Source organism: Pinus tabuliformis, chromosome X (assembly GCF_031772625.1).
Source record: "Pinus tabuliformis cultivar Carrire ecotype Pingquan chromosome X, CPIR1, whole genome shotgun sequence".
In the NCBI taxonomy this organism is placed as follows: domain Eukaryota; kingdom Viridiplantae; phylum Streptophyta; class Pinopsida; order Pinales; family Pinaceae; genus Pinus; species Pinus tabuliformis.
Window position 1 is genome coordinate 268,431,755 of NC_142308.1, and position 144,179 is coordinate 268,575,933.

Consider the following 144,179-nt stretch of genomic DNA (forward strand, 5'->3'; position numbering starts at 1 on the left):
GTTACTTGAGACATACCATTCTCATGTTTAACCCTACAAAACTAGATGAAGTTTGTGTACAGGCAACTCATTTAGAGGCAAGAGGGAAAAATGTTTTTGAAGAAACTAGTGAGAGTTCCTTTGAGTCTGGAGAAAAAGGAAAGGGAAATTTCAAAGGAAAAGGAAAGAAGAATGTTGCCATCAAGATGGAGAAATAAAAACTTACATGCAAACATTGTTCCAAAGAGGGCCATGATGAAGATCATTGCTGGAAACTTCATCCAGAGATGAGACCCAAAAAGTTTAAAAACAAGGAGAAAGAGAAGATAACTGCAACTACACAACATGATTTAGGTTCTGATTCCGGGGATGAAACAAAGATCACAACCATGGGTTTGAAAGGTAAGGACATTGCAAGTACTAGTTCTTCAAATTGTCTCAATGAAACTCAATATGAAAAAACAAGAATAGAGATTTTCCACATTAGAGTTATTTCAAAACATACCAAGCTAGATACATTGTTTGATAGTTGTTCACAAGAAAACCTCATTTCTGAAGACACTATCAAGAAATTGAATTTGGAAACAACTCCTCGTCCCAAACCATATCCTTTAGCTTGGATATATGACAATGCAAAATTGCATGTGACAAAAAGATGTAAATTAAGATTTGCCAATGCTACAAACTTTATAGATGAGGTAGAACTTGATGTCATTCCACTTGATATTTGTGGTATTGTTTTGGGAAGCCCATATCTATATGATAGGAGAGCCATTTTTCATCACCATGAGAACAAATTTCATTTGTTTAAAAATGGAATTGAGTACATTGTTAGATCACACAACAAGAAGTTGAATGCATCTCTTGTAAATGTGGGACAAATGAAGAGGATTGTTAATGCTAGTCAGAACTTTGCATTGTTAATGATCAAACATGAAGATGTTGAGGAATCTAAAGCCTTTCAAGGATATGAATCAAGTTTGAAGTCTGATTTCATTGAGGTTTCTAATTCATGTGATAAGATGTTTTAGCAGTCCCAAAGCTTCCAAAGGGGAGGAGTGATCCAAGGGATCAGATTAATGCTCAAAATTCAAAGTGCTCGGATTGGCTTGAAACTAATGCCAAAGTGAATATCTTCTCACCCTGAATCTAACGCAACTCGTTTCACTCAAAAACGACATTGGATTCTCTTGATATCATGTTCTAATTGATTTGGCAAACCACTAAAAATTGTAAAATGTGGTTGCAAGGATGCCTAGTCAGCAGTCTGTACGTTGACTGGGCAAAGATCATATAAGGTGACTGGACCTCCTATCAGCCAATGGTATGGTGACAAGTGTCACATTTTGATTCATTGGTGGTTGGTGTGATTTCATTGGTTGAGTGTTGGACCAATGAGGGAGAGCCCCGTGGGCCAATCGGTGGTTGCCATGTGGCCTCCTCTTACTTGGAAATTTTCTTGTATGAGGCTAAACTGCCTCCATGGGATTCGAACTTGTGACCTCCACTGAACAACAACAAACCCACGTTATTGTGCCACACAATGTTTCTTGACATTCTATGGTTTCAGATGACATTTAAAGTTTAACATTTTGTATGTTGGCGGTTGGGGCCAGGGCTAAGCCCCAACCCTGGTCCCCGCGGCCTCGAAACCAAGGACTTGGGCTTAGCCCCAGGCCCATGGTCACGACACCTCCCAAACCTTACACCAAATCCAACCAAAAGAACCGCGGGCAAAAAAGTTGGAGGGGGCCATCCCCGGGGTCATATAAGCCCATATATGACCAAGAGCGCGGTATTGCAGATGGGGGGTCAGCCCGAAGACCATATGGCGACCATAAAACCAGGAGCGCGACGCGAAGGGGGCCAGCCCTTAGGGGACCATCCTCATACACATGTGCACTCATGCAACCAAACTACAGTGGAAAAGAGGCTCAGAGTTAGTCCTAAGAATCTCGGCCCCCTATGCGGTCATATGTGTGCCACGTGACCATGATTTTCGGAACTGGGGGCTTAATGGGCATACTAAATGTCCTACAATTTTGCCTGTCGGGCAAGAGTGTAGGCCATATTTGCATGTCGGTTCCGGGTTTGGGTCGCCTAAGCCAGGTTTAGGCTGAATTGGAGGATGATTAGCTATAGAATTTGGAAAAACTGAAAAAATAGTCATAACTTACTCAATTTTTGGCCAAATGAGGTGCAAAAAGAACCAAAATGGCGGTTTTAACAGTGTTGGATCCATTGGAAACATTAGTTTTTTTGTTTGAGCTATGTAAAAGCATGTAAACACACTTTTGAGAATTTTAATGAAAGAGGCCCTGCATTGGAAGCTAGACTAGGAGATGTAGCCCAGGAGAGGGGTGAACTCCTTTATCATGCTTTGTGTTATGTGTTTCAGATATGCTTATTTTGTCTCTGTTTGGCTATAAATTGTGGTTAAAATTTACTTGTTTATGTGTTTAGTAAATTGATCCTCTACCTAAAACACATATAAATTCAACTTGCAAATTGTTAAAAAATCTTCAAGTTTACATAATGAGATCATTAGGCCAAGTGTATCACCTTAGGGTGCACCAATGTTGTTTATGAAGAAGAAGGATGGTACTCTCAAATTGTGCATTGATTAAAGGTAGCTGAACAAGGTGACCATCAAGAATAGTATTTATTGTCAAGGATTGATGACTTGTTTTACCAGTTGAAGGGAGCAACAGTGTTCTCAAAGATTGATTTGAGATAAAGATACCATCAGGTACGCATTAAAGAAGAGGACATCTACAATACTACTTTTCAGACCATGTATGCACATTATGAGTTTGTTGTAGTTACTTTCGGTTTGACTAATGCTCCAACTACTTTCATGTGCTTGATGAATAATGTGTTGTGTCCTTATCTAGACAAGTTTGTTATTGTATTCATTGATGATATATTGATATATTCTAAGAATGAGAAAGAGCATGTCGAACACTTAGTAGCAATATTGAGATTACTAATAGAGCATCAGTTGTATGCTAAGATTAGTAAGTCCAATTTCTTTCAAACAGAGGTACATTACTTAGGACATGTTATTTCCACGGAAGGCATAACAATGGATCCAGAAAAGATAAGGGCTATCATGGAGTGGGAAAATCCTATGAATGTGGATGAGGTTAGGTCATTCATGGGGCTAGTAGGTTATTATAGGAGGTTCATCAGGAACTTCTCATGGATTGCATATCCTATTACATCATTGTAGTGAAAAGGAAATAAATTTGAATGAATAGAGGAATGTGTAGCTTGTTTTGAGTAGTCGAAGCAGTTGTTGACAAACGCTCCAGTGTTAAAGATTGTAGATCTAGATAATGAGTTTGTGGTCTGCACAAACGCTTGTAACAGAGGACTTGGTGGAGTCCTGATGTAAGAGGGATAGGTGGTGTGTTATGAGTCACAGAAATTGAATGAGCATGAGCATAACTATGTGACTCATGATCTTGAGTTGGCAGCGATCATTCATGCATTGAAGATGTGGAGGCGTTATCTTATTGGGAAGAGGTTTGTATTGATAAGTGATCACAGTGGGCTGAGGTACTTGTTTGACCAACCAAATCTAAATGCCATACAAGCTAGATGGTTAGTTATCCCTAGTAAGTTTGACTTTGAGATCAAATACATTAAAGGAAAGGAGAACACGGTTGCATATGCTCTTAGTAGAAGAGTACATGTAAATCATATAACAACTATGAGCTCTTATGGGACAGATTTACAGGCAAGACAACATGATGACAGGTAGCTTAGGCACATGTTACAACAGGGTACAGGGGATCAGGATGTGCATTATCATCTCATGGCATATGGCTTGGTGAGATTTAGGGACAGGATCTCTGTGCCGGAAGACAATGAGCTCAAGAAGCTTATCTTGAGGGAGTTTCATGTCAAGCCATATTCAGGTCACCTAGGATATCAAAAGACATTGACAGTTGTGAATAAGTTCTGCTACTAGTTGAATTTGAATAAGGGAGCGACATATTTTGTTGCTAGATACTTGGACCATCAGCAAGTGAAAGTTGAGTGTAAGCACCCAACTAATTTATATAGCCTATTCCGATTCCAGAGTGGAAATGGGAGGTCACTTCCATGGATTTCGTTACAGGTTTGTCGAGGACATTGAAGCAACATGATTCCATCATGGTTTTGGTTGATAGGTTGAGCAAGGTAGCTCACTTCATTCGAGTGAAGACTACTTATTCAACTAGTGAGGTAGCACAAGTATTCATCAGAGAGATAATGCGATTGCACAACGTTTCAAAGAGGATTGTGTCAGAAAAAGATGCTAAGTTCACTTCCAGGATTTGGAAGGAGTTATTTTGTAGGTTTGGGTACAAAGTTGGCCTTCAGTACAACATATCATCCACGGAGAGATGGGCAGACAAAGAGGGTCAATAGGATTTTGGAGGATATGTTGAGGATGTATGTGATGCATCAACAACAGAAGTGGGAGGAGTATCTTCCACTGGTTGAGTTTGCTTACAACAATGGGTATCAATAGTCACTAAGGGTGACTCTGTTTGAGGCACTCTATGGGTTGTAATACTCCCATTATATGGAGTGATCTAGTGAACAAGGTACTTATAGGACCAGACATGTTAGTAGAGATGGAACAAGAAATGTGGGTTATAAAGAAAAATCTAAAGGCAACACAAGATAGGTAGAAGAGTTATTCAGACCAACACAGGGCATTCGAGGAGTTTTAGGTTGGGGAACATGTGTACTTGCGCATCAAGCCCAAGAAGATCTCCTTGAGGATTGGGTGATGTGCCAAGTTGGCACCTCGGTATTGTAGGCCTTTCGAGATCCTTGAGAGGATTGGACCAATGGCCTACATACTTGCACTGCCACCAACAGTGAAAGTCCGTGATGTTTTCCATGTTTCATTGCTTAAAAGATATGTAAAATATGTTGATCATGTTATTGATTCATTTGTATTGCAGGTGGAGCAAGAAGGAGAATTCCAACCGGAACCTTAGTGCATATTGCAGCGGAAACAACTTGTTATCACTGAAAATTCTGTTTCCAAAAATTGCTCAGACTAGCTTAAGGACAAAGTGTTTTCGCAGCGCACAAATCCTTTAGCAGTTTCGCAGCGCTACATGTTTAGGTGGTTTCGTAGCGCGCTACGAAATTGGGGATTTGTCCTAATCCATAGCGGCCCTTTCACAGCTGTCATGTTTATCAAAATCCATTGGGTTTGCATCAACAGTGGTCAGCTTGTAAGGTTTTTAATACCCCAGCAGTTGGTGTTTCATTGGATTTATCTGGAGCACTCTTTCCTTGGAAGAAGCCTCCTGGAGTAATCAGTGGAAGTCTGTCTGCCTTTAATATATGCTGCACTACAAGATACTGAAAAAGATCTATTTCATAAAGGTTGTCTGTTAAAGGTTTCCTGCAAAGACTTGCATGTGAAGAAAAGAATTGGAAGTGGAAGCTTTGCTGAAGTCAAAGAGATGATCTGGATGGGAGAGAATTTTGCAATAAGGCATATGTTTACCAAGGTGGAAATATTTCTTCATGAGGTCTCTGCAATGTCTAAGCTTCTGCACCCAAATCTTTCGCAGGCATTGAGCTCGGCATCAGGCCTTGGGAGTTCAATTGTTTTATTTTCAAGACTAGGCAAATTTGAGGTCGGCATATTCTGTTACACTGGTTCATGTTGGAAACAGACTTTTTCATTCAAGGATCATGTCATGCTTGCTGGAGCACCTGCTAGTCATATTGACTTTGGAACGCAGATCGAAATCATTAGCGGTGCTAATGCAAGTTCTGCATAGCCTCGTTTTTATTTCTTACTTTGCATCCAGTACTTATCCGATTACCTAAAAGAAAATAAAGAGTTTCCTAGTGATCAAACTCCAATACAAGAGGGTGGAAAGTCAAGTTTCTGCAGTGATGATTGAACGACAGCAACGTGCACACATGGCATGCATCAGAGCATGGTAATGAACACATGGCACTGTAAATGGAGGATGCCCGACGGTGATATCGACGGATCCAGCTCTCAACAGATATATCTTATTAATGGAGGCCATGCTCTCTGACCTAATATTATCCTGGCGGTCGTAAATACAAAGCTTCTCTATGATTATGCACAAATAGATGTCCGTTTACAGCAACTTGCATTCATGGTAAAGCATTGGGCAAAAGGTCGGCAGATCAATGAGACATATCAGGGCACTCTGTCTAGCTATGCGTATTTGCTTATGTGCATACACGTTCTACAACAGCGCAGACCCCCTATTCTTCCTTGCTTACAGGAAATGGAAGCAACATACCAAGTTGTAATCGGTGAGATTGAATGTGCTTACTTCGATCAAGTTGAGAAACTGAAAAACTATGGTGCTGGAAACAAGGAAACCCTTGGTCAATTGCTATCAGTTTTCTTTCACTACTGGGCTTTCCGTCATGATTATGCCAATTCTGTGATATCAGTACGCACTGGAGGGTTTCTTAGTAAGAATGAAAAGGCTTGAAAACTTCGGCGTAAATGTCCTTCGTGACCTCCTAGAATTTACAAGTGATCGGCCTTCTATTTCTGTTGGGAAGGTCGAACCAGCTTCAGAAATTGTGCAGCGCTTTGGCACTGGGGGTATGTCACTTAGCGCTATTTAAAGGGAAACACATGAATCGATTGCCGCGGCAATGAACAGAATAGGAGGAAAATCAAATTCAGGGGAAGGTGGTGAGGATCCTGTGCGTTGGAGAAGTTGAAAGAAATTGTAAAATGTGAAACAACTGGACAACACCAGAGTTCCTCAAAGTTTGTGGTGGCAAGTAAAACTGAGGAATGGATTAGGACTGAAACTTGAAACAAGAATGTGATTATTGAGTCCACAACTTTCCTGGGCTCACTGCAAGGAATCTAATGCCACTTGTTGCATTCGGCAGGATGAATTCATTATTTCCAGAATGTCTATTGTCTATGTTTAGGAAAGTCAATTTCTGTGCTTGTAACTAACAGGTTTTCTTATGATGTTTCAAGGGCTGACGGAGCTAGGAATCAAAAGTAGAGTAGCTGTGTCATTGAATTATGCAGGAATCCTGTAGGATAGAATAAATATTACACACTTTTCACAAGTGTAATGGTTGCAGCAAAGTTTGTTGATGATGCATTCTTTAACAATGCTTATTATGCAAAAGTTGGGGGTGTCAGCACGTTGGAGATGAATAGCTTGGAATTTGAATTTGTATTCAATCTGGACTTTAAAATTGCAAGTAACAGTCAGTACATTGGAAAGCTATTGATTGAAGTCAGAGAAAGAAGTTGTTGTTGGTGGTGGCATAAATGAATACAATTTCAGGTCTTATTGTTTTAACATAGCTCAACATAAAGGTCATGCTGTATAACTGATGCTGAAAGACTGTGCTTTTGAAGTTACCTGTAGCTGCATGTTTCAGTTGAGCTAATCAATTATGATTGACAAGTCAGCAAATCTTTTCGAAAGGTGTTGTCTTCACACATGAAAAAAAGGTGGCCAGCACGTTATGGACGTGGCAGTCTGCTCTATTTTCTTGGGTTATTAAAGACTTAAAGTACCCACTGCTGCATACTCGGTGATGGGGGATCAGAACCGAAAATTTAGGGATATTCTCAGCCAACACAGAACAAATCAAAGCCTTCGGTGTTCAAAGCCAACATGGGACATTAATTGCTCATTTCATGCCATCTCAGCCAAACGAAGAGAAAGTCAGGTGTCAAAACTGCAAGGAGGAATCAATTTATGAAGAAGATAGAGTTAGAGTTATAATTGGTTTATTACTCTTAAACACTACAGTTAGTTCCTTATTGTATTTATGAGTTTGTTAAAAGCAAATAGGTGTCATCATAGGCAGTCATCGAGCTCCCCTCATGCTGGAGGAGGAAGCTCCAAATAGTTAGAGTCATGTTTCTATATATAGCTGGATGATCTATGTAATTGGGGTTGGATATTTTTGAGAAACAGAGTTTATTTTGGCTTATGTAAAAACTTGTTCTCAGTAATACAAATGACTGCTTTTTCTTCTCAGGATTCATACATTGTTTCAGATGCTCAAGATATATGTGGTTTGTTTTATCCTTTATGTTTTACAGCTGTATAAATACACAATCACTCAGAATTCACATTGTTGCTCTGACTTCCTGTGTGTATTTGTAAGTTGAGGTTTCTAGGAGAGGTATTTTGAGTGTTTAAACATTACATGCCCTGACTTCTATGAATGAGTAGTTTTATGGTTTACTGTAACATGATTGACTCCATGAGCCCAATGGAAGCCTTTGTAATGTCTGTCCAGCCAGCATGTTTGTTAAATTCACCTTACAAGAGTTAGCCATCTTATCAATATTCAAAATCTATAACCTTTTGAGAGAGCCCTCTCAGGCTAAGGAGGCTAAGCCTTAGTCAAAAGTCTGGTTTGAAATAGTTACACAGAGTCTATTTGGTCAGCAGCCTTCCAGTGCTTGATTTTGTGATAACACAACTCATGCTCCGAAACAAAGCAATCTAGCAAGTTAAAGTGCAATGGAAGCACTTTGGGCCTGATGAAGCTACATGGAAGATGGCTGATCAGATGCGAGCTATGCATCCTTCATTATTTTCCAGTGGAGGCAAATGAGTTTTTGGTGTATGTACATATTTATGTATGGTTAATATTGTAAATACCGCAATGAGTTGTGTTATAAAGCTCCAATAAGTGGTATGGTTGTCATGTTGTCATGATAGTTTTACTTTTAAGCAGGTTGTTCATTGTAAATACTGCAACGAGTTGGGTTATAAAGCTCCATGGGTAGTATGTTTTTCTTTTAGCGATCTTGTTGGGTTGTAGGTGTCATAGAATACCAAGGACGATGTTCCCCTAAGGGGGAGGGGTCTATAATAGACCCTGGTTAAAAGTTCATGTAACAAAGTTAATAAAGGAAAAATAAACCAAGGTCATAGGACATGTATTCCAAGTTGAATGTTGGGTAAAGTATCCTAGTGGGCATCACTTGTTGTTTATTATGGATAAGGGGAAATTGGCAAAGGCTTTGAAAAGGAAAAAATACATTATTGACATTTATTTTATGAAAATAAAGGAAATTAGGAGGAAAAGGAGGTGAAAGGTCACAGGTTGCATGTGAGGAGGAAATTGAGGGAAACTAGAGGAAAAATAAAGAAATTAGAGGCATCAATAATAAAAAGACATCAAAGCATCAATTTGGGGCCTTTTATCAATTTTGTTTTGGAATTAGTCTCAAAGAGGAGAAGAGCACCAAGAGGAGAAGGAAAGCAGGAAAGAAAAGGAAGGACAAGGAAATCAAGGAAGGATAAGGAAAGCAAGGGAAAGCAAGGATCAAGCAAGGATAAAGCAATAAAGGTTGGATTAAGCGGCTTCAACAACAATACTTGCAGGTAATATGTTGCATGTATGATTTCCTAACTGGTTTTATCATGCATGGTATATGCATGTGTGTATTTGGTTTACTGTTGTTGGTGGCATGGGTTTTGTCGGGTTTCGACAGTGGTTTCAGCTTTTCCTTTCCATTTCCTGATAGCCATGGTGTTATGGGATTCATTCTTGGTTGAGCCTTGGATTGTTGTAAGGTTTTGGATCTGGGTGAGATGGTCTCAGGAAAATCCCAAGGACTGGAGGTGGAGATGGTTTTCTTCAGGAAGCCCTCAACATGTGGGTGAAGATAGGAAAAATCCTCAAGGGATGGTGAAGGAATTATGAGGCATACAAGCTCGGTTTGGTTTTGTGATCTCGGAATCGGTTTAGGTGAGATCACGATAGTGTGAGGGTGGAGGTCGTTTAACCTTTGGATTCCCTTAGTTGTTTATGGATTGGTTTATCCCATGAGATCCCACATTCATGCTTGGAATATGGCATGGGGGTGATTGGATGAAAGAAAGTTTTGATTCAGCCCAATCTATGGTTGGGTGGTACATGGAAGTCCTTGACTTGGTTGGATTTTGCATATGATCAATAAGATATAATTTTATATTGTAATTCATGAGTAATTATACTTGCTATTATGTGGATATATTGGTTGTTTTATCATTGTTATTTATATGGTTATATGTTGGTTATAAGCATGGTTTTATGACAGATCCAAGTTATGGATTTTAACATGTTTTTACTTGTAAATGAATGCATGACCTAATAGATGTTATTGTAGCTATTGTGAGAGGGCATTAATCCTTCTTGGTAAACCTCAGATGCGTTTCAGATCTTTATGTTCAAATATGCATTCATGGCCTGTAAATATCATGTTCTAAATGTGTTTGACGAAATGTTTGTCATGGTTAGACCAAGTTAGTTCAAGTCCTTGTTTAGGTTTTGAGTTAAAAGTTTTTTCTGTGTGTCATACATAATTTTGGAAAATCTCATTAAGTTATGGGCAGTGATCTGGTGACTAGCCTTGAAAAAGTGGCTTATATATCTTAGTCATTGGCACATAATTGGCTGGAAAAGGTTGAAGTTGTTGGGAAGCAAGCTCATGAGAGCGACTAGAGGGTTATGCCTTGTCATTGGCGCGACTGAGGCTCTAAGTTAGTGAATAACTAAGTTAACTCAGCGGTTGGGCACCCAAAGTGGTTGGTTAGCTCTTGGGGCTCCGGTGGTACCTAAGGGAAATCAGCAAAGTCTTGTTTTGTCGACTCCATTTCCTTAAATTTATCTAGGAGGTTTAGTCATGTCATAGTAGCCCTCAACTCATGTTTACCCGGGGCAAGCCTGTGAAAGTGGGTAGATATGAGAGGAGACATTTACAGATTCAAAATGAAGAACATGCATAAATTTTTGAGTCCTTTTATATCAAAATTTTCGATGTTGTTTAGCAAAAATTATGTATTATAACTAATGTTATTATTGTTTTTAGAGGATGCTAGCTTTGGGAGCATTATAACATACTTTTTATATTTTTGAAGATGCACAAAAATGTAAGATCTATATGCTAGGATATAAGTTTCTTTTGTCTTTTTGATGTTGAAAATGCCACTATATCATATAGGTACTATTCGAGTGAATGCACACATTTGTGTGTATATATAAAATGTAATTTTATTCATATATATGAATAAAATTAAGGTTTTTTTCCAAGAAAAATAGAAATAAAGAAAGTAGAAGATGAAAATAGTCTCTCTTAAAATGTTTCAATAGGTCTCAATTTCACAATATTTATAACACCATCAATCTTCATAACTCGTCAACTCAGGGCATTAAACAAAGATAAGAAAAAATCTTCCAATCTTTTTCCTATGCTCATATTCTGTCTTAATTTCACATATTTACACTGATAGAGGTGTCTGTTTTGGAATAAAGCTTCCGAAATTATAAATTTATTTATCAACAATTAATAAATGGATGGTAGGGATTTAACCTCTATGGAATATTCATGAAATATTTTTAGTAATATTCAAGATAGAGGGTTGAGATCTATCTAAAAGATAGTTATGCCCTTTTTGTTGTTCAATTTAATTAAAAAAAAGGTTATAAAATTAAATTAAATGAAAATATATATAAAATATTTTGACTTTGAAACTGTGTTATTGTTTTTTGGGCATGTGGTATCAATAAACCAAAACATTGTAGAAAACCTTTACATATTAATAGTCTATGTAGCAAAGTCAAGGTGTATCTCTTTAAATATATATTTCTTTAAATGAATATATGTTTAATTCATATATTAGTTCTTTTAATAACAATAATAATATTGCTTAGTGCATTTAGAGTAAAAACTATGTGATGAGAATTTTGGATTTATCGAATTGGGTGGATACTCTACCTATTGCCAGGGACCAAACCAAAGTATAATGATAAGAAAAGAGATCATGGAGATATTTAAACATGAAAGGGTCTATCAACAGTAAAAAAAAATGACCATTCTCTTTAAGAGTTGATTGATAATAAAATAAATAAATAATTAAAGGTCAATTCGAAGGAATAACTTTCGAATCAATTTAATAAATGATCAAATTTGTCGAATCGGGTGGATACTCTACCTATTGTCATGGACCAAACCAAAGTATAATGATAAGAAAAGAGAGCATAGATATATTTAAACATGAAAGAGTCTATCAACAAACAAACAAACAAAAAAATTATTCTCTTTACGAGTTGATTGATAATAAAATAATTAATTAATTAAAATTCAATTCGAAGGGACCATTCTCTTTAAGAGTTGGATTGATAATAAAATAAATAATTAATTAAAGGTCAATTCGAAGGAATAACTATCGACTCAAATTGATACATGACCAAATCAAGAGAGAAATAAGAAATATATTAAAAAGGGATTACAATAATAATAAGTTTAAAAATTTAATAAACAATGGCGACAAAAAAAGTGAAATCATAAAGACATTTATAATATAAGTTAAAAAAAAGGGAAAGTAAAGAAAATTAAAAGATTAAAATTAAAATCTAGGTTAAAAAGGGAAATTTAAGATAATTATAAGATTAAAAGAAATTTACAGAGAATTAAATATTTAAATTTTTAGATTAAAAATAACCAATAATTACGAAACAAATCTAAGAATATGAGTCATAGAATAATAATGTTATAATAGTTTTATTTATGATATTAAATTAAAGATAACTGATAATTAAGAAACAAATCTAAAAATATAAGACATAAAATAATATTATAATAATTTTATTTATAATGTTAACAAATTCATAATTTAGAGGTAGAAATAAAGATTAAGTGAAATTGAAAGTGACGGAAATGAAATTCTTAAATTAAGAGAATTTAAGTTTTAGATAAAAAGAGAATTAAATGACACATTAACTTAGTACTAGCATCATATTACTAGCATTTGCACCTGATGTTGCAAAGGAAACGCCGTAAGGCATAAAGTGTGGAAGAATAGGGACATGTGAATGGGCATTGTTGAAAGCAAGGGTGGATGATAAAGAGTTGCAATTGAAATTGTTAGTTATGTGTATGTTGAATATAGATATTTTATAAATAATAGTGTGTAGAAGAATAATGACATGTGAATGGACATTGTTGAATGCAAGGGTGGATGATATTGAGTTACACTTGAAACTATTAGTGATGTGTGTTTTGAATATGGGTAAGTAATAGTAGTGTGTGGAAGAATAGCAACATGCCAAAAATAAGGTTACTGCAAAAGAAACAAATTCCTGGTACACGTGAATTCACCCTCGCAAGCAATCCATTCAAACCTTCTATGCTGAGTTTTCTCCGTGCTAAATATTTATACTTTTCTGCCTTCCATAGTTCTAAGAGAACATTATGGTCAGAAAAATTGTTGCAATTAGGAAGGGACACCAACCTCCTTGTGGTACCTTATTCAATACAGATGATAGATAAACGCCTTCAGAGATAGCAAAAAACAGAGTGAAGGGTAGTATAAGCAAAATATTTTGTGTAAACGATGTCCCGTGCACTATTTGTCATAGATTATCCTTCTAATATTCTCACCAGTGAAGGAAACAAGTTTTTCCAAGCCCCAAAAGTCAATAAAAACAACATATTATAAATACAACAATGCAAAGGTTTCTATCTTCCTGTATTTTACATCACAACTGAGCATCAAGGGCTGGCACTTCCAAAGGAGCGTGATCAATTCTTCTTAAAATTCGCCACAAACAAAACAACACCATCAAGACCAGTAACAATGTAAGTAAGAAAAATAAAATATCTAACCATATATATGCTATTATTCTCCGTTGGTAATTCATAAGTGGTGACATTTCAAGAGCTGATGCGAATTCAAGCAGCAAGCTAGCCAATGTTGTCAATTTGCTGTAAAACATTTGGTAGACAAACTTTGAATCTCAAATTCACCAAACAATGAGTAGTATTAAATAGCTCTAATTATCTCCATATAGCCAAGCTCACATATCCACTGTCAAAACTGAAGTAAATTGAAAACGCTATCAAAACTTTTATCTCTTCCAAAACATAATTTAAAAACACATTGTAATATCTTGTCCATCTTTTGCTATCTAATGATAACCTAAAAATCACAAAACTTTGGTATTCTTCTTCTACAATGCCAAGATTTCAAATCATGATTCATACGTAGATAATCTACCATAAATTCCATAAATTTAAAAATGAATGCATATTTAAAACATGGTAAATGCTTAGAATTTTCATTATATACTGAATATCAGTACATTATGATATTAAATAAGGCAACATTTTTCATCCCTGTGGTGGAAAATAAGATCAAGGGAAGCAGCTAAGAGCCATGGACTGTTTTATGATTGAGAATGTTGCTGTAATCAATGCTTGACTGGCTACAATGGCTGCCAAAGTGGCAACAATGAACATTAACCAATACACGGGCTGTAGTATTGCTTTGTAAAATGTAGAGCCTATGTCCCCTGGGTTTTCTATCAAATAAGTCACTTGTCTCGTATATGTGATAAGCAGAGATGGGTAAACCAACACACAGAAAGCAAGCTGCAACGAAAAACCCAAATTTCTCATTATGGTACTAAAACTTGAGGGTGAAGCACGCAGGTATGATGAAATACTAATAATTATGTCCTTGACATATAGCTTGGACCTGGATTGATTTCCTGTTGAAATGGCCCAAGTCTGCAAACATGGCCTCCGCAATAGATCCAGCCAGAACAAAGCACTGATGTTAGTGTTTCTATTTGTATAGCTTTAACATAAATAATTGGGATGAAGTTATGAATTTTGTTTGAGAAAATCATTGGTATGGATTTATCAATTCAGTTAGAAAACAGTTCCAAGTATACTATATGATAAAATGAGACAAATATCATCATGCGAATAATCAATACCTGTTATACATAAGACTAAACCTACAAGCATCACCCATCCTTATTAGTGATATTCATGAAAGTAATAGTATATATAATATGGGTTGAATGCCTTGAATGCTGTAGGATAATATTTCACAATATTATACTATCCTATCATGATGTTGGTCACGAACCAGGCAAACATTATGGGTGAGAACATGAAGCTAACTTTAATTGTACCGAGTACTTTGCTATATAATATGGGTTGAATGCCTTGAATGCTCTAGGATAATATTTCACAATATTATACTATCCTATCATGATGTTGGTCACGAACCAGGCAAACATTATGGGTGAGAACAAGAAGCTAACTTTACTTGTACCGAGTACTTACACTCTAGATGAAACACCAATGTATTCAAAATGCTTCTGAGTACTCTAGGTGAAATTCATAGCACTCAGTGCCATTCATTTCGATACAAAGACAAAACATGATTAACTATGAAATCTGAAAAATGAGGAACTGGTTATCAGAAATTATGTAGCTTGCCTAACATCCCATGGCATAAATATCCAACTGTGGATCCTCTTTCCAACAACTTAATTAGTCTTCTCACTTTTGGATTTGGGTACAGCCTTGTATGGTATCTTGATTGCAGATTCCCCAAATATTTAGGGGAGCAGTTAAATATTTGACAGCATTTTTTATTTCGATTACAGAATCCCCAAATATTTGGAGGCGCAGTTAAATTTTTGACTAAGTGTTTTATCTGGATTGCAGATTCCCCAAATATTTAATAATCAGGCAGACATAAAAACTGTGAAATTTTTAACCGTGCCCATATCGTTGTCCATCCAATTGCCAAATATTCAGAAAATCGGCAATCAGATAAGCTCCAGGATATGGACGTGGATGCTATTTTCCAGGCATTACATGGATACAAGAAGTCTTTACACCGGCTGGCGGGCTGAAATGAATGGCAGGTAGAGAAGATAACGTTTGATCATCTTGAAGGGGCAATGTAGAAAATATTCTGTTGACTTAGCCTGAGGATATTCACACTGATAGAGATACGTACGATTTGACATAATCTTTAAATGTTCAAATGAGTCATGAAAATAACTGAATCATTTTAAATAAGAATTATCGCTGTCTTTAATGAACTGTCCATATATATCAAAACATTTCGAGGCCTATTAGAAGTGCACTCGAGAAATATATATGTATAGACACACGGTTTTCTTTTTAATTGAAGTGAGGTTGGGTGTATTTCCATAACAATGTCTTCCCTGACGAAGTCCATGCAATTTGTGGTTAATTTATTCACTACCCATGTAATTATATCTCTGATTATCACCTCACTTCAGCTGAATTGCAAGGCAGCACCTGCAAATGCCAGAGTGGAGTCCTTTCCAGGATATCATGGCAATATTAGTTATGAGATATATGCTGGGTAAGTGCCATATCTATCCAAGGTAAAGTATATTTATTCATGAATAAAGTTCATGTTCAAATGTAACAATAATTGAAAGTAACAAATTCAAAGTGCCAGATTTTTCACTGGAAAGAATATTTATTCATTAACACAGTCATTTTCAAAAATTTTCAAAAATAGCATGCATGAATTTGCCCCTGTTTGTAAATAAACAATTAGCTGTGTACTTATGCAAAGATTAAGAACATAACCAAAGAGTTCATAGCTTGTAGAATGTTCATAGCTTGTAGAGTGCATGCTTATATGACAAAGAAAGACAGAAAAACATAAAAGATATACAGATATCTAATTGTTATGCACAGACTGTGAATATGTTTGAACAGAGTTTAATTTCTATGGATACTTAATAAATTTGGTGACAATTGAAGCTAAAAAATATTAAAGTCAAAATTGTTGCATGGAGAGTTCAAAATATGTAAAAGACTAGGAGCGAAAATTGTTATATGGAGTGCTTACAGATGTGATTCTACCACTCTTATATTCTATTGGATGAACAATTAACTGCATGAAAGTCTTTGTGTTTTCTTCATATTCATGCAGGTATGTGACAGTTAGTGAGGCCAATGGAAGAGAACTTTTCTACTATTCTGTGAAGTCAGAAAGTAATCCAACAAATGATCCACTTCTTCTTTGGCTTGAGGGAGGTCCTGGTTGCACCGGTTTCACTGATTGTCTATGAGATTGGTCAGCTATGGGAATTCTTGCTCTTATTATCTATTTCAATGCTCAAAGTTGCTATTTACTGAATGAATTTTGATCTTGTACACATTAAGTTTTCAAATTGTGTAATCTGGCCATGGGAACAGCTTGTTCAAATGGCTAACTGTAAGCTCACTTTTACCCAAGTTGTTGGAATTGGCACCCAAAACCGAGTCAACTGCTGTTCTGGAGGTATGGTGCCTGCCAAATTATTGCCCTCCAGGGATCTGCATAAGAAGGTATATACTTATGCGAGTGCATTTAAAATAATCAAAAGGGAGACATGCTAATGCATTTGTTAATAATATCCAGCGTCGGGCTCGATCAAAGTGCACCAGATTGGATTTATCTTACATTATGGCAATGTTTGACAAATTTCCAATTTCATTGGGAATGGCACCACTAAGCCAATTCAAAGCCAGATCCAAATTCTGTAGATTCTTTAGTTGACCAAGTTCTCTCGGTATGGTACCCAGTATATTGTTTGCACGAAGGTTCCTGCATAAGATACCAATTTGCTCGAGGTTGTTCATGTCAACAGTTCGACAAACATATTCATATTTCTAGACTAACTTATAACTGTACAAAAACTTGGCTCATGTGCAAGCTTCATTTGAGTAATAGGCACTTACAGGTCTGCAGCGAAGCTAGAAGGGCCAATTCTGGTGCTAGAACCCCTTTAAGAGATGAGTTTGGAAGATTTCTGCATATAAATTTTTTAAACTTATTCAAGTACTTTGAATCTCAAGTATACAATGCATCAAAAGAAAACAACTGATTCAAACAACTTGGAGAGACTCAACATCAAATGTTCTTTCAATTCTACTCATTTGAAATTAAAAATGGATCTGTGATTCAATTCATCATGGGATTCTAGGTCGCACAACACCAGGACTTGGGACATGCAAGAGACGTGGATACGAGCGTCCAACACAGGACACAGCAACATTCGAAATGTGACAAGGATATATATATATTCAAAAATTTAGAACATTTACAAAATATTAATATTGATGCAACTAATTCCTACATCAAACATACAAGAAATTGGAGTATTCAAGAATCAACACACATAAAATAGTAGTTTAGGAGTTAGAACTACAGCTTTCTCATTGAGTCCCTTGATGTCATCGAAATCACAATGTATTACATAGACACTAATATTACAGGTAGACATGCCAATGGCAAAATACAAAGTAGAGCAGATAGCAGATACGGTGGATATGTTCTTTCTTGAGCTTGGTGTCTTGTTATAGCAAAGTGGTTTGCAGTGCCGGCAGCTTCTCCTATAGCAAAGTGGTTTAGAGTGCCGACAGCTTTTCCTCGAGCAGACAGAATAGTGACAGCGGTAGATGGACTTGGAGAAGGGGATGAACACCAAAATTGACGTTCTTCCCTTTTTCCTGTGACCTTTGTGGTATAAAAGAAGAACACTAAAATTGGAGAAACGACAATTTCACCTCCTTCATTCTTCTTTACCTACACAATCACCTACACAATATTAGAGCATTTTCCTGTGGCTGGAAGTGAAAAAAGGAGGTGAAACTGCTTTTCTAGTTCTGTTTTGGCTCCTTGCACGCCCAACACTCGAGACATGATAGGTCATGTGTCAGAATCAAGTTTTCCACGTGTCTTGTTTTTTTTAGGAAATGTGTCAAACTCATGTCCAACACATGCCTAAGTGTGTCATGTATTTGAGACATGGGATACAGACATGCAGACCCTGGGGGATGTCTCTGGCCTCTTAGGAGATACATATAACATGGCCTCACACTATACAATTCTTGGCTATTCGGAATCCATATTAACTATATTACAACCATGATAACCATTCAATTGTTGTTGATGTTGCTTTTGAAAAAAATTGTCCTTTTTAAAGTAATAAAAGCACAACATAACATTACATCTGCTCTAGAATGTGCACACTATTTTTTGTGTTCTAAATTGACTCTCTATTATCAATGCAACTAGATACAATGATCATCTGATTGCCCTCATTTTTCTAGGGAAAATAAAGGTTCCCTGGAAACACAAACTGACTTTCACCAATTTAAGAGTGACATAGTGGGTGAGTTCTAGGCACCTGCCAAAACATGGTCGAAATTTTTGTGCGCTTTGCAGATTTGACAAAAGCAAAAAAGGCATCCTGCAACTTCGGAGTGCAATAAGATTTGCAAATTCTGTAAACAAACTTTAGAGAAATGTAGTTTGAGAAGTGTTATTTTCCTGATAAATAATTGGATTGCTCAAAATTTTACAAGGTTGAAGCCAGGCATAGAAGATCCAACTATAGAGCTTCATAGGGCAAATGGTTGCATATACAAAGCCATACATTCCCAAGTTCCAAGTTCTCTGTACAATTAACGCTTAGAAGCCATCCAATTAAAAGGGAACTAGGGAGGGTACATTGTCACCTATTGTATACTCCCTCTGCACTTTGGGCTAGTGCTTTTCTGCCCTCAGGAGAGATCCTTATGTGATCTAAAGTGCAAAAAAAATGACTTTGACCAACAAAGACACTTGGTATCAGAAAATTAGTTTACTGTAATTCAATTGTTACACCTAAATTCTGCTGAGAAATTGATGGGACATCAAGCTAATGTTCAGATCAGCTCTTATAATCATTAATTTGCTAAAATTCTTTGTGCAAATCTGCTCTCAAACACCTCAAATCTGCAGACCCACATGTAAATCTCCAAAAGCAATGATGAGAAACTCTTAAAATTTTGTTTGTGACTGTAGTGCCTTGAATTCTATGGGTTATGGAGACAAGTGTAGAAGAAAATTAACTGAGCAGGAGTGATTCCCAAGGCCAACCAATTCAGAAAATTCCAAGTAATAAAAAACACCGATAAAATGAGAATTAGCCTCCAAGTAACTGTCACCTTTATCCAATGCCATGCATACAACGTTTAGAGATATTGACTTCAAATTCAAAGTGGATGTCAACAGTCAGATTACTTCAAAAGCACCTTTTCCCACCAAGTTCAATGATGCAGAAGCATCATCACCATCCCACCATGGTTGCAGCATCCCATGAACATTGAGAAGAGGTCAAGCGAGATAGCACTGTGGAAGAGACAGTGGGTAATTTTCGTCCCAGCATTCATCCTCCACCATCCAAATTCCCTTGCTTTCATCTGACAACCCACGGTTTCCCAGACCCAAGGATTCTCGTAGCCAGCTGGAACTTCTGTTTCAAGAGGATTCGATCAGTATTTCTAACGTTTACATTTTGAGCAGTCCAAGCTGTTAACAACCCCATGAGAAAATGACCATTTCCGCGTTGCATCATCTCTAGTTAGTTCCTTGTAATCAGCCACACTTAATTTGAATGATGGCTTTTCTGCTGCCAAAAGATAAAAGGCTTTATAAATTTCAGGAAGCCCAAGACCTAAAAAACAGTAAGAACAGGAAGAAAAAAAATGTCTGGAACCGAACCCTCCTCCCATCACCCCCAACCCCTAAATGGATACTAAGAATAATAGATATTGAAAAAAAAGAAAAGAGTTTTCTTTCCATTTTGCCCATTACTAAGCAGTAACTTCCAGTAGGATCTTGGACTTTATAGAGTAAGCACCATGCTGTCTGCATAATGCAACTTGAAATTTCCAATAAAAAGATTAAAAACATTTCATCTTGTCTCTGAATAAAACGAAGAATGAATGAAGAAAAGTTACTAGATAGTTTCCAAAGGACCCACTGCAGTTTTAGCCTTGGCCCTGGAGAAAGCTCCACTGGTAAACTCTCTAAATGATCTGCCTTTGAATAAAGTCTGCATGCATATCAAGATTAATAGGTGAGAGAAATTGGGATTCCCATATCAATATAAAGAGACAGAGCAGTCGGAGGATCAGCATTTTCTTCAAGTAAAATTTACTGCGGTGGGTTTAGTATGAAATTCTCTCTACTCGGTTCAGTAAATAATACTTAAATCATTGGGATTGAAATTTGAAATTGAAGATCTCCAATGTTCTACTCTGGAGTCTGTACCAAGGGTAGAAAAGCATACTTACTTGGAATGCTTTGCGCAGATCAGGAGCCTGAAAAATTTCTTTGCTGGGTAGTTTATCTAACTTTACTTCCATACTTTTCATAATTGAGGGATCCATGGTGCTCAGAGCCAATAGCTCTATGGCTTGAAGTTATGGAATTTTCACACCCCACCTCAATTCTTGCTCTTATTATCTATTTCAATGCTCAAAGTTGCTATTTACTGAATGAATTTTGATCTTGTACACATTAAGTTTTCAAATTGTGTAATCTGGCCATGGGAACAGCTTGTTCAAATGGCTAACTGTAAGCTCACTTTTACCCAAGTTGTTGGAATTGGCACCCAAAACCGAGTCAACTGCTGTTCTGGAGGTATGGTGCCTGCCAAATTATTGCCCTCCAGGGATCTGCACAAGAAGGTATATACTTATGCGAGTGCATTTAAAATAATCAAAAGGGAGACATGCTAATGCATTTGTTAATAATATCCAGCGTCGGGCTCGATCAAAGTGCACCAGATTGGATTTATCTTACATTATGGCAATGTTTGACAAATTTCCAATTTCATTGGGAATGGCACCACTAAGCCAATTCAAAGCCAGATCCAAATTCTGTAGATTCTTTAGTTGACCAAGTTCTCTCGGTATGGTACCCAGTATATTGTTTGCACGAAGGTTCCTACATAAGATACCAATTTGCTCGAGGTTGTTCATGTCAACAGTTCGGCAAACATATTCATATTTCTACACTAACTTATAACTGTACAAAAACTTGGCTCATGTGCAAGCTTCATTTGAGTAATAGCACTTACAGTGTCTGCAGCGAAGCTAGAAGGGCCAATTCTGGTGCTAGAACCCCTTTAAGAGATGAGTTTGGAAGATTTCTGCATATAAATTTTTTAAACTTATTCAAGTACTTTGAATCTCAAGTATACAATGCTTCAAAAGAAAACAACTGATTCAAACAACTTGGAGAGACTCAACATCAAATGTTCTTTCAATTCTACTCATTTGAAATTAAAAATGGATCTGTGATTCAATTCATCATGGGATTCTAGGTCGCACAACACCAGGACTTGGGACATGCAAGAGACGTGGATACGAGCGTCCAACACAGGACACAGCAACATTCGAAATGTGACAAGGATATATATATATTCAAAAATTTAGAACATTTACAAAATATTAATATTGATGCAACTAATTCCTACATCAAACATACAAGAAATTGGAGTATTCAAGAATCAACACACATAAAATAGTAGTTTAGGAGTTAGAACTACAGCTTTCTCATTGAGTCCCTTGATGTCATCGAAATCACAATGTATTACATAGACACTAATATTACAGGTAGACATGCCAATGGCAAAATACAAAGTAGAGCAGATAGCAGATACGGTGGATATGTTCTTTCTTGAGCTTGGTGTCTTGTTATAGCAAAGTGGTTTGCAGTGTCGGCAGCTTCTCCTATAGCAAAGTGGTTTAGAGTGCCGACAGCGTTTCCTCGAGCAGACAGAATAGTGACAGCGGTAGATGGACTTGGAGAAGGGGATGAACACCAAAATTGACGTTCTTCCCTTTTTCCTGTGACCTTTGTGGTATAAAAGAAGAACACTAAAATTGGAGAAACGACAATTTCACCTCCTTCATTCTTCTTTACCTACACAATCACCTACACAATATTAGAGCATTTTCCTGTGGCTGGAAGTGAAAAAAGGAGGTGAAACTGCTTTTCTAGTTCTGTTTTGGCTCCTTGCACGTCCAACACTCGAGACATGATACAGCGCATAGCAACCTCCCGTGAAATAACAACAGAAATCTTATAAATCAGAAAGAGCAAATCAACATTGCCACGAAATACTCTGATATGCACCTTTGTGCTGCAGATTTTGCATCATATGTAAATTCTATACTGATAAATATATCGCTTTTTTCATCTGAAAAAAAAAGGTGTATGGCGTCATAGAACAGGGTTATCCTTAAACCAGTTTAAAAACAAGCAGTACTGAAAAGAATTATTATTTAGCTCAGACATTGAAAACCACAAAATGAACCTACAGAAGTTCTCTACCCTGCACGGTGTAACTTCAACAGGACATACTCTTTTTTGATAGCGGTTTCAAAGAACAGAAAATGGTTGGTGAAAGCAGCAGTACATGTTGATTTTTCCCAAAATATATTTAAACGCAACAAGAAATACTGCCTACAGTGGATTTTCCTGCACTTAGTTAGGTGACCTCACATTCGATCTGAAAAAAAACATTGAGCAGAGGAAACCTGTAACGGAAGTTTATTACCTGATTTTGCTAATATCAAAACATCCAAAAAGTTGTTCGTATGAATATGCCACAAATCCACCGCGCACACGGGCATATTAACCATGTAAATCAGGCTGCAGGTCGGCATGTGAAAACCATAAGATAATAGGAGCCAGTTGTTTATTATCAAATTCTATTTGAAAGCATCTGCTTTAGACCAGGTTTATCATACTCCATATCTGTCAAGCTGCAAACAATATCAAAGAGAAGCTTAGGTCTGTCTTTACACTGAACAGTCACCACAGAATACCCCCTCTCCAAACAGTTGTCAACAGTCACAAGAGGCTTGGCGTTGTCGTTGTCCTTGAGAGAAAGAGATGCCCTGTCTCCAGTTCCATCGAGTTTATCATAGTCACGGTCAGCAAACATCAATTGATAAAGCCGCCTTTCTGTGTGAGTGAATCCCATTGACACCACTGTTTTAGCTTCTCTGTGTTAATTCAATTGTCGTATGTTCACCTGCTGCATCTAGACCTACTGGTTTTCCAAACAAAGGCACTACGCAAGGGTTTGTTGCCAACCTCTGCAATACAACGCATGGATGATTGAGAGGGATATTGCATGGATGATTCAGAGGGATCCACAGCGGCGTGGAGGGATGCAGGGGAGGCAAGTCTTGAGGGATCCAGAGGAGGCAAGTCCTGACGCCCGCCTGGAGAACACCATTGGAGAAACCCTACCTCTGGAATGGCGATTGGCACTCCGCACTCTTCATTACCCGGACCGGCGATTGGCACTCCGCGCTCTTCATTACCCGAACCGCCTCAGTGACATTTTTGATCGACGGTTGTGGTGTTTGTAATCGTCTAACATCTCATCGTACGGCGTCAGAGGAGGACACGTAGGCAAAATGGGGGATGGATCTCAGAGGGAAACGCCTTACGGCGTAATTAATAATAATTAAATAAAATTATTAAAAGAAGTAAAATTGAAAATGAGAAAATTAATAAATTAAGAGAATTTAAGTTTTAGATGAAAGGAGAATCAAATGACAAATTAAATTAGTATTAGCACTTTGTTATTAATAATAATTAAAATAAAAATAATAAAAGAAGGGGGATATTTGAGATCAAGACAAAACCATTAGAAACCAAAAAACAAGAGGGATACCAAGATTGAGAGAGGAAAGGGGGAAATTAATACAAAACACTATGCAGGAGAACCTTTCATTGATAATTAAGATGATGGCTTAATTTGAGTTGATGCTTATTTCTTGGAATTGACCTTTAATTGATTAATTATTTTATTATCAATTAACTCTTAAAGAGAACGATCATTTATTTTTACAATTGATAGACTCTTTCATGCTTAAATATCTCCATGCTCTCTTTTCTTATCACTATGCTTCGATTTGGTCCCTGAGGATGACTGAAGTGTCCATGGTTGGATAGATCCAAAATTCTAGTCACATAGTTATTACTCCAAAAGCAATAAGCAATATGATTTTGAATTATGAAAATATACTTACTCGGATAATAATAATAATAATAATTTAAAATGAAGTTCTAATTTAGTTATTTTTTATGATTTTTTAAATCTTGGCTATAACAGATGTATAATGTGGTAAGTGTTTTGATGCCTATTAACATTTATGGACCATATATTTTATATGTCGGCCCTAGTTGTAACATCATTGATCTTCATAACTTGATAATTCAAGACAACCAAAAAAGAAATAGGGAAGTTTTTCTCCAATTTTTTACTATAAAAAACAATATAATAAAACAAATTAAATTAATTACTTATCAATTTTCTTAATAAACTATTTTTTTCTTTAAATAAGTATTAACCATCATCATTGATACAAAATTTATATTTTAATATAAATTCATCTTAACTATAGAAATCTTAACTATAGAAATATTAAATATTGAGAAAAATATAAAAAAACAAATTACAATTTACTATATATTTAATAAATCCTAGATTAAAATGAATATACATTAATTTATTTTATTATTTATAATTATATTATAATTTTACTGAGATCTAAAATACCTTAACATCAGAAAATAAATATATATATAAAAAGTAAGAATAAAAACCACTTTGTTATGAATTTTCACAATTATAAATTTATTAGACCTCACTTTTAAAACATTTTGTAATAAAATAGAATTAGATAACTCATTAGCTTATGATGTTAATTTCCTTTATTTTTGAAATAAGCTAGAGTTCTTATCAATCCATAATTTTTATTGAAGTTTAGATAATATAAATTTATTGGGAATTAGGAAAACTCCTAATAACATAGATTTAAACTCTATTCATATCACTCTCGTATCACTGTAATGTTTAATAAAATATATAATTAAAAATAATCATTTACTGTAAGATTAATAAATTATTTTAATTTATTAACTTGAAAATAAAATTTAAAAATTTCATTTTCAAGTTTTAATGGAATACATAAACAATATTAAAAGAAAGATAGAAGGTCACTTTCTGTTAGGATATTTCGACACATAGGAAATAATTAAGTATAACTTGGTCTAGTGTATAGTTAGGTAAAGTGTGTTTCTTTAGTATGTATTTTTTGTAACTTACAATCCGACAGTCACGATATATTCTAGACATGAAGTGATCTGACGGTTCATTCTCTCATTGGTATTACCAACACTTGATCCGTGGCTTAACACCCGATTGGTCAATGATCTCTATTTAAAGAGCATGGAGGGTCATTTATTAGGTGACCATTCATGAGAGAATATTATGTAAATTTTCTTTCTTTTACATTAATAAATTGTTTGAAGTGGCTGCGTTGGCTCAAATCATGGATTGTTTCCCTCTTTGAGGGTTTTAACCACGTCAAGGATATCGGTGTACTGATATGTGATATGTTTGTGAGCGGTGTCCTTTGGAGTTCTATCTAAGGAACTTACCCTGTAAAGTCCTACATGGTATCAGAGCTATTCGAGGGTCGCATTCATTGGTGATCCAAATCTTAAGCCGGTACAACTGCATCCGATTTTCATTTCCTAGATCTATTGTTTTTTACCGCTTTCACACCGAGAGGATTGCTCTATTGTGTTAGGAGCATCTGTTCCAGTGAGGAACCCCTTTCGTTTCACGCGAAAAGGTTTCTAGTAGCCCTAGCTACGCCATTTTTAAGATCTCAAGATATACATTTTTTTAATAGTTATTTATCTCTCTATTTATTTCAGTTTATAGTCCTCTATGAGTGGTGCTTTTGTGTGTTGCTATGGGGAGTGTTGTGTGCCTAAAGTGTAGTAACGCCCAAGCGCCTAGAAAGTGTAGTCACCCACCAAAGTGTAAAATAGATTCTATTCAAGATTTAGGGACAACTCCACGGGATCGTCGAAGGGTTGAAGAAAAGACAAGCTACTCGGAGGGTCTGGGCTACTATCAGCTACTACGGATGAAAATACAAGCTACTACGACGACCAGGGTCTGAGCTAAGACAAGCGTAGCAGACGAAGAGCGCAGTAAACCTTCGAATATCACGGTCGAGTTTCAATTTACTTATTGGGTGGGGGGGCTTATGGTCGAGCCTGCTTACGCATCCTCCGGGGTTGACAATTTCACTTTCATTATGGAGTTATTTTTTTTATTTACTGGATCTATACTTTTCATTTTTGCATATGTTCTTTGCCCCGCAATTTTGTGCGATCTAGGCAAACCAGAAACAAAAGAAATGATTTTTCTCATGCATATGCTCTTTTCCGTCGTGCCTTAGTGTGGTCTTGGAAAATCAGAAACATTGAGAAAAATATTTAGTTTTTGGTCAAATCTAACTTTAAGTCGTAATACTTGGATTAAACACGCACTCCAAAACTTCAGTAAAAAACAAAAAAACAAAACCCTTTTCCTCATTTCCAAAAATCACTAACCTTTTAAACTAGCTCACTTGGTCAAAAGTTACTTTAAGAGAATAGAAGTCTTGGGTTCAAGTCTTCTTTTTGTTGAACTATTTTTTCAAAAAGCACATGTAACTTATGTTTTACAGTTACTTTATGTAAAAGTATTCTCACCCGTTATAAAAAGTGAGTCACTTATAATTCTAAAGTCTCTTTATCTTTTATTTAAGTTACAGTTTAGTGTATAGTTCATAAAGTACCATTGTAAAAGTGACTCTCACTTATTTATAAAAGTGGGTCACATAAAGTAATCTTTTTTTAAAGTGCGTTAATTAGATTAAGTTTGGAAAGAGAGGGGAATTTTTTTTAAATATAACATTATCATTCACTTTCCAACATTCACGTAGTTCACCAGCATCTTCAACAACTTTTCTTCAAAAAGCCATAACTTCTTCATCCGGAAGCCGTTTTCAAAGTCATATTTTTTTAATCGGCCTAATTTTTCGAGATCTTTCCATTGGAACACTTAGTTTCAACATCTACAACTTCAATTTATTTTAAAAGGGAAAGTTCATCCCTAGTTATTCTTGATAACACCAACTGCTTCCAATGGCTATCCTACATTGTAGATTTACTTAGAAGTAAAGGTCTTTATAGAATAGCCTCAAGCCAAGAGTATAAACCTAAAGATGAAGATAATCAAGCCAAATGGGAAAATAAACAAGATCAAGCACTTGGGTTGATAGGGATGTCTATTTCTCCAGACCTTATATTCCATATCGCAGAAATTGATACCCTTGATGAAGCAATGAAACAACTCAATAAAGTTTTTGGAATTAAAAATGAAATTAGAGCCCATCAATTTGAAAATGAGTTTCTTACGTTGGACCTCAATAATTTTTCTTCCATTACATATTTTATGTCCAAGTTCAAGACCCTTAGATTTCTCTTGGAAGGTGTCAAGGTTAAGAAAAAAGATGGTAGCCTTAATTATTCCATTCTTACTAAGTTAAGACCAATCTACTTTGTGTTTGTTTCCACCTTCCATTCTACTAGAGAAGCCTTTATTTTTCAAGGGCAAAACTACAAGTCCCCCTCTTTTGATGTCTTTTATGATTCTTTAATAAGAGAGCAAGAAAAACTCATACATCTTGGTCTTATTAATATTGGAAACCCTTCTAAGAAAGCCTTAGCAGCCCAACAACAACCAAGGTCAAAGAATCCTAAGAAGTAGCATCCTAAAAAGAATGGTCATAAACCAAACAAGGGTCCTAAGCAATTTCAGTCTCACAACGAAAAATCAATTCAACAAAATGACAAGGCAACTAAAAACAAAGGGAAGAAGACTAATAGACATTGCAACTTTTGTAATCGTGATGGCCAATTAGAATCCAAATGCTTTAAGAAGATGGAAGCCTTGGAAGAAGCAATGAAGAAGCATAACATCCATTTGGAGCACTCTTCAACTTCAACTTCATCTTCAAGAATAACACTTTCTGCATGTGGTTGTCAAGCATCTCGGTCTGGTTATGCACTAAATGTATCTTCTTCTTCTCATTCTCATGAGTGGCTCATTGATTCTGGAGCTTCTTATCACATGGCCAAAAACAAAGCCATGTTTTTTCCTTTAAATGATTGTACACCAAAAATATATATGTTGCTAATGATAGATCTCTTAATGTTGTAGGGACTGGAACTATTCATTTAGACAATGGTCAATTTAATGATGTATTATGTGTTCCTACCTTATCTTTCAACCTTCTATCTGTATATCAGATAACTCATTCAGGTGAAGGTAAAACCTTTGAATTTTCACCTCAAGATGTTGTAATTAAGGACCTAAGATATCCTAGACAAATTTTAGCTACTGGCATTGTTGATGATTCCATAAGGTTGTATAAGTTTAACAATTTTGGGTCATCAACTCTTCCCTCAGTATTTGAAGTGAGCAAACTTTGGCATGAGTGATTTGGTCACTTAAACTATCGCTCCCTTCAAAATCTATGTAAATAAAATATGGTGACAGGTCTTCCTATGGTATCTTGCAGAGATGGTGTTTGTTCCAGATGTGTACTTGGAAAACATCACTATGGTGGTTTTGAAAAACGTGCCTCTTGGCACGCCTCAGCCCCTTTACAGCTTGTGCATAGTGATTTATGTGGTCCACTTCTAGTTGTTTCATTATCTGACTACAAGTATTTCTTAACTTTCATTGATGATTTCTCCAGATGCACTTGGGTATACTTATTAAAACTCAAGAGTGAAGTCTTTAACATGTTCTTGTACTTTAATGCCTTTGTTGAGAAACAATCTGGACATCAAATTCTTAAGCTAAGATCTGATAATGACAAAGAATGTGTTAACAACAAATTCATCAACTTTTGCACTGAGCATGGAATTCAATTGCAACATATTGTTCCATATACTCCACAAAAAAATGGTGTAGCTGAAAGGAAGAATCGCACCTTAAAGGAAATGGCTAATTGTATGCTTCAATCTAAAGGACTTAGTCTTAATTTTTGGGCAGAAGTAATTAATTGTGCAAATTACATAGTAAATTTCACTCCTACTAAGGTTTTAAAGAATATCCTTCCAGAAGAAGCATGGAGCTCAATTAAACCAAATGTAAGTCACTTTCGTGTTTTTGGAAGTGAAGCATGGGCTATATTCCAGACGAGAAACATAAAACCTTAGAACCTAAGAGTGAAAAATGTATTTTTGCTGGGTATTCTGAAGATGTCCAAGGATATAGACTTCTTCAACCTAAATCCAAAAATGTTATCATTAGAAGAGATGTAAAGTTTATTGAAAATATATCGGCCTACAAACCTAGTTGGGCAGATGTGCCACCTCTCTCTATCCCTTCTACTTCTAAAAATATTTATTCTTCAGATGATGACAACCCTCCCCCACCTTCTCGGGATCCTCCTTCAGATCCTCATCTTCCAAAATGGGTCTGCGCTACTCGAGATGCAACAGGTGCTCTTGCAAGTGATCCTATAGATTTGCATCATACACGTTCTCAGTTTGATAGAGCCTCTTCTTTACTGGCTCAAGCTTCAGTGAATTATGATCCTGACACCTTTGCAGAAGCTTTAAGCCATCCAAATTGGGACACGACTATGAATGAAGAATATCGTTCATTATTGGCAAATGATACATGGGACCTTGTTCCTCTTCCAAAGGGACAAAAACTTGTTAGATGCAAATGGGTTTATAGAACCAAGTTTGGACCAAATGGAAAAGTTGATAAACATAAATCTCATCTTGTTGCTAAGGGTTTTTCACAAGTTGAAGGCATTGCCTATACTGAAACCTTCTCCCATGTTGCCAAAATCAAGTCTATCCGCCTTGTAATTTCCCTTGCTGCCTCTTTCAAATGGGAAGCCCATTAGATGGATGTTAAATCCACCTTCTTGCATGGGAACTTGCATGAAGAAATCTATATGGAACAACCTCCTGGCTTTATACAAATAGACTCTAGCCTTGTATGTCGGCTTGAGAAATCCCTTTATGGTCTCAAGCAAGCCCCTCGGGCTTGGTATGCCAAAATGGATAGCTTTCTTTTAGTTACTAGCTTTTCGAGGTGTCATTCTGACAACACTGTCTACACCAAGAAAGTGGGTAAGTCTCTTATCATTCTTGTTCTTTATGTTGATGATCTTATCATTATTGGTAGTGATCCCAACCTTATAAACCATGTGAAGTCCAACCTTAAAAAGAAGTTTGAAATGACAGACTTAGGACACTTGCATTATTTTCTTGGTCTTCAAGTTTTCAATCCAAAGAAGGTATTTCCCTTTCCCAGTCCAAGTATGTTTGTGATCTTCTACGCCACTTTCACATGGAAGACTGTAAGCCAGCCCCTTCTCCCTTTTAGTCTGGAGCCAAACATTTAGTCACTTGTACTTCATCGATGTTACCTTATACCATAAGCTTGTTGGAAAACTTTTGTATCTGACCCATACCCGTCTTGACCTTTCCTTTGATGTTGGCCTTGTTGCTCGGTTTATGCAAAACTGATATGAAATGGAATAGATTAGTAATTTTGTGCTAATTCCCCATTCAGAATAAAACCCAAGATGTTTATCATTTGCTTATCAAGTGCTTAAGGACTCACCATTTTTGCCTAATTAACTGATTCCCATGAGAGTTTCTTATGTAAATGTTCTAAATAATTTAACATAAAACATATGTTGAACATCAACAAAGAACATCAAAATACAACACACAACATAGAGATTTGATGAGGAGTTCACCCCTCCTGGGCTATGTCTCCTTGGTCGAACTTCCAATGCTTGGGTCTCTCTATTATGCTCAAATTTACAACAAAAGTGTGTTTACAATGCTCAATTGTCTTTGAAACCTATCTCAATGAGTTCAGAATATCCAAAACTGCTAGAATTGACTCTTTTTGCACCTAATTTGGATAAGAACTAAAGAAGTTAAGACCTCTCTCAGTTCTTCCACAATTTTCTCAACAAATTCCTCTTTTCCAACCACTAACCATCAAATTAGCCCCAAAATCCACTAACTGGGCAAAAATTTCGCCGTGTAGTGGGCCATATTTTGTCCGCCGAATCGCAATCCTTCCCTACTCGGGGGCGATTTTGTAACGCCTACAATTGTGATTTCCAATAGACGAGGGCCAATGGCGACCTACCACTTGACACCTCCTCATTCGCAAAAGACCTTGCCACATCATCCAATCCTGCCATGTAGACAAGTCAAACTTGACCTTTGACTTGCTCTAACTTCTGTATACAAGCTCAGATTTGAGTGTCGTTCACACCATTAGATTCAGAATGATGAGCTCTTCAATCTAAAGCTAGGTTTAACAAAATTATGACACTTTGATTTTTTAGCATAATTTTGAGCACTTGATCACTCCTCCCCATTGGAAGCCTTTTGGAACCCAAAAGATTATATTCAGTTATTGAGCAGATGAGGGTATTGTTCCCTCACCTTCCCCTCTTCAATCCATTTGGTCTTTGATGGATTTGTACCTTTGAGACCCATTCAAAGATAATCAACATTTCCCCTCTTTGATGACCTCGTTCTTCTACCAAATATGGTGTCTTGTTGAAGCTCATCAAGAAATTCTGGAGAAAAATTAATGTCAGCCTAAGTCGCATATACCACAATGATGCAGCCTAAGCCGCAAATACCCACAATATGCAAATAAAATTGCATGTCACACTATCTGTCCCAGGAATTTTAACATTCTTGTTTAAATAAACCTTCCCATAACCAAGGTTTAACTCTCTTTAATTAAATGCTTAAGCGGAAACATAACATCTGATGGAAACTTACTTTATCAAAGGTTAATTCTTTAAGCGGAAATTGTTGAAAATAACAACAATAAATGTTAAATATAGAAGTGCTAAAAATAGCACTGCCATAAATAGCATTTCGGGATACCTTCCTATTTTAGTTAGTCCGTGAACTAAAATAAAGAAGTAAAATTCGAATTTGATCTTTGCAGTTGTTTGTAAAATAACTAATTAATTCATCTTGAGTTAATTAGTTGGAGAAAATCAAACATGAAGTCTATGTGATGACATGCAACAATTATCCCAATGATTGAGGAATTTGTCCCTAGTTACAAAGATAAGGATGAGTTGTAATTTGAGTTGCAATTAATTAGCTTAGTTAACTGAGTTAAGCCCAGTTAGATTAGTTCAAATAGTTTGTTGAACTAATTGTGAGTTCAGTTAGTTAATGCATGCATGCATGTAACTACTACACGTCACATAACTGAATATTCTCTCATAAATAACTCATGCATGTCAGTTAAGACAGAGACCCAATTGAGATCAGATGATGGGACAGTGTACTATCAGTTGTAGGAATATTCCATGGAGGATATCTCTTGCATGCAGAAGGAATTCATTCCTTGGAGATTGCACAGTTACTTTTGGGTTTGGTGAGTGTGTGATGAGGCCAATTCACACAGGTGGCAGCATTGGACCCCAAGGAAAACTACGCAAGGAAATAGGAGGCTTGGAGGGCTGAGGGAAGGCATATCTTGTGTCTATTCAGCCTGTGAGCTGTATTGTTCGATTGCAGAGAGAGCAGGATAGCTTGTGAGCTGATTCTTTTTGTAATCTGAACATATTTCCACTTGTATGATAATACAGAGATCGGGGTTTTTAGCTGAGGCTTTCCCCAGAGTATTCTTCTGTGTTCATGTGTGATTGATTTCTCATTCTCAGTTATATGTGTTCTATTTGATCTTGCTCATATTCGATTAAGCTTCCACAAGTTTGTTGTAGAAGTAGATCTTGTATTTTGCTTTAGTATATTGCATAATCTGTTGATCTACAGTGGAATTTCTACATGGTATCAGAGCAAAGGTGATTAAAGCGAAGAACAATATACAAAGAAGGGAGAAGTTCGAAGTTTCAAGTTCTTGATTATAGAAATCGAGTTCTTATCACATCTCAATTTCACCAATGGCGTTCAACGATTTAAGACTCAAGTATGGCAGCTCGAATTATATAGCCTGGAAGAATCGCATGGAAGCAGTATTAGAGGACAACGGTCTAAAGGACTTCATTGATCAAGAAGTCCCTAAGCCAGCAGCAGCTAATGCTACAGAATTGGCGGAATGGAAGAAATGTGTGGCTAGAGCAAGGAGAATCCTCCTGGAGGGAGTTCGAGACCACATTGTCTCAAGCCTCCATGGGAAGGAGACAGTGTTTTCGATGTGGAAAACATTGAAAGATCTATATCAAAACAACAGCAATCAGAGGAAGCTGGCGCTGAAAGACAAGCTTCTGAAAATCAAGTGTGAAAAGGGCGACACGATCTCTACATATCTGAACAAGCTCACCACCTGCAGGGATGACCTTGGAAGTGTAGGGATCACCAAGTCTTGCACTCCTCGGTCTTCCTGAGAGCTGGCATAGCTACCAAGACTCAATTAATTGAAGAGAAAAACTGCTAGATTGGGAACGACTTTGGTCGGATCTGATGCAGGAGGAGATAAGAAGAAGCACCAGAGATGGATCTTCATCAAAATAAGATGATGAAGAAAATCTAGCCTTAGCGAGTAAGGCGAGGAAAGGGAAAGGGAAGGCGTCCCATCCCAAATCCAGTTCTTCCCATGGTGGGAAGAAGTTTGACAAATCGAAAGTGTGATGCTTTCATTATCACGAAGTGGGCCATTATGCTACGAATTGTCCACAAAAGAAATCCAAGAAGGGATCCTCGAAGGGATTTGATGGTGAGGCACTGGCCTCACAGTTTGAGTTGGATTTCTCTCTTATCGCATGCATGGTTTCATCCATGGTGGGATGTGTGTGGTACCTAGACAGTGGAGCTTCATTCCACATGTCAGGTGACAAGAATCTTTTCAGTACCTTGGAGGAGAAGGATCTCCAGATGCAGATCGAGATGGGCGATGATGGAAAGTACCATGTTTCAGGTGAAGGTATGGTTGTATTTCAGAGGAAGCATGGAGCTCCTCTCACCCTGACTAATGTATAAAGTATGTACCAGGTCTGAAGAAGAATCTTGTGTCCGTTGCTATGCTAGAAGATAAAGGCTATGATGTAGTCTTTAGTAAAGGAAAGGTATTCCTAAGGCATATCGACACTGGACAGACCAAGCGAATTGGGATTCGAGTAAAGAATCGCTACAAGCTGACGTAGATGAATGCGATGCATTGAGTTCCAAAGCTGAGATGGTGTAGAGCCAAGATGTTGGCGAGCTATGGCATAGAAGATTGGGCCACTTGCACCATGGAGCCCTGAAGATCATGCATCGTATTTCTACCGGACTTCCCAAGGGAAAACTGGAGCAAACAGATACATGCAAAGGTTGTACCTTGGGTAAGTATGCGAAATATTCCTTTCTGGATCGAGACAATAGAGCTAGAGCAATCCTGGAGTGAGTTCACTCAAATGTTTGTGGACCATTCTCTACAGCCTCCACCGCTAAACAAAGGTACTATGTTATTTTTATTGATGATTTTTCTCGTAGATGTTGGACCTACTTTATGCAAAAGAAGGATAGACCTTCTTGAGGTTTTGTGAGTTTAAAGCCTTGGTAGAGAAAGAATCTGGAAAGAAAATAAAAGCCTTGCGTAGCGACAATGGTGGAGACTATGTCTCCCAATAGTTTAAGGACTTTTGCGCTGCAGAAGGAATTAAACGAGAGTTGACAGCATCCCATAACCCACAACAGAATGAGGTGACAGAAAGGAAAAACAGATCGATTGTGGGAGCAGCTCGAGCGATGTTGCATGAACAAAGCCTACCACTGCATTTGTGGGCTGAGGCATGCAATACAAAAGTATACTTGCAGAACAGAAGCCGACACTGTATACTGGGAATGAAGACACCTATGGAGGCCTTTTCCGAGAAGCGACTAGTTGTGAGTCACTTCTGAATATTTGGATCATCGATTTACTTCCATGTGACCAAAGATGCCTAGAAGAAGCTAGATCCAACAGCTAAGTTGGGAATACATGGATACACCCCACAACTATCGGGTGTTTCTGCCTACCAGTCAGAGGACAGTGGTACGCAGAGATCTGAAGTTCGACGAGCAGAAAGCCATGCGAGTATCACTTGAGATGGTGCTTAAGTTGCATGCAAATGAGGAACTTTCAGTTCCTAAGGAGGAGGAGCTTCAAATTGATGCGGAGCGGCTACATGCAGAGGATCCGGGGGAGACATCCACTCATGTTGAGACTTCCAGAGATGGACGGAAACGCTAAAGGGAAGCTGACAGGTTGATGCTAGATGTGCGGGAGAATGTGGGACAGCCATCTTCTCAGCACAGACAGAGGAGGTCACTCGAACGGTACACTGGTTACATGGCCCTGGTTGGGGAGTGTCTAGCGTCCAAGCCTTCTTCATTTGAGGAGGTAGTGTAGCAACTAGTTTGGGTTGATGCAATGGTAGAGGAGTACGACTCTGTCATCAAAAACAATGTGTCAGATGTTGTCCCAAGACCTCAGGACAAGTCAATGGTGAGTTCCAAATGGCTTTACAAGGTAAAGAAGGCAGTTGATGGCAGTGTTGAGAAACATAAGGCAAGGTTTGTTTCTCGTGGTTTCTCATAGGTCGAGGGGATCGACTACGATGAGACCTTTGCTCCCATAGCAAGGTACTCATCTATCATATCGATGTTGGCACTATCAGCTCAGATGGGTTGGAATATCCATCAGATGGATGTAAAGACAACATTCCTCAATGGGAAGATTGAGGAGGAGGTGTACATTGAGAAGCTAGAAGGTTTCGAGACCTTCGATCGTGAGTCGCATGTGTGTTAACTCAAGAGGGCTTTGTATGGGCTGAAGCAAACACCCCGTGCTTGGTACACCAAGATCGACAGCTATTTCACCGAGTTGGGCTTCACCAAGAGTGAAGCAGATGCGAACCTTTACCACATCATGGTAGAAGGTAAGCCATTAATCATTTTTCTTTATGTCGATGATCTGATTTTGGCAGGTGATGATTAGTTGATCTAGTCTTGCAAGGAGGACCTTGCAAGAGAGTTCGAAATGAAAGACATGGGCCTTACGCACTACTTTCTAGGCATGGAGGTGTGGCAGAAAGATGGGGAAGTTTTTGTGTCTCAAGGCAAGTATGCCAATGAGATACTCAGGTGCTTTCACATGGAGAAGTGCAAGCCCATGCAGACTCCTCTAGCAGGGAACTGGAGGAAGGAGGATGCTACTTCAGGTGAGGTAGTAGCTGCTACTGTTTATTGGCAGCTTGTGGGTTCACTTCTGTATCTCGTGAACACATGACCAGACTTCTGCTTTGTAGTGAACCAGTTGTTGGCTGATAAAAGGTGCCTTTTAAAAACTCCTAATTATCCCACATTAATCATCAACCCGGGCAAGTCCTCTTATTTCAAGAGTGTACACAATATGTGGATGCTATAAATTCAGATAATAATGCTTCCTAAATTGTAGTATAGATCTTTGACACAAGAGTAAATGGATGCATCTAATAAACTTAAATTGCAATTATTAGAGGAAATATCAAAACTCAATCCTTTACTGAAATCAAATCCTACAGCAATTCAAATAACAACAACATTAGCCGAGAGCACAGTAACAATAACTCACCTCTTCTTAGCTGATTCAATCTAAATTGTATTCAATCTCTATAAAGTAATCAAACTAGAAATGATATCAATTCTGAGAGTCCAATAGCGATAATCAAACTCTTACAGCTGATTAAATCAATGCGATTCACTATCTAAGTAATTTACTCTGTAATAAACATAACTCAAATCAAATGACAACGATGTAAAGCATATAAAAACATATACTACTGTAATACAGGAAACGATAAACAATGAATAAGGTAAACTCACAGAAACAGGAAAATTATCAAACCAATCAAACTTTATGAGAATCATAAATATAACACAAGAAAGCAGTTAAATCCACCAGAGGTCGGGCCCTTAGCCGCCAGCGAACACTGCTAAGCTACTTCAGATAATGCGAGGGAACAACAACTTCAATTATATATTAATCATCGAACTTAAGTAGCATTACAATATAATCGCGTTCTCCAATAGCGCAAGTCTGTAATTAAATTTACAACTTGAAAAATAACAGAGATTCCTCCCCTTTCTTCCTACAATCGCTTTCTTTTATAATCAGAAAGGGATAAAGGGTAAATGGTAAATGCGATCCCTTATGATCTCCCGATCCTGAGGGATTCGAAACTGATTTCTAACTTCAGACACCTTTCCTATTTCACATTGATCCCTCTGATTCACCCTCAGCCTTGTCCGTGACCGACGCGTTCCTTCCTTTGTTTGTCGAATTTTGTTGTTCCAACGTCAGGGAACAACAATCGTTCCTTTTGTCACTTTCTTGCATAAAGAAAGGTAAAAGTTAGCTAAATCATAACTGCAAATAATTCATCTGTTTCTTACCATAATTCCTCAATGTATTAGTGCATTAAGATATGAAAATGATAAGAATCAAGGAAAAAGGTAATGAAATTAATAGTAAATACATACCCATTTCGCCACTCAACATACTCCCCTACTTACCTTGTTTCATGTCCTCATGAAAAGTAAGTAATTTTGATGGAGTGCAGTTAAAGAGTAGGCTGGAGAAGGAGCATCAAAAATTGGTCTAAAACCATGATGTTGAGCTAGGAGCGCAAAGGCAGGCCCTTCCTTTCCTTCAAGCAATTCGTAGATAGCCCTGTAACCTTCAGGAGGATACCAAATGATGGGGCTACGAAACTGACACCCTAACCAATAAGGTCCCTCTCTCAAAATAAGGTTGCTATAGGTGACAAAACGGGTTGCAACTACTTTAAAATTTCTGTAATTAAATGGCTCCCTATCCTGCACACTACTAGTGGAGACCGTCCACCTGAGCTTGGATGCAGCCAGAGAGCTTTCTTGAATGGATTGAAAATATGATACTCCATTCTGTACAATCTCCTTATGAATAGGCCCTAAAATTTTAATCACCCCTTCCCTTGTCATCAGACTCTTATGGTTAGTAAGCATTTGCAAAGGGTGCTTGGGTTCACTTCTTACCCAAAGATCCAATCCATGCTCTTGTCTTTGGAATGTGTTATGAGCCTTAAACCATTTAATTTGATTGACTGCAAATGAGATAAAGGCCTGGAATTGAACATCTCCCACAAAAGGGTTAGGGTTCTTTTCCACCTCGTTCTCTAATACAAAATTGTGCAGGTAAAATTCACAAAGCAGCCTTTGAACCTTTACACCATGCTGTTTGCAGCAATTTATAAAATCTTCAACTGTTTTTAATTCAATTGATTTTCTAGCTCTCACGACTTTAATTTTCAACAGCAAGTATCGTTCTAACAAAAACAAGGCATAATTAGTAGCAGGAGACCTGCATGCTAAGACATCTGTATATAATGAGCAGATGGTATCTGTTCGACCTATGACCCTATCTAGTTTGAGCTTGATTCTCTCTATTTTCTCTTCTGCTTTTCTGTATCTGTCGAAAGTCTCACTCTCTGTTGCATTCATTTCCTGAAGTTGTCTCTACAACTCTTGATATCTCTGTTGGGAAACGGTTTCTTGTTCAAGCTGTTCTAACGCGAGCCGAGCTTGTGCTAATTCTTCTTGAAGATTTAGTATAATAGGGTCATTGTGTGTCATGACATCTTTAGCTTGTAAGCTTGTCTGAGTGCTTATGCTATGAGAAAGGATGTTTTCTGTCTGAATTTCCTTATTATGGGAGGTCCAAACCTCCGTCTGAGTAGCCATGCTATAAGAGGGTACATCCTCTGTCTGAGTAGCTACATCTACTAAAATTGCATGCCATTCCTTCTGAATGATGATTGATTGAGTGGGTATGGGCTCAGTTTGAGTCCCTGTAGCCCTCCCTTCATATGATTTTGTCTATACAGTCGCGTTTACTGTCTCCGGGGTTTTGTCCGGAACCTTTCCCGCTGATATTTCTTTTATTTTTCTTTTGAGCCTTCTGACTGTTTTGTAAAGCTTATGTTGTTCTTTCCTTAGCTTTTTCAATTTGGCTCTATACTTTTTCGAAGGAGGGACTGTTCTGTTGACAGTCTCGTTAATGGTTTCTGCTTCTAAAGAGCCTGGTTGCCCACCCTGGCTCTTTTCTAATAACACCGTCTCTCTAGATTGGTTATCGGTTTCCTGAATTATTTCTGTCTCGGCTTCTTCTTCTTGGCCTATGTTTTCTGTGCTTAGGCCTACCTGGCTGGTTTCTACTAGAGGCGTGTCACCAGATTGGTTCTCTGCTTCCCGAATGGCCTCTACATCTGTCTCCGCTTCACGGCTTGCATCTTTTGAGGGAGATAGAATTCTGGTATTGCCAGGATTCTCAGGAGATTGGGTTGCTCCTAAATTAAGATTGAGCAGGCTTTCAGGCTGCATGTAAACATTCATGTTGGCCAGGACCTGGGCCAATTTGAAATCGTGCAACAAACACCTTGGGGGCTCATATTTGATGTTGAGGGAAGTCCCAATTCATTTCTCTATGCATCTCCAAAATGCCCTGTTCCTACCTCATGGTCTGATTCAGGGTTATCCTGTCCTTTTAACTCTGGCTGCAGGTATTGTTCACTTACCGCGCTGGATAATTCTATAGGTTGACTAGCACTGCCTTGAGGATTTGCAGACACTCCCTATTTTGACCTCAACCTTGTGGATCATCTGCACTTGTGAGGTATGCTCACTGAAAGGGCAGTCCCCTTTCTTTTTGGCATAGGGTTAGGTGCTGGCAGGGTTATACCTCCTTCGAGGGCTATTATTTGATCATCCCAGGTTGATTGTTGCTGGGAAAGGTTATAGCTAACTATTAACCTGATCAAAAAATGATGGCTCACTACAATTTCTATATGTTGGGACCGTCTTAGCCTCTCGGCAGTGTCATGCAGTAAAGAATTCAACAATGCAAGTAAATTAACAGAGCATTTTCGTTTTAGAACCACTAAAAATTTGAGTTGGTGTGGCCTTACCATGTCCTTACGCCCATCACAAGTAATGTAGGTCTAGATGATTCGTGCTAGTTCTCCCCATGGTTCTCCAAGAGAAGATGGCCAAACGCCTTTGCCCTTCTTGATTAGCTCTTTTCCTTCGTCCCTGAAAGCCTCGATAGCATCATGCAGCTTCAACCGCTTACCAGCCCATACTGGTCCTTATGTTGGTAACCCGGATACTTTTGTTATCACAGCGTCAGATATTGTGATTTGTCTGCCTCTTACCACCAATTGTCCATTCTGTAGATTTCGTAAGAATTCGATGGCAATTTCCTCGTTGGGTGGTTGAAATCTCGTAAAGTATGCTATCCATCTGGCTCGAGCTAAAATTTCCCTAGCTTCATCAGAGACAACCAGTATTAATGGTTGTCGACGCATTGTTCTTCCTCCCATGATGCTTGAATTCTACAAACAATTAGTGTAGCGGAGATAGCACAACAATGAACAGAGTCGAATGATGGAACAACAAATGGTTGTAATGGTTCTATCAAGTGATACTTTATAAGCATAAATACTGTTATTGAGGAATGTTATAATGCCACATGCTCTATGATCATGGAATGTCGTATCATTCTACAAAATCCAATGAAAAGATCACAACGCATGCATAAGTACACTCGAGGTCCCTGCCCCCCTTCAAAATAATAGGTCGCCTTGACCGAATGAATGAAAGGATAACGCATTGGCGGCGAAGTACAGGGGTGATGGATTGGCAAGGTACGCATATTAATGAAAGGATCATAAAGGATATTGAAGTGGTGAAATCAAGGCGTGTACTGAGAATTATGAATAAGTGATAGGCTTCCGTGATGTGACATGATAAAGAACAAGGGACAACATACGCAGGAAATAATACTTTACTGTCGTTATTCCACTTAAACTGTTGTGATTGATAAAAAAAAGATTACTCATGCATAAAGGTTCAAGGTACGCTAGGAACATAATCTCTCCAAAGAAAAGATAAAAACATAAGAAGAGGGTATTGTAATAATTATTGATGTAAAATAAAACTTCAATACCATCAACAAAGCTTCTGTTGCCTGCAGGCGTCCATAGTCTCGATAGAGTTGCTTTTTAACCCTTGGGAACCATGGTCCTCTATGTATAATTAGGGAAGTGCCTTATGATGTCCATAGTAGAGACCAATGTGCTGGCATGGTAACCAAGTGAACACATTGCCATTTACTGGGAAGTAGCAAAAGTGGTCAAGCCAGCTCGTGATGAGACCCCCTATCCTCCATCTATGGAAAAAAATCATAAAACTGTTAGTGTATATATATATATATATATATTAGACTCCCCATTTTATACATAGAGGGTGGCTCAGCACTCCTTAAGAGTAGAGATGGCGGAAGAAGTTAGAACATATCAATAGAAAGAAATATACCCATAATCTTATTGATAATACACAAAGAGAGTTATACAGGAAAAGGGGAACCAGCGTGGTACAAATAATCAATCAGTTTGGTTTATAGTGGAAATGAGGATAGTGAAGTGATATAGATAACTGTGTCCTTTTCTTTTTCAATCATCACAAACCAATCTTGTTAAAGATGATAGTATTAAAGATATTTGCCTGTTCCACTAGATTCCATACTTGTTGTCCTTAAATATGTATTGTAATTTTCATGCCATTAAGAGGATCATAAAGAGTGAAATGGGATGGTCTAGGGATGATTACGCAAGGAAGAGAAAGCGGATGTTCTCAAAAATATTCACAAAGTGTTGTTCCTTGAAGGGAATAGCAAAAGAAAAACCCACACAAAAAGTGTTGTTCCTTATAGGGAACAACAATTGTTCCCTGTAAGGAACAACAAAGAAAAATTGCAAAAAATGTGTTGTTCCTTATAGGGAATAGCAGTTGTTCCCTGTAGGGAACAGCAGTTGTTCCCTGTAGGGAACAACAGTTGTTCCTTGTAGGGAACAACAAGAAAACAAACGCAAAATGATGCTTTTCCCTGTAGGGAATAGCAAGGGGAATACATATGAAAATTGTTGTTCCCTATAAGGAACAGTTGTTGTTCCCTGTAGGGAATAGCAGTTGTTCCCTGTTAGGAACAACAGTTGTTCTCTGTAGGGAACAACAGTTGTTCTCTGTAGGGAACAACAAGGGAAATACACGCTAAAATTGTTGTTCCCTGTAAGGAACAACAGTTGTTCCCTGTAGGGAATAGCAAAGCAAACTGCACGCAAAAAATTTGATGTTTCTTAGAGGGAACAACAATTATTCCCTGTAGGGAACAACAAAGCAAAATACGCACAAAATTGTTGTTCCCTATAGGGAATAGCAAAAAAAAATGCACTCCAAAATTGTTGTTCCTTAGAGGGAACAACAGTTGTTCCCTGTAAGGAACAACAAATCAAAATTCACACGAAAATTGATGTTCCCTGTAGGGAATAGCAAAGCGAAATACACACAAAAATTGATGTTCCCTGTAGGGAACAGCAAAGGAAAATACACACAAAAGAGTGTTGTTCCCTATAGGGAACAACAACTGTTCCCTGTAGGGAAAAAAAAAGTAAAAATAGAGAAAAAAACTAATATACAATCTACTATCCAAGCAAATCCAATCAAATAGAAAGAAAACAGAAAGACAAATTTATGTACAGGTTTCAAGAAAATAAATTCTTCACTGGACTGGTGTTGTGGAAGGGTTTCCCTCCTCAGCAAGAATTTGTATTGTGGAATCTTCCCATAACTGTTGGCAAAAGGATTCCCTCGTAAGCGGTTTGTGATAGAGACGTACTTGATGTCCATTCGCTTTAAAAGAATTGCCAGACCCATCAATGGTGGCTAATGTAAGGGTGCCATTATCGTGCACCTTTGTATCTCGTAGGGGCCTAACCATTTGGTTTGAAGTTTTCCCGGGAAATCCTGGAACCTAGAATCATACAGAAGTGCCCAATCACTTTCATGGAAGATCTTTTTCTTGATGAGGGCATCATGCAATTTCGCTCTTTGTTGTTGGATCAGTGCAGTGTGCTGAAGAGTTGATAGCCGGATTTCATCCAATTCATTGATTTGATGTAGCCTATTAATCTGTGCTTCATTCAGGTCCAGGCCTACTTCTTGAGCTATCCTCAATGTCTGGATTTCAAATTCTATTGGGAAGATAGGTTCTTTGCCAAACACTAGCTGATATGGGGAGTATCCTGTGGTATTCCTCCATGTTGTGCGATATGCCCACAAGGCTTCTGGCAATCGAGTAGCCCAGTCACGTCTATGTGAGGCAACTGTCTTTGTTAGTATAGCCTCGATTAATTTGTTGGTACTTTCTACCTAGCTGTTTGCCTATGGGTGGTATGGAGATGTGATTCTGTGCATAATATGATGATTTTTTAATGTGGCAACAATCTTATGGCCTACAAATTGTGGCCCTCCATCATTGATTATTTCTCTAGGCAAGCCACACTGCACGAAAATTTGGAAAAGAAAGTGGATTATTGAATCCTCCATTGCCCTTGGTAATGCTTCTGCCTCCACCCATTTAGTCACATATTCTGTTGCAACCAATATATATGTCTTTTGATTAGATGATGGGTTTATTGGGCCAATGAAATCTAATGCCCATCATTCAAAAGGTTCAATGACTAACTGTGGATGCAGGGGCATCTCGTCAGACTGGCCAGGGTGACCCATTCTTTGGCAGTTATTGCATGCCTGGACAAACTTCTTGGCGTCCTTAAAAATGGTGGGCCAATAATAGCCCATCTGTAAGACTTTATGCCCAATCCTGCGGTCTGCAAAATGTCCACCGCAAGGCCCATCGTGGCAAGCTTTTAAGATGTCGAAGATTTCGTCTTCCCTGACACACCTTCGAATATGCATATCGGCTCCTATGTGAAAGAGGTATCCTCCGATCCAGGAGAACCGAGTGCTGCGTTGTACTATTATTTTTCTTTCACTGGGCGTCAGGTGCTTAGGTAATTTTCCCACTGCTAGGTAGTTCGCGACATCCGCATACCACGGTGTTTTCATGGTTACAGCAAATAGGTGCTCATCAGGGCACTGGTCTTCTACTGCTGCTGAGTCGTTCGTCTTTGGCACACGTGAGAGGAAGTCTACCACTGGATTTTCCTTTCCTGGTCGATCCTTGATTGTTATGTCGAATTCCTGCAAAAGGCTTAACCATCGTCTCACTCTTCCATTCGTAACAGGCTTATTAGCTAAATATTTAATAACAGAGTGATCAATATACAAAACCACAGGGTATCCTGTTATATAGTGTCTGAATTTGTTAATAGCATAGATTACAGCTAGAAATTCTTTCTCGGTCACGGTGTAATTCAACTCAGCAGGAGTTAAATTTTTGCTGATGTAGTATATCGCATAAGGTTTCTTATCTTCCTCCTGGCCAAGAACTGCTCCAATGGTCGTATCTGATGCATCGGATGAAATCTGAAATGGCAAATCCCAGTTCGGGCCCCGTAATACTGGGGCTGTTGATACTAGCCGTTTTAACTCTTCAAAGGCAATGTCACATTTGTTAGTCCATAAAAAATCAATATTTCCTGTTAAAGCATATAATGGTGCAGCAATTTGGGAGAAATTCTTTATAAATCTTCTATAATATCCAGAAAATCCCAAAAAACTACATACCTCAGTTTGTGTGCAGGGGGTAGGTATTAAGAGGATTATCTGAATTTTTGCTGGATCTACCTGAATTCCAGCTGTTGAGATGTAGTGACCCAGGATGAGGCCCTCGGTCATCATCATGTGGCATTTCTCGTGATTTAAGCAGAGCTTGGTAGCAATGCATCTTTGCAGGACTTTCTCCAACATCTGTAATGTCGGCTCGAAGTCATCTCCATAGGCTATAAAATCATCCATGTACACCTCGAGTCCCTCATTTATCAAGTCTGAAAAAATGTTGAGTATGGCTCTCTGGAATGTGGCACGTGCATTGCATAGTCCAAAAGGTAATACCCTGTACGCAAACATCCCCTAAGGGCAGGTGAAGGTAGTCTTATCCTAGTCTTCAGGGGCAATTTGGATTTAGCTGTAGCCGTTGAAGCCGTCTAGGAAAGAGAAGAATTTTTTACCTGCCAATGTGTCTAAAACCTAGTCAATGAACGGGAGGGGAAAATGATCTTTTTGGGTTGTTTTATTAAGCTCTCTATAATCGACACATATACGCCACTTCCCATTCTTTTTAGGAACCACAACTAATGGAGAAACCCATTTTCTACCAGATATAGGATAGATGAAATTCACATCTAACAGTTTTTGTAGTTCATCTTTAACAACATCTTTAAGGTAAGGGTTTAACCTCCATTGAGGTTGTCGAATGGGTCTCGCATCTTTCTCGGTATAGATGTGGTGCATGCATAATTGGGGATCAATCCCTTTCATATCTGGCTAATCCTAAGCGAAAGCCTCTTTATATTTTCTAAGAAGTTGAACAAGCCTCTGTTGCTGGTCATCAATCAGGTTTTTGTTAATGTTTAGGACTTTCCCTAGCTCAATTTCAATGGGTTTACTGTTATAAACAGTTGTTGTTGGTATTGTTTGGTCATTGATATCTTTTAAGGGATCTTCTTCAATTTCGTTATCCAGGGCTGCTTTGATCATGTGACATTTTAGATTAGATACGGCATCTGGGTGGTTAATGTAAGTGTTAATAATGTCATCTTCTATTTGATTCTTAAATTCAAGAGCATCTGCTACAATTAGCGGTGATTGAATGTTTTCAGTTAAATATGTTACAGGTTGTTTTCTAGTTTTTATTATTGTTAGGCTTGGCTGAGCTGGAGGATATAAAGCTAGATTCTTCACATTACTTCCTCTTGCTATAGTCATACAGCCTATTCGACAACTTATATAAGCATCTGCGGTCGCTAGCTAAGCTCTTCCTAGAATTAGGGAGGGTCCATCTAGCCGGTTTCTAGGATTAGTAATCAAGAAATCTGCTGGGTATTCCCAAGAATCTACAGACACCATTACATCCTATAATGTCCCTTTTGGTTTGACAACCGATCGGTCAGCAAATTCTAGCAAGGTCATAGTTGGATCTAAGGTTGTAATGCCAAGTTTTTGACAGGTTGTTGTTGTGAGAATATTAATGGCTGCTCCTGGATCAACTACTCCATTGGGAAAGGAACATCCATTTATTTGTATTGTGACTATAGGGTTTCTTGGGTCTTCATATTTCACCGATGTTTCTCTGCCTAATAATAAATCAGACAAAGTTCCGACTACGTGGATAGTTGGTGTTGTTTTTATTTTCCTCTTAGGCTTTTTAGTACACAATTCCTTAATAGTTATTGCATAAATTGGAATGTCCTGAATAGCCTAAAGGAGGGGTATTTTTACACAAAGATTTTTTAGTTCTCCCAGAAGCTCAAAATCAGGATATTCTATTGGGCGAGGTATAATCAACCTTTCTGGGAATGGTGGAGAAGAGGTAATAGTTTGATCGTGGCTCTTCTGTTTAACCATATTCTCCATTTGGGGTGTTTGTTCTACAGGTAACGGTTCTTCTAATTGTATATTTTTATCCCCCTCTGACTCAATTATCCATCCAGACCTCAATTTGAGTTCATTACACTCTCTCAACTCAGTTTCTGGCTCCAACCCTTCAATAATTTGTATCGATTGGATTGGTCTATTATTGGGATTCGGGTTGGGCTGGGCTGGGAGCTGTGGTCGTAGATTGGGTTGAGGGTTCTGCTGCAATATGTAAGGCGTTGGTAGTGTAAGTTGAGGTAGGGGGATTGTTCCTGCTGGCTGGTTTGTAGGTCTTTGCCAGCTTGACTGCCAGTTCTGGTTTTGTGAAGTGGAGGGTGGCCATTGGGATGGATATGTATTATTCTGCCAAAATGGTGGAAAGTAAGAGGAATTTGGCCAACTATTGTTCTGATTTGATTGATTGGACCAAGGTGGCATAGAGAATGGTTATTGTGACCAATTAGGAAAGGGTGGTTGGTTCTGCCATGTAGCTCCTGTGTATTGTTGAGAATTATATTGCGAGGGCTGAAAAAATGAAGATGGGTCATTAGACATACCTGTTTGTCGTGTTTGCCATTGGCGATGCTAATTTAACAGGTAGACTGGTTCCGTTTCTTCCTCTACGTCTTTGAAGATTGCTTTTAACCCTGGGAGCGATGGGTAGTTTTCTGTGGCATGAACTTTAGTGCATATGGCATAGGTCTGTACCATATCCATCGGGCATTCTTTATGACTATGCTTCTTCCTGCATCGAGGGCAAAAGATCACCAGGTTCTATTCTGCTTCAGCCTGCTTCTGCTTGGCTTGCATAATGTCTAATTGTGTTGTCAAAGTTCCCAAGATATCTGTTTTGAAATCTTCTAGCAGGTTGTCGATTTCTGCATGAGTAATGCTTCCGCCAGAGATTTTGTTGTCCTTGATGGTCATATCGCGTTCTGGTTTCAATCTCGTACTGCCTCTTGAGCACCTAATACATAAATTAATAATGTTAGCATAGTCTTCTTGATATATATCACCTTTACCCACAATATTTAATGTCTTTATCCATTGGTCTTTCATCCCCTTAATCAGTGTAGTTTTTAGCACATTATCAGGCAAAGGTAGAGTTGCATAGGGAGATCTTTGGAGGTTATATTGAAAATGCTCCACATACTCTTCCAACGTTTCACTAGGTCTTGCTAGCATTTGGAATATTTCATCTTTTAGTTCCCTAGATCTGCAATAATCCTGATATTTTTTAAGGAAAGCAGTTTTCATTTGATCCCAATCATTTATGGTGCCCCCACCTAGTCCCATAAACCAACGCAGGGCGGCTCCCTTTAACGTAGAGGGAAACAACTTCAGTTTCTGCGGATCGATGGTGTAACCATAAACCCGACATAATACATCAAATTCAAACAGAAATGCATATGGATCTTCTGATGTGAGCCCATGAAAGGTGGGAATATTTTGTAGAGGGATAGCTTTCATGGGTGCATTGACAGTTGTGTCAACGATAGGATACTGTAATGTAGAGGTTTGGGGTGCTTGTGGATTATTGGCCATTTGATCAAAGATATGTCAGTACCCTTCCAGGATCTCTAGAGCTAGAGAGTTATCCCTAGGATGTCTAGAAGGGGTGGGAATGATCTTAATAGCACTCCCTTGATCTGGGACACTAGGTGTCCTTTGCTCAATTACTACCTGAGGGGATCTTAGTTCCTCTGTTTCCCCTGTTTCTCCTCCTCCTTCATGAATATTGCAAGAGTTCCCTTCTTGTGAGGGAATTAGGCGCGAATTTTCAATATCTTGAAAACTCTGCTCAGTCCCTTCCGTTTTACTGTGGACCTCAGCGTAGGCTATAGATGGTGAGCCCGTGGCCTGAAGGGAGACAGTAGGTTGTCTGGAAGCAACGGTTCGAGGACCTACTGATGGTTGAGATTCAGCTTTTCTTAAGATGTCGTCGATGAAAGTTGATCGTCCAAGGGTCACCGGTCCCTTAGATTTTTCAGGTTTGGGATGTAGAACTGGATTGTTTTCTGGTTTTCTCTTCTTAGTCATTCATGCAAAAAAATTCAAATGTTTATTTCGACCTTAAGTTCCTAGAAATTCTGTTGGAAAGCGGGTGGGGGAACAAGCATTTTACTTGCTCTGTACGCAGGTTCTTACCTTCCGTTTTCAATACCTAGTTCTCTCTCAACAGACAAGCATCAAACACCTACTTAACTTTTCTGTAATTGTGCTGAAAAGCGGGCGGAAGAGCAAGCGCTTTACTTGCTTGTTATGTAGGTTCTTACCTTCCGTTTTCAATACCCAATTCTTCCTCAACAGCAATTATCAGATATACATCACTCTTTGTAAAATGGCTACACTCTCCCAGGCAACGGCGCCAAAATGTTGGCTGATAAAAAGTGCCTTTTAAAAACTCCTAATTATCCCACATTAATCATCGACTCACGCAAGTCCTCTTATTTCAAGAGTGTACACAATATGTGGATGCTATAAATTCAGAGAGTATTTCTTCCTAAATTGTAGTATAAATATTTGACAAAAGAGTAAATGGGTGCATCTAATAAACTCAAATTGCAATTATTAGAGGAAATATCAAAAATCAATCCTTTATTGAAATCAAATCCTACAGCGATTCAAATAACAACAGCATCAGCCGAGAGCACAGTAACAATAACTCACCTCTTCTTAGCTGATTCAATCTAAATTGTATTCAATCTCTATAAAGTAACCAAACTAGAAATGATATCAATTCTGAGAGTCCAATAGCAATAATCAAACTCTTACAGCAGATTAAATTAATGCGATTCACTGTCTAAGTAATTTACTCTGTAATAAACATAACTCAAATCAAATGACAGCTGTGTAAAGCATATAAAGAACATATACCACTGTAATACAGGAAACAATAAACAACGAATAAGGTAAACTCACAAAAAAGGGGAAATTATCAAACCAATAAAACTTTATGAGAATCATAAATATAACACAAGAAAGTAGTTAAATCCACCAGAGGCCAGGCCCTTAGCCGCCAGCGAACACTGCTAAGCTACTTCAGATAATGCGAGGGAACAACAACTTCAATTATATATTAATCATCGAACTTAAGTAGCATTACAATATAATCACGTTCTCCAACAGCACAAGTTTGTAATTAAATTTACAACTTGAAAAATAACATAGATTCCTCCCCTTTCTTCCTACAATTGTTTTCTTTTATAATCAGAAAGGGGTAAAGGGTAAATGGTAAATGCGATCCCTTAGGATCTCCCGATCCTGAGGGATTCGCAATTGATTGCTAACTTCAGACATATTTCCTATTTCGCGCTGAGCCCTCTCATTCGCCCTCAGCCTTGTTCGCAACCAACGCATTCCTTCCTTTGTTTGTCAGATTTTGCTATTCCAACGTCAGGGAACAACAATCGTTCCTTTTGTCGCTTTCCTGCACAAAGAAAGGTAAAAGTTAGCTAAATCGTAACAGCAAATAATTCATCTGTTTCTTACCATAATTCCTTAATATATCAGCGCATTAAGATATGAAAACGATAAGAATCAAGGAAAAAGGTAATGAAATTAATAGTAAATACATACCCATTTCACCACTCAACACCAGCTGAGTCAAGATGTGGTTCAGCCTACCAAGCTGTTTTGGAAGGCATTGAAGCATGTGCTGAGATACCTCAGAGGCACATCTCAGTTTGGATTGTGGTACAAACGGATAGAGGGAGTGAAGCTTCAGGGCTTCACAGATGCGGATTGGGCATGGAGTCCATCAGACCGGAAGAGCACTTCTGGAGGAATCTTCAACCTTGGTTCAGTTGTAGTTTCCTGGTACAGCAGGAAATAGAGGTCAGTTGCACTTAGCTCAGCAGAGGCTGAATACATGGCTACTAGTCAGGTTGCATGTGAGGCCATTTGGATGCAGAAGATTCTAGTGGGATTGTTTGGTTAGAGGATGGATCCAACTGTGATCTACTGCGATAATCAGAGTTGTATCAAACTCTCTGAGAATCCAGCTTTTCATGACAGGTCCAAGCACATTGATATCTGGTATCACCATCTTCGAGACTGTGTGGTCAAGAGGATCATGTTGTTGCTATATGTTTCGACCGAGGAACAGGGTGAAGATATTTTGACTAAGGCAATGTCAAAATGCAATTTGGAGTTCCACAAAGACAGGATTGGGGTTACTGATAATCTCTTTCTTGTTGAGAGGGAGTGTTGAAAATAGCAACAAGAAATGATAAATATAGAAGTGCTAAAAATAGCACTGCCATAAATAGCATTTCAGGATACCTTCCTATTTTAGTTAGTCCTTGAACTAAAATAGAGAAGTAAAATTTGAATTTGATCTTAGCAGTTGTTTGTAAAATAACTAATTAATTCAACTTGAGTTAATTAGTTGGAGAAAATCAAACATGAAGTCTATGTGAGGACATGCAACAATTATCCCATTGATTGAGGAATTTATCCCTTAGTTAGAGAGATAAGGATGAGTTGTAATTTGAGTTATAATTAGTTAGCTCAGTTAACTGAGTTAAGTTCAGTTAGATTAGTTCAAATAGTTTGTTGAACTAATTGTGAGTTCAGTTTGTTAATGCATGCATGCATGTAACTGTTGCTCTTTAGATAGCTAAATATTCTCTCATAAATAACTCATGCATGTCAATTTAGACAGAGACCCAGTTGAGAACAGATGATGGGACAGTGTACTATCAGTTGTAGGAATATTCCATGGAGGATATCTCTTGGATGCAGAAGGAATTCATTCCTTGGAGATTGTGTTAGAGCCTAGATTTGCCTCAGGCTAAAAAGACAAGGTTCTAGGTCCACATCAAACCACGCTCAGCCTCGTAGCTAGCCCTACGAGGACAGGAGAGGGCTCTCTCCGGGTCTATCTCGGCAAAAGACAAGCGATGGGGCTCGAGATGACTGATTTAGAAACTGATTTTAGGCTAGGTATTAAGTGCAGGGATTTGATTTGGTTTTTTGTGAGTTTTGTTGAAAAAAATGGGAAAGGCAAATTTGGGCTCGGGGATGAGGCACAGTTTCTGCAAAGTTCCGATTGGGGCAAGGAAGGCAATCGTTTTGATGCTTTAAAGTGAGTGAGATGGATAGATCAGACTGGTGAGAAGCTAAGGAGAGCAAGAGAGTCTCAAGAATTCCCCTTAAACAGATGAAAACATGAAAATTTAAACAAATTCAAAGGCAGAGCATAACAGTTATGATTTCTACCTTAATCACTCATTTGTTCAAATTCAGAAGAAGAAGCATGAAATGATACACATAACAATAGATAAAATTACAATTACTCAGAGAAACACACCATCAAAACATAAAGCCACATGGATCCCAAACAGTGCTGCAAAACCCTGGTCTTTCCTTAGCCAAAAATGCAGAAGTGAATGTACAATAGAGTGCCAAACTTTTCCCAAGAGTCCAACCCTGAAAATGACTTAGAAATTACATAATATAGGCAAGCCAACCTATTCCCTTGCCTCTAGGGGTCGAGCTCATCATTCTAGGAGTTGTTTCAACCAATTCTAAACAAATCACTAAAATCTAGGCAGTAAAAACAACTTGCCTCTATAAGGTAGGAAACTTATTCATTCATTAAATTTTCACTTTTTGGTGAATGAATCCTCTAGAACAAGTAAATAAGTACCAAAATTACATCATGTCCACCCAATTACATCAAGATAGATCAAAAATTACATCACAAAGCAAAACTAGTCAAACTGGCCGAATTTCTGAGCTGAAAGGTGAAAAATTAGGTAAAAAACCTTTGTGCGTCGCGTCAATTTCTGTATGCGTCGCGCCACTTTGGTTCTGATTTTGAGGCACTTGCTGAAGTCCAAATTGAGCCCAAGTGTGCTTGTTGGAAAGCTTGCTTGTCTACTTTCCAACCCAAGTGGAATTTCTGAATTTGGTGCCCATTTGCCCCTCCAAAACTTCAATCTCCCAACACTGTTTCCTGTGTGTGAAATTAGGGGCAGAGAGGTCATTTTTAGGGTGCTTTTGACCTCCTGAGGACTCAAAACTTGCCCAAACTTTTTTTCCATGCACCAACAGTCATGATTTTTCATGAAAAATCCAAAACTATAAACTTTTTTGCATTTGGAGCCTCCAATCATAAGCGCGCGCCACGTGGCGCGGCGCACAGGGAGAAAAACCCTGTTTTTTGTACAAAAATACCAAAAATGCCCCAAATTTCTTGAAATTTGGGCTGGAGCTTCCTCATTAAGTGTTATGTTGGGCTAAAGAGGCTTCGGCCAATATCTGAAGACGATCGAGCTCCCTTTGCCTCTTTTGCTTCTTGATTGCCTTCCTCAATTTAACCTTCAAATTCCTGATTTGGACCTTGCACACCTTGTTTCGCGCCATGTAGTGGAAAGCCATGTGTCTCAGCAATGCATGGTCTTTGTCATCCTTGTCCAAGTCCAACAACCTCTCTAAGTGCATGTTAACTCTCTCGAGATTGGCCTCTCGATCCTCATTAATCTCTTGCTCCAATGACGTGAGCTTAACTCTTCTCCTTTGTGCAGCTTGGCGATTCTCGCGGATGTTTTGCAGCTCCATGATTGCCTGCTGATCTTCAAGCTGTTTGTTCCTCTGCTCCAAGTATTTCATGGTCCACTTAGCCCTCTCTAAGTCAAGGGATAGGGCTTCGATCTCTGTTTGCTGCTCCTGTATGATCTCTCTAAGTTTGGCGCTTTGTGGACCTGTATCTGTATCATCATTGTGAATGAGAATGAAGTCGATCTCTTGTTCACCTGATGGCTCACCTGAAGGCCCCTCATCCTGCATTGGCCTCTTGCCTTTGTCCTGTACCTGTGATTCTGATGGAGGAAGCGAGGCCCCTTCCACCCCGGGTGGAGATAACACTCGCTTTGCCGCTGCAAACAAATGTCTAGTGCCTCTCTGATATGTGATGAAAACTAGCACACTAGCAGTCTCATGGCGCTCATACTGATGAGAAGGTTCACCTTCATGCTTAACCTCTGATAATCCCCGTGAAGCTCTGAAGAAGTCATGAGAGATGAAATCATCCCAAGTGATGCCCTGCACTCCAAGCTGATGAACCACCAAAATCTTAATAAGAGCAAAATGATAGACACTGTTAAGTTGCTGCTGAGGGGTTTTATGCTTTATAAAGGTGGTCATCCTCTCTATGTTCCGGCAAATGAAATATGGAATGTTCATCATCCGTACCTTGGTAAAATGCATGAGCAACCTGATGTGATAAGCATAAAGACGAGAGAACCGTCCCTCATAGCTGAAATATTTCATGATCAATCTCATTAGTGGAGCATATTCATCTTTCAGATACCAGAATGGGAACACTCTCTTGAGCTGCCTCAAGAAATTGGTTTTAATGTATGGCTCATAATGTTGCCGGTCAATCTTTGTTTCTTGTGCCATGGTTCACCAATGTTCGGTATACCGGTTGCTAATGAGACAAATTCTAGTGTAAGTGTGAAGGTGACAGCAGCCAAGATAGCTTGATCTCCATGCAAGTGCAGCACAAAAAGACGAGCCAACTCATGATGAAATTGGACACTAGCCACCTTTTGACAAAACTCATAGCATGACTGATGCTGAAAACACTGCATAGCAAGAGGGCAGGCCTGCAATTCTGTAAGGGTGGTCGGTTCTTCCCTAACATGTCTACCACTTTTATAAGGCCTCCCGGGTGCCTGTTCTTCCAAGGGAGAGTCACTTTGGGTTTCCACCTCATAGTCCGATGAATGCTCAGATGCCATGACTGTTGTACAATATACCTTGAAGAAAAGATGTTGTTGTATATGAACTGTGCTTGGACTGCTCTTTATGAAACTGCTGTGTTGTAATGCAATATAGTTGGATTCTGCCACCAAGGGGAAAAAACAAATGCAACCAGGGAATGTTAGGAAGAGGAGGGGATTAGGGAATTTTTGAAATAAATTTTATTAGGGAGAGGAGGGGAATAGAGTTTAGGGTTTGGGATTGTTGTATAGGGTTGGGAGATTTTTATAAGGGCTAGGGTTTGGGGTTTTTACATTTGGAAATGTGTGGTAGGGAATTGGGAATAGGAGTTTAGTAATTTTTTAGGATAGGGAAGAATGAGATTAAGGAAAAATGTAATAAGGGAGAAGGGAATGATGGAAAGAAGGGAAAAATGGAATGGAGGGGGAACCTTGGTACCAAAACAATGGATTTGCAACCCTAACAGAAATTGGCTTGAGGACTTTTAGAGGTAGGGTTTGAGAGTTTTTGTTGCAACCATTAGCAACCATAAACCACCATCATGTATCACAAAATTTGATGCAACATCAAGAAGAAGGCCCTACCTGGCAAATCCACGCAAGGAATGAGCAACTTGGAGAGATTTGAAACAATTTCGGGCTTTGGACTATATGCGCCACGCCAAGAACCCAGTGCGCCGCGCGCTCCCTGTGCGCTGCGCCCGTTAGCTGCAAGCTATTTCTCCCCAAAACGCGCCTTAGCTCACCCAATTCATTTTGAAATGTTTCTCTCTGACCTTGGCATGCAGAATGACATTGATCTTCATGGCAAAAGCTTATAAAGACATTGATTTGATTTTTGGTTCCTCAAAACCCATTTTTGTAATGTTTTGAAATTGGCACTTTTTCATAATTAATACAACTCTGACTTTTTGTTTCCTCCTTGATTTTTTGGTTGAAATGATGAAATTCTTGGAAAATTTTTGCAGGAATAGCTGACATGGGATTTGGCAAAGGAGACCAGGGCTGCGCCTGAAGAATTCAAGAACTGAAAATTTTGGAAAATTATTACAAAAAACGAAATGTCGACTTGTCTTCAAAATAGAGTTTTGAAGAAAAGTCATAATCCATCCATATGACGATAAAAATCTCTGAAATAACAACTTATCAAGAGCCTCCCTCTGGCCTGTTGGCTTTATTAGACTTTGTTGAAGACCAAATTGACTAACCCTAGACCTAATGACTGTTATGACCTAGAAACTGAAACAGGACTGCAAATGACTTTTAAGACTTGATTTTGATGAACAGACCTGAGCCAGCAGTGTAAAGCATGAGGGGGATGAATGAAAAAAGCCCTTCCGACAGATTTATGGCATGCTCCTAACGGAATGCAACTGATCGAGCGAGATGGGACACCTAAACATGAAATGCAAAAAGAGTTTTGATCTCTGACGGAGGGATGACCAGACCGACTCTAATAGATTGCGTAGTTACTTCTGGGTTTGGTGAGTGTGTGATGAGGCCAATTAACACAGGTGGCAGCATTGGACCCCAAGGAAAACTGCGCATGGAAATAGGAGGCTTGGAGGGCTGAGGGAAGGCATATCTTGTGTCTATTCAGCCTATGAGTTGTATTGTTCGATTGCAGAGAGAGCAGGATAGCTTGTGAGCTGATTCTTTTTGTAATCTGAACATATTTCCACTTGTATGATAATACAGAGATCGGGGTTTTAGCTGAGGCTTTCCCCAGAGTATTCTTCTGTGTTCATGTGTGATTGATTTCTCATTCTCAGTTATATGTGTTCTATTTGATCTTGCTCATATTCGATTAAGCTTCCGCAAGTTTGTTGTAGAAGTAGATCTTGTATTTTGCTTTAGTATATTGCATAATATGTTGATCTACAGTGGAATTTCTACATAAATATATTCAGTTCTCTCTTAGTCCTTATAACTTAACCCTTCAGTTGATTTTATTACCCGCAGTAAAAAAATATCATATAAGCTTCGATTCTGATTTTAATCACCTGCGCTTATCAACCATACCATGGTCTTTAGACTTTCGTTAACTCAACTTACACCATAATACCTTAACCTCGCTTATTTCTATTATAATTTCCATATAATAGAAATATTTCATAAACCACACTTAAACCTTACCTTTCCACCATTCCACAAACCTTTGCACATATATCGATGCTCTCTTTAGCGCATTCAACCTCCGTCGTCGATCTCATTCCTTAATCTGACAGTTATCGCATCACCCAATCATCAACTAGCCCAGACAATCTCCACCATTGATCCACCTTATCAAATCCAACGACTATCGCACAATCTCGCGCTCCAACTAGCACGACGGTTATCACTCCGAAAGCACGCGAGAAAAGTGGTTTTCTCTTTCCACCGTGTGCTACGTGCCGGCCGCTAAAGGTTATAAATACCGCTTACCGCTTTGAGACCGCACGAGATACCACTTACTGTTTCCGTTGACTGCTCCACTATTCTGCATGTGGTTTTAATCTTCGCCATCCATCTTCTTAACTTTATTCTATGCGACTTAATCCTGGCCATCTATCTCCATCACTCTCGTTCGTTGATCTCATTGATCCAACGACTATGCTCCACTGCTACATTCTTATGTTTCTTATTGTGTAATAGTCCATTTGTTCGGGTTTCTGCCTGTGTATTTGTTCTCGCTTTACGGTCTTCACTTGTTCTGATTTCGATCTCCGCTCCATTACTTTATTCCTTCCCACCTTTACGCTTCCGCTGTGTAACTCCTTAGGTTTTAAGAACCCTTACAGTATACCTTTGTTGTAACATTAAGGTTCCTCCAATACTGTCTGTGTATAAACTCGTAACACACTTCTCTACACTTCGTATCTGGTTTTGCACACCTGCAAACCTATATTACGCAGATTTACTTCTAATTCACACACAATTTATCGTTCGATTACTCAATCCACACTTGCACAATTTAGAATTAAATCCTCTATATATATATAAACAAATGATTACATAATGAGTCTCTCTCTCTCTCTCTCTGGCCTGATTTTCTAATCAGTGGCCTTTTCCTTTCCTGCCCGTAGGCTTACAATCAAACCCTATCTAACTCTCTCACTAACTCCTCAACTAACTCCTAGTTAGATAACCCTCTTCCATGCCTTTTAGGCTTACATTTATACAAAAGGTTCTGTAACCCATTTCTGGTTCAGATCCTTAATATGCTCATCAAGTCCTAAAATCTCTCAATGATCCCTTGAGGATCTCAACAACTTAACTAAATCCTAAAGATTCTCTTTAATCCCCAAAATCATGAAACAAATTCCTAATCTAGGATTTACAATATTTCAAAATCTTTCAATCCTCACTAATCACTCATCATCACTCACGTCCTCCTACATTCGATAACATTTACAAATATGCCTCACAATACTTAATTAATTCCTATTCTAAATATCTCATATTAAAATCACTCAAAACCTTAATAATTACATTAATTTAATACTCAGGAAACCAACTTCCTTAAAACACAAGACCCCCTATGTCTACTAAAATACAATGATATTTCTGAGCTAGATGCTCCTGCATCAAAAATATTCAATTGATGGAATCTATACACTTTCTCCTTGATCTTCAACCAAAGGAGGCTCATACAATCTCAATTTTTCAACATTAATAACGGAAAAAATTTGCATATATGAAGGAAAATCAAGCTTGAAAGCATTAATACCAATCTTTTCCAAAATTTTAAATGGACCATAACGGATTGGTTTAAGCTTTTTACCTTCACCTTGAAGCCTTTCCTTGCTAATGTAAAGCCAAACTTCATCACCTACTTGAAATTGATGATCCACATGATGCTTATCATGCCTTGCCTTATACTTGCCTTGACTCTTTTCTAGTTGTTCTTGAACTGTTTGGTGAATCAATTGAATTTGCTCAATGAATTTATTTGCTCTGTCTATGTCGCTATGTCCATCTACAACTACATCTTTCTCAAAGATGAAATCCAAAGGCGATTTAGGCAAATAACCAAGACATGCCTCAAAAGGTGAAGTTAGAGTAGAAGAGTGTTTTTCTCGGTTGTAAGCATGCTGAATATAATGCAACTATTCATCCCACAACTTAGGATGTTTGTTGCAATATCCTCTCAAGAAATGAACAACTGTCTTGTTAACCACTTCAGTTTGACCATCTATTTGTGGATGGAAGACTGTACTTTTCTTCAACTTGGTGTCCATCAAGTTCCATAAATTTGACCAAAAATTCCCAACAAATCGGGAATCACGATCACTTACAATAGAAGTAGGTAATCCAAAATGAACCCATACATTTTGAAAGAAAAGTTGAGCTGTTTGTTTAGCTGTAATTTGTTTTTTACAAGGCATTAATATGCACATCTTGTTGAACCTATCCACAACTACGTACAAATAATCATGACATTTTCTTGATAAAGGAAGACCTCTTACAAAATCCAATGAAACACTCTCTCATGGACGTGAAGGCACTGGAAGTGGTGTGTACAATCCTAGTTTCCTATTACTAGGCTTACCAACTGCACATAATGAACAACCTCTGATAAAACGTGACACACTTTCAAGCATACGAGGCTAGTAAAAATGCCTCTAAAGATTTGCCACTGTTTACCTTACACCGAATTGTTTAGCAATAAGAGAATTGTGTGCTTCCCTTGTGACATTTACTTTCTCTCCCTGTGGAACAAAAAGTTTTCCCAAATGATACAACAGATTATCATGTACATGGTAGTCTAATTCCTCAACTTGGTGGCCTTGACTCAAGTTTGAATATACCTCTTGAAAGTCAGCATCATGTGCATATTGTTCAACATAACTTTCAGGAAAAACATAATGATTCTTGAGTAAAATGGCTACATTAACAACCGGTCTAGAAATCATATCAGCAACTCTGTTATAAATACCTTTCTTGTACCTGATTATCAAGTGGAATTGCTGTAAGAATCTCATCCAATGAAAGTGCCTTGATTGCTGTAATTTTGTTTGAGATTGCAGATATTGCAAAGGTTGATGATCAGTGTGGATAATGGTTTCTTTTCCCATTAAGTAATGCTTCCATTTATTCACACTTTACACCAATGCGTAAAGCTCTTTATCATATGTAGGATAGTTAATAACATCACCATTAAAAATCTTAGAATGAAATGAAATGGTCTTATCATGTTGTAAAATAATTGCACCCATGGCATAGTCACTTGCATCTATTTGTATTTCAAATGGTTGTTTCAAATTTGACAATGCTAAAACTAGGGCTGAACTGATCTTTTGTTTTAAAGCATTGAATGTTTTTTGTTGTTTGCCTCCCCACTGGAAGACAACCTTCATGTTGGTTAAAGCATGTAGCTGCTATGGAAGAGAAATTAGCAATGAACTTCCTCCAGTACTGCGCTGCTCCCAAAAAACTCCTTACTTTTGTGACTAATTTGGGTATTGGCCAATTCGCAATGACCGAAACTTTAGAAGGGTCAATCTTCAGCTCACCTCCTCCAACTATGTGGCCCAAATACACTAAGGAAGTTTTTCCGAATTCACATTTAGACATTTTCAAAAATAACTGTTCTTTTTTCAAGACATCAAACACTTTCCTCACATGCTTGACACGCTCTTCTTGTGATTTGCTAAATATCAAAATATCATCTAAATAGACAATTACAAACTCATCAATAAGGGATCTTAAAACATCATTCATAACTCTCATGAATGTAGCTGGAGCGTTGCAAAGACTGAAAGGCATAACCAACCACTCCAACAATCCTTGTTTGGTTTTAAAAGCAGTCTTCCAAATATCCTCCTCAGTTATTCTAACTTGATGATATCCACTTCTCAAGTCTAATTTAGTGAAATATTTTTGCATTCTTCAACTGATCTAGTGAATCATCTATTCTGGGAAGTGGGTATCGATTCTTTATGGTAATTTTATTCAAAGCTCGATAATCTACACACATGCACCAGGTTCCATCTTTCTTGGGTACCAAAATAATTGGTGAACAACATGGCGTAGTAGAGGGGCGAATTACACCTTTATCTAACAATTCGTAGACTTGTTTCTTAATTTCTAAGCTTTCCAGAATTGACATTCGATACATACCAATATTTGGGAGTGGACAGTCTTGTTGTAGCTGAATTTCGTGCTGAATTCCCCTTTTTGGTGGTCATCCCTTTGGCTCTTGAAACACATCTCCATATTGATTAACCACATCAACCAATTCGGCTTTCAACTTCACGTCATAGCGTGCAAAGGATTCACACTTCGTGTCATTCTTCTGCTTGATCATAAGGAGCACGAGATTCTTGCTGGAATTGACCAGTCACTTCATTTGCCCTGCACTTGCTAAAGACAGATTAAGCTTTCTACGATGGGCTCTTACAATATAATCCACTCCATCTTTGAACAAATGATATTTGTTCTCAAATCTAAGGAAAACAACTTTCCGGTAATACAGATACGGGCTTCCCAACACAATTCCAGAAATATCCAGCTGCACTACATCTAATTTGACTTCATCAACGAAATTGACAATAATAACAAACCTGAAAAAACATTTCCTTGTGACATGAAGATTTGCATCCCTGGTTATCCAACCCAACAGATACGATTTATGATGTCTAGATTCAATTTCTTGACCAAGTCTGTAGAAATTAAATTTGCCTGGGATCCATTGTCAAACAACGTATCAATCTTGGTGTGTTTGGAAATAACTCTGATATGGAATAACTTAGTTTTGTTTTCTTCATTTGAAGCGTGGTTGGAGTTATTTGTTGCGTTGGTGCTTGCCACAACTTTTCCTTTAGTGACTGTGGCTGCAATCTTTATTTCATCATATGAGTCAAAACCCAAGTCTTGTTGTACACCATCGTTTGTCTGCTGCTTCCCTTTATTGTTAAATTTCTTCGATCTTGATTCAGGATGAAGCTTCCAGCAATGCGCTTCATCATGGCCCTCTTTGGAACAATTATTGCCACGCGGGTTTTTCCCCTTCTTTCTTAACAAAAGCATTTTTCTTTTGCTTTCCTTTAGATTTCTTTCATTTTTCACCACTCTGGAATGGCTTCTTCTTACCTTCTTCTTGTACATTTTTTCCTCTTGCTTCGAGGTGTGTAGGTTGAACACATACCTCATCAAGATTCATGGGATTAAACATAAGAATTGTGTGTCGAAGATAGCTATGCAAACCTCGTATGTATTTCAACAAAGTATCTTGTGACTGCAAGTCTACTCCTGGCATAAGGGCTCTTCTCCTAAACTCCTGAGTATACTCTTGCACATTTTGACCTTTTAACTGTTTGAATTTTTACCAATTCATGATAGCTTTTTGCATATGAGCTAAAGGGTAGAATTGTATTTTTATAGCAGCAATGAAATTAGACCAAGTAATAGAGATCTCATCATGTTTTCTGATCTCGTCTTGAGTCCTTGCTTCCCACCAAATGAGTATTGCACCCTCCATTCTCAATGAAGCCAACTGAATTTTGATCTCATCCTCTTGAAGGTTCTGAATCCTACAATACACCTCCAATTGACGAATCCAATTATCAAGCTTCTTTGCATTTACTTCACCATTATACATGGGCAACTTAAATTTAACATCCAATTTTAGAAAAGGTGATTTACTAATTCCTTTTGAAGAATGATGATGAGTATGAGTAAGGGTTGTATTAGTGGAAGAGTGTGAAGATTCTTGTGAAGAAGAAGATGAAGAAGATGGTGGAGAGGGTGGAGGTTTGTCTCCATTCCCATTACCTCCTTTTCCATTACCTTCTCCTGAAGAACCTTCTCCATTGGGAGGTTTGGAACTTTCTCCTTGCAATCTGCTATTCCTCTCTTCATAGAGGACCTTAACCATCTCAGTCATATCGAAAAAATCCTTTCTGAATGCTCTTTCATCATCGATCATGGTAGGTTCTCCTTCATGAGACATGGTCTCTAAAGACTCAATTGCAACTTCTGCAACTTGAGGATGTACTGGTGTAGAAGACTTTGGCAACCTTGCTCTTCTTCCACTTGAGCCAACTATAGGGCTTTCAACTAGCTTCCCTTCTCCTCTTTTGAGTTTTAACCTTGTTAGCATGACACAAAACTAGCAAACAATACTCCTTTGCATAAGCAAATCTAGTAAGCAAAAACCATTGCTCTGATACCAACTTGATCTGAAATGGAGTAGATTAGTAATGTTGTGCTAATTCCCCATTCATAATAAAACCTAAGATGCTTATCATTTGCTTATCAAGTGCTTAAGGATTCACCATTTTTGCTTAATTAACTAATTCCCATGAGAGTTTCTTATGTAAATGTTATAAACAATTTAACATAAAACATATGCTGAACAATAGCAAAATAACAACAAAGAACATCAAAATACAACTCACAACACAGAGATTTGATGAGATGTTCACCCCTCCTAGGCTATGTCTCATTGGTCCAACTTCCAATGCTTGGGTCTCTCTATTATGCTCAAAATTATAACAAAAGTTTGTTTATAATGCTCAAATGCCTTTGAAACCTATTTCAATGAGTTCAGAATAGCCAAAACTGCCAGAATTGACTCTTTTTGCACCTAATTTGGATAAGAACTGAAGAAATTATGACCTCTCCTAGTTCTCCCACAATTTGCTCAACAAATTTTCCTTTTTCGGCCACTAACCATCAAATTAACCCCAAAATCCGCTAGCTGGGAAAAATTTCGCCACGCGGTGGGCCATATTATGTCGACCAAATCGCAATCGCAACCCTTCCCTGCTCGGGGCCGATTCTGTAACGCCTTTCCGCCTGCGATTGCGATTTGCGATATGTGGGGGCCAATGGTGGCCTGCCACTTGGCGCTTCCTCATTCACTGAAGACCTTGCCACATCATCCAATCCTGCCATGTAGACAAGTCAAACTTGAATTTTGACTTGCTCTAACTTTTGCATACAAGCTCAGATTGGAGTGTCATTCTTACCATTAGATTCAAAATGACGAGTTCTTCGATTTGAAGTTGAGTTTGAGCACCTGATCAAAAACCCACATGAAAGTCATTGGAAAACAACTAAAAGAATACTTTGTATGTTCGAAGTACAGTTCAATTTGGGATTCATTACAGTGTAGAAGCATCTCCTCTATTGGTTAGTTTCACTGATTCTGATTGCGCTAGTGACCCTGATGATCGGAGGTCTACTACAGGTTATGTCTTCACTCTTGGTTCTGGACCTATTACATGGGCTTGCAAGAAACAAAGTGCCATTTCTCTTTCTTCAGCAGAAGCAGAGTATACTGGCACTGTTGAAGCTAGTAAGGAAGCCTTGTGGCTTCGTCAGACCTTGTTAGAGTTTGGTTTTCAGTAGTAGCATCTTACTACACTTTGGTGTGATAATCAAAGTTCCATTCAATTATGCAAAGATCCCATCTAACATCAGCACAGCAAACACATTGAACTACACATGCACTTCATCAGAAAGATCATTCATGATCATGTTCTTGAAGTGCAATATTGTTCAACCGATGATCAAGTTGCCGACATATTTACAAAGGCTCTCACAGAGGCGAATTTTACTAAACTTCGATTTATGGTTCGAGTTCAGGGAGTTGTCACTAAGGGGGGATAGGCTCTACTGCCTCCTTCCTTCTCATACTGTGTCATCTTTGTACATCCTTCAATCCTATCCCAAATTGTTCTTAAGGGGGGATGTTAGGATATTCTGACACATAGGAAATAATTAAGTATAACTTGGTCTAGTGTATAGTTAGGTAAAGTGTGTTTCTTTAGTATGTACTTTTTGTAACTTACAATCCGACGGTCACGATATGTGTAGACATGAAGTGATCCAACGGTTCATTCTCTCCTTGGTATTACTGACACTTGATCTGTGGCTTAACACCCTATTGGTCCATGATCTCTATTTAAAGAGCACGAAGGGTCATTAGTTAGGTGACTGTTTATGAGAGAAGATTATGTAAATTTTCTTTCTTTTACATTAATAAATTGCCTGAAGTGGCTGCGTTGGCTTGACTCAGACCGTGGACTGTTTCCATCTTTGAGGGTTTTAACCACGTCAACAATACTGGTGTACTGATATGTGATCTGTTTGTGAGCGGTGTCCTTTGGTGTTCTATCTAAGGACCTTACGCTGTAAATTCCTACACTTTCAATGTGATTTTGATCCTACTGTTTTTCCTGGTTTGAGTGCAAAGGACCCAACTCCTATTTCCTATTCAAATTCTTAATGGTTTGCAAGTTTGCTAGCTGTTTTTCTTTTATGTATATTTTGTTCTTTCAAGATATACTCAAAATGTGTGGTTTTGTTTTTTTGAGTTTCTATGTAATAATTAAGTGGGTGAATTCGTGTGGTTTTGTTTTTTTGAGTTTCTATGTAATAATTAAGTGGGTGAATTCTTTGGTCGCCCTTGAGAAAGGGGAAACCTCCTACAAAGAATTAACATTGCATAAATGAACAATATATAAGAATGAACACTGCATACATGAACAATATGTAAGAATGAACACTGCATAAATAGATAATATAAATTTTTTAATTTACCAAAAAACATTAGATAGAAAGATAGTTAATTTTATTATATAAAATTATTACATCAAAATTAATTGTAATTAAAAACTTATTATTTTTCATTTAAATTTTTTTCCCTTATCATAAAAATAATTTTTTAAGTAAAAATCACATCAAAATTAATTAATGAAAAATATTTAATTTTATTAGGTAAAATTATTACATCAAAATTAATATTAATTGAAAAATATAATTAATTTTATTATATAAAATTATTACATCAAAATTAATTCTAATTAATTTTTTTTTTTTTTTTTTTACAAATAAAAAACTTGGCATAAAATCACATCCTCAAAATTTTGTCTCCACATTTAAATAACACCATCAAAATTTTGCCAATACATTTCAAACCATCACGTGTGTAAAACTTTTTAATATTTAAAAAAAAAAAAAAAAAACTACTCCTAATTTAATATGCTAAAACATAATTAAAAAAATATCATAAAAGTATTAAAATTTCAATTAAATATCTCTACTGTCCCAACCACCAAGTCATAAAAGTATTAAAATTTCAATTAAATATCTCTACTGTCCCAACCACCAAAATGAAAGACTGATATTTTTTAATATTTTCAACAAAATATTGTCTATGTAAAACTTTTTAATGTTTTAAATAAAAAGTCATATAAAACTACTCCTAATTTAATATGCTAAAACATAATTAAAAAAATATCATAAAAGCATTAAAATTTCAATTAAATATCTGTACTGTCCCGATCAAAATGAAAGACTATGATATTTTTTAATATTTTCAACTAAATATTGTCTATTGAAAATCACGTCGATGCGACCCCTTTGAAATTTGGGGCCTGTAATTCGATATTTATGAGAGAGTGGGCTGGGTGCAATGTACGTCACTGTCTGTAAAATATAACCTTTATTTTTCTACATAAAATTAATTGAAAACCCCATAAAATTTATTAACCGACATACGTAAAATAGGAAAAAAATAAAATAAAAGCCCCAAAATTGCCCAAAAACAAAATGCCACAAATCCGAAATTTATTAACCGACATACGTAAAATAGGAAAAAAAAATAAAATAAAAGCCCCAAAATTGCCCAAAAACAAAATGCCACAAATGCGAGAACAATTTGAAAACAAAATCTGTGGCGTGACAAGCGAGAGTCACTGAGAGGAAGGCCAGATGTGTCATGGGGAAAATGTGTCATGATAGTTGGGTACAAATAACGAGCCACCTGCTCTATGTTTTCGAAGTTTTCTGTTGGATTTGTCCGGGTGAGAGAGCGTTCGTTCGTTGCGCGAGAGGGGCAAAATGCTGAGCGTGGGGAATTGCCATTGCCGCCCCTGGAAGTGCCGTACGAACGCGATCACATTTAAATCACCATTTACTTCATCATCACCATGGTTAAATGCAGGCCCTGCTCCTTTAAACAGGAACTTCAGATTCTTCAAGCTCGAAATCTCCGCCTCTGCTTCCCCCAAGACAAGACTCTGTGAGGAGGAAGCGCAGCAGCTGAGCTTAGCGGATCGGCTGAGGCCCGGCGGCAAAGCCCCCGATGGGCTCTCGTACAAGGAGAACTTTACCATTCGCTGCTATGAAGTCGGAGTTAACCGCACTGCCACCATTGAGGCCGTCGCTAATCTGCTCCAGGTGCCCCACATTGCCTTGAAAACCCACCGCAATTTTTTCTTTCAATTTGTTTACTTATTTTTTCGAGTCTGCAGGAAGTTGCATGCAACCATGCCCAGAGTGTGGGGTTCTCCACCGATGGATTCGCCACCACGCCTACCATGAGAAAGCGTCACCTCATCTGGGTCGCCGCTCGCATGCACATCGAGGTCTACAAGTATCCCGCTTGGTCAGTACCCAGTAACTTTTACCTTTCAACGGGATTCGAACCCCTGATACAAGTCAATGGGGTTCGAACCCCGGACAGTCTTAAGGCATAGATCGCGTCCGGGTGTTGGCCTCCGCGTGAGCCTTCGTATATTCGAATAAAATTTAATATGCTAACAGACGGAGTTTCTTGTTTGGTATCGTTATGTATGCTATGTAGAGTGTTCTTTAGTTTTGGGCATTGAGAAAGTAAAGTAGAGATGAATGTATGAAGCAGGGGGGACGTAACGGAAATCGAGACATGGTGCCAAAGTGAGGGGAAAATTGGGACAAGACGTGACTGGATTCTCAAGGATGCGACCACAGAGAACATCATTGGACGAGCCACGAGGTAATACTAGTTATACGAGATTGTTTTAATTACAATTATAGGCATTCAATTTCAGTCCATGGAGAATGTATTGCAGCATTTTCCATCAAATTTATTAAAATAAATAAATCATTCAGAAACAGCTTACTAAGGTGCATTCTACAGCCTACCAGCCCCGTATAGACGAGATCTATGCATGTGCTACTTTATAATCCAAAATGCAAAAATGAGGCAAGATGGGCTTATGCTAGTAAATTTACAATGAAATTGTAATTTGAGAAATATATATTCTATATTGGCATATTCCACATCATCTTTGTTTCCAAGAAAAAAATTATATTTGATACTCAAGGAGAGATCAATATATATCGTACATGTCTGCTCGACACTGCTAGCAATTCTTCGTATTCATCAACATTTTTTGACTAAAACGGTTTATTTTGTATCAAAATGATGCTGCAGCCTTACTGTACAGCTCAGCAACACAAACTGTATGGTATTCTTGATGCCATTGTAGCAAAATTATTGCAAAATTTTCAAAACACATTGTTCTTTTGTCTTCTTCTGAGGTAAAGCTATTGATTCTACGGGTTTATTCCTTATTGAACTGCTCTAGAATCAGTACTTTTTTGCAAAATATATAAAAACTTGGAGTTATACGAGATGCATAATTGCTATGTGCTTCATTTTATTCCTCCAATGGGGATTGTTCTCTTGTTCCACTGTTTCCATCTTGACATCACCTGGGTCCTGTTGCACCGAGTCTTTTTCCCGAGCCTCCTTTGGGACTGAACCAATTGATAATCTCTGCTGTAATATCCCAGACTGCGTGCTTCCTGCCAAACCAGTCACCATATGTTGTGATATCCTGCGTTCCTCCACCAGATTTTCTATTTGCCTCCTCTTGCCTCCTCTGTTGAACTGCCATTTAAAAAACCTCTGCTTACCCCTGTTTCATGGTTACCTGCTGGTCATGGAATTGATTGGTGCAGTTAGCAATTGCAGAGTGATTGATTGAATTCAAACTTTCTTGGTGTCTTAGAACTCGTTATAATCCCAATATCTCACAAATAGCACACCTATCCGCATGTCTTTTCTCCTCCATGTCAAATTTTTGAAAATTGAAGTACCGAGGCTGAAATTGAACAAATATTTCAGAGGGCAAGCTTTTGTTGGTTTCCATATTGTAGAGGGAACCACCAGAATGCCATACACATTAGATAGCCAACCAATTTTTTGATTAGCGATGGGATTGAGATGACTTCTAGATTTCATTACCAAAGATTTAAACCATAACAACAGCAAATTCAATCTACATGGAGATATCCCACCTTCATTTGTCATTTCAAATAATTTGCCATATTATTTTGATCCTCCTCTTTCATGTATGTGGGCATACGATGATGACTAATGCTTACCCACTGTCCTCGGGAATGAACTGCCACTTGGGTATGCATGTGCCATGAGCATACTGACTTTACTCCATAGTGTGTAGTATCTTGCATTGGGTTGTTCATTAATTAAATAATAATAGGATTGGAGTTAATATAATATCCCCTTTTGTTTGTAGTTTTCCAACCTCCTATTGAGTAGCGGAAGTGGCCAAACTGTCTACTCGTTGATTTATTGCTTGTAGAACGAACGTGATAATATTCAACTGAAGCACTGTTTTGCTTCTTGTTGGATTTTGGATATCAACCTTTCCATGGTCAATGTGCCATAATTGCCCTTGAAGTTGGTCACCCTTTCTAGAAGTTGTATAAGTAAACACTCACAAGGAAATGGTCAAATCACTTCTTAGAAACTTCTAGAAGAGTAATGGTGATGACTGTTGTGATCACATTCATGGATGTGACACACTAGCTCACAAATACATCAAATAAGCTCTCATGTATGAACATGAATACAAGAAAAGGGGACTCCCCTCATGCATTTTCAAATAATACATATATATTGAGTGATAATGATGATCAAATAATGCTGAGTGTACATGAATGCTGATGTAGATTTTTGGTGATGATGCAACATCTATGTCATTGTCCATGTCAGTTGATATAGATCCCAATGCACGAACATACATCCTAGGAAACTTTGACGCATCCTAATGTGATCAAATATAGTTGTATATAGGTAGATGGATCCTAATGCAGATAAATGGATCATGAGGCACTGTGCATGCACCTCGAGGCATGGTACATGGGTTCCAATGGATGGCTTTCACCTATAATGAAACATCGAGCTTCAATTGGTTTTTGCCACTAACATAGATAAGGTTATCTAGCACAAATAACATAAACAAATGTTACCAATCTACATAGAGCCAACCGATTAGGACAACCTTACCCTTGTTACATGTGTTTATGGGCTAGGACATAGGTTTTTCCCAAGTCCTCTTGGTTAGAGTATGTAAATGATGTTAATTTGTGGAAAGGGAATATAAGGGTAACCCATGGATTAACTTTCAAAATCATGACATGATGGGTTTATGTTTTGGCCCAACTAGCAAATTAAACTGTGGCTAGGAGTCTTCATTTATTAGCAAGGCAACCAACTCAAGGATGAATGTGCAAGATTCCTTGTAGTCAAAGTGCTCCACAAGAAGGCATGTGGTTAAACCCAAAAAATAGAAAGTAATAGGCGTCACTAGAGGTCTCCACAAGTGCACCCTCGAAGATGATCTCCAAAAATAGAAGGGACGAAACCTTCAACATGTGCACCCTCCAGGATGAATCTCCAAGAATAGACAAAAGACAAGTAGTAGGCATGCAAAAACCACACTTGTGGCCCTCCAAGTATGCTACACACCTCACAATAATTGCCGTCCAAAACCACCTCAATAAAATAATATATGTCCCAAGTCAAAGGGGTGAGGACACTCTCTGAGAAGGTCAAAAGATGCCAGGTGTAGCTGAAATATCCATGCAATAAAAAGCTGAAGGAACACCTAGGAGAGGTATGCCCTAAAAGTGTGTGCCATGCAACTACGTCATCCACCCACAAATAATAAAATACTCTCCAACAAAATATTTTCTAATGAAATTTGCCCTAGGAGACTATGCTAAGGTGGTTAGAACTCATCAATAAAATATTCCTCCATATGCCATGTCATAAAGATGTCCATCCAATAGAAAGGAGTGTGCCCTAGAGAAGTGTGTCAACCTCTCCAAGAAACAAAGAAAATATTGCATGCCTTGGAAATTGTGTCCAAGAAGCAAGGCACAACACTAGAAAGCCTTAATTGACTCCAATTTCTCCCTTCAAGTGTGAAAAGGAAGCTAGTGAAGTAGGGTACCCAAGCTATTAATCTTCATGTGTGCCAATGAAGGTTGCACTCTAATAAAGTGTTGTATCATGCAAAAAAATGTTCTTTGTAGCAAACCCCACCATGATAACAACAAAACATAAAGCTTGAACCTAAGGTGCAACACCACCAAGGGATTGTTACATCAAAAATCATAATCTGACCTTATGGAAAGGTTAGATCACCATTAAATCACATGCAATACCCCCCTCCTCTAACTCAAATTTAGGAAATAACACATCAATGAGGGTACTAATATCATCAAGCACTTTTCCCCCTAGGTGATGTGTCACTAATGTACCATAATTAAGGTATATCACAGGAAAATGCCACAAAGGCAACTTGAATCACCCGACCATAGCAAAATCATAAGAGAAAGGGACATAACAAAGTGCTAACTCATCCAATCATCAAGTATGCCCCTCATCATACATCCAACACACGAGGATCATGTAGGACACCCTCTTCTAGTGACACCAACATCATACATCAACCACCCAAGTCACTGAGAAACATCAACAACAATGTCATGAAACTTCTACTTCCTACCACTATCATCATCTAACCTCTTGGGAGGGTTAGAACCATTATCCATATCCAAGATAAGCATATCAAACATACGCTAATGAGATAAAATGCTCCACAACAATCAAATATCCAACCAAAGCGGTAATCAACAAGGCCAACACATGTAAGAAGACCACCAAGCAACAACCACAATCATCCAACCAAGGCGAAGGGAGACTCCCTCAACCCAAAGACTTACAACGAAGCAGCAACAAATATCCATCAATGTGATGAAAATCATAAAGTGAAACCTCGTAAAATATGAGATGTAACAATAGGCTCCATATTGGAGATATGCATTCTTCTTGAGAGTGCACAAGAACTCCAAAAATCTCTGGTCAAATCTGTCAAGAAAAAATAAGATTTATGTAGTGGAATGAATACATTTCAACATTCACAAACACCATATACTTTTTCTTGAATACATCACCAAGAGATCAAAATTTGGCTACAACAATGCCCAAAAGATACAAGAAAGTAAATTTTCAGCTTAGTCATCCTAGTCTGCTCTAACTTAGGATGGAACAAAAGGTTGGGTGAATTTTAATAGCCCATGCAACCAGCCAAACATCTCCTCAATGCTATGGATTTTAACCTTGTGTTTGGTAATGAATCATGATCCAAAACAAGGTTACATGAATATAGGCTGAAATCTGTAGTACATCATAGCTGCAAAATGAAATTACATTATGAATATGGTTTTCAATACAAAATCTGAACAAGAATAGCATGCTTCAGCAAGTGCTAACTCAATCCCATGTTGAAGAGGGCTGAAATATGAATATGGCAGCCCATTATCTGTCTCCAAATGGTAAAAAATAGGCCTTTTAAAAGGCAAATTTGCAATAAAAACATTATTACCACTTACGAAAAAAGAGGAAGTTGGTTGCTCCAACAAAGAAATGTCTTCAACCAAGCATAAGGATGTGGTAGAAAATGAAATAAAATTCCTAGATTTGGAAACAAAATTTTGCACACAATTGGATGGCTGGAAATGGCTGTCATAAAATATGCATTCATTATCATGCTGTTCCAAACAATTTCCAGCACCAAAAATATTATTTCTTGCTGAAAAATCACATGCATTTTCTCAAATATTTGAATAAGAATATGACTGCAAATTTGCAGCACTTTCAAAATCACAAAAGGGCACTAAAATTTGAAAAATTCAAGCATTTTTTGCCATAAAAAAGGCTGAAAATTTCTGCATGATATGACAATCACAAAAGCATGCTGCTCTAAACAAAAATTAGCCCCCACTAGTGGAGATGTTGTGCTGCGTGCGTAAAAATATGGAAACATGAGGATAGATATGGATGGAAAATGTCTGCATATTTAAGACCAAGAATATGCCCCACATGCTCAAAAAAACTTGCAATAACCATTGACACACATGGCTGAAAAATGCTACTAAAAAAATCTGCAATATTTTCCAACATATATGGTTGTCCAAGAGGATCAAAATGTGCAATATTAGTATCATTCTCCTGGCTGCCCTCTTTATAATGTGTAGCTGCGATAGAATCTTCAATAGCCTCATGCAATCCTAACACACCATATTTTTCTTTAGCATATTCAATAAAAGATGTCCATGCTTTCTTTTTATCATTTATTTTGTCGAAGCGAGCTTTTGAAGGGTTCTCTTATATACAAGATTAATACTATCAAGTTTCCTTTTCATGTCTTTACAAATTTCAGCTCAAAAAAATCATTTAATTCTTCCATTTGATCCTCTCTACATCAATTCAAAATCCTTGAAAAATTACGAGGAGATAACAAAATGAAAATATCTCATTTGGATTGAGATTACAATACTATTCTCCAAAGTGTGAACATTTCCATAATTACATATTCATGGACAAAATTACACTTTTCAATAAACTCCATGAAAGATGCAACAAAAGGTAGAAAATTATTATGGTTTCCATTGAATCTCAGAGTGTGCTTCGTCAGTATTCATAGTGGAACTCATGTGGATATCCATGAATGAATAAGAAATTTAAAAGACCAAGCAACTTTGCTCCCAACTCCTTGCAAGATGGGTTTAAACTTCACACCTTTTTACTTCAAATCTAAACAATCTGAAATACACATCATTATCATACCTCATACCCATGATGTGGAGTTGCCAAGGTAAGCATTCAAATGCGTTCAATATTGTTGAGTGTGCTCATCTAAATAATGAAGAATGTCCTCAAACTTCTTCAAAAAACAAAGGCTTCATTCATGTTAATTTTTCATCACTTGTTCTATGCTGCAACTATTACTTCAACAATATTTAATAGCATTCAATTTCTCAATTTCACTTCTTCAATTTTCCAATGACAGTAGAGCAATAGTAGATAGAACAAATAAACAAATGCACATAGAAAGACAGCCAAAAGACAAGAGACACAAATTTGGTCAAAGACTAGGGCAAAACCCACTGTGGGGAAAACTCTTGCATATCTTCTTCTTATTAGACTGTCTTCAAATGTTCAGCAGAAAGAGTACATCATCCAAGAGTCAAAGTCAAACTGTGACTTAGTCAACATCCAATGTCAATATTCAATATCAAACTGTTATCCAAAGCATAGACAAAGTAAAGAGATGTAGTCAACAATGGTCAAATCTGAACCTTCTGTAATCTGATTCGGTCAACAGCAGTCAACAGCATTAGAGTCAACCCTAACCAGTCAATGGTCAAGGGTCAAAACTGTCCTCCAGCAGCTTGGTCAAAGGGCTTCAATTCAGTCTCTTTAGCAGGTCAAAAATCTGTCAAAACAGTGCCAGTCTGAACAGTCAAACTTGGTCAATGCATAGGTGAAGTCTGCGGTCAAAGTGCCCAGATTTCCTCGGATTCTGTGCCCTCCAATGCAGCCTCTTGAAACAGAAACAGTCCCAAAGAAAACGCAGTCAAAGCATGTCAAATGTGCCCAAGTCAACGCAGGTCAATGCCCTGAAACAACCCTGCAATTCGGCCCAGTCAAAGGTGTCTTCTGTCCTTCGCACGTGTGAGAGGAGTCCTTCCAAGTCTGAGCTGTACGAACCAATAATAAGAGGAGAGAGAAGATATGTTGTGTTGCTTGATGCTCCAAATGAGGTGTGATGTCTCTTGTATTTATACCAATCCGAGTGGGTGAAAAAACATATTGAATGGGCATCATGAGCCTACATAAATGTGTGGCTGACCTTAACAATTGTACATGTGTGAGAATAAATTAAAATTCCAACTTCTTCTTGTCCAAAATGAGTGATCTTTAGGTCGATTTTGGACCTCTCGAAGAGAGAAATTTAATACAACAATTATCTCCATCAAATGAGCTGTCCAAAGTGGAATTTAACCCTAGTTGAATAATTTAACAATTCATTCATGAAATCGCCATATGAGCAAGAGATCTTCAAAACATGTACCCATAAAATCAATGTGGCAAATCTACCCAATCCAAGAAATAGACTCTATCCCAGGCAGTAACAACAAAATGTAGCACTTCCAAAGTGATGTAAATTCCCAAGCATCAAGGGGCTATTTTTGTGCAACTTGGAAAGACTATCCACTATAGCCATAACAGCTCTTCCTTCTCTTTTGGTTGGCTCTTCTCCAACACAAGTGGAAATTCCCTAAAAAGTAGTATTGCTAAAAGGCTATCGAGTGGAAGCACAAGGTGATTCAATGGAGACAACTTGGCCTAAGCAAAGCATGTGGTAATATTATAATTGATTGAGTGGTGTGAGAAGGGAGAAAATCCAAGCCCATTAATGACTTGGTCTTGGATTTTCTCTTCATTTTTCCCTTCTCACACCACTTATTAATTCATTATACTATGCCCCCCTGTTTTTGCTTAAACCAACTCTAAATTAAATCATCTTGTCTCCACTATATAGCCTTAGCCATCCTACCTTTTATAGAAGCCCCCGTTGGGTTGGACACGAGCCAACCAAAAGAGAGAGGAAGAGCTACCATGGTGACAATAGGGAGCCTTTAGAAGTTGCACGAGAATAGTGCCTTGATACTTGGGACTTTAGATCACTGTGGAGGTGTTATATTTTGTTGTAACATAGTTGAAGAAATCTTATGTACACCAAATATTAATGATGTCGCATCACATTCCATGGACGTTGCCAATGAACAAATATCCTGTTGGCAATATGGTATTTCTAATAATAAACAAAGAATGGTAATGATTTCCTGGTTTGTGATCATTCATGGTTTTCTATGCATACTGATTTCTGCAAGCAATATTGAGAGCATGTATAATGCATATTTTCTTTTAGAAAATCAATGAGAAGAATAATGGCTTTTTATTGCACAAGTGTCTGTCATTGGATTTCTTGATTTTTTTTACGACATGTGTTAAATAAGAATTCCATGTTTTATTTTCTTTTTGTTAGCACATGGGTGATGATGAATCAGGATACCAGACGGCTTTATAGAGTAACTGATGATGTGAGGGATGAATACATGATTCATTGCCCAAAATCTCCCAGGTATGTTGCCAGTTTGAAGCTGCCAAGTTTCTTTGTGTGCCCTCTGATAATGTTGGATAAACATCTAAGCTGCATGCATTTACTTAAAGAATGACTAGAAGGGGTTTTCATTCCCAGGCTGGCATTTCCGGAGGAAAATAATAACAGTTCCAAAAAGATACCTAAGCTTGATGATCCTGCACAACACTCAAGATCTGGTCTTATGGTAAGTGGCATTGAATTGGTTGCAGACAAAGATGCATTGTGTTGTTTTCCAAAATTATCTTTGTGATATATTTTTTTAGAAATTGCCATACAACGTTCAGTGCAGTCATTTTACATTGGAATGCCATCATGTGTGCTATCTAGTTTTTATAGCACATAATTTTTGAACTAGAAAACATTCTTCTTCCTCTAAATTATAGGATCATTAACACTGCTATATTTTGTAGATGGCATGACACTGATTTTATAATTATATGTCAGAGAACTTTCATATAGTTTTAGGTCTGATTTTGATCTTGAGTTGATGAGGATTAGGGATTCAACTTTATTTCATGTTTATTAGGCACCCATGTACCAAATTACCCACGGAAGTTCTGAGATACGAATGCATGTGTCGTAGATTTATACTGTATGAAATATCATTGAATCTGAAGTCGCTGATCAATGGGCGATTCTGCAGGCAAATAATCTTGATGTAGCTGGAAAAAATGCATGTGAAAAATTGCAAGCCCAGTTAGTTTCTGCCTATTTGTGGAAAAATTGGCCTGCAGTAGTCATATTTTTAACAAATAGAAATTAGATATTAGGATTAAAATAGATTCCACATAGATTTAGGCAGGTGACATAATTGCTTAAATATGTAATACAGTTTCATGTGATTATTATGTGTCTGTACCTCTGTAGACTTTAGCATTCAAAATGCTACACAGAGGGGGGTCCCTTGTCCCACTAAGTTCTAACAAGGGGGCCTCATACACCAATTTGGTGTTTGGCTTGGCCATGACCTTAGAATTTAGATTATTGTTATTATTATAATCGGTAGAAGACCCGCATCAGTACCTACTGTCAATTTTTCAAGGAAAAAATGTTGCTTACAAATTCAGAAATTGCACTCCAACATTGGGGTTCCCTGGCTCTTTTCCCTGTGATTTTTCAGCCTTCAGCTGAATCTGAAATATAATTGACAGCATTATATATTTCATTTGTTCCAACCAAATACACAACACAGCTCAAGAAAATAAACACCAAACAGTTGTACTTCAAGGAAACTATGTTTTCAGCCTTTCGGGAACAATCCCCGACGTATAATAGATCTGAAAATAACTTGTAACATCACATTATTACAACCACAAGTCTGCCCTTTTGGCTTCTATGTACTTTTGAAATCTTTCAACAAAGTCTGCCAACTGTTCATGATAAATCAGCATACCATACAGTGCTAGAAACTACTCATTCACTGTGAGAATGTAAGTTAAAAATAAAAAATGCAGGTGCACAAGGCTTGGACAACAAATTAAAGTACATACCAACATCTTGTTGAAGCTGGTACAAGATTGTCCTTCAAGCATATCACAAGCTGGTACAAGATAATCTTTCAAGCTTATCATGAGGTGGGATTCCCCAATGCCCCCAAACCTTAGCTCAGGCATTCACTATCAATAGAAAAGCCTAGACAACAATACAAAGGCATAGCAAGGCATTCCACCAAGCCTTTTAGCCAGACTAAATGCTCCACAATGGGCTAGCATCAACATCAACAAGCCCACTCTCGATCTTTCACTAAGCTTTCCTTACACGAGGTCTCCAAGCAAACCATGCCCAAGTCTCCTGTAAGGTTTCTTTGCCACAAACCCTAGGTCCATCTCACACAACAACTTAAGCAGGTCTCCTCTAGGTTTTTGCCTCCCACAAACTCTAATGCTTTCCGCTCTTACATAAAGACAAGTACAAAGTTTCGAGATGAGTTCCTTTTCAAGATACAAAATGATCTAATGAACTCTCACATGCTTCTACATGGGTGCTATGATTAAAGACTCTTTTCCCCTTCTATATAGAATGGGTGAGGGAGGCCAACAATGGTAAAGTGGACTAGGTCCAAAAGTAGCCTAATCTAATCTTTAAGATAAGATCTGCAAGTGAAGTGTTCTCTCCCCAGGGTGTACACATGTCAAGACAATGTTTCTCAAGTGGTGTGTTGAGGAATAAAGTTTGAGCAGGAGCTTCTTGTATATGTTAGGTGTGAATGTGCAAGTAGTTTGAGGCAACTTCTAGTGACGACTTGGTAAAAATGGGAAATAGTAGCATCGTGTAATTTCACTTAAATAAATAAAAGTGAAAGTTGAATTTCCTGTATTCTCCTAGCCTTAGAAATCTAAATGAAATACTTAAGAGATTCTAAAGTATTAGTGTGTTAGATTTGATCTAATCTTAGCTGTGCACTTCATTTTTGAGATGAGGTGGTTGCTAGGATTTGGGAGATTAGTTGCTAGGATTGAGGAGATTAGTTATCTCTCTCAAAGCACAATAGAACAAGATGGGAGAGGTTGAAGACACACATTTTGTACTCCCATAAGACTCGAGATCAGAAGAGATCAGTTGAGCAGATTTAAAGCACATGAGAGGAGCGGAGGTCGAGAAGCAGAAGCAGGTCAAAGTACAATATGTACAATACCATATAACAGTTCATGCAGGTGCCAGGCATATTAAATTTAGAATATGTATATTGTATGGCTGTAAGTTTGACAGCTTGTGGATGTTTTCCTGTAAGCTTGGAATATTTAAATGAAAGGCTAATTTGAGGGTGTAATTATTGGTGTATCGTTTTATGCTTTTGTTGTTCATTTTTTAGCTATATGTGTGAATGTTGCATGTTCAGAAATATTTATTTCTGTAGTTAAATAAATTCAGAATCGATCTACTTAAATTAAGAGAAACATAGGACAAGAGTCACAAAGGGCTTAAAAATTGAAGTGGTGCACTTTCCAAGCATGGTCTCCAAGTGTCAAGTGCTCCTTATCACAAGGCTCCTCGCTCTCCAAGACAAGCATCCAATGTTCCAACACTCAACAACATACGTGTCTTGTGTCGACATACAACCCTAAGTGATGTGCTCTTAATCTAAGCATCCTCAAGTGAGGCGCTTATCCTCTTAAGGCGTGCCAATTAGTTCTAGTTTCCAGGGCTAGGTGCCCTTCATGTTAGTGCCTAATTCTCCTCCTCCAAGGTAGATTCAAGACCCATGCAAGCAACCCTCATCCTCAACATGTGTACCATGTAGAAGATATTAGTGTCACATAAGATAACCACCTCATCAAGGAATGTGCCACATCTAGCACTAAGTCCAAGGTCATTCAACCACTTATAGGAAGCTCTCCATATGTGATCAATGAAAAGGTGTAAGATACAACTAAGGGTTTAGGGTTTCAACATACTTTGTATGATGTCATCCCTAGCATGGTGTACATTGTAAACACTTTTAGAGCAACCAATGCTAACACCCACTGACCTCAAGAATTTGCGTAGGTCACCTGGGACAATGAGCGTGATAAAAGAAAATTTAGGTTGACATGGAGCATCTCGAAGAGACTTAACAATTATTGCCTCATGAGATATGAAGAAACACTTGAACTAGGCAATAATAGAATGCTAATAGAAGACTAATAGCCTAATAGGAGAAACAATAGCAAAAGAAAAGGAGGAAGGAGAAGGTGATCTAATTATTGCTTCATGAGATATGGAGAAACATTTGAGCTAGGCAAAAATAGAACACTAATAGGAGAAATAATAACAAAAGAAAAGGATGGAGGAGAAGGTGATCCCGAAGGAGGGAACTTACCTTTGAAGAAAACACCTCTTTGACTCAAGGCATCATTAGTAGATGGATTATACTAACAAAATGCCTTGGACTCCTTACTGTAACCAACAAAGATACATTGGTGACACTTGGCTTGAGACAGAACAATACCTAACGAGGCAAAACCAAGGTAGAGGGAGTCGCTACCTAGGGGGATTTCTAGCCAAGAAATCCAGATCAGTGTTGTAGGTGCATAGGAGATCGGAGAGGTGCGACTCGACGATTGGAAGGCAGATTTCTAGGAGGGAAATCGAGACTCCGAGGGAGTCAAAGAGAGAACTTTCAGAGGGAAGTAGAGACTCAGAGGAGTCAAAAGGAAGAGCAAAGAGATGGCCATGAATGCACTGAGGGATTAGGGTAGGCTGGACAAGGTGTCCAACTTTGTGGTCTGGAAGGCTAGGATCCTGTCCATTCTAGATAGACATCGCATCAACGCCTTCACCTTGAGAATAGTGGCTATCCCAGTTGACCCTGTTGACAATGAAAAGTACGAGGAGGCAATGGCCAAGGTGAAATGTATCATCCTTGATGGGGTCAAGGAACATGTGGTCCAACATATTGCCGAGAAGGAGACAACAAAGGAAATGTGGGACACCTTGAAGACGTTGTACCAACATACTTCTGTGCAGAGGAGAATCAGCTGCGCTCATACTAGATGCAGAAGGGGGAGCAAATAGATCACTTCCTCGGTAGATTGAAGGAGATCGGGGACTAATTAACTTCCATAGGGGCCATGCTAGATCAGGAGTTGATGGTGAGGACCGCCCTAAACGCAGTCTTCGAGGAGTGGGAGACATTTGTCCAGAGCATTCTGGGCAAGTCGAATCTTCCAGATTAGGAAGAATTGTGGGCAGCTCTTTGCCAAAAAGAGATTAGACCACTGCCCAAGACGGGAAGTAGCAGCGAAGGAGTCCGGATCAAGAAGGAAGAGGAAGAGGATGTAGCGCTGACATCTATGGGGAAGTGAGAGAAGAGGAAGAAAAAGGACCTCTCCAAGGTTGAGTGCTTCAACTGTGGGGAACTGGGGCATTATGTGAACCAGTGTTCGAGGAAGAAGACTAAGGGTAGGTGTTTGACTCCAAGGCAGTGCCAGCGAAGGCGGAAAAGGAGGTAGAGGAGGATGACGATTGTGCCATGAGTGCTCATGTACCTCTAGAGAAGAGGGGGGGAGACATTGAGCTGTAGTCAAGAAGACTACAGGCAATGAGGGGCAGGATCCTTGAGGTACCCAAACTCTTGGTATGGGAGCCCCGAAGAGAGAGTAGCAAGATTGGTGGATGTCGGTAGAAACGGATGCAGATCAGGTGGCAGAGAGTGCTACAGTGCAGTAGTCCCAGGCAGTGCAGAGAGGGTTGCAACAGTGCGAGAGGCACAAAGGAGGTTGCAGCAGTGCAGGATGGCACAGAGAGGTTTGCAGCGGTGCGAGAGGCAAGGAGTTGTTGCAGCAACACAGAGGCAGTGGAGGGAGCACGAGATAGCGACAGAGAGAGCTTCAACATCGAGAGTGTTTCTAGCCTAACAAGGATGTTAGTAGTTGGGTGGATCAATTACTTACTTCTCAGTAATTGAGTTGCAGTGCAATAGAAGTTAGCATTAGCACGATGTAACATGATGAGAGGGGGTTGCAGTGCAGATGCAATGTTGGGAGAAAGGACCAGCAATAGCACGAATGCAGAGGGAATTGCCCTATGGATGTAGAAGTGGCAGTGGTAGAGCCATGGGCAGCAGTACATGATGCAGCAGTGCAGAGGATGTTGGGCGGGGAGGCCTGGCGTCAACACAGGTATTGGTGTCGTATAATTAGAGTGATGCTCAGTGTGGAGTGTTATTAGAGCACAATCCTCGCTAAGAGGGAGTGTTGATTTGGGGTAGCATCGGATATGCTCTAGCCATGAAAATCGGTGGAGAGGCTAAAGCACATGAGATCTCCAAGACCCAGAAATGGTTTGGGCAGATTCTACCTGGGTTAAGGAGATATTAAAATAATTAATATTTTGAATGGAGTTCCTAAGTTTAAACTTAGGAAAAATAAAATATTAATGGTTATTAATATAAAACTGGGTTTGAAGGTTCTAAATGACATGGATCAAGCCAAATCTAATCTTAGCCATTGATTAGAGATGCAATCTCGACTGTTGAAGGACCAACAAGAAAAGTATAAGAGGAGGTTTGAGGGCCAGTTGGAGAACACACTAGAGTGATCAGTCATTCGATTTTCTAGAGCGAGCTTTGCTAAGAGGAATCAAATCAGTGATTAGTTTGCAGCGAGGGGCAGTGAGTACGAGGCAGAGAGGCAGAGATAGTGTCGGAAGACCAGCGCAGAGGCAGAGAGGTAGATGTTGAGCCAAAGGAAGCCACGCAGAGGCAAAAGAGACTGCGCAGAGGTTAGAAGGGCCTGCATCATCCACGCAGAGGCTGCAGGAGTGACGCAGAGGGCCGTAGAGGCTGCACAATGCCTTAGAGGGTTGACGCAAAGGCCAGGGGGGCTGACGCTGAGCTTCAGATTGTGCTGGAGAGGGTTTCGTGAGGCAAACTTTTCGAATATCTGCTTCCGAATAGAGAGGTATTACTGACGGATTATTTTCTCTGTCGGGTGAGCCAGTTTGGCACCTAGTTGTACTCAAAGACTGCATAATAATATAACCCTCAGAATTGCTGCACTGGTTTTCCCAAGTTGGGTTTTTCCAAGGACGAGTTGTCCAAAAATAATGGTGTCACTTGTGTGTTTGCTATTTCTTTCAGCTGTTGATCTATAGATGGTTGAGACTGTATTGTGTTTATTTCGATATTTATATGTTTAAATAACTTGTTTGTAATTAACAAGTAGGAGAAATAAAACAAAGAATACAGATAAAATTTCTAACAGGTAATACTTAGAAATTTCAACAATTGAGTTGTTACATGCCCTTCTCAAACTTCTTCTATGATGCTTGAGGAGGATGCATTTTTCATAAACATCATCCATTGTAGCCAAAAAAAGGTAAGTCATGAACCATACTGAACCTGCACATAAACTGCAAATTGTCAAGATTCGAGTGATGTGATCCAATCCTTCATACCTTAGCTTACTAATTTCATCAGCGTGAGCAACAAAAGCATGAAAATCTTGGTAAAAATTAGTTCCAATAAGCTTAGAGAACTCATAGTTTCTCATTAGTGTCAACATACCCACTGGTTCAAATTGTCAAAATTCAAGTGATTCAATCTTTCATGCCATAGATTATTAACTTCATCAGTGTGAGCAACTAAATCATGAAAATCTTGTTAAGAATTAGTTGCAGCAAACTTAGAGAACTCGTATAGTTTCTCATTAGGGTGACCTAGTGGACACAACGTTAAACTTGTTCTTACTATCTCTCTCTTTCACACATACACTTACAAAAAAAATACAAATAGAGAGTGCAGTAGTATCCTAATATGTGTATTTTCATTACAATTTTTGTTAGTATCTAGGGTAGGGAACATTGAAGACTGTCTAGCCATATGATGAGTAAAACAAGAATCAACAATGCACTCATTGGCAGGATTAAGATTGGGGAAAGGTTAGAATTAGCTGCATGAAATACCTTGCCATCATTTCAAGGGTGATTTTTCTGATGAGTGGATATAGCAAGCTCCTTGCTTTACTTTTGAAGGATCTCCAACTGAGTAAAACATCGATCTTCAGAAATCCCTGATTTGCCACAATACCACAAGGTTGCTTCCTGATTGGTTCTTTCCTTGTTTTGGTTGTGCTCGAGGTTGGGAGTCCTTTCAGGGACTACTGATTATAAACAGCCTATGGTCTATCCATCTTGCCAACACAGATCCTTATGTGGAATTGAAAATTTGATTCTTTGCACTCCACTTGCAAGTTTAGATTTAGCTTCTTCAATATGAGTTCATCAACCAGGATGAAATGGAAATGTCTGTTCAGATTTGGGTTTCAATGCTTGGTTTGTTTGCTATGGAAAGTCAAGACCAATACCAGCTATATGGATACCAATGCACTATAACACTATATCCCAATTAGACAAACTGTACGTCTAATGGCAAACTCAATGCTCAAATTAACCATTCTTCTACCTTTTGAAGGTTTGAATACATGCATATGTTCCAGCACTCTTGTGAACAGAACACCAGTGGTACATGACTCATTTGAGCAATTAACATAAGCATTTTCTGTCATTGTTTTCCCAGTTGAATATGACCCACATAATATATATATGTTTTCTTAGGTGGCTATCATGAATTAAAAAAACGTAAAATTGTAGAACACACTCTACTATTCAAAAGTTATAAGATATGAAGCACTTCTCATTCTTATTATGATCACTGCAACGAAGAAACAATTAACATATAATTCACAGGCTGATAAGCAATGGCTGTAGGTACATGGCATATTGATGCTGTTTTTGACTTGTATAGAACACAAGGGATGGCAGTAGCGGTGCTGGGAGTTGAGGCATATGGCAGAACAAGTCCAAAGGATGGCTGTTTGTGACTGCCTACACTTTGTACAGAGCATTCAAAGCAATCCCGAGCAAGCCAATGATTTAGATATTAAGAATAGTGTTGTGTTTGTATACTAGCGATTCCACCGATCAATAAAGGGGTTGTATAATGTGGTGTACACAATAGAACTCAAACTAATGATCCATCAAACAATTAATTAGCTGTGGGTAATCAATTAAAGGTAAAATTGAGCTATGGGTGCCAAAAAATAATTGGATGTGTAATTGGAAGTGTGTGTCGCATCCTGGTGAGCAATACATACAACAATTTACTAGAATGAACCAAGCACGCTACAGTTAAACCATCTCTTAGCAATTAAACACACCTAAGACATGGAGATTACCCTATAAACCGAAATGGGAAAAACAACATTTGATGGCTTCTATTCATGCCTAAGAATTTGTTTCAAACGGGAGCTACACACTCTCCATCAGAGATTTTGTGTGTTCTTATCCACTGGCAGTGTTTTGCAGATTGTGGCTTTGGGTCAAAGACGATATTTGTTCACCATGAACAGGCTCAAAATCCTTGCTGCTCTGCAATCTTTTAACATATTCTTCTTCCAAATCCTCCATTCTTTTGCTATTGCCCAAGCTTCATTTTTTCCGACCTCTCTTGGCTTGTTTTTGCATCAAACACACATTCTTTATTAGAATGCTGCCTTGCTATACCAACCATCAAGTATTTTGTTTCAGTTTCATGTGTCCAAATGAGATCTTTGGCCTTTGGTTTTCAAGATAGTTGCTAGTGCACCATTGGCTTTAAACTTCGCCAAAACTTAACTTTTTTTTCAAAGTTTGGAGGAGTTATTTTGGATCCATTTCAGATTACACATTTCCATTCACACACCTTTGGTCCCCAAAAACCTCGAATCGAAGGTGCAACATGGCGTTTTCTTCTTCAAGAAACACTCTATTCCTCACATCCTTGTAGAAATTCCTTCTAGGATTGAAGAAATGTTTTTCATAGCATATTTCCTTGAAGAATTGTTGCTCCTTGGTCTGCAAGTGTTAAAATTTGGGTACCAGAGGACAAGTGGTTCCCTAAGGCTTTGATCTTTGGCCTAGGGAAAAGTGTCCAAATTTATTTTTTACTTTTCTCCTAAAGTGACTTTATAAGTGGTAAAGTCAATTTAATTTAAAAGTGACTTTATAAGTGGTAAAGTTACATTCTAATTTAAAAGTGACTTTATAAGTGGTAAAGTTACATTCTAATTTAAAGGTGACTTTATTAAAGTGAATGAAGAATTAGAAAGTGAAAAAGTGACTATGGAAATAAAAGGCTAAGTGGGTCTTTATTTAAGTGGGTGAATTAAAAAATAGAAAGTGAGAATTAAATGCACATTTATTTTCATCCCTAGATCTAAATGAATCTCAGCCATTAGATATTAGGGTAACCCAAAAGGTCATTTAGAGAATAAAAGGAGAAGAGAAGAGGAAAAGATCAATTCAATCTTTCATGAACATTTGAGAGAGAGAAGAGAGAGCAAGGAGAAAATTTTTGAGCAGTGAGGAAGTGAAGGAGAGCAGCAAGAAGACATTTCAACGAATCTGGGCAGCAATATTTATTGGCACGCATCCTAAGGAAAAATTGTACAACAGGAGAAAGGCATAGAAATCGAGGAAGAGGGACAACAAGTTTTGGGCACATTTTTCGAGGCTGGACGTACAACGTTTAATGTTGCTTTATTGCTGTAAAAATTTCTGTTTTGGCTATTTGCTGATTGGCATGTTTTTCGAGGTGGAGTTCAAGCACGAAAATCGAGATAAGTTGTAATTTGTGGTTGCTGGAATTTTTACTGTGTATTTTAGTCTCTGTAAAATGATTTTCAGAAATAAATAAGAGCTCTGAAACTGGTTTTCCCCAAGATTTGTAGGGGGTTTTTCCAGGGTCACATTGACCAGAAATCACTGTGTTATTTTCTATGTGTGGCTGTCATAATTTTGCTGTGTTTTATTTATGCAATTTCAACAGTTGTGAAATCTCTAAATTTGTGTTTTCAGAAAAATATTATTATTTCCAGATTTTAGAATTTTTATCATGCTTGGATTTAAAACTAAATGCATGGAGTGATAAGAAAAACTGATAATTGGAGTGGGGGTTGAAATTTCTCCAGCAAGTGTAGAATTCTCTTCTTTCCCCTTAACCTTGACTCTCTAAACTTTCCTCTTGGATGCGCAGTTCATAGGATGAAGTTCTAGATGAGAGGCCTTCAACACGTGGCTTCCTAATGCCTAGTTAAGTTGCAATACTGGCTCAAATTCTTGTGACTGCATGGGTTGCCTGGCATTATCTTTTTGTCTTCCTAATGCCTAGTTAACTTGTAATACTGGCACAAATTCTTGCGACTGCATGGGTTGCCTGGCATTATCTTTTTGTCCATGTTCCTTTGAACTTGTTGTCTTGGGGAAGTTGTCTTGCCAGTCTTTCCCTGGGCAAAAATTGGGCTTTTGGCTACATACTTCTTCCCACAAGAAGCCCTGGGCTGGCCTTTCTTCACACAGTAAGGACACACCTTAGAATACCAACAATGAGTAGCTTGATGGTCCTTCTTGCAGCAATAACAAACAACGAATGACCTGCTTGGTGCATAACTATTCAGTTTGTTCTTGTGCTTGCCAGCTTGCCAGCTTATCTGCTTGGTCCTCTAGGTGTTGGTGCAGTATTGGATGGTAGCAACATCCCTTTGCTGCTCTCTTTCAAATTTCTACAAGCATGTTGGAGTAATGGCTTGTTGCCATTCCTTTTTTTCTTTCCATTTTTTCAACCACATGGCCTCTTTTTCATTCCCTCTTACCTTCAGAAAGGTCATCTGGGTGGTCTTAATTGGAGCCAAACTTTTAAGAGATGAGTTGCATTCATTGGCTTCCTCTTTTCCTTTGAAACCTAGGGTTTCATTCTTGATCCTTTGTTCGACTACTAAATTCTAACGGGTTTACAATCCCTTAGCTTCTTTTGCGTAGCTCTCATCCTATTTCTTTCATTAGCTTGGAATCCATACCTTTGGTATGTTTTTAAAAAACACCAAAGGGATTTTTCAAAATAGATTGAGAAAGGTCCTTGGAGGGTGAGCTTACCATGCTTGTCTCACTTGTGTTGGCTTCTTTAGTGGCATTGGAAGGTGCTATGCTTCCTTGGTCCTTTGGACAGCTACCAGAACTTAGGCAACGACTCCATTGCCAATGCTTGGTACAACCAAGCCATCATCTAATTGACCCTCTATTCTTGCTGATCATCTAGCTAAATTACTTTTTCCCAGTTGCAAGAGGTTGAACCTTCCTTTTGTTCCAATATACTATAGCAGTGGTGAGATAGTATTAGACTCTTCACACTGAACTAAGTGTTCCTTTAACAAAGGTAAGAATGTTGTATAAGTTTCAAGATCCTTTTCTAGGTTTGCTATCCTCTTGCAACCTCTATATTTTCTCCTTCTTGTTTTGATTCTTCTTTTGGATTTGCACATTCATGACCCTTGGGTCTTCCAACATTTCTCTTTTCAGTGCTTTTCCCATATTATGTTTTGCCGCCTCCTCCAAGTGTTGGTAACTTCTTCAAGGCCACAAATTCAACCACTCTGTTACCAATATGATTGTAAACAGTAGGCCTCCGGCTCACTGCACAAGCATATTAAGGCATATTGAGATCTAGCTTCTTCAATACAAGTTCATCAACCATTATGGAATGAAAATCTTTGTTCAATTTGGGTATCAATGGTTGCTTTATTTGCTGCGGAGAGCCAAGACCAATGACAACTAGAGATGTGAATGCACTCTAACACCATATCCCAATTAGACAAACACTCTATTCATCTAATGTCAAACCTAGCATTCAAATCAGTCGTTCCTCTACCCGTTGACGCTTGTGAACAATATGCCAGCTATACTGAAACATGAGTAATTTGAGCAATTAACATGAGTATCTCGCTTTTATCTTTGTCATCATTTTTGCAATTGGATGACCCAAACATACATATATATGTTTTCTTGGGTGGCTATAATGAATTAACAAGTCCTACAAATTTTATAGCGCAATTTGCCCATTCAAAAGTTATAGGGTATGCAAGCCCTTCGCCCTCTTATTATGATCACCACAACCAAGAAATGATTAACATATAATTCACAAGCTGATAAGTCAATGGCTGTAGGTACAAAGTGTATTGATGCTTTTTCTTTGGTCTAACAAAACACAGGGGATAGTTGTAGTTGTATTGTGCATTGCGGCATGTGACAGAGCATTCCCAAAGGATGGTTGTGGGTAGCTTCTGATGCTCTATATAGAGCATACAAAGTAATTCTAAACAAGCCAACAATTTAAAGATCCATAATAGTGTTGTGTGAAGTCACTTGATTCGATTTTGACGACTTTGAAGTTTGACAAGAAAATTTTTAGTAATAAATTTGACATTAAGTTTGAAAGACTATAACATTTGAAAATTTAAAGATGTGTTATAAAATTAAAACACATTAAGTGCATATGATAAATATGAAAATAACATGGCAATAACATGAAAATAGAAATGGAATTGGAAATCTAATGGAAAAAAAAATTAAAAATATACTAATTTGAAAATTATAAATATGCATAATAATAAAATACGATATTATAAAATATACATAATAAATTACACATTCCAGGGGGTGGGATGATCGTTTAACCCCTATATTCATCTCGTCTTTTATTTACCTGGGTGCACCGCATTCCCAGAAGCTTCCCAGCTTGCTCCAATTTCAATCTATGTTGGACTGTTAAATATACCAAAAATGAAGTCCCCTGTCAACCGGTGGAATACGTGGCAACAACCTAGGAGCATTACCCAATCTGGCACAGCAATACATGTTCCTATGTTCATTCCAATCTTATTTAATTTTGCTACTATATATATATATATACACGGGTTGGACAGAGGAAGGTAGCAATATATATTACCTTCCTCTGTCCAACACGTGTGTATATATATATATAGTAGCAAAATTAAATAAGATTGGAATGAACATAGAAACATGTATTGCTGTGCCATATTGGGTAGTGCTCTAATATATATAATCTGGCACAGCAATACATGTTCCTATGTTCATTCCAATCTTATTTAATTTTGCTACCTTCCTCTGTCCACAATTGACATTGGGTTTGTACTCTGTCACTGAGTGAACCTTGGTCCTTAACCTTGTCAGTGTGTCACCTGTGCACTTGGCGTCACAATAGACTGTTTCACTCAGATTCGAATTTCAGCCTTCAGGAATGAAACTACTTGTCGTTTGCTTGGAGGATGGTACTGATTATAGTGAGAGTGACTGAGTCTGGATTCGGGAGTGCAGTGTCAGGTGGAAGGAATGATACCATACGTAGAGGGAGAGGAAATCTAAGGTGGAAGAAATGATACCATATGAAGAGGGAGAGGAAATCTAAGGTGGAAGAAATGACACCATATGAAGAGGGAGAGGAAATCTATGTGGTGCTTGTCCTTTTTTAATAATTTTTTAACCCTTCAAGATGAACTCCAATTCAAATTTGAAAAACAAATCTAAACAAATTCCATCAAAGTTAGACAAATTTTATTTCGCACCTGAACAATTTTATTTGATTTGTTTTGAAATTCAACGAATTTTGAATTTAGATTAGATGTTTGCGGAACTTGGTGACTTAGGTATCATGTTTGTATAGCAATGATTCCAATAATCAATAATGAAGGTGTATAATGTGGTGTACACAGTAGAACTCACACCAATGATCCATCAAACAATCAATTGGCTATGGGTAATCAATTAAAGATAAAAGTTAAGTCACAGGGCTCTAAACAAATTGGATGTGTAATTGGAATTGCCTATGGTCTCCCAACAAGCAATACATACAACAATTACTAGAATGAACCAAGCATACCACAAGTAAACCATCATGTAGCAATTAAACACACCATAGACAGAGATTATCTCAGAAACCCAAATTGGAAAATCAACATTTTGATGGCTTCTATTCAGTTCAGGAATTTGTTAGAAACGAGAGCTATGCAATCTCCATCAAAGATTTCATGTATTCTTGTCCATTGGTGGTATTTTGTAGATTGTGGCTTTGGCTCAGAGACCATCTTTCTTCATGATGGAAAGACTCAAAATCCTCTTCATCCTTTGATCTTTGAACATACTTATTCTCGAGTCTTATCATTTTGTTGTTGACCATGCTTCGTCCAAGCTTCATCTTTTTCCATCTCTTTTGGGTTGGTTTTGCATTAGACAAGCATTTTTTTAAAGAGGGTGTATATGTGGTGTACACAGTAGAACTCACGCAAATGCTTCAACAAACAATTAATTGGCTATGGGTAATCAATTAAATGTAAAATTGAATCGTGGGCTCCAAAATCAAATTGGATGTGTAATTGGAAGTGCGTGTGGTATCCCAACAAGCAATACGTTCAACAATTACAAGAATGAACCAAGTACACCACAAGTAAACCACCATGCAGCAATTAAAGACACCATAGACAGATTATCTCACAAACTCAAATGGGGAAATCAACATTTGATGGCTTCTATTTACTTCAGGAATTTGTTAGAAACGAGAGCTGTACAATCTCCATCAAAGATTCCATGTATTTTTATCCATTGGTGGTATTTTGTAGACAATCTTTGTTCACGATGGACAAGTTCAAATCCTCTTCATCCTTCGATCTTAGAACATACTTATCTCGAGAATTGTATCATTTTGTTGTTGTCCAAGCTTCTTCCAAAGCTTCATTTTTTTGCATCTCTTTTGGGTTGGTTTTGCATTAGACAAGCATTTTTTATCACGATGCTGCTTTAGAATGCCAACTATCAAGTGATTTGTTTCATCTTCTTGTGGCCAAAATGATATCTCTAGCCTTTGGTCTTCAAGTTAATTGCTAAGTTGCTAACAGACCATTGACTCCAAACCAAGGTTGCACAAAATGGGGAAACAGGTACGAGTTTCCAAAACAGGCACGGGTACGAAACACGACCTCCCCAAATTTTGGAAACGGGGAAACGAAAATATCTATATATATGTGTGTGTGTGTGTGTGCAATAAAAAAGCATACATGATACATTATAATTTATTACATTTAAACATTATGATTAAATTTACATCACATTTACTCATGAATGATCACATAATGAAAATAAAAATATCGGAATATCCAAAAGCAACCTTTATTATATATCGAAATCTCAAAATCAGCCTTTATTTATTTATTTTCATTCATATTCTTTCTGATTTAGTCCTGATGATGGACCCCCTTTGGGGTTTGAAACGTCGACAGAATGAACACGAAACTGTGGATAATCCGGATCATACCACTGCAACAAAATAATAATAAAAAAATTAAAAAAAAGTCAACCTGCGTGTGGAAACGCTGCCATATGGCCTAGAAACCCGTTTCCAGCCATACTGACCACGTTTCCTCCTCGAGAAACGTGCTAGTACGGCTGGAAATGCGTTTTTGTACGGAAACTCCTCCTCTGCCCACGTTTCCTGTAACTTAGCTCGAAACATTACCAAGATTTAACAATTTTACAGAGTTTGTAGTTATCTTGGATCCATGTTGGATTACTACTATTATTCCTCTTAAAATTCCGATGTTGTTTTGTCTCTCTTTTTTTTCCACTGGAAAAATCGTAATCTTTCATTATGATTGAAAAATTACATGTTGTAGATGCCTTTTGCCATATGCTGTAAACAGATTTCAAAAATGGTGCTCAAAAAAGATGCAAAGATCCTTCATCACCACGCAGGGTGTACGGATTTCAAGAAATAAACATGTGACGCAAAAATGTTAATGTACAAGTGGGGAAAAGTCAGACTTTTCGCCCTTTTTTCTTCTCAACTTTTCTCCAAACCCCCTGTGACTCTGTTGGAGTTATAAGTGCTAGTGCTGTTTCAGCCACAGGTTGTGGATTGTCTTTATCAGAGTCTGATGTGTCTGATATGTGTTGACGTTTATTTCTGCCCATATCCATAGTATCTGATAAACTTGCCAGTGTTGTGTCTATATGTTCCTGTGGATTTGTGTCTTCTGCTGCTGGTTCTTTGTTCATCTGATTGGTCTGGTTGGGGTTAGCAAAATCCATCTCTTCTTCCTCCTCGTCATCTGAGGCAGGTGGAGGAAATTGCCATCCCTTTACTTGTTTTTCCGCTTTCTTCTTTCTGCGATTGTCTTTTTTGACTGTTGGACACGTGCTTTGAAGGTGTCCTGTTTGTCAGCATATTCAGCATCTGAAAGCAGTATTTTCATAATCTAGAACCTGTGTCCAGCTCCTCTGTCTATGCTTCAGTTGAATCTGGTCTGGCAGGCCTTTGATGAGGTCTACTTCCACACATATTGTGCAAAAGTACAAATTCTTTCCTCCACTTGCTGGGTGTCCATTTTGATGTAGCGCCCAATAGTATTTCCGATTCCAGCTAGTACACGATGATTCCAGAAATGTATTGGGAGATTGTGTAGCCGCACCCAAACTGGCATCTTGGAAACGACCATTGTGTTTGCATCAAATTCTGGGAACCATGGTGTGATGAAGAGTCCTGTGGATCCCCAGAACCAAGGTCCTTCCTGTATTACTATGTCTCTGTCTATTGCTGATAAGAATTTCACTATGAAAAATCCTTTGGAACAGAGATGTATTTCGCATTGCATGGTCCAGTTCGTGAAGATCCAATGGAATAGATCAACCGGTTTGGGCCAATAGCAGTTAAATCTGCATATTATTGCTTGTCTTTCATATGTAGTGCAATGCTCATCTATTTCTGGTGTATCTATGTTGTATTCTGGGGTATGATTCAGCTGTTCCACAATGTATGGCCTGGCATCCATACCTGATTGATTTGGTGTTGCTCCTTCTGTGTTTTTCCCTTGTAGGATGTTTTTGAAGGAAATGCTACCTGGTTTTTTCCCAATTGAACTAATACCACTTCCTTCAGCCCTGTAAGGATTTCTGCTATTGACGGATGCGCCTCCTCTTATTCTCAGATTGAGGATGATTGTTGACAGGGGTGCAATTTGGTATTCCCAGAGGTAATTTGTATGTTGTAGCACTCTGCCCCCATGTATTAGATTTTGAGATCTGATGGGGTATCCCAGCTGTTGCATTATAATTTCCTGCATTTGCTTAACAATATCAGTTTCTTTTACTGAAATTAGTTTTGATTTTCCTTCTGGGAGTTTTACAAATACTTGGAATCCTCTTACCGGGGATCCAAATCTTGTATTCGGCAGATCTAACGCTGAGATTTTGTTCTGCGTCTTTTGCTCACCTCTAATCAGTGGATGGACTTCCAGATCTGACCAGAAATGGGGTCGATCTACCATGCGAGGGTCTAGATCGAAGAGCCCAAGGCTCGATCTGTGCATAGTACCATGGATCAAGATAAATGTTGCCCAATCTGGACTCATTGACAGTAGCTCAAACAGGTAGAAATCAAGATCTGCATCATAATAGTACCGATCCGAGGTCTGATATGCAACGAGTTTAAGTTTACGCTCCCTTACCTCTGGATTTAGGTCGCTGTGAGCTTCTTGTCCTTGGATCTGAGCCAGCGTATAACTGTATGCTTTTGGAGACGCCAATACAATGAGATAAAAAGCCCTCCTCATTATTTCCGGGCGCGTTTCCTTGAATTTGTCATTGCTGCAGCCCCAGGGAGCCAAATCTGTCTGGTTTGTGGCAGATTGGGAGGGGAATGTGATATGTAGAACGGCGACAGTTCTCCTGTATGCTCCAAAATCTCGATTCGCCGTTTTTTGTCTCTCTTTTACTACATGAACCTTTTGCTTTTAAGTCAATGTTACATATTTTTTATTTTCTACAATCAATGCTTGCAAAAGGCATTGAAATCCAGAGTTATCAAGCAAATTTCTTTTAGAGCAATAACCGGAGAAAAAGCCTCATGAGGCATGCAGGTTTTGGAGAATAATCTACATAATTTGCCTATTCCTTTTATTGAAGTTGTGCAACATTCCTTCACTTTTAATTGCAGATCCTTTAACCAAACTAAGTAAAATCTTCAATGTGGTCCAATTCTTGCAGCTCCATATGCATTAGTTGGTTCTCAAGATGAATAACCATGATTCATTAGGTTTGAAGAATATCTTCTCAACAATGTACCATTATAGGAGTTTCTTGCTTCTGAATGTGGAACTGCAGCTCATTCACCAGATGGATGCTTTTGAGACCTCAATTTTCATTTGACCTATTTAGCCATTTTTACTTCACATCATCTTCTTTGGATACCTTTTCATCTCCCTTAGAAATTCCCCACGAGCCACGAGTACAAAGCACATCTTACATGTTTTGTATCCACACATTGCAGTTCTGACCTGTAAACGTTTTGTGGGTTTCATGATGAAATATTAGTGAAATGATTATTCTAAAAGAGCAAAGAGCCCAAGTGGGTGTGCAAAATGCGAGGGTCTTGTAGAAAAAGGATTATGTACCCTGTTTCAAATGTCCTTGGGAAAAATTCTCCCCCCACTCTTAAGGAAATGTCCTTGGGAAAAATTCTCCCCCCACTCTGAATGTGGAACTGCAGCTCATTCACCAGATGGATGGCTTTGAGACCTCAATTTTCATTTGACCTATTTAGCCATTTTTACTTCACATCATCTTCTTTGGATACCTTTTCATCTCCCTTAGAAATTCCCCACGAGCCACGAGTACAAAGCACATCTTCCATGTTTTGTATCCACACATTGCAGTTCTGACCTGTAAACGTTTTGTGGGTTTCATGATGAAATATTAGTGAAATAATTATTCTAAAAGAGCAAAGAGCCCAAGTGGGTGTGCAAAATGCGAGGGTCTTGTAGAAAAAGGATTATGTACCCTGTTTCAAATGTACTTGGGAAAAATTCTCCCCCCACTCTTAAGGAAATAATATAAAGATCTTCTAGTTAGAAATAAAGGTTGCTTGACCTATATAAAAGAGAATCTGAACCTGTTGAAGTGAATGAAAGCATTTGGGACATGCCACGCTCTATAGACTAATTTAGAGAGACGGTTCTGTGCCCAACTTGAGTTGAGCTCAAGACCATGAAGTATGCACTCAAGTTACACTTAAATTACACTCATACAAGAGGGCACATGCGTCTCCACTGGGTGGAGAAGATGGAGGTGCGTTTGAGGATGTGGGCTAGATTGCACAACCTATATACAAAAATGTGGGTTCATATTCTGTTGTCAGGATGAGTTTAAAAAGGTCGTAGATTTGGACGCAACTCTATTCTGATTGTAGCAAATCATGGGGGACAAAATTGTGTAGATGGATGAAACTTCGAGTTGAATGAGTACACAAATGAGCCACTTCTGCACATGGGATTCATTCAACAAAGAAATGCACAAAGGTTGAAGGAGCATTTAGGCTCGACCTTGTCTTGCACAATCATGATGACAACATTGTTGATTTTTGGAATGTTGTGGGAGGTATTCCTCAACTACACAAGTTAAAAGAAAGAAAATTCAATTTAATTTGCAAAGAGACATGTCTCTTGGGCACCCTAAAACACTATAAAAGGACACTTGGACTTCTGATTTTCACACACACTCATCACTCACATTTTTCTCTCTCTAACACGTGGGAAGTAATTTGAGGAAGAGGCCGAAGTTTTGAAGAAGTTGAATTTTCTGAGTGTAAATTCTTATATTGATGTTCTGGGGTGTGCTAAAGTAATATCATAAATCATTGGAAGAAATTATTAGTTGGAGAAAATTGTGTTTGTCTAATTAACACTAGAAAATCAACATGGCATCAAAGCTTTGGTTGAGAAATACATCAACGGAGTGTTAATTTTTGGAGTTGTTACAATGTTTATGTACACCATATTTACTTTTACTCCTACCTAAATTTATGCAAAGAATTGCATAAATTATGGAGGGTAGTAATTCTTGGTAAATATGATTAATTACCGAAATATAAAGAATGTACTGCATATTTACTATTTACTTCTACATAAATTTATGCAAAGAATCGCATGAATTATGGAGGAACAATTTAACAAATTCAAACACTATGTGGGTGGATAATAGCTTAATTCTAATGGAGTAAAATACAAGTTTTTAATGTGAGGAGAGATTTTACCTCATAACATCAATGAGTAAATGGTTAGAGAATATGTGTGGGGTGAATAACGATATAGATCCACTAGTGTTCGTAAGAAATTAACCTAGGAGATTTAAAGGGCATCTTAGAGGATTCTCCTAGGGTCAAGCATAAACACAACAAGAGTGATTTGTGTTCGAGAGGGAGAAATTGTACAGACATCTAGAACCATGCCAGATGATTGGAAGAGTTTCTAGTTTAGAGGGAGCAGATAATCAGGTAGAGTGGAAGGATGTAGCCTACTGGAGATCCAAAGGGTCTCTCATGATGATGAGGAGCCCAAGGATATGGGTTTAGGTCCTTTTGTACCTGTGGGACATCCTTTAGATCATCAAGGGCCAATTGAGCCAGTGGACTCACTTAGGATTATTGTTCCAGAATCCAAGAAGAGGTTGGCATGGATTCGAAGTACATTGCAGGATGTAGAGGGGCATGTAGCTCCCTGTAACACTTTCAAGGTACGCAAATGTCCTAAGAAGTACTCAGCATATGTAGCACTAATATGTCACATCATTGATTCCGAGTCATCCAACTCTAAGGAGGCAATAGGCCAATAAGTTTGGAAGGATGCCATGATGGAGGAATATCAGTCCATCATGAAGAATGACGCGTGGCAAATTGTGTCGAGGCCTGAGAGGAAGTCGTAGTGACTTCCATGTGGATCCACAAGATCAAGCATATGGTAGATGGCAACATAGAGAAGTGCAAAGTAAGATTCGTGGTGAGAGGGTTCTCCTAGAAAGAGGGAGAGGACTATGAAGAGACATTTGCTCCAGTTGCCAGGAGCAGAAAATCTCATTGATCAGTGTAAGAGGTAGTTGACTTATGAGTTCGAGATGAAGGATCTAGGTTTGATGCATTACCTCTTGGGATAAGTATGGCAGAAGTCTATGGCCATTCCCATGGTGACCAATCTGAAGAAGATGAGAGGCTTTGACTCAGATTTGGTGGATCCCACCATGTATCAATAGTGGATGTGATCCTTGATGTATCTAGTTAATATCAGACCTGATATTTGCTTTGCAGTGAACACTTTGAGCCAATTCATTCATGGTGGAACCTAGGGATGTGCATTGGATTGCGGCAAAACAAGTGTTGAGATATCTGCGTGGTGTAATCAATTATGGATTGAGATATGTCTCAAATGGTAAAGTATAGGTACAGGGATACATAGATTCCAATTAGGCAAGAAGTGACTAAGAGGGGAGGAGCACATCAAGATGTTGCTTCGATTTGGGGTCTACTATGATATCCTGGATGAGTAGGAAGCGAACATTTGTCGCACACAACACTACAAAGGTCGAGTATATTATAACTAGTTTGTTGAGTTGTGGAGCAGTGTGGCTTTGGAAGCTGCTCGCAGGATTATTTGATTAGGTGCTAGAGACAACGATGATACATTGTGACAATCAAAGTTGTGTGAAGCTTTCAGAAAATCTTGTTTTCCATGATAGGTCGAAGCACATTGACATCGAGTAACACTACATCTGAGAAATGGTACAAAAGGGAGCAGTAAGGCTCCAATACATTTCTACATATGATCAAGTTGCTGCCATTCTCACAAAGTCTCTGTCTCAGATGAAGTTTGTATACGTCAGGGACAAGCTTGTAGTGGTTGAGAATGTTTCCGTCGTTGAGAGGGAGTGTTGATGTTGTAGCACCATGACAAACATTCTCTCGAGGTCAAGGGTATTGACGGGTGCCATGTAATGTGGCTAGGGAGAATGGCCCAAATAGCATCAGGACTTGGAGTGCTCCCCCAGTTAGAAGGTTTTGACCATATTGCCAAGGGTTACTTGGCTAGTGGATAGAGTGAGTGCCTCAAAACATCAGACAAGTATTTTTACGATTCAAGTGCCATGTGACAACATGGAGGAATGGTCTCTTGGGCATCCTAAAACACTATAAAAAGACACACTTCAACATCTTATTTTCACACACATTCGTCACTCACATATTTCTCTCTCACATGTGGGAAGTAATCTGAGGAAGAGGCCAAAGTTTCTAAGAAGAAGACTTTTTTGAGTGTAATTGCTTAATGATATTTGGGGTTTGCTAAAGTCATATCATATATCATTGGCAGTAATTATCATTTGCAGAAAATTGTGTTTGTCTAATTAGCACTAGAAAATCAACAAGCATTTCATTCTTCTAGTCAACATTATGGTTGTCCCCGGTTTAGACTCTTCCTAGATTGAAAAAAATTCACAAAGGAAATACTTTCAGAAAGAAAATGGATCCAAGTGGGTGCACAGAGTGCGATGGTCTCCGCACCCCCCTCCCCCCAACCGAAAAAAGAAAAAAAAAGAAAAGAAAGATTACGAGCCCTCTTACATGTGTCGTTAGGAAACAATTTCCTCGTGTTTAAAAAGCTATAATGATTTCCTACATAAAAATAAATTGAACTTTTGAAAAGTAAATTTCAACTTGTTGAGTGGAAAGGGGAAGTTTGGAACAAGCCAAACTCAACAGGCCTAATCCACAGATCATTCTGCACCCAGCGCAAGCTAAAGCTTGATCTGAAATCACACTTAGAATATGCATATACAGGCGGGCACATGCTTCGTGATCGGTGGACAAGCTAGAGGTGATTTGAAGGAAGGTTTGAGATAGACTAAGTGACAACATGCAAGTGTAGGCTTGTTATTCTGTAGTCTAGTTGAGCTAAAAAAAGGCCACAAATTTACACACGATTCCATTGTGGCTTCAGTGGATTGCTAGGGATAGAATTGCAGATAAACGATACTCAAAGTCAATCGACACAAACGAGCTACTTTTGCACATGGGACTTGATCAACTATGAAATACGCCTCAATGGTGACAATAAAAATATCGTTTTTAGAACTTGCAGTAAAAATGTGCATACAACAGGTATAATCAACTACACACTGTTGTTGTTGACCTATCTTTCCTGATCATAAGTAAGACATGCCCTCAAACAATCTCATGAAGGAGAAGTTCCTTTTCGGATTGTCAAGTATGGGAAATGAAAGACCCTTTTCACCAACCTCTTTGGAATGGGAGGAGTAAGAATTTACAGCTCATCCTTGAGCACAATTGTTCAAAAATGGGGAGTCAACTCCTTGGCTCTGGTATTGTGTAAACAATATAAATTAGACATTGGGATCAAAAAAGTTTCCACACGATTTTAGGAAGGTAACATAATTACCCAAATATGCAGTTCAGTTTCACGCGATGATTACAATCGGGTACAAGACCCCTTTGAAGTAGATTTATGTTGACTAGGTCTAATCGTAAAAGACTTGATCTTTTTGGTCTCCATCAATAATAATACTTTTATGATAAATCACTTCAATATACATTAATGATGAAATGGCAATGAACTATATAAATATATATATATATATATATAAAAGACCCCTTTTGAAGTAGATTTACGTTGACTAGGTCTAATCCTAAAATACTTTATCTTTTTGGTCTCCCACCAATAATAATACATTTATGATAAATCACTTCAATATACATTAATGATGAAATGGCAATGAAATATATATATATATATATATATATATAGTAGTTTATTGTGTTTAGGTTGGGTTGTACTTGCGTGGCACAAAGTCGATTCTGACTGCTATCACTATAATCTATAGTTGCACCGCACACCCCTTAGCACGACACATGGGCTAGGTGAGGTTTGAATTGAATCGACGACATTGCAAAGAGTGCTTTAAAAGTACATTATATTGACAACTCATCTACACCCCTGGGGCTAATCTCTAGGTGGACGGCACATGGGCTAGGTGGGGTTTGAATTGAATTGACGACATTGCAAAGAGTGCTTTAACAGTACATTCTATTGACAACTCATCTACTCCCCTGGGGCAAGTCAAGATTATATATTAACATTAATATGTTCTCACATTGAAGTCAAAATTGGGGGTTCATTTTACCTCTTTTTCCATTGTTTTTGTGTAAAAGAGTGAGGACTTTGATTCGGCACCAAACTAGGAAGTAGCAAGACGATTATTTGATGTTGTTTTAATTTTATATTTCAATTTAGTTTTAAAAACACAATTTTATGCATTTTTCTATTGCTCAGTTTTTCTTTCTTTCTTTCTGATTTTGATGAGTTTTAAATTTTCCCAAAGTAATCGATTTTGGACCATGGCCAACTCATTGCTGAGTCCGGGTTATGTACTCACCCAAAGCCTTAAACTTGGGCCTCTTGTTTGAATCTTTTGTTTGCATCCTAGATTATGTTATATGCATTTCTATGGGGATTTCCTTTTCTTTACATAATTTTAAAAAAGTCAACCTGCGTGTGGAAACGCTGCCATATGGCCTAGAAATGTGTTTCCAGTCATACTGACCACGTTTCCTCCTCGAGAAACGTGCAAGTACGGCCGGAAACGTGTTTTTGGGCCATACCGTACACGTTTCTGCATTTTAGTTTCGTTTCCGTACGGAAACTCCTCCTCTGCCCACGTTTCCTGCAACTTAGCTCCAAACATTGCAAAGATTTAACATTTTTACAGAGTTTGTAGTTATCTTGGATCCATGTTGGATCACTACTATTATTCCTCTTAAAATTCCGATGTTGTTTTGTCTCTCTTTTACTACATGAACCTTTTGCTTTTAAGTCAATGTTACATAGTTTTTCTTTTCTACAATCAATGCTTGCAAAAGGCATTGAAATCCAGAGTTATCAAGCAAATTTCTTTTAGAGCAATAACCGGAAAAAAAGCCTCATGAGGCATGCAGGTTTTGGAGAATAATCTACATAATTTGCCTATCCCTTTTATTGAAGTTGTGCAACATTCCTTCACTTTCAATTGCAGATCCTTAAACCAAACTAAGTAAAATCTTCAATGTGATCCAATTCTTGCAGCTCCATATGCATTAGTTGGTTCTCAAGATGACTAACCATGATTCATTAGGTTTGAAGAATATCTTCTCAACAATGTACCATTATAGGAGTTTCTTGCTTTTGAATGTGGAACTGCAGCTCATTCACCAGATGGATGCCTCTGAGACCTCAATCTTCACTTGACCTATTTAGCCATTTTTACTTCACATCATCTTCTTTGGATACCTTTTCATCTCCCTTAGAAATTCCCCACGAGCCACGAGTACAAAGCACATCTTCCATGGTTTGTATCCACACATTGCAGTTCTGACCTGTAAACATTTTGTGGGTTTCATGATGAAATATTAGTGAAATAATTATTCTGAAAGAGCAAAGAGCCCGTGCAAAATGCGAGGGTCTTGTAGAAAAAGGATTATGTACCCTGTTTCAAATTTCCTTGGGAAAAGTTCTTCCCCCACTCTTAAGGAAATAATAGTTTGAAATAAAGGTTGCTTGACCTATATAAAAGAGAATCTGAACCTGTTGAAGTGAATGAAAGCATTTTGGACATGCCACTCTCTGTAGACTAATTCAGAGAGACAGTTTTGTGCCCAACTCGAGTTGAGCTCAAGACCATGAAGTATGCGCTCAAGTTACACTTAAAATACACTCATACAAGAGGGCACATGCGTCTCCAGTGGGTGGAGAAGATGGAGGTGAGTTTGAGGATGTGGACTAGATTGAACAACCAATATACAAAAGTGTGGGTTCATATTCTGTTGTCAGGATGAGTTTAAAAAGGTCGTAGATTTGGATGCAACTCTATTGTGATTGTAGCAAATCATTGGGGGACAAAATTGTGTAGATGGATGAAACATAGAGTTGAACGAGTACACAAATGAGCCACTTCTGCACATGGGATTCATTCAACAAAGAAATGCGCAAAGGCTGAAGGAGCATTTAGGCTCAACCTTGTCTCGCACAATCCTGATGACAACATTGTTGATTTTTGGGTTGCTGTGGGAGGTATTCCTCAGCTACACAAGTTAAAAGAAAGAAAATTCAATTTAATTTGCAAAGACACGTCTCTTGGGCACCCTAAAACACTATAAAAAGACACTTGGACTTCTGATTTTCACACACACTCATCACTCACATATTTCTCTTTCTAACACGTGGGAAGTAATTTGAGGAAGAGGTTGAAGTTTTGAAGAAGTTGAATTTTCGGAGTGTAATTGCTTAATGATGTTCTGGGGTGTGCTAAAGTAATATCATAAATCATTGGAAGTAATTATCAGTTGGAGAAAATTTTGTTTGTCTAATTAACACTAGAAAATCAACATGGTATCAAAGCTTTGGTTGAGAAACACATCAACGGAGTGTTAATTTTTGGAGTTGTTACAATGTTTATGTACAACATATTTACTTTTACTCCTACCTAAATTTATGCAAAGAATTGCATAAATTATGGAGGGTAGTAATTCTTGGTAAATATGTTTAATTACCGAAATACAAAGAATGTACTGCATATTTACTATTTACTTCTACATAAATTTATGCAAAGATTCGCATGAATTATGGAGGAACAATTTAACAAATTCAAACACTATGTGGGTGGATAATAGCTTAATTCCAATGGAGTAAAATACAAGTTTTAATGTGATGAGAGATTTAACCTTATAGCATCAATGAGTAAATGGTTAGAGAATATGTGTGGGGTGAATAGCGACATAGATCCACTAGTGTTCATAAGAAATTAACCTAGGAGATTTAAAGGGCATCTTAGAGGATTCTCCTAGGATCAAGCATAAACTCAACAAGAGTGATTTGTGTTCGAGAGGGAGAAATTGTACAGACATCTGGAACCGTGCCAGATGATTGGAAGAGTTTCTAGTTTATAGGGAGCAGATAATCAGGTAGAGTGGAAGGTTGTAGCCTACTGGAGATCCAAAGGGTCTCGCATGATGATGAGGAGCAAGAGGCTTCCAAGGATATGGGTTTAGGTCCTTTTGTACTTGTGGAACATCCTTTAGATCATCAAGGGCCAATTGAGCCAGTGGACTCACTTAGGATTATTGTTCCAGAATCCAAGAAGAGGTTGGCATGGATTCGAAGTACATTGCAGGATGTAGAGGTGCATGTAGCTCCCTGTAACACTTTCAAGGTACGCAAACGTCCTAAGAAGTACTCAGCATATGTAGCACTAATATGTCACATCATTGATTTCGAGCCATCCAACTCTAAGGAGGCAATAGGCCAACAAGTTTGGAAGGATGCCATGATGGAGGAATATCAGTGCATCATGAAAAATGACGTGTGGCAAATTGTGTCGAGGTCTGAGAGGAAGTCGTGGTGACTTCCAAGTGGATCCACAAGATCAAGCATATGGTAGATGGCAACATAGAGAAGTACAAAGCAAGATTCGTGGTGAGAGGGTTCTCCTAGAAAGAGGGAGAGGACTATGAAGAGACATTTGCCAAGTGGATCCACAAGATCAAGCATATGGTAGATGGCAACATAGAGAAGTACAAAGCAAGATTCGTGGTGAGAGGGTTCTCCTAGAAAGAGGGAGAGGACTATGAAGAGACATTTGCTCCAGTTGCCAGGAGCAGAAAATCTCATTGATCAGTGTAAGAGGTAGTTGACTTCTGAGTTCGAGATGAAGGATCTAGGTTTGATGCATTACTTCTTGGGATAAGTATGGCAGAAGTCCATGGCCATTCCCATGGATCCCACCATGTATCAATAGTTGATGGGATCCTTGATGTATCTAGTTAATATCAGACCTGATATTTGCTTTGCAGTGAACACTTTGAGCCAATTCATTCATGGTGGAACCTAGGCATGTGCATTGGATTGCGGAAAAATAAGTGTTGAGATATCTGCGTGGTATAATCAATTATGGATTGAGATATGTCTCAAATGGTAAAGTATAGCTACAGGGATACATAGATTCCAATTAGGCAAGAAGTGACAAAGAGAGGAGCACATCAAGATGTTGCTTCGGTTTGGGGTCTACTATGATATCCTGGATGAGTAGGAAGCGAACATTTGTTGCACACAACACTATAGAGGTCGAGTATATTACAACTAGTTTGTCAAGTTGTGGAGCAGTGTGGCTTTGGAAGCTGCTCATAAGATTATTTGATTAGGTGCTAGAGACAACCATGATACATTGTGACAATCAAAGTTGTGTGAAGCTTTCAGAAAATCTTGTTTTCCATGATAGGTTGAAGCACATTGACATTGAATAACACTATATCTGAGAAATGGTACAAAAGGGAGCAGTAAGGCTCCAATACATTTCTACAAATGAGCAAGTTGCTGACATTCTCACAAAGTCTCTGTCTCAGATGAAGTTTGTATACCTCAGGGACAAGCTTGGAGTGGTTGAGAATGTTTCCCCCATTGAGAGGGAGTGTTGATGTTGTAGCACCATGACAAACATTCTCTCGAGGTCAAGGGTATTGACGTGTGCCATGTAATGTGGCTAGGGAGAATGGCCCAAATAGCATCAGGACTCGGAGTGCTCCCCCAGTTAGAAGGTTTTGACCATATTGCCAAGGGTTACTTGGCTAGTGGGTAGAGTGAGTGCCTCAAAACATCAGACAAGTATTTTTATGATTCAAGTGCCATGTGACGACATGGAGGAATGGTCTCTTGGGCACCCTAAAACACTATAAAAAGACACATTTCAACTTCTTATTTTCACACACATTCGTCACTCACATATTTCTCTCTCTCACATGTGGGAAGTAATCTGAGGAAGAGGCCAAAGTTTCTAAGAAGAAGACTTTTCTGAGTGTAATTGCTTAATGATATTTGGGTTTTGCTAAAGTAATATCATATCATTGGCAGTAATTATCATTTGCAGAAAATTGTGTTTGTCTAATTATCACTAGAAAATCAACAAGCATTTCATTCTTCCAGTCAACATTATGGCTGTCCCCAGTTTAGACTCTTCCTAGATTGAAAAAAAATGCACAAAGGAATTACTTTCAGAAAGAAAATGGATCCAAGTGGGTGCACAGAGTGCGATGGTCTCTGCACCCCCCCCTACCCCCAACCAAAAAATGAAAAAAAAAAGATTATGAGCCCTCTTACATGTGTCGTTAGGAAACAATTTCCTCGTGTTTAAAAAGCTATAATGATTTCCTACATAAAAATAAATGTTGAACTTTTGAAAAGTAAATTTGAACTTGTTGAGTGGAAAGGGGAAGTTTGGGACAAGCCAAACTTAACAGGCCTAATCCACATATCATTCTGCACCCAGCTCAAGCTAAAGCTTGATCTCAAATCACACTTAGAATATGCATATACAGGTGGGCACATGCTTCCGTGATCGGTGGACAAGCTAGAGGTGATTTGAAGGAAGGTTTGAGATAGACTAAGTGACAACATGCAAGTGTAGGCTTGTTATTCTGCAGTCTAGTTGAGCTAAAAAAAGGCCACAAATTTACACACGATTCCATTGTGGCTTCAGTGGATTGCTAGGGATAGAATTGCAGATAGACGATACTCAAAGTCAAACGACACAAACGAGCTACTTTTGCACATGGGACTTGATCAACTATGAAATACGCCTTAATGGTGACAATAAAAATATCGTTTTTAGAACTTGCAGTAAAAATGTCCATACAGTAGGTATAATGAGCTACACACTGTTGTTGTTGACCTATCTTTCCTGATCATAAGTAAGACATGCCCTCAAACAATCTCATGAAGGAGAAGTTCCTTTTCGGATTGTCAAGTATGGGAAATGAAAGACCCTTTTCACCAACCTCTTTGGAATGGGAGGAGTAAGAATTTTCAGCTCGTCCTTGAGCACAATTGTTCAAAAATGGGGAGTCAACTCCTTGGCTCTGGTATTGTGTAAACAATATAAATTAGACATTGGGATCAAAAAAGTTTCCACACGATTTTAGGAAGGTAACATAATTATGCAAATATGCAGTTCAGTTTCACGCGATGATTACAATGGGGTACAAGACCCCTTTGAAGTAGATTTACGTTGACTATGTCTAATCGTAAAAGACTTGATCTTTTTGGTCTCCATCAATAATAATACATTTATGATAAATCACTTCAATATACATTAATGATGAAATGGCAATGAACTATATATATATATATATAAGACCCCTTTTGAAGTAGATTTACGTTGACTAGGTCTCATCCTAAAATACTTTATCTTTTTGGTCTTCCATCAATAATAATACATTTATGATAAATCACTTCAATATACATTAATGATGAAATGGCAATGAAATATATATATATATAGTAGTTTATTGTGTTTAGGTTGGGTTATACTTGCATGGCACGAAGTCGATTCTGACTGCTATCACTATAATCTATAGTTGCACCGCACACCCCTTAGCACGGCACATGGGCTAGGTGAGGTTTGAATTGAATTGACGGCATTGCAAAGAGTGCTTTAAAAGTACATTATATTGACAACTCATCTACACCCCTCTGGCTAATCTCTAGGTGCACGGCACATGGGCTAGGCGAGGTTTGAATTGAATTGACGACATTGCAAAGAGTGCTTTAACAGTACATTCTATTGACAACTCATCTACACCCCTGGGGCAAGTCAAGATTATATATTAACATTGATATGTTCTCACATTGAAGTAAGAATTGGGGGTTCATTTTACCCCTTTTTCCATTGTTTTTGTGTAAAAGAGTGAGGACTTTGATTCGGCACCAGACTGGGAAATAGCAAGACGATTATTTGATGTTGTTTTAATTTTATATTTCAATTTAGTTTTAAAAACACAATTTTATGCATTTTTCTATTGCTCAGTTTTTCTTTTTTTCTTTCTGATTTTGATGAGTTTTAAATTTTCCTGAAGTAATCGATTTTGGACCATGGCCGACTCATTGCTGAGTCCGGGTTATGTACTCACCCAAAGCCTTAAATCTGGGCCTATTGTTTGAATCTTCTGTTTCCATCCTAGATTATGTTATATGCATTTCTATGGGGATTTCCTTTTCTTTACATAATTTTAAAATGTTACGAGTTTCACAGTTATTCCTTGCCACCTTATTGCTGTGTTTATGGTGCTAATGAATTTCATTATTTTCACGATTATGCAGCCTAGGAGAGCTGATCTGGATATGAATCAGCATGTGAATAATGTGACATACATCGGATGGGTTCTGGAGGTTTGTATTGTCTTTATATGGTTTTTGGGTCACTGGTTTGCATGTCCATGGTTTGAAGATCTGGTATGAGTGCAACTTAGCAAATTCTACATGCCCTTTTAGATATGTTTCCCCACCCTTGGAAATGATCCCCTCCCCCCTCCCCTCTCCCCTGTCTTCTCCCCCCCCCCCCCCAATACACACGGTTATTTGCTGTAGCTATCATGTTTCTGTAGCCATGGAACTTGTCGAAGTTGTGAATTAATGCAAACGCGTTTCTCCTTCTCTGCTATATGAAATTATGATGGTCATTTTCCCTTTGCATGATTTCTTTTGTTTAATAAGTGCTAACTTCTTTTACATGTCCATGACAGAGCATGCCACAAGAAGTTTTAGATACGCATGAGCTAGAAATGATAACTCTTGATTATAGGCGAGAATGCAGCAAAGATGACATTGTTGAGTCTTTGACAAGTTTACTATCTGAACCATCCGATAGTAGTGCAGTTGAAAATGGTACTTTTCAATCTAATGGAAATGCAACGTCCACAAATGGAGCTGCAACAATTAGTCCTGGCAGTCTCTCATCGAATAATAGGGGCTTTGAATTCTTACATATGCTAAGATTGGCGGAGAGTGGTTTCGAGATTAATAGAGGTCGAACTGAATGGAGGAGGAAACTCGCTAGATAGTCAGAAAGACCGATTTTAAGGTCAGATCTCCATTGGCCGTTGCGTGTGAAAAGTTTAAAATTCTATTGTCTTTGTTAAATAACTCGTGTTCAATGGATTAGAAGTTTTCATGCTTTTAGCTTTTAGGAAATAGCTTTGAGTTTCCTCACATGGCCTCTACATTACAGAGTGCTTGTGAAGCTTCGCAAGGGCTGCTAAACGTTGGCAGGACTATAAATGCTTCTGGTGTGCAACTTCATTATTTTATTGCGAGTATCACTTCTGTGGGGTATAGATATGATGGACTATTAGCATTTAGGTAGGAAATGCTTTGAGAAATCTTCCAGTCCTTCTATACGCGTGTATGGAGATTGTTATTGAGTTGGAAGTTTTGAACTGTACTTTAGAAAACACTCTGAAAACATCCATAATGTTATTTGTATTGTTGAACAACCTTTTTCAGGGATTAAGAGCCAGCTTTGGTCCGTTTTAAGTTGGGGTGATATGATATATGTTATCGTTTTTCTGTAAAGTTGTATGTACTATGGATTGCCATAAAGAATCGTAACCTTACTGCGTTGGATAGATTTACTTCATAATTTGTGCTCAGCCAAAAAGGTTAAAAGGAATGCATCGCAGGCAAGCTCACGAATGCTTTCAGGGTGAATGCTATATAATTAATTAGTTTAGAAAATTCTTGTTTCAATATGAGTTGGAATCACTGCTTCGAATTTGTAGTGTTCTGTGTCTTTCAATTGCTTAACATTGCTATTTTTATTGTTCGAGGATTTGATAGGGAATTGATGGATCTTTGAGTTTCTTCAAGAATCATATCTCATTGCAGTTGGATAAGTTTGTTGATGTTATCTTACTACTATCAATTCCAGTTCATATTTTCTGCTTGTATTATTTTGTAATTTCTTTTCACAGAGGGTTAAATATTTCATCTAATTATGTCTGCTTTCAACAATGCAGTAAGGGATAAGGGATTTGCAAAGGGATTTTCACAGGGGTTAAATATTTCATCTAATTATGTCTGCTTTCAACAATTGCAGAATTGAAACTTTTTTTTTCTCTTTTTTCTTTTTTTGCTTCTTCTTCTATAGTTTTCTCTTTTATTGTCTTAGTAAGCTGCATGGACTGGGAGTTGGGAGCAACAATATATTAAATCATGTATGTCTTTCGACCTCTGGTTAATTTGAAGATTTTTGGAAGCGATAAAGCAATTTTGGACGTTTTCAGCCTTATTCAGAAGGATTGTCTCCAGCATTATTGATTTAAATTCCCATTAATTTGACATTAGGAAAATTGACAATAAAAATGCTGTACATCTTACCTGTATATCTCTAATTCTTTTCTTCTCAGTTTCAACTTTTACAGTTATATTGAAGCTTGAAGTACATTCACAACCGTCTTGTTAATTATTGTTCATTCACGACCATCTTATTAATTATTGTTATATGAGCCTTTTGCTTCCTAATACCGTTGCCATAGTAGGGCTAGAATAATGTGGTGGACAAAGGTGCCTCCTGGGTAGGACTAAATTTCCCTTTTGTTTCTTAATTCCTTTACCATAGTAGCGCTAGAATAATGTGGTGGACAAAGGTGCCTACGGGGTAGGACTAAATCATAGTAAACTAAAATAATATGGTGGACAAAGGTTCCTTTAGCAAGACCAGAATAAGGTGGCGGCCAAAGGTGGAAGGTTGTGGTGGACAAAGGTTCCTTCACATAGCAAGACCAAAATAATGCGACGGACAAAGGTGGTCCTATTCTAGAGGACTAGAATAACGTGGCGTGGTGGGCAAAGGGTGATTCTAGGGTAGAACTAGAATATGAGCAGAACTAAGAGCACTAAAATAATGTGGCGGGAAAAGGTGATTCCAGGGTAGAACTAGAATCATGTGATGGAAATAGTAGTAGTAGTTGTGTTTTTTTTTTTATAATTAAATTGAGGATGAAGATTCAATTGTTTTTCAGGAGATTTATGGTTTTAATTTTTTGAAAATTTAGTATTAGGAGCGAAGTTACTAGAGTTTGAAAAACATGGTAAGGTAGAGTTTGAAAAACATGGTAGGGTTGACTTTGAAAACATGGGAAGATAGAGTTTGAAAAACATGGTACGATTGACTATGGTGAAAATTTAGAAAAAACAATTTTTTATTGAAAAATTCATATTCACTATTATGCAAATTCCATTACCTACATGTTCATATTTTCATGAAATTTCACTTTTTAGGATGGAAATCAAAATAATCAAATTAAATTGGATGAAATTTCACTTTTTAGGATGGAAATCAAAATAATCAAATTAAATTTGATTCAAGGCAAAAGATTTGAGTTTAAATCTAATAATAAAAAAATGAATAACCATTTTCATTTATATTAGATGTCCATATAATACAAAAATAAAACTCATATTCAAAATTTTGTGAATACGTTATCTCCACTAAAAGTGAATGCTTGCCACATGATTATTCCAAAAAAATATCGTGATTATTCCAAAAAAATAATAAGTAATATGAATGTATCTCCAAAATTCATATATACACTGAAATGATTTTTAAGCATCTATCTGATAGGTTGTCCGAGTTGATGATTTGTGATATTTTTTCCCTAGTGTTTTATCAACAAATTAGGCTACTAAGAATTTGATAGCTTGTCTATTGATTTTTAAGCATCTATCTGATAGCTTGTCCGAGTTGGTGATTGTGATATCTTTTCCCTAATGTTTTATAAACAAATTAGGCTACTAAATTAGAATTTGATAGCTTGTCCGAAATGGTGATTGTGATATTTTTTTTCCCTTGCGACTTTAGGCTACGAAGTTGGGATTTTTATTATTTTAGTAAATAAAATTCACTACAATTATAATTATTTTAGTAAATAAAATTCACTACAATTATAATAAAATTATTTTAGTAAATAAAATTCACTACAATTATAATAATTGTAATAAAGCATGTAACAAGATTTTTAAGCATTTATCTGATAGTTTGTCAGAGTTGGCGAGCATCTATTTGATAGCTTGTGAGAGTTGGCGCGAGCATCTATCTGATAGCTTGTGAGAGTGGGCAATTGGGATATTTTTCCATAATGTTTTTCCATAATGCCCTATCAACAAATTAGGGCACTAAGTTGGAATTTGTATTATTTTTAGCAAATAAAATTCACTACAATTCTATTAAGCGTGTAACCAATTTTGTGTAATTTTTTATTATAGAAAAAGTAATTAAAAAAATGCCTCATCCATTTGAATTTTTTTTTTACTTATTATCATAATAATAACCTAAATCATTTTATTTTTTATTTTTATTTATCTTTTAATATAGATAAATAATTTAAATATTTAATATAACAAATATATATATTACATTGTAATTTTTTTTATATTAAAGTTTAATAATATTTTACATTAAAGGTTATAACCCTTAATATTTATTCATTGGGAACTTGTATAACTTGTATATATATCTAAAATAATAGTTCATGTTAAAATTAAAAAGGATCATTATTATGTATTAATGATTGAAGTTTTTAAATGTTGATTTTTATAGGCTATTTAATAATGATTGATTTTTTATGAAAATGTATTGTTGCAACATTTTTAGTTTTCTAGAGAGATAATTTATTATAAAGATGAAATAATCTTTAAAAATTTAATTGAAAGATCATAAATAATATATAATGATTGAAGTTTTTAAATGTTGATTTTTATAGGCTATTTAATAGTGATTATTTTTTATGAAAATGTATTGTCATAACATTTTTAGTTTTCTAGAGAAGGATAATATATTATAAAAATGATTAATCTTTAAAAATTTAATTGAAAGATTTTAAATAAATTGTTTTTCTAGTAAATAATATACTATATTATCATATCAACTTTTGCTTATTAACAGGTAAACTGTAAACTATAAACCATTAAATATAGTTGATTTCTATAAACTATATTTAATGGTGATTAATTTGTGTGAGAAATGCATTGTTGTAAATTCATAGTCTTGTAGGGAAAAATAATATATTATTAAAGTAATATTAAATGTTGGTTTTTATATACCATTTAATGGTGATCTTTTTAATGGGAGAAATGCATTGTTGTAACATTCTTAATCTTGTAGGGAAAGATAATATATAACTTTTGTTAAAAAGGCATAGAAAATTATAAATATAGATATTTAAGTTTAGTTAAGGATTTTGAATAAATTGTGTTTTTAGCTAATAATATACAATGTTATCATATAAACATTTACTTAACTTACTAATAGGAAAATTGCAAACTAAAATTATTAATGCCAATAAGATCATATCATTTAAATAAAGATATAACTTAGTTAAATTGTTGGAGGAGGAGTATTGCCAATGAATGATTTCAAAAAGTCAATAAAATTGTAACTTATGTTCAACAATGTCAAGAAATAGCAATAATAAGGTAAAACCAAAATTGGGATGACCTTGTTCTACTAAAATAATTTTGGAGCTCTTTGTATAACATGATCATAGGTCGTTACTATGAAAATATAGAACAATATGGGGCTTCAATGACACCCAACATCATTGGGTTTCCTCAATCACAAAAGTTTAAGAGGGTCCCTCATGTTCTATGTTGTGGTTGAATTGAAATTGACACTTGAGTTGTTGAATTTTACAAATGGTAATAAAAACATTATTTTTAGCTTACCTAAGTTGTTATTGATGATAGCTTGCCGATGCATCATCGTATATAAAAGATTATCAGATACCAAGTCTCTTTCAAGGAAATTTGTCCAAATTTCCATGATAAAAAAATTGGGGAATATGGAAATGGGATTAAAACTATAGATTAGTGTTCTTAAATAACTTTGAGATACAAATATTTTTGGTGTTGGTACCCTCAACTGGTATCAATTGTGATTTGATTGTATTGAGCATATACTAGATTTGTTTTTGTTCATGGAGGGGCTAAAGTGATAGTTCGAGGGAGGACTTAGGATAATTCTAGTTTATTTGAGAATGTAAAAACGCTTTAAAATAGTGAAATAATATGTCGATATTATAAACCATCAATCTTAATGACAAATTCATATCCTTTAATTTTACAAACAAAGATACTATTCATATGGCCCTTTTAATAGTTATAACAACTTGGGGTATAATTTGATGACATATTATTGGTCATTTTTTCACATTCAAGCAAATGTACTTGAACCCAGATCTATCATCATCCATTTACACCTTCCAAACATCCCTACAAAGCCAAAAGCATTCTCTTTCCAGAAGTTATAAGAATCTTGTATTACATTGGTTGAAAACCCTAATTTAAGACCTCATCACACTTACTCTCTTGACAAACTGTGATGGTGCAGACCGCATACATGGAACTTGTGTTGGTCGATGCAGGTCTCTCTTATAGAAATTGTGATGACACCTGGAAATGGGAAAAAATAAAAAATAATTTCGAAGTTTCTCTCTAGAAACTTCGGGAATGGATATCGAGCTCCTACTAATGATGTCCTATCTCTTATCTCTTAGAACTTACCTCTTTCTAAAGTGGATCTAAGCCATAGTATGGTAAATCCAAAGCTACCTCATTTACCCTATAAATGCCACATTTGACTTAGAGTCTGGGTTAGCTTTTGGAGAGTGATTATGCCTTTAAACTGCTCATTTGTGTCTAGAGGTCGATGATCCATCCTTGTACTTTAGGTGTGATTGAAGACTTACCATTGTGGCAAAGGAAGGACATGATAGTTGGGAGAGATTCACAAAGTGAAGGCCTACAAGGGTTGTAAACTTTTCCTGCTATTATTAATATAAAAGTGCATTGTTTCTCGTATACATTATGTCTTGATTATGCATATGTAGAACATGAATCCTTGACTTTTTATTTAGAGCTGTTTGTATATGTTATCTTGTATATTTTGTTCTCTTGCTTGTTTTGGATGAATACTTGGTTCCACTTTTAGAAATTGGAGTTGGAGTTGGAGCTAACAAGTAATGAGAAGAAGGAAGCTTGCATTGAATTCCAAATAAGTTTCCTTTTCATATTTCAAACATCTCTAAGGAAAAACATTGTATTTTTGTCTTGGTTGTTTCTAGGCTAAGCCATTAGGTCTAGGGAGATTGCTTCTGTCTACAGAAGGAATTTATCCATAAATCAACTTGGTGACTCCACCAGGGAACAAGATGTTCTTTAGTGGTTTTCTTTTTCATGGCCCTTTAGACCTCTATAGTCAACCTTTTTCGTCTTGTTCAAACTGTCATTGGACTTAGGAAAGTTTAGTTTCGAGCTTAGTTAGGGTTTTTCTTTCATTTTTAAGCGAATTTGATCCATCACATTTGTCCTTTTGAGACAATGCGTATCATCATAGTCTCCTTGTTTAGTAAGTGTGATGACTCGCACTGGTTTTCATATACTACCTGTAATGATCCTTGAAAAACGAAAAGTTACATTTCGCTACCTTGCTCCGAATTCTGTTTTGCTTACAGTGTCTTCCCGAGTCTATGGTTTGTCCAAAGTCTCTTTAAAGCCAACAATTTGTGTGAAATTTAGTGTGATTGCCTTTTTCATAAGCGATTTCTTGTTTTTGCTTCTTCTTGTCAATTAGGGTTTTTATCATTTGACTTAGTTATTGATTTGTTAAAGGACTTTCATATTACGGGTTCAATCTGTTTGAATTCATTCCGACTCAATAATCTAGTCATATTTTCATTTTTCTTTACATTGAAAATTGAAAGAAAAAGAAAAGAAAAGTTTCATTTTCTCATGCATTAGGGCTTTGAACTTTTGAATTGGAATAGTAAATTTGAAGATCTTGTTTGGAAGTTGTTGTTTTTTGCATCATTGTTTGAAACTCCTTCCCTTTTTTAGTTAGATCTTCATCGAATGAAAAGAGTGCTTTCTCATGCTAGTTGCATTCTAGGAGTTCAGGCGAATTCGTTTCAATCATTAAAACCAAAAATATAATCAAGATAAGCATTATAATTTAGTAATGAATCTAAGGAGCATTTGAAACATTAAAAACACATTTAGTGGTATAGGCTAGAAGATGTGTTCCGACGTCTTTAAACGTAGGAGCTATCATTATTTGTCTATGTTACATTTTGTGGGTGGTTGATATTACATGTACTTTCGAGTATATAGAATCGTTCTTCCACATACCCTCGGGTATATTGGAATATCATTCCACGTATGAGGAGTATATAGGTGTGCTTCCCATCGTACATGATGCATTAGACAACACTACTACGGAATGCGCTTCCACGTACCCTCAGGTATATATAAAAAGTCCCCATTAGGTTGCAAACCAACCCTAAGTAACTGAGTCAACCACCTTGTTATTGTGATACACCGAACACAACATTCATGGAGATTTCCTGCATGTACTTAACGATATATTTCACTTCGCAACAACTTAGTAAGCCCTTCATACCTAGTGACCCTTGTTGTTGTTTCTTTGATTGAATTCTCAATTTTTACTCCTTAGTAGACCTTAGGTTGAGTATGATGGAAACAATTATATAGTCTGTCAGTCAAGGAAACCCCTCTGACAGGAATCCTAGTCTTTTTCCTTCTTTTGGAAATATTGGTTCCCCTTACATGACTATGTTGTCACTTCTTGGATTCATGATAGGTTTACCAGTATGGCTGTTTTCAACCTCCTTGGTTTCGAATGTCCTAGCTACTTCACAAGAAATTTCTCCACCTGAACAATACCAACCTCAAGTTGACCCTTTGCCTTCTTCGCCCATTGTTCATTCTTCTCTTTCTTCTTCTTCGCCTAGTGAGAGTCTTGATGCCAGTAACCAGGAGGCTAAGAAGAAGAAGAAAATGAAGAAGAAGAAGAAGAATCGAAATAATCAAGAGGGAAACCAAGCAATCGTTGCTATGAATGTAGCTAATGTCGAGAAATATTCCACCAAGCCTCGTTAATTAAATTCCCTTGCAATCTTTGTAAGGGTGACCACCTTCTTAGAGATTGTCTTGGCATTTCCCAAGTATTAGAAGTGTGGTCCACATGCTCACATCAACCCTTGTCGTCAGCCTCTAGAGACCATGCTGGGGACAAATCATCAACTAGTGATAATAAGGTTCCTGGGAAAAAGGGAAAAGTTAGGTTTCCCTATAGGTTATGTGAAGGGAGTCATCAAACTCACCTTTGCCATCATATGGATGAAGCATCCAAATTGTTGGAAACCTTACTGTTTCTCTGCAACAACTTCAAACTGGTTACTGTAAGTTTCCCCCGATCCTCCATTAGTTGATGAAGTGGTTGCTCTGATTCCATCTTCAGAAAATCCCACTCTCCTTGAGCATGAATCCCATTAGTATTTTTCCAACCAACCATTGGTTAAGAAGGTGGTCCACTCGATTCCATCTTCAGTGGATCGTACTCTCCCTTTAGAGAGTGAAGTTAATAATGCTCAGGTTCTTGGCATTTTCTTGCTCAAAAGGATTTAAAATCTATCAAATGGATGTAAAATCAGCATTTTTGAATGGGAAAGCTCTGATACCAATTGTTGGAAATACTGAGAGGAGGGGTGAATCAGTGTTTATTTTCAATTGTTATTTTTACCAGTTAAATTATTTACATTTAGAACACAAAATGAATAGTAGGAATAAATGCTTTTATTAATATAATCCTTACAATAAATCAGGTACAATATATATAAGGCTCCAATCTGTTGCCAAGCACCAACTTGGTCATTTGTGAGGCTCCAACCTCTAAGGCTCCAACCCTATCTTCTCAAGGCACCAACATTGTGTTTAAGAGCACCAACTTCAAGAACACCAATCCTTCCAATTCTGAGGCACCAACCCCAAGGGCTTTGACCCTATAGTTTTGCTTTGTCAAGAAATATTTTGATTGTATTACACTTCTCTCAAACTCTTCTTCACTATGTTCTGTCAATCTACAACTTCACTGCTACATCAATGACAACCTGTCTTCATATGAAGGAGTCTTCACCATTCTTTATAATGCCCACACAGAGTCTGCAAAGTTAGCTTATGATGATTTCAAATAGCCATCATGATCTCCAATAATGTCTCCAAGATTGTTGTGGTAACTGTTTCGGGAGTGACTTCTTCTTATTGTCGCGATATCTTACTTCCAAGAAACAAATTCACAATCACTTCAATGCTGGTGCTCTCTACTTCTCCATTCAAACGATGACAAATGAAACTTTATTTCCTTTCACAGAACTGTTCTTCAAAATTGTGTTTTGTACTTCTTCCACCAAATCAATTTATCATAGGTGTGAGACTTTTTAAAGATTAACCTAATCAACAAAATGTTTTTACCTTCGTCTTCTGCTGGCCCTTCAGCTTCCTCTGCACTCACTTGATCTTCAACGTTCTTTCTACTGTTCACTCAACCTTTGGCTTCCTTTCTTATGCTAATTCACGTTCATGCATTGTGAACTATCCTTCTTCTCCACATGGAGGTCCCACATGCCACATCATCACCTTTAATTCCACAGTATCACAAGTTTCAAAGGGATGTTAAAACCTCTGATTGCAATAGAGTTGTGGACCCGATGGATTCATTAAAAAAAATCATTTAATATCACATCCATTCCATTGGAAGACAGAGCATGTGAACACTTGTAAAACCACCGATTTTTTATGAAATTGCAATTGCGATACTGAGAGGGGGGTTGAATGGAGATTTCTTTTCAATTGTTATTTTTACCAGTTAAATTATTTATATTTAGAACACAAAATGAACAATAGGAATAAATGCTTTTATTAATATAAGTTTTACAATAAATCAGGGACAATATATATAAGGCTCCAATCTATTGCCAAGCACCAAATTGGTCATTTGTGAGGTTCCAACCTCTAGGGCTCCAACCCTATCTTCTCAAGGCACCAACCTTGTGTTTAGGAGCACCAACTCCAAGGACACCAATCCTTCCATTTCTGAGGCACCAACTCCAAGGGTTTCGACCTTATAGTTTTGCTTCGTCAAGAAATATTTTGATTGTATTACACTGCTCTCAAACTCTTCTTCACTGTGTTCTGTCAATCTACAGTTTCACTGCTACATCAATGACAACCTATCTTCATATGAAAGAGTCTTCACAATTATTCATATTGCCCACACAGAGTCTGCAAAGTTAGCTTATGATGATTTCAAATAGCCATCATGATCTCCAATAATGTCTCCAAGATTGTTGCGGTAATTGTTTCGGGAGTGACTGCTTCTTATTTTCGCGATATCTTACTTCCAAGAAAAAAAACTTACAATCACTTCAATGCTGGTGCTGTCTACTGCTCCCTTCAAACAATGGCAGATGAAACTTTATTTCTTTTCACAGAATTGTTCTTCAAAATTGCGTTTTGTACTTCTTCCATTAAATCAATTTATCACAAGTCTAAGCCTTTTTAAAGATTAACCCAATCAACAAAATGTTTTTACCTTCGTCTTCCGCTATCCCTTTGGCTTCCTCTACGCTCACTTGAACTTCAGCTTCTTTCTACCGTTCGCTCGACCTTTGGCTTCCTTTCTTATGATAATTCATGTTCACGAGTTGTGAATTGTCCTTCTTATCCACATGGAGGTCCCACATGCCACGTCATCACCTTTAATCCCGTAATCGCAATTTCATAAAAAATTGGAGGTTTTACAAGTGTGCACATGCTCTGTCTTCTGATGGAGTGGATGCGATATTAAATGCACTATTTTTAATGAATCCATGGGGTCCACAACTCTATTGCAATCAGAGTTTTTAACATCCTTTGAAACTTGCGATACTGTGGATGCGATATTACATTAAACAGTGGTTAATAAATCCGTCGGTTCCACAGCCTTACCGCAATCAATGGTTTGCGGGACTTTGACTGACACATGTATTAAAAAAAACCTTAACCTCTGCAGTTGACCGTGATCTAAGGGTTGACTATGAGATCGACGACGAGGATTGAGTGCGGGACTTCAGCCACGATCAAGGAAGTCCGTACTTTCCTACCCCCGCTCTTCCGATAGCTGTTACTCCTATGACTTCTCTTCACTCTTCCGCTCTTCCGATAGTTTTCTTCTTTACTCCTTTGTTATCGCTGTTTCTCTTTGTTCTTTTGATAAACTCTTCATCTTACTCTTTGGCTTCTTGCTCTTATTGCTTCACGGATCCACTGCTTCTATTCTGTCTGTATATATATATATATATATATATATATATATATATATATATATATATATATGTATGTCTATATATATATATATATATATATATATATATATATATGTATGTCTATATATATATATATATATATATGTATGTATATATATATATTCAATCCACTTGGGTCCTCCATCTCATCATACCATCATATATCAAACGTTCATCACTATGAGCATTATGATCAATGGGCAATCATGTATCAAAGAATTTGCCATCACAAACACTGCTATATTGACATCAATGACAACTTATATTAACAGATGAAGTGGTTGCTCTGATTCCATCTTCAGTCGATCGTACTCTCCCCTTAGAGAGTGAAGTTAATAATGCTCAGGTTCTTCTTGTTACTTCAGATCCCACCGAACAAGGGGCATTTCTCCCGTTCTCACGAAACCCCCTCCAAGTAATCATGCCATTGCCTTTGATTGGAATCAATTGACAGAGCCTCGTCTCCCTTCTTACATGCCTTTCCAAATCATGGTGAATTATTGTGATAATAACATATATCACACTGTTATAGATGAGGGTGATTCTATTAGGATTATATCCTCAACTTCTTGGCAAGCTTTAGGTTCCCCACAACTTGTGTTCATTACTTAGAATCCGTTGGATTTTAATAAAAGAACCAATGAACCTTTAGGGATCTATTACCTTAGAAGGAAAAACTATCTATATTGATGTTACAGTTGTCCAACGCCCCTTGGATTTCAATTTTCTCCTTGGGTGAGACTATGTTTATGCCATGAACGTTGTCGTGTCCACACTCTTTTGAGTGATGTCTTTCTTGCATGATGGAAAAATTGTGACTATTGACCAACTTTCATTTGTTGGTCCTGATTTGACTACCAACCATCCAAATTCCCTAAATGTTCCTAATATGCAAGTGGTATCCCCCTCGCCACAAGTTAATTATGTGGCAACTTGTTCCATGCTTGCACCTACCGATGAAGAAGAGCCTATTGTTTTCTCAACTTCTTTTAACCTAGATCCAGTAGGTGATATGGTAAATTATTTACTGGGAGCATTGGAGCCTAATCTTCCTACCCCTATTGGATCCCTTGATATGTATTCCTTCCAGAGCATTGTTCTTCCATATGATGAAAACCTCTTGGAAGCCATGATCAAGCCCTTGATATGTATTCCTTCCAGAGCCTTGGCCTCTTGGGAGCCATGATCAAGGTAAATACCTATGAGCATAATTATTTTACTGTGTCAAGCTCGTTAAAAAATGAAACAAGTCACCACAAGCATAGTTTCTTCTATGTTTCAAGCTCACATAAAAATGAAACAAACCTTTGAGAATGGTTCTTTTCCTGTGTCAATCTCGTTAAAAAATGAAACAGATCCTCCTCTAATTGATTCGAGTATTTGACTATATCTCGTAAATGTTGAGTTGAGTCTTTTACTTGATCTCAGAGATTAACCTTCATTTCATCCACCCATATCACATGATCCTCCTCTTTCCTTCCCATTAAACATATTTCTATCAGTAACCAATAGTCTATCTGAGTCCATGAGAAGAGTTGGAAGACAAAATGACGCTGGGGGGTCATGCCTCTACCATTATGCTGGGGGAAATGTACTTATCTCAAGCATAGTTTTTCTTCGTTTCAAGATTGTCTAAAAATGAAACCTATTCCTAGCTTAGTCTTTGTTCTTTCTTGTGCTCCTAAATACATGAGAATACATTACTGAGCTTAGTGTTTGTTCCTTCTCATTTTTGTAAATATATGGTAATACATTACCAAGCTTAGTTTTTGTTCCTTATCATGCTCATAAATGCATGAGAATAAGTTACTGAGGATATTTTTATCACTTTTTCCGGGCTCATTATAACTTACGAAAAAGGAACCCCCTTGCAGTCCTCTTTAAGCTCTTTTTTGACTCCCAAAGCATGAAAAGATTGCCGAACACTTGTATCTTTTGCACTCGTTAAAGTAAATGAAAGTACATCTGCATAGTATAAGTTCAAGCCTTTTATAGACTGGATTGACTATTTACGAAAAATAAATACTTTAGTTAAACATGACTAAAAGGTTCTCGTGTATTATTTTATGCTTTTTTGGGCCCAAAAGACTAAATTTACGAAAATGAACCTTTTGGAGTTTTCTTTTTTGCCTCTTTTTCGAACTCTCTAAATATGAAAAAGAAGTCGAGTTATACCTTCACTGGACTCGCAAACCTTAAGTAATGTAGGACTCATCAAACATGACAAGACCGAACCACTCCTTCCTAGGATTCGTTAAAAATATTCGGAAGGATTCATTCAAAGGATGAACTTACAAACCAAGCACATGTTATCTTCCTCAAGCTTGTAAAAAATAAAGAGGTACTTGCCATAAATGGTGGGGTAATTGGAGAAACATTACATGAAACTTGTTTATGGCAGTGAGTCACTCTTGAACACGACACTTTTTCACCTCTGTGACTCTTTTGGGTTGGGGAGTCCAGTTGTTTCTCTATTGATCACACCTCATTGAAAGCCTTCATAATGGGTCTTTAAGTCAATGCTGCAAATTTCATATAACTGTTGTCGATATGTTCAAGAGAAGTCCACCCTTAGTTGACATCTGCTACAATACCTTTAGCCTTCCTTCATGTCTGTTGCCGCTGAACAAGCTCAGAGTCATGATATTCTGTCTCAAATGTTGATACATGTTTTGTGTCATTGACGGGGGATACATTAAGGATTTTTTACAATGAGTCTTATCGACATCAACATATTATCTTAGGAAGTTGACCTAGAAACTCCTTTTAGTGCCTTGGAACTTGCATTTCTCAATGGAAAGTTTCCTCACTTTTAGTGCTAAGTTCTCATTATTTGTGTTCAACCAAAATATTTTGTGGGGTGTTCAACTTCAACTCATCTATTCACACCTCATAGATTTCACTTAGTACCTTTAGGACTATTTTCATTACTGGTGGTTCCTCTCGCATCTGTTAATGACTTTCATCATTGGTTGGTAATTAAATGGTCAAGCTTCCACGTACCTTGACTATTTGCCAATTTGGACAGCCACTCGTGCAATTCGCACGGGAAAGAATAGAAGAATATCTCGTGTTTGTATGTGAATAGGTATCTATTCAGCCACTCTTCTTTCGACAGGCGTGGATTCCTGTTCTCCTGAGCTGAAAACGCATGCAGTTTTAGATATATCCACTTTTCAATTTCTTTCTTAGTGGGGAATCACTTATCACACTTTCCTTAAATAGATCTTGGTGTCGACAATGGAACCATTTGTTGTCTTGATGGGCCGCAACCCAGGTTCAAAGTTAGTTGCGCTAAAAAACAAAACCCTAAATTGTTGGCCCTTTCGGCAACAACTCACGTATTGCAAGCTACAATCTCATCCAAAGTAGTATTGGGGGATGACAGAACCAAGTTTCTGCATCGAGAGGTCTATGTGATGGGTTCCTGCGGCTTCTAGGGCTTAGTTTTGTCTTTGAGAACCCTAACCCTTTTGACACAGATAATTACAATAATTCACATAAACAACATCTATACCTTCGCAAAGGTCTTCAAACATTCATAACATCTATAAATTATACTGATCTATTACTTTCACACATTAGATAAGCATTCATTCATATAACTTCAGATACATAGCGAAATTACAAAAACTGCAAAAGTAAATACAAATACACAAATGCACAATCTATGGATCAAAACTGTCTTTATTAGATGTATTCTTTCAAGTACAGACTCTTCTTCCAGGCATCCTCAGCTATAGGGGCCCGCGCACTCAGCTACAGGAGCCTTCCCCTTCGCCTAAGTACAAGAAACTGACTTTCCTGCCTTAGCTTACTCTCCCATACAATGATCTTCTATCAAAATAAGTTACCTCTTAGACTCGCTATGGCCCTTCTATATATATCTTTTGCTTTTACAATACCATGGTCCGCGGACCATGGACAGGTCTCAAAAAGTATTATCTCTTAACAACCTAAGGGACTAAAGCCCCTTTGACTCTTATTACCTTCACGCTCAGCTTCCACAAATTGTGAAGACTTTACAATTATACAAAAAGTAAGTACCAAAACTTGACCCTAGGGGACCCTATCCCAACACCTTCAGATTTTGTTGCCTACTTGATATGCTCAATGTATTCCCTCATCTCTTCGAAGATGATATCTCTACCTTTGATAGCTTCCAGTGATCCAATCGCAGACATCCCATGTTTCTAAATTAAATACTCAAACCCATTGTGCAGTTGGTTATAGGAAGCCATAGTATTAACCGACTAAGCTCCAAGATGTGAGTAATTCTTTAGTTGGAGTATCAACTGAACTTTGTCTATATTTGCGGAAACCTTGTCCTTTTGTTCCAAATGTTGTGGAGAATCTAGATATTTGGTAGCCCACTCCTGCATTTGGTCAACTGCTTTGTTTGCTATCTTCAGGAGTTTCATTACTTATCGCACATTCTTCTGAATGCAAATGAGAGGAGACACCACTTGTTTTATAAGTATCATCTTGTCATACAACCATGCCATGGTGTCCTCCATTGGCCCCAATTATTCCTACATTGTTGACTTCCGTTCTATGGTGTTGAAACTCTGTGATGATAACCGTTGATTCTCTGCCGCGAGGTGTTCTACATTTTACTTTACTGCAACAAATTCTTTCCTCAATATATAATTCTCACTCAAAAGATATTCAAAGTTATCTTGAGCTACAATAGCAAAAGCAATATTTTCTGCCATGACTGCCCTAGGATTCCTTCTGGTGTTAGAGGTTGTCACCTTCTCTATAGTGACTAAGAATAGGTTCTGAGGATCATTGGGAAAGTATCTATGCCTATGTTGCATGATCCTCTTCTTCAGTTGATCAAATGTTACGTTGCATACATCCATGACTCTATCTGATGGTGGGGGTGTGATCCCCATCTTTTTAAATGGAAGATGACCTCCTATAAGAGGATGTTCTTCTGGAGTGCCTGGTTCATCATCCATGGGTTGGATGGTATCCTCTTCCTCAAACTAATCCTCCTCCAACTCTTGAGTCAAATGTTATTCTTCCAGTCTATGCGCTACTTCCTCCTCCTTGGACTGCCTCAACTACTCTTCTTCTATCCTTCTCCTTTCTTCTTATTCTTCTTTTTGCTTTTGCAGAAACTCATCCTGTTTGCTCCTATTTTCTTCTTCTTCTTCTTCTTCCTCTCTCCTCTCTTATTATGCTTGAAATTCTCTTGTTTTTAAAGGATCGACTTTTCATTTCTTATTTCTCTCACCTGTTGAATCACACCTAATCCTTTTCTTAGGAGCCATTTTCCTCACATGAGGATTTATCTCCTCCCCTTCCTATACCTGCTATTTTGGAGTTGGTGGGTCTTAGGGTAAACTAGCCTCCAATCCTAGATGAGCCTTCATGTTCACGATGTACCAGTTCTTTATCTTCTCATCTTCTGTCATGGATATTGATGAGTACCCCATAATGTGACCAATGATTTTACAATGTTGCTTGATAATTCGCTTGGGATCATGATCTGATTTAGAATATTAGTTTGCAGTGCTAAGATCTTCATAAAATTATAAACAAAATGCTTTCATTATGCTTAAGGATTCATGATTTTTTCAAGTGAAATGAAGAGTTTATATGTTAATTTTATGAGAAATTTAACATAAATAAGAGACTGAACAACATCATAAACATGTACAGAACATCAACAAAAACACATTTCAACAGGAATATGATAAAAGAGTTCACCCCTCCTGGGGTACATCTCCTTGGTCCATCTTCCAATGGCTTGGGCCTCTATATTATGCTCAAAAGTGTTAAAATATGTGTTTACAATGCTCAAATGCTTCTGCAACCTGCTCCAATCAGTCAAGAATATCAAAAAATGGTCATCTAGCCTCTTTTTGCATCCAATTTGGTGGAAAACTGAAGAAGTTATGACTTCTCCTAGTTCTCCCAATATTTTCTCCACAAATTGCCCCATTTCCGGTATGATCCTACAAATTAGCCCAAAAAACACACTAACTAGGCGAAAATTTCGTCGTGCGACGGGCCATAATACTTAGGCCGACTGTTTATCACAAATTGCACTCAGTGAGGAAACTAGGGGGCTTTATAGTTTGTGAACACGATGGACGGTGTGTGATTGTGATGTGGCAGTCCCGATGGGAGTATTAACTGCAATTGATAAACATATCGCGTCCGAGATCCTTTCGCAAATTGCAATTCGATAGAGTATTGGCGGTCCATATATGCGGGACTTCCGTTTTTATGCTAAGTGCAATTGCGATCTGTTGTCCATTACATCACAACTCCGGGGCCGATCCCTTAATGCCTTTCCGCTTGTATTTTGCGAAGTGCGATTGCGATCTGCGATCCTTCGCATCGCAACCCTTCCCTGTTCGGGGTTGATTCTTTAATACCTTCCCGCTTGCCTTATCACATTGCACCTTGGCTGTTATGGGGTCGATTTTTAACGCCCACTTGCCTACGACATACGATTGTGATATGCGGGGGCTAATGGCAGCCTACCACTTGGTGCCTCCCCATTCGCTAAAGGGCCTTGCCACATCATCTTTTCCTACCATCTGCCCAAGTCAAACTTGAACTTTGACTTGCTCTAACTTCTTCATACGAGCTCAGATTCGAGTGTCGTTCACACCATTGGAATTAGAATGATGAGATATTCGATCTAAAGCTAAGTTTATCAAGATTCTGACACTTTGATTTTTGAGCCTAATTTTGAGCGCCTGATCACTCCTCTCCATTGGAAGCCTTTTGGACCCCAAAAGAATCACTTTCAATTGTTCAGCAGGTGAGGGTACAATTCCCTCACCTTTCCAACCTTGATCCATTTATCGTTGATTTGGAACTTGTGATCTGCACGATGTTTGTTGTGCCTTGTTGTGTACTTGCCTTTACCCTTTTCAAGCTGTTTTTTCACTGTTTGATGTACCATTTGGAGTCGTTCAATGAAATCTTTGGCTTTGTCCATGTTACTATTAGTGTCAACATCCCTCTTACCAAGATGATACAAAAAATTATGATGCAAATGGTAAATAAATTCCTCCACTTGATTCCTTTGACTCAAGCTTGAATGTACATCTTGAAAGTATGCATTTTTTTGAACATAACTTTCATGTAAAACAAAATAATGCTAAGGAAAGTAGTTATAAAAACTATAGGCCTAGAAAGTAAATCAACAAACTTGTCGCTTATACCTTTATTATACCTTTTGACCGAGTGGAATAGTAGAAGAAAACCTATCCAATGGAAGTGTCGTTTTCACTGCAACTTAAACACTTTATCATTGAAAATTTATGAATGAAAAGAAATGGGCTTACCACATTGCATAAAGACTGCGCCCATGGCATAGTTGCATATATCAACCTGAAACTTAAATGAATTTTTCAATTTTGGAAAAGCAAGTGTAAATGATGAACTGATCTTTTGTTTTAAAGCATCAAATGCCTCTTGTTGTTTGCCACCCCACTGGAAGACCTTTTTCACAACTACCAAAGAATGCAAATGAGCTACTATAGAAGAAAAATTAACAAAATCTCTCCTCCAACATTGGGTTGTTCCCAAAAAACCTCTTATCCAAATGACTATCATGAGCCTTCTTGAGGAAATTGCGAGCAGAACAAAGGCGTCTAGGACTTCACGGGGATGTATAATTCCTCCACCTGTGTCTGCAAGAATGAACTCAATACCACCACAGACTGTTACGATTTTAATCTTGGAGAGGTCTAACTTCAACTCACCTTCTCCATGTTCCACGCAGGCTGCCAAAAATCCCTTGGGAACCTGAACGCGCTTGGAAGAACCAATTTCAAAGCTCAAGTACATCAAAGAAGTTTTATCCAACATATTTTGACATCTTCAGAAACAAATTTTCTTGACATACCACATCAAGTATTTTTTTCTCATACATGACATGTTCATAATGAAATTGTCTGAAAATGAAAATGTCATCCGAGTAGACTATCATGTCTAGAAATGGCTTCATCACATCTTTATTCATATGCATAAAAGTAGTAGGAGCATGGAAAAGACCGAAAATCATAACAAGCCATTCAAAGAAACCTTGCTTGGTTTTAAATGTCGTCTTCCATATATCTCCTTCAATAACTCTACTTTGATGAAAACCACTTCTTGAATCCCATTCAACAAAATGCTTACCATTCTTCTTGGGCATCAAAACAAGAGGTGCACAACATGGTAAAGGAGTACGCCAAATTATTCTTTTATTCAAAAATCCCTAGATTTGCGTCCTAATTTTTGCACTTTCCATCTCTGACATCCTGTACATGCCAATGTCAGGAAGAAGACACTTTTGCTGCAACTGTAACTCACGTTGGATTCCTCTCTTGGGAGGTAATCCCTTTGATTCCTAAAACACCTTATCACATTGGTTAACAACATCATCCAAATCAGTTTTCAGGTTTGAATTACAACCATCAAACGCTTCATAATCAATATCATTCTTGTTCATGAGAAGCACAATATTCTTGCTCGAATTCACCCGTTTTTTCATCTGCCCTGCATTAACAAGCGAAAGATTTGTTTTCTTGCTGTGAGCTCTCACAATATATTCTACTCCATTTTTGAATAAATGAATTTTTTTTCATGTCTATGGAAGATATCTTTTCTGTCATAAAGGTATGGATTGCCCAAAACTATGCCACAGATATCTAATGTCACAACGTCAAGCGCCACTTCATCTATGAATTTTGCAATGATGGCGAATCTCAGTTTACACTTTCTCGTAACCTGCAATTGCGCATTGTCACATACCCATCCAAGTGGATATGGTTTATGATGTGGAACAATTTCCATATTTAAACTTTTGACAATGTTTTCAAAGATAAGATTGGCTTGATAGCCGCTATCGAACAACGTATCAATCTTGTTATGTTTTGAGGTCACCCTTATGTGAAAAATTTCTATTCTCCTCTTTTCATTTGGAGTTTCATTTTTCAAGTCTGAAGAACTAGTGATGGCAATGGATTCTTTTCCTTGAAACCCCAAGGCTGTGATTTTTGTTTCATCACTCGAATCGGATCCGAAATCCTCTTGAATGACGACAACTACCTTTTCTTTTCCTTTGTTGTTGAATTTCTTTGGTTTCATTTTGGGATGAAGCTTCCAACAATTAGCTTCATTGTGACCTTCTATGGAACAATGTTTACATATTGTCTTCTCTCCTTCCTTTTTAATGGATGCATTTTTCTTTCCCTTGAAACCCTTTTCTTTCTCTTTACCCTTCAATGGATTTTTACTACCTTATTCTTGGGTGTTTTTCCCTCTTGCCTCAAGATGAGTGGCTTGCACACACACACATCATCTAGATTATTGGGATTAAACATTAGATAGTATGCCTACGGTAACTGTGTAAACCCCCTATGTACTTCATCAATGTGTTGTGTGATTGCAAATCTACACCTAACATCAAAGACCTTTTTCTGAATTCTTGGGTGTAATCTTGCACATTTTTACCTTTAAGATGTCTAAAGTTATGTCAATTCAAGATGGTTTTCTGCATATAAGCTAGAGGGTAGAATTGTCTTTTGGTTGCAGCAACGAAATCATTCCAAGAAATTGAGATCTTACTGTGTTTTTTAATCTCCTCTTGGGTCTTTGATTCCCACCATACTAGTGCTGCACCCTCCATTCTCAAGGAAGCTAACTGAATCTTTATGTCATCCTCTTGAAGGTTTTGAATCCTGCAATAGACCTCCAATTGACGAATCCAATTATCAAGCTTCTCTGCGTTCACTTCACCATTGTACATGGGCAACTTGAATTTAACATCAAGTTTAAAAAAGGTGATTTACCAATTCCTTTTGAAGTATGATGATGAGTATGAGTAAGGGTTGTGTTAGTGGAAGAGGGTGAAGATGCTTGTGAAGAAGAAGATGAAGAAGATGGTCGAGAGGGTGGAGGATTTTCTCAATTTCCATTATGTCCTTTTCCATTACCTCCTCCTGAAGAGCCTTCTCCTTTGGGAGGTTTGGAACTTTCCCCTTGCAACCTAGTATTCCTCTCTTCATAGAGGACCTTCACCAGCCCTGTCATATCAAATAAACCTTTTTGAAGGTCTTCTCATCTTCTGTCATGTTTGTAGGTTATCCTTCATGAGACATGATCTCGGGAGTCTCAATTGCCACTCGAGGCTGAAATGGTGTTGGAGATTGTGGCAAACTTGTTCTCCTTCCCCTTGAACCAAATTCAGGGCTTCCAACCAACTTTTCTTCACATCTTTTGAGTTTTAACCTTATAAACATGACATAAAATTGTAAACAACTAAATCCTTCTTTCATAAAGCAAACCTAGTGCTCTGATACCAAATTGATATGATTTAGAATATTAGTTTCCAGTGCCAAGATCTTCCTTAGATTATAAACAAAATGCTTTCATTGTTCTTAAGGACTCATGAATTTTTGCAAGTGAAATGAAGAGTATTTATGTTAATTTTATGAGAAATTTAACATAAATAAGACAATAAATAGTAGCATAAACATGTACAGAACATAAAAAAAAACACATTACAACATGAACATGATAAATGAGTTCACCCCTCCTAGGATACGTCTCTTTGGTCCAACTTCCAATGGTTTGGGCCTCTCTATTATGCTCAAAAGTGTAAAAATATGTGTTTACAATGCTAAAATGCTTCTGCAACCTACTCCAATCAGTCTAGAATATGAAAAAATGGTCATCTAGCCTCTTTTTGCATCCAATTTGGTGGAAAACTGAAGAAGTTATGACTTCTCCTAGTTCTCCCAATATTCGCTCCACAAATTACCCCATTTTCTGCATGATCCTACAAATTAGCCCCAAAAACGCGCTAATTGGGCGAAAATTTTGGCAGCGTGGTGGGCCATAATCTGTCGGTCGACTGTTTATTTCAAATCACAAGCGGCGAGGAAACCAACGGTCTTTAGAGTCTGTGAACGTGACAAGCGATGTGCGATTGCGATGTGGTGGACCCGACGGAAGTATTAACGAAACCGATAAACATATCACATCTGAGATCCTTTCAAAAATCGCAATTTGATAGAGTATCGATGGTCCATATATGTAGGACTTATTTTTTTCTTCAAAGTACGATTGCGATCTGCGATCCATCGCATTGCAACTCCAGGGTCGATCCCTTAATGCCTTTCTGCCTGTCTTTGTCGAAGTGTGATTGTGATCTGCGATCCATTGCATCACAACCATTCCCTGCTTGGGGCTGATTCTTTAATGCCTTCCTACCTGCCTTATCACATCGCACCTTGGTTGTTTTGGGGCTGATTTTTAACATCAACCCGCTTGCGACATGCATGGGCCAATGGCAGCCTGCCACTTGGCACCTCCCCATTCGCTGAAGGGCCTTGCCATTGTTTATTTTTGGTAGCATCAGATGTGATCTAGCCATGAAAATTGGTGGAGAGGCTAAGGCCCATAATATCTCCAAGAACCAAATTTTTTTTCAAGAAATTCCACCCGGATGGAGAGATATTAAAACAATTAATATTTTTTAATCGGGTTCCTAAGTCTAAACTTAGGAAAATTAAAATATTAATGTGTATTAATATAATATGGGTGAGAAAGTTCTCAGAGACGAGGATGAAGCCAGTTCTAATCTTAGCCATTGATTAGGGACTTAATCTTGGTCGTTGATTCATCAAAAGGAAAAGTATAAGAGGAGGCTTGAGGGTCAGTTGGAGACACACCAAGTTGATCAGTCAATTCAATTTTCTGGGGCAGGGTTTGCTGAGAAATTGAGTTAGTGATATGTTGTAGCGAGGGGCAGTTCGGCAAAACACCGAAAATACATAGCAGATTGGCAGAGAGAGTGTCAGAGAGACAACGCAAAGCTTAGGAAGGTTGACACAGAGGAAGCCAGGAATGAAGCAAAGTCTGAGGAGGCTAGCACAGAGGATGTAGAAGGCCAAGAGGCTGACGCAGAAGCCATAGAGGTTGACGCAGGCAGCGCATAGGGCTACAGAGCTGACGCTGGGCTGAAGAGGCTACGCTGAGGAATTTTTTTGGGGCAGATTGAGAGTTGATTAGCTGACGCAGAGCTGTAGGAGGATGATGCAGTTCCTGAGGGTAGCTTGGAGAATATTTTGTTGTCCAGCTAAGGGAGTAGTCGAAGTCACTGTGGGGCTATTCATCCACTTGTTTATTAGCCGAAATATTTGTCTCCAAAGAGAGGTACTATTGCTGAGGGCACTCTTTGTTGGGTGAGCCATTTCTGGCACCCTAGTTGTATTCAAAAAAATTACATAATAATAAAACCCTCATATCTGCTGCATCGATTTTCCCGCATTGGGTTTTTCCGGGGACAATTGTCAAAAAATAACGGTGTCCCTTGTGTTGTCTCAGTTTATTTCAGTTGTTGGTCTGTATATTTGTGAAGGATGCTATTGTGTTTATTTCGATGTTTATATGATTAAATAACTTGTTAATGTAAAGAACAAGTAGGAGATAATAAACCAAATAGCAGTAGGGATTTCTGATGTGTTAGATTCAGAATTTTTCCCATGGTATCAGAGGGATTGTAGATCATAGGAGGACTGAAGACACCAATGGAAGAAATCTAAAAAATTTTCAAGAAAAGCAGTTGTCCCAAGAGACATCGATGTTCTAGAGCTAAAGCGGCAAATGAAGAAGTGAGGCAATGCTTAGAAGGGGACGCAGAGGCTCACGCAGAGCTTGAGTCAGTGTTTCGAGCCAAAGAAGGGCCAACGCAGAGGCAGAGGGGGGGCAGATCAGGCCTATGTAGTGCCCAATCATCTTTCTCAGCCAGGAAGGATTGACGTTGTGGCCAGGAGGAGATGAACCAACTCTCACTGTGATTGCGCAGAGCCTGGAGGGCTTAGATTCTTCAGTTGTTGGGGCTAAGGGAGATGTGCAAATTGTGATTTGAGGAGCTGGTGGGACACTGTTTCTGTCAATGTAGAACGATGTCTAAGGAGATGGAACTAAGGCAAAGTGAATCACTACCTCGACGGATTTCTAGCCAAGGAATCTAGATCCAAGTTGTAGCTTCCAAGGAGGATTGGAGAGGAGCATTCGAAAGTTGGCCAAAGGGTTTCCAGGAGGGAAATTAGGACTCAGATGGAGTCTAGAAGACGAACAAAGGTGACAGTGAATGGACTAAGGGATCATGATAGATTGGACGGGGCTTCCAATTTTTTCATCTAGAAGGCCAGGATCCTAGCAGTCCTAGATAAACATTGCATTAAGGACTATGCCTTGAAGGTAGTGGTTATCCCAATTGACCCAGCTGAGAATGAGTAGTATGAGGAGGCCCAAGCGAGGACGAAGTGCATGATCCTAGACAAGGTCAAAGATCATGTCATACGACATATTGCTGATAAGAACACAACAAAGGAGATGTGGGACACCCTGACCTCCTTATACCAGGGATTTTCCATGCAGAGGAAGATGTTATTGGAGGAACAACTGAGGGCATATAAGATGAATAAGGGAGAGCAGATAGTCCATTCCTTCTCAGGTTGTAGAAGATTCGTGACCATCTTAATTCCGTGGGGTCTACACCAGATCTAGAGTTCATGGTCAAGACTGCCCTGAATGCAGTCTCCAAGGAATGAGAGACATTTGTCTAAAGTATTTTGGGTAGGACTACTCTTCCCAGTTGGGAGGAGATGTGGGTAGCTCTTCGACAGGAAGAGATCAAGAGATTGACCAAAGGTGGGGATTAGTGGTAAGGGAGTCAAAGTCAAGAAGGAGGAGGAGGACGACACAACTCTCGCATCTGTGGGACAACAGGGGCTACAGAAGAGGAAGAAGAAGGACATCTCCAAGGTTAAGTGCTTCTATTGTGGGGAGCTGGGACATTATGCATCCCAGTGTCCCAGGAAGAAAGGCAAGGGAGAGGCTTCTGACTCAAAGGCAACTCTAGCAAAGGCAGACCAGGTTGTCAAGGATGATGACGATTGTGCCATGAGTGCTCATGCGCCTCTAGAGAAGAGGTGGGGAGACATCAAGTTGTAGTCGAGAGGGCTACATGCAGGGGCAGGATCCTTGAGGTGCCAAACTCTTGGATCACTTCTGGCTATGGGAGCCCTTAAGGACAGTAGCATGATGACAGGTGTCGGGTGGAGCAAGGTGCGATGGAGCGACGAGGCAGTGCTTGAGTGCAGAATTCTGTAGCAATGCAGTGGAGGTTGCAATAGTGCGAGAGGCACAAAAGTGTTTGCAACAGCATAGAGGCAGCAAAGGGAGCACAGGATAGCAGCTGAGGCAGATTCAACATCACAAGGCTTCCAAAATGAAAAAGGATGTCAGTAATTGTGTGAAGTCAATTACTTACTTCTCAGTAACTGAGTTGCAATGCAGCAGTTAGCAGTGGCAGTGCTATGGGCAGCATGATGCAACATGTTGAGAGGGAGCTGTAGTACAAATGTAGCAGTGGCAGTGGCAATGTCATGGACAACAATACAGGAAGCCGGAGTGTAGGGGATGTGAAGAAATAGGTCAAGCATCAGCACAGGTACCAATGAGGAAGATCAATGTGATGTTTCTATGGTGAAGCATTACTAGAGAACATTCCTTGCTAAGAAGGAGTGTTGATTTTTGGTAGAATTGGATGTCCTCTAACCATGAAAATTGGTGGAGAGGCTAAGGCACATGAGATTTCCAAGACCCAGAAATCGTTTGGAGAAATTCCACCCAGATGGAGAGATATTAAAATAATTAATATTTTTAATGGGGTTCCTAAGTCTAAACTTAGGAAAATTAAAATATTAATGTGTATTAATATAAGATGGGTGAGAAAGTTCTAAGAGAGGAGCATCAAGCCAGTTATAATATTAGTCGCTGATTAGAGACTTAATCTTGGTCGTTTATTCGTCAAAAGGAAAAGTATAAGAGGAGGCTTGAGGGTTAGTTGGAGACACACCAAGTTGGTCAGTCAATTTGATTTTTTGGGGCAGGGTTTGCTGAGAAATCGAGTTAGTGATATGTTGCACTGAGGGGTAGTTCGACAAAAGGCCAAGAATACATAGCAGAGAGGTAGAGAGAGTGCCAGAGAGACAACACAGAGCCTAGAAAGGCTGGTGTAGAGGCAACCAATACTGATGCAGAAGCTGAGGAGGCCAGCGTAGAGGACGCAGAGGGCCAAGAGGCTGACGTAGGCAGTGTAGAGGGCTGCAAAGCTTATGCTGGGTTGAAGAGGTTGTGTTGAGGAATTTTTGTGGGGCAGACTGAGAGATGATTAGCTGAAGCAAATTCATAGGAGGGTGACGCAGTTCTTGAGGGTAGCTTGGAACAACTTGCGTTGTCCAGCTAAGTGAGCAGTCGAAGTCATTGTGGGGCTATTCATCCAGTTTTTGATTAGTAAGAATATTTATCTCCGAAGAGAGGTACTACTGTCGAGGGCATTCTCTGTTGGGTAAGCCATTTCTAGAACCCTAGTTGTATTAAAAAATTTGCATAATAATAAAACCCTCATATCTGCTGCACTAATTTTCTCGCATTGGGTTTTTCCAGGGATGATTGTCCAAAAATAACGGTGCTCCTTGTGTTGTATCAGTTTATTTCAGTTGTTGATCTGTATATTTGCGTAGGCTTCTATTGTGTTTATTCTGATGTTTGTATGATTAAATAACTTGTTAATTTAAAGAACAAGTAGGAGATAATAAGGCAGAAATAGAAGTAGGTATTTTTGATGTGTTAGATTCAGAAATTTTCATAGCCACATCATCTTTTCTTGCCATATGTCCAAGTCACACTTGAACTTTGACTTACTCTAACTTCTTCATACGAGCTTGGATTCGAGTGCCATTCGCACCATTCGAATAAGAATGACGAGCTCTTCGATATGAAGCTAAGTTTATCAAGATTCTGACACTTTTATTTTTGAGCCTAATTTTGACCACCTGATTAGATCATATCCATGGAAGTCCTTAGTGGCGCAGTGTAGGCGATCCAACTCCTGTATCTCTGTTGTTGTCACTTTATGGCTCTTCAACTCATATATACTAATCCTCAATAGAAATATGGGCCAATGGGATTTCTTCCTTCTGTGAAGAATTCCTAACAAACCCTTGTACAATTGATTTTCCACCTCTTACATGACTACCTTGTTAGACACATATCATGCCATGAGATGGGGGATGTCTGAAAACCGAAGCACCTGATATATGTACCCTTAGGGTTTGTAAACCATTTTGTGATATCTCAGAGTGACTCCTTCACTTGATCAATCATGTAAGGAGAACTGATCTCCAATATCATATGAAATATTACTGTGAAGAAGTGTTTGACCAATTTGTCATATACGCCTCTAAATCTTGCTTTTGATAACACTCTCTAGTGGAAATAAACTAGGAACTTCTCTTCAGGGGTCCAATTCCAATATAATCTTGTGAATGCATAATATGCATAGATACCATTAAGGAGAAACATATACATGTAAATTTTGGTGCTCGGTTCGCCCTTAAAGATAATTTTTCTTGCCCTACCTGACGCTGCAATTCATATGATAATATATTCGCCCAAGTGAAAGATCTACCCATGTTAACCAATAGATTGAGCATATCTATCCAATTCTCTTTGAACAACTCAATGTTCTTGTGCCCAAACAACTGACAATACATAGCTATCAAGTACTGATACACATTTTTAATAATATTTTTCGGATAGACTGTAGATGGGCGATGGTGAAACGTGGTAGGCTCCTGATACCATGATTTGATAGCATCACTTGTGTCAAGGGTAGCCCATTTCATGTAGAGATTGTGGTTTTCATACTCATTGGGATTGAGCATCTTATAATATGTTTGCATGTCCTTACCATAATAGGTGGCGAGCTTACCACCACTCACTGTGAAGCCCAAGGTGGGAGTCATCCATATGTGTGATGATCCTTTCAATAATTTTTTCACATGGAATGACTGAGAATCTGTATGCGACCCTATGCATCATGTACTTATTAATGTTGATGTATGCATGCACATCTTCTATATCCTCAACAAACTTTTCCTATATGAGTGTGTTGTAGATCTTGCTCCATGTGACCTTTGTAGTCTTGTCAATAAAACATTGAGTGTATGTGTATATAGGAATGTTTGGCTTTGGAACTTCGACAGGTTCATCAATGATTTCTTTTGAAATCTCTTTATAGGTTACTTCACAAGGCGGCATGTCTCCAACAGATGATGAAAGGGTGACAATGCTTGCAGCACCAAAAATTGTTTGTGGGAGCGCACTCATAGTGACAAGATCAACTTAAAACAACTAAGTATGCAACAATACTTGTAAATCATGTACAAAGATCCATATTATGTAATTGGTCATGACAATATATGAACAAAAACACAAAATAACTTGCATGCATGAAAAATAGGCATGCAAACTAGGAGGGCACACTTTCAAAGCACGAATGAGTGTAAGGGGTCATTCATGGCTTCGTATTGTGCTCGTGCGCTCAAGTAAGAGGAATAAATCATCAAGGGTTCACTGTAGCATTTTGAAGGGATGGAGGGAAATTATTCATGTCTTCGTGATGCATTCATGCGCTCAAGGAGAGAGAGAGGGATTACTGTCGCACTTGGAAGGGGCAAAGGAATGGGTTGACAAGTCTTCAGGTCTTCACAATGCACTCATGTGCTAAAAAACAAAGGATGTCACACTGTAGCACTCCGAAGGGCTAAAGGGAAAATCTTTGTGCCTTCGTGATGCGCTTATGTGCTCAAAATCAAGGAGTGTGCACTGTAGCACTCCGAAGGGATGAAGGGAAATGCTTCATGCCTTCATGATGCGCTCATGCGCCCAGTAGGAACACTTAGTCTTTCAGGACGCAATTTTTGAGGTTGATCGGACTTTGAGCTCAAGAAGTGCACTCTTCATGTTGGAAGCTCATAAACAAGTTTAAACAACAGGATTCAATGATAAGAGGAGGACAAGAAATATCTTCATAGTTATATAGTTGTTTTCGCACTCATGGTGGAACATGAAATGTTTGAAGAATATAAATATTTTTTGCATGCGACAAAAAATTAACACTTGCAACATGAAGATTGAACATAAATGCCAACAAACAAACTAAAAAACAAAGGATTGACAGCCAGAAAAGAGAGAATAATAGTGAAATCATGAAAGACAATGAAAATATTAGGCATTCAAAACTTACTTTCAGTACTGGTTGATGAAGATATTCTTGATTCCCAAGTTGTGTGCTCAACCCATATGGAATGATTATGCAAAAGAATGATTAACTGAGTTGATTTAAAGAAATTAACATGCAAAATTGATTCATGCGTGGGTTCCAATTTTCGTCGCATGAAAGGGTTAGTTAAGAGAAGTTATGAGAGCTCTTATTTTCTAGGAGCATGCCCGTATGCAACAAGTTGGTTCATGCATGCGCCAGGAAGGGTGCACGTCTTCGACACAAAGTAGTGCGCTTATGGAGCGCACATTTTCTTAGCATGAACGAGTGCATTCAAGTAGGGTGCACTACTTGAGTGCACTCCTTCAGCCCAAAGAAGTGCGTTCAACTCAAGTTCTTGTCTTCGTCAACTTAAAGTGCACTTTTTCTTTTGTGAGTGAATTTTTTTTTCCCCCTGCTTTGGTGTGCTTTTTTTCGCTTTTGTGTGCTTATTTGAGTGTGTGCATGGATATAAGGCAAGTTTTTAAGTCAAGAAAGGTCACGAGTTCACCTAACCATGGACTAACTAACTCAAATGCTTCTAATGGTTAAGTGATGATGCTTAGGAAACATTGACTTAGGAGGATGTGACACTAGGAGAAATTACACAAATAACAAATAAAACCACATGATGACACAAGGGGACTTGAGATAACAGTTAGTCTAGGCTCCAAAATTGACATAGGAAAATTTTTTGGAGGGTTGTGGTCATAGCGACAACAGTAAGGTAATAAGTCACACTCTCTCCCTTCGTCATCCTGCTCTTGTGGAGTTTGTCCCTTAGTACCATCTTCTAGTTTTTGCTGTCATTAATACAATTTGTAAGTGCCTCCCACATCTCCTTCACTATATTATTTTCAGAAAAATGGAGAATTAGGTGATCATGTACCCCTTCCAAGATGGTCGCCTATGGTCTAACTTCTTTAACCTCATGGAGGTCTAAGACAATAGGATTTGATGTAGGAAAAACCATGGTGGAGCTATAAAAGCTCCACAACTTGTTCTACTTCAGAATGATTGTAATCCACTTTTTATTGGAGATAATTTAAGGTTCCTTTTAACTTGTCTTCATACCCGAAACCAGTTTCCATGGTAAATTTATCCCTTGATTAATTGTTTCCTAAAAATTTAGAAAGACCATGAATCCCTTTGAGCTTGAACCTTTGCAACACTTGAATTTTTTCAGACTCTTGGCTTTGATCACATGTTAGTTTTTCTAAGCCCAACAAATTGATTTAGAGTGCCAATAAATTTTATACCTAGAATTTAATTTTAACAACAAAATTGTTATGTATCCAGATAAAAAATGGCACATAAACATAAGGAAAAATGATCAATGACTAGACAAATAGCTGCTTCTAGGGGGAAACTGCCCTTTACATCACATATATGAACAATTACTGGATGATTCAAATGACAAGGCCTCTTTAGTATATATAGGAGTGTAAAGGGTCAAAATATAATTAGGGCCTATATAACAATAACAATGTAAGGGCACAACAATAACAATAATGGGCTTCTATGGGGCACACAATAACAATATAGGGGCTACACTAGTATTACAGGGACCTAACATGCCCCTCCTTCAAAAAAGTGTCACCCTCAATGCTTGAGTAGTTATGGATGCTTCTGTATAAAATATTCATCCTCCCATGTGGAATCTTCAATAGGTAAATTCATCCACTTAATGAGATACTCTGAAATTGATCGATTTCGTAGCTTCCAGATTCTTGCTTCATGATTGTTTTAGGATCAAATATTATTTTTCCTTCCTCATCAAGTTTTGGAAATATAGTTTGAATTGGGAGCTTTTCACCTATAACCTTATTTAAGCATGAAACATTGAAAACTGGGTGTACTTGTGAAGATGCAGGCAACTCCAATTTGTATGTTGTAATACAAATATTTTATAACACCTTGTAAGGGCCATAATATTTGGGTGATAATTTATTATTCTTCTTAGCTTTCTCGAGGGAAATTTTTTTGTATGGTTGTAGCCAGAAAAATTCCCAATCACCCACATCAAAACTTCTTTCACTGCAATGTTGATATGCTTGTTGTTTCATTTGATTTTGCGCCAGATTTAGGTTATCCTTTAAGAGTTGGAGAACTTGTTGTTGATGCTTGATGTGATCTTCCACTGCTTGAACCTTAGAATTCTCTTAGAGATTATGTGGTGGATGGTGGATGATATCCATCAAGTGCCATAAAATAGGGTCATCTTTGTTGCGGTATGGAAAGAAGTGTTATACCACAATTCTACTAGAGGTAACCACTTGACCCATTGTGTTTTCTTATCAGATACAAAGCAACGGAGATATCCTCCCAAACATTTCTTTTCACAATCTCATTTTTCCCATTAGATTGAGGAGGATAAGATGAGATATGAGTTAATTGAGCACCAAGACAATAAAATAATCTGTCAAAAAAATTCTTGTAAATGGGATCTCTATCACTTACAATAATACTTGTGTTTCCATGTAGCTTTTGAATTGTTTCCATCAATGCAGTAGCGATTGTACCAGCTTTGAAAGGATGAGATAGTGCACAAAAGTGTGCATACTTGGTCATTCTATCAACTACCACTATGATGACACTCTTTACTTAAGATTTGGGTACACCTGTGATAAAATCTATTGAGACCTCCTACCAATGTTGAATTGGAATGATGGATGGTTGAAAAATACCCAGGGTCTTAATTGTCTCAACTTTATTTTTTTGGAAAACCAAACATTCTGTGACAAACTTCTGAATATCATATTTAAGGTCATCTCAAAAAATACCTTCTTGAACCCTTGGTAAGTTTTTAAAAATATTGAGTGCCCTCCTATAGGAGGGGTGTGTAATTCCAAAAGAACCTTTTGTTTGAGTTGGGATTTATTACATAGATATAAGCGATCTGTGTACCACAGTGAATCATTTTTCCAGATAAATGTATCAGATGCATTGGGATCTTGTTGCAACTTTTGAATGAGTTTCCACACTTCTTCGTCATTCTTCCATTCATCCCTTGCTTCCATTATCTAATCAGGATAGATAATAAAATTGACACAAAGCAATGCCTCCACACCCTCATCCCTTATTGAGAGTGCATATGAAATGATATTTTTCTTCCATCTTTTGTAGGTGATTTCAAAGTCATAACCTAACATATTTATGACCCATTTGTGTTGCTCTTCTGATTCAAGATAATCTTTGTTCCAAGAAGTATTTAAGACTATCATGATATGTTTTTATCTTGAAGTGTCTTCCCATTAGGTAAGGATGACATTGCTTTAGGGCATGTAGTATTGCAAACATTTCCTTCTCATAAATAGGTTTTTTTAAATACCTTCCCTTGATTGGACGACTTTCAAAAGCAATGGGTCTTCCTTTTTGCATTAAAAAAACACTGATGTCATTTCCTGAGGCATCACATTCTATGATGAGCCTCATCATTGAGTAACTATATGGACCTTAATACACCTCCAAGCTTATTTAAATAAACTATTCTCATAATTCCTTACATATTTTAATCATATTTTTCTTAATGAGATGAGTAAAAGTAAGATTTTATGTCTAGTGGGCTAATGTGCATTGATTGCAGGTTTTTAAGAGGAAATCATGACAATTTTGGCTAATTAAGGGTAGAAACTCGAATGAGACGAGGAGAGATTGTAGGAGATAGATCCTCCTCATTTAATCCTCACTCATTTGAATATTCCTCCATCAAATCACACTAGCTCGGAGTTGCAATCCACTGAGTCATGAAGATCAAAAGGCAGTCGAGCTAGTGCTAGTTAAAGAGCCAGTTCATCTTGAGTTTGGGAGCTAAGCCTCCTTAGATTTAAGGAAGTCGTTGGAGACTTCAGTTGTATAAATAAGGAGGCCTAAAGCCTCATTAGGATTCAGATTTTTTATGTAAGAGCACTAAGAATTTTCGAGTTCAAGACTTGTGGAAGACATTGTTATGTAATTTTTCTGATATGATAATGAGAATGAGCATTTCCTTGATCTAGCACTGAGTTGACTCAGAGGGCTGAATCTCTTGGGTTAGGGCCCAACCCTAGTAGCAAAGACTCCTCTTCTTGTACTTGTATGCTTAGTTGATTTCATAGATTAATGGTTGAATTGGTGTTAGCATTATTTTATTGCAAGTAGTTGTGAATTTGATTAGTTTGCTTCCATTTGTGCATTGATTTAGCAGTAGCTTAGAAAGATAAAGGAATACCAAAAATCTATTAGCAGGTGGTTTTGGCCTCACTCCTCCCTTCAAGGACCATGGTTTGAGGAAAGAACTCCTATGCAGCCCCAAAAAGACAAAATTCTGATTTCTTATGGAATTTAGGGTTTTCTGCTACTTAGGCCAACATCTCTTCAGTTTCCAAGGATAGGATTTAGTTGTCATTTCTGATATCTTTAGCCTTGTATTAGATCTCATAGTGTCTCACATTATTCTGCAAGTATTTCCATGCATAAATTAGGCAACTAGATAAAGAAATTTTTTTTTCTTAGTTGATTGAAAATCTTTCTTGTTCGACATGATTCATGGATAAATGCCAGTGATTGATGCAGGCAGTGGTTTCAACAGTGCAGGGAGATATCATGACCAGCAACCCCAACCTAACCTCGTCCATCCATTATCATCAAAAGCCACTAATTCCCTCGCCCAATTCATCGTTCCATAAGAACAACTTTTTAGGGTTGTTGAGAAAATCCAGCCATCTTACAAACTCTGTTTTGAGCTATGAAGGAGTCCTAGCCACTCCCTTGCCTTATATCTCCCACCATTCACCTAAGCCCTACACTACCTTCCAAATCACTCTTATTTCTCTTGGTCGGATCCTGTTGGAATATAGGGGATCCTGTAGGAGCATTAGGAAATCCTGTAGGAAGCATTAGGACATCCTGTAGGACAACCTGTAGTGGTCTATTTTGAGGCTGAATTGTGGAAAAAGCATCTAGGAAGATAGGAGAAGACCCCTACTTTCCTCCCAAGCCATCTCACCTTTCACCACCATCTATAACCCACCCGCCACATCACCAAGAGGATTTAGCAGTCATATTTTTCACACAAAAAAAACAAAAAGGAAAAAAGAGTTATTGTGTTTATTTACATGCACATTAGTAGAGTGTTTGGTTATTTCAAATTGCATGCCTAGGACATTAGGATTACACACATGTTAACTTAACATTCTTTTGAATCAAAGCCTCTTAGCAGTTAGTTAGATGAATGGTGTGTTTGAGCATTTGATTTCAGTCTTTCCTTACTACAATAGACAAGATTTCAGTTAGTGCAAATTTCCCCTTTCCTCATTGGTAATCAAGCTTCTTCTGAATCAATAGAAGGTTGGTTTGAGAAACCATATTTGGCCTATCGCCAACTTAGCAGTGACAAAGAGTGGACTCATCACATCTGCTTGTGTATACAACACTGTCACCTCCAAGTTTGTACGAACCCCGGGTTGATAAAGTAAAGTTGGTAGCCCTAGGAGTTGCAACATTCTTGCTAATACTGGTGCTCATCATTCTACAATGAAGGTTTTTGTGAAGTTTGGTGTAGCTAATACCAGAGCTTGGCACATTGCCTCTTTAAGATGTTCAAAGGTCACAGTTGCTTCTGAAGTTCAAAAAATGCATCTTTCTTCAATAATGTTGTTAGAGGTGATGTTATTTTTGTTAGAATAATGATCTATGTTAATTGTTAGTGTTATTGTAAAGTTGTTATTTTGTGTGAGAGATTTGTGGACTGATTGATTGAGAAAATTATAGAGTGATTTGTGGAGTTATTGATTGTTAAATTTGTGGAGATGAAAAAATTTAAAGACCTCTCCTCATGTATAAATATATGCCTTTATTAATGAAATTTAATTGAGTTGGCGTGTATAAATATATGCCTTTATTAATGAAATTTAATTGAATTGGTGTGAGAGCTAGTATGTTGTAGTTAAATATTTTATGCTTTGAAATTTATTTGGTATCATAGCCACTCAAGCGTCGGACATCGTGTAGGTGTGTATGTGGGGGTGTGAGACCTATGATAGATGTTGCTGATTGTTGCATACGATTTCAAAAATGGGTAAGAATTTTAATGTTTGTTGAACTACATGTGGAAGTATTCATTAATCATTCTCTTGCTGCGAGCAATTGTTTAATTAAGGTGATGGAGTTTGAGTAGAGTATACAATGGAGCCAGCATTGAGACAATACGCGTGTAAAGTGGACTTTTGCATGGGTAAGCCAGACATGTGTAACAACTTGTGCGTGGAGGGAGTCGTCTAACGAGGCAGAGGAATTGCTTGGACGGTCAAAAGTGGTTGGAATCTGGGAAAAAATTTTCAAAAAATCTTGTGGAGCTAGTGTTTGAATCGTGTTTTTGATGGTGGAAATGGATTCAGCACTATCAAAAATGTTTAGGACACCTAAAATTTTGAAGTTTAACAACTATAACTTGGATTTACAAAAATCCTTGTCGGATTTTCTCTAAATATGACCGGAATTTCTATAACTTTCCGGGCAACTCCTCCGCCTTGTTAGACTAAGCGGTGCGTGGAGTAGTGCGAAGTGGTGGTCTACCAGGGTGAAGATTCCATATCATCCTGTGATCAAATCGTTCTCTTTTTTTTTCCAGCGTGGAGTTTAGTGCATGCCACTTCACCCAATTTAAATAATGTGTGGAATTACATGGATGAAGTTTTTTGGTGGAACAAAACTTTTAAATAACATGTGGAATTACATGCATGAGGTTTTTTAGTATAACAAAGCTTTTAATAATGTGCGGAATTACATGCATGCAATTTTTAAAATATTAAGGGGTATGCATGCTTTTGAAGGGTGAAAGTGAATCTAAATAAAAGTTGAGCATAAAATGAGTGAAGTTTTTTTTTTTTTAATTCTCTCTTTGTTTAATTATGTGATAATATTTTAAGAGATTTGTGAATTTGAGAGAGTTAGTGGAGAATATGATTTTGGTATGAGAGAATCAGTGGAGGAATGGAATTTTCTAGGGAAAGATTTTTTTTAATGTATTTTTTTATGTGGGTAAATTGTAATGTTGGAAAATATTTTTATTGAAAAATGATATTTTATATATTT

The 144,179-nt window shown here is 37.9% G+C and overlaps 2 protein-coding genes and 1 long non-coding RNA gene across 4 annotated transcripts; 1 reads left to right on the forward strand and 2 right to left on the reverse strand.

Moving 5' to 3' along the window:
- Nucleotides 1-16,625: 16,625 nt before the first annotated feature.
- Nucleotides 16,626-18,493, reverse strand: LOC149139418 (uncharacterized). The gene is made up of 3 exons (XR_016264850.1): nt 17,543-18,493; nt 17,265-17,408; nt 16,626-17,137 (listed from the first exon to the last, which is right to left on the reverse strand). It is a non-coding gene; the product is annotated as an uncharacterized LOC149139418 (long non-coding RNA).
- A 4,618-nt stretch (nt 18,494-23,111) lies between these two features.
- Nucleotides 23,112-23,791, reverse strand: LOC149139419 (ACT domain-containing protein ACR3-like). Its single transcript, XM_089450058.1, has 2 exons — nt 23,448-23,791; nt 23,112-23,294 (listed from the first exon to the last, which is right to left on the reverse strand). The coding sequence occupies exons 1-2, from the start codon at nt 23,626-23,628 to the stop codon at nt 23,290-23,292; spliced, it is 186 nt and encodes a 61-aa protein (XP_089306184.1). The 5' UTR covers nt 23,629-23,791; the 3' UTR covers nt 23,112-23,289.
- Nucleotides 23,792-66,314: 42,523 nt separating this feature from the next.
- On the forward strand, nt 66,315-108,318 carry LOC149139420 (oleoyl-acyl carrier protein thioesterase 1, chloroplastic-like). 2 transcript variants are annotated; one of them, XM_089448865.1, is made up of 8 exons: nt 66,315-66,868; nt 66,943-67,076; nt 67,332-67,445; nt 75,664-75,759; nt 75,877-75,964; nt 107,097-107,165; nt 107,519-107,856; nt 108,004-108,318. In XM_089448865.1, the coding sequence occupies exons 1-7, from the start codon at nt 66,530-66,532 to the stop codon at nt 107,834-107,836; spliced, it is 1,158 nt and encodes a 385-aa protein (XP_089304991.1). In that variant the 5' UTR covers nt 66,315-66,529; the 3' UTR covers nt 107,837-107,856; nt 108,004-108,318. The 2 variants fall into 2 exon arrangements, with proteins under 2 accessions (XP_089304991.1, XP_089304990.1); XM_089448864.1 differs by having other exon boundaries at nt 107,519-108,318.
- Nucleotides 108,319-144,179: the final 35,861 nt, after the last annotated feature.

Excerpts from the sequence above, each read along its gene's own strand:
- LOC149139419 (XM_089450058.1), bottom strand. The coding sequence starts at position 23,628 with ATGGGATTCACTCACACAGAAAGGCGGCTTTATCAATTGATGTTTGCT.
- LOC149139420 (XM_089448864.1), top strand. The coding sequence starts at position 66,530 with ATGCTGAGCGTGGGGAATTGCCATTGCCGCCCCTGGAAGTGCCGTACG. Across the intron at positions 75,760-75,876 it reads CATTGCCCAAAATCTCCCAG|GCTGGCATTTCCGGAGGAAA; the intron begins GTATGTTGCCAG and ends TTTCATTCCCAG. Across the intron at positions 107,166-107,518 it reads ACATCGGATGGGTTCTGGAG|AGCATGCCACAAGAAGTTTT; the intron begins GTTTGTATTGTC and ends TGTCCATGACAG.